At 44.3% G+C, this 144,179-nt stretch overlaps 2 protein-coding genes across 3 annotated transcripts; both read right to left on the minus strand.

Moving 5' to 3' along the window:
• Positions 1 to 9,342: 9,342 nt before the first annotated feature.
• urm1 (ubiquitin related modifier 1) lies at positions 9,343 to 23,882 on the minus strand. Of its 2 annotated transcripts, none has more exons than XM_014125701.3 (5): positions 23,736 to 23,882; positions 18,695 to 18,765; positions 11,649 to 11,730; positions 10,553 to 10,601; positions 9,343 to 10,100 (listed from the first exon to the last, which is right to left on the minus strand). In XM_014125701.3, the coding sequence occupies exons 1-5, from the start codon at positions 23,768 to 23,770 to the stop codon at positions 10,032 to 10,034; spliced, it is 306 nt and encodes a 101-aa protein (XP_013981176.1). In that variant the 5' UTR covers positions 23,771 to 23,882; the 3' UTR covers positions 9,343 to 10,031. The 2 variants fall into 2 exon arrangements, with proteins under 2 accessions (XP_013981176.1, XP_013981186.1); XM_014125711.3 differs by lacking the exon at positions 23,736 to 23,882 and adding an exon at positions 21,816 to 22,188.
• Positions 23,883 to 26,477: 2,595 nt separating this feature from the next.
• On the minus strand, positions 26,478 to 109,196 carry sh2d3ca (SH2 domain containing 3Ca). Its single transcript, XM_014125738.3, has 15 exons — positions 108,997 to 109,196; positions 100,167 to 100,886; positions 91,846 to 92,065; positions 73,585 to 73,624; positions 71,931 to 72,023; positions 46,263 to 46,391; positions 42,909 to 43,061; positions 39,071 to 39,348; positions 37,989 to 38,116; positions 37,209 to 37,750; positions 36,652 to 36,767; positions 35,040 to 35,211; positions 34,805 to 34,916; positions 34,346 to 34,564; positions 26,478 to 29,665 (listed from the first exon to the last, which is right to left on the minus strand). The coding sequence occupies exons 1-15, from the start codon at positions 109,016 to 109,018 to the stop codon at positions 29,490 to 29,492; spliced, it is 3,120 nt and encodes a 1,039-aa protein (XP_013981213.1). The 5' UTR covers positions 109,019 to 109,196; the 3' UTR covers positions 26,478 to 29,489.
• Between the last annotated feature and the right edge of the window lie 34,983 nt (positions 109,197 to 144,179).

Consider the following 144,179-nt stretch of genomic DNA (forward strand, 5'->3'; position numbering starts at 1 on the left):
CACATAGAACTAGCGGCACATTTTCCTAGCAGCACATAGCACTAGCGGCACATAGAACTAGCGACACATTTACCTAGCAGCACATAGCACTAGCGGCACATAGACCTAGCGGCTCATAGAACTAGTGACTCATAGAACTAGCGGCACATAGCACTAGCGACACATAGAACTAGCGACACATTTTCCTAGCAGCACATAGCACTAGCGGCACATAGACCTAGCGGCTCATAGCACTAGCGACTCATAGAACTAGCGGCACATAGCACTAGTGGCACATAGCACTAGCGGCACATAGAACTAGCGACACATTTTCCTAGCAGCACATAGCACTAGCAGCACAAAGACCTAGTGGCACATAGCACTAGCGGCACATAGAACTAGCGACACATTTTCCTAGCAGCACATAGCACTAGCGGCACATAGACCTAGCAGCTCATAGAACTAGCGACTCATAGAACTAGCGGCACATAGAACTAGCGGCACATAGAACTAGCGACACATTTTCCTAGCAGCACATTGCACTAGCAGCACATAGACCTAGAGGCTCATAGCACTAGCAGCACATAGCACTAGCGGCACATAGACCTAGCGGCACATTTGCCTAGCAGCACATAGCACTAGCAGCACATAGCACTAGCGGCACATAGCTCTAACAGCACATTTTCCTAGGGGCACATTTACTAGCAGTACATTGCACTGGCGACACATTTTGCTAGCTCTAGAACCCTCACACTCAACTAGTGGACAGCAGTGCTGTTCTGAACCCAGAACAGGGTTAATACTTTTTGTTTGGGGGGGGACTCGGTCGGGCTTCGACTCCTGGTATCATATAAACACAAATAAGACATAGAAGACTGTAGGATTGTAGTAGATTAGCTGTAAAACAGCAAAACAATGAGCTGCCCCTTGCAAAATGTGTAGAAATATAGGAAATTAGCAACATTTTCTCTCCGCCAACTCGAAGGGTATGAACAGTTTGGTGTTGCATGGGTTGTGAGATGGGGGTTTGTTAATACATCGATAAACGACAATATCCATCCGGACCTTTGTCACCTAGGAAATGTGTGACTGGACCTTCTCAAATAGTACTTGAGTACCCCTGCTCTAGCAGAGCAATACTCTAACAGCACATTTCCCTAGCGGCACATTGCACTAGCAGTACATTGCACTAGCAGCAGGGCTGAGAACGATCACACTACTTGACTACTAGTAACTACCAGGTCAGCAAAGGAGCAGAGACGTTTCAAACTGCAGTCTACCCCATGCACATTTCACTACCAGCACATTGTTCTAGCAGCACATAGCACTAGCATCACATTGCGTTAGCAGCAGGGTAGAGATGCCTTCATCTGAGGAGGATTATTGTTTTTATTATTATTATTATTATTATACCTTCTGAAGCTAAGCAGGGTTGGTCCTGGTCAGTCCCTGGATGGGAGACCAGATGCTGCTGGAAGTGGTATTGGAGTGCTAGTAAGAGGCACTCTTTCCTCAGGTCTAAAAAAATATCCCAATGCCCCAGGGCAGTGATTGGGGACATTGCCCTGTGTAGGGTGATGTCTTTTGGATGGGACATTAAATGGGTCTCTGAGGTCATTAAAGATCCCATGGCACTTATTGTAAGAGTAGGGGTGTTAACCCTGGTGTCCTGGCTAAATTCCCAAGCTGTCCATCATACCATCATGGTCACCTAATCATCCCCAGCTTACAATTGGCTCATTCATCCCCTTCCTCTCCCCTGTAACTATTCCCCAGGTTGTTGCTGTAAATGAGAATGTGTTCTCAGTAAGATCATTTATTAGAGGATTCCTCTGATTCTGCTCCTCCACTGTTACCTTCCTCCTCTCCATCTCTCCCAGGGATGAGTTCATTGGCCACCCTGTTGCTTCAGCACCCCCCCCCCCCCCCCACACTGCTCCTTTCAGCCAGTGAGCTGAACATTCATTTGTGAATGGACAGGAGCCCAGTTGCACTGAGGAAGGGATGTCCCCCCACTGTTTCTGTGTACAACCACCAAGTAACATAAAAGCAAACTGCTTCTGCTGTCTTGTCCTGGCTGGCTTCAACAACTCACATACTTGACCTGGCTCTAGTGCCTTTTTAGGCAGGTTTCCCCAGACACAGTCCATGTTCATTGAAGATTCTCCACCTAAAGTGCTTTTTAGTCAAACACTAGGCTTAACCTGCGTCCCTTTAGGTATTTTTTGGTATTAATAAAAGGAAATTAACCACCATATAAGGGATTGTCTGTGGTCTAAGTTTTAGGCTACTTCTGAAGGGTAACAATGAGAGGGCTAAATTAATCCTCAAAACTCTGATGTTTAAGACAGAATAATCTGGAGCAGTTCATATTCTTTATTAAAACCCTCCTCATATCAGACAGAAACTGTCCTACCACATCTAGGCCTACTCTATTTCTCCTTTCTGGAATAAAAGTTGACCTGTACAGCCACCCAATCATCCTTTCAGTAGAAAAGAGAATTGAGGAAAATGTCAACATTTATTTACAGACTAGTCTCTGAAAGAGGATAGATGGTTGTGATAAACAAGACCTGAGGTAGCCTGGTCCCAGATCTGTGTGATGTCTTGCCAACTGCAGACAGCACAAACAGATCTGGGACCAGGCGTGAGGAGGCTCCACTGTTAGCCTACTTCCTCTCAGGATTCCTTCTCTCTAGTCAGAACGTGAAAAGGGGAGGGGGGGCATGAAGCAGCTGTTTGTGTGGATCAGAGGGAACATGCTGTAGGAATGGCCCAAGGTCTTTGTCCAGGGAGATACTGTGTGTGTGTGTGTGTGTGTGTGTGTGTGTGTGTGTGTGTGTGTGTGTGTGTGTGTGTGTGTGTGTGTGTGGTGTGTGTGTGTGTGTGTGTGTGTGTGTGTGTGTGTGTGTGTGTGTGTGTGTGTGTGTGTGTGTGTGTGTGTGAGGAGAGCCCACCAAGCCGATCAGGAGAGGTTAACTCTCCTCCTTGAGACGAATGAAAAGGAAAAGGGTTTTACTTTAAGGAGGAGGACCCCCATGCCTGAGGGCCGGCTCTGCCCAGTGATTTATCTGCTTGAGGAGAGTGGCTATGCGCTGGCTGGGGTTCCTTCTCTAGCATGTTACTGAGCATATATGCTGCACACACACACACACACAACAGGGCCACATTCAGTTGACAAACGTTGTTGAGCGTTGCAGATAGAAATGCCATGAATAGAGACGACATTATTCCTTGTTCTACATGTAGGAGAGGCGTGTTTGTTCTACATAACTCATTTCTTTCTGAACATTCCGTAACGTTGCGTTCTCCTGAACGCGCCCCTGACTAATGTGATGTTTAGAACATGTGGACAGAATAGTTGTCAAGGGTGAAGGGAGTGCAGGTGGAAGGCCTACCTATAAGGGTTAACTGTGTGTTGCTTGCTATTATTATGTGAAAGCGTTTCAGTTGAATCAATATGAAATTACCATTTAAGACGGCTCTTATGCAAAATGCCATAAAGGTTTAAGTTTACGTAATAGTACTATCTAAATTTGACATTATTACTACAGTAACTGTATTGCGACCCATGTAAAACCTATATCCTTTGTCAAAAGTATAAGAGTACTTTACATGTTTTCAGATTCTATAATACAATGTTATTCATTGATTCACCTACCCCTGTCAGTCTATAGGCTTAGAGGTACACCACAGACCTAGTTGAATAACTAGATTTTATTCCAAATAACCTTTGAAATAGCATCAACTCACAATATAAGATTTAAACTAAATATAAAGGCGTAACCCATTCACAATGCAATCAGAATGTGATTATGGGTGATCTATAATATATGTATTTAACTAGTTTAATTTGTTTGTAAATGTTGTGATATTTAAAAGCCAATGATTGTACTAATTCACATCCTTTCATACATTTGCATGCCATTCTTCATATTGGCCTTCTACACTTTACAAAACGCTACAAAATGCTTTCAAGGGACTGCTTTATGTCCAAGTGCCTGGATACTGCATTGCACTTGTGTTCTTACAACGAAAAAACAGAGAGCACAGAGCAAACAAGCGTCGTGCAGAGTTGTCAGAGTGGTTTGGCGCTGAATAAACAGTGTACGAATTGTAATCCCTTTTGGCTAGAAAATAGGGCTGTTGTGTCTTTAAGAGCTTGCTGGTCCCCTCGCTCGCAGCTGCTGGCTTGTGTGTGTGTGCCCATAGAAGACGGTTGAGATTCATTACTTCTACAGCACAATGGACATTTATCGTCCACCCTGTGGTGTTATTCAAATTCAGTACCAAGCGAAGAGCATCCCCACTCTCTCTCGCCGTCCGTATTGTTACGCCAGTCTAAGAAAAGAGCCAGGAGAGGAGCGACGGTCCCAGAAAGTCAATTGCTGCGGAGGTACTGCAAGCCGAGACGCGAGCTTAATGCAACCAGCAACCCGCTCCGAGCATCATTCTTCCTCTGCACGCGTTCCCATCTTGCCTAGAGCATTAGGAACGATGATCCAGGCTGGGCTTGCGCACGTCGTGGGAATAGAGAAGAGAACGCACGCAGGACTGAGTGGTTTTACTCGATTTCATCACCTCTTCTCACAATCGCCAGAGGACAGAAACACTACTACTCCAAATCCTAATATTGTTCATTATTTTTTAAAGAAAACGTTTTTTTTTGGGGGGGGGGGGGGGGGGGGGGGTGGTTTGTTTGCAGCAGATTTGTTTTTTAAGATGACCATCAAGATTGTAACTCTTTCCTGACGCGGTGTGGAAACTACGTGGATGTGCGCCCTTAACAGGTGCAGCAGAGATGGCGAAAACGTTTTTGTTGTATCAACACAGCCTGGACATTGAAGAAGGGTGTCTTGGTTCATTTAAAACTATTTTACATGACTCATTATGTAATTAATTGAGAATAGGCGATATTTCGTAAATGCTGTTTCTATCAGTTTAGGGCCACATAAAGATATTAGTGAAAGGCAAACGTGCGTTTACATTGCCTCTCACTAACGCACTTTTCAGTTCGTTTACTTTGCCTCGCACTAATCTCCTTTTGCGAGGAAAGGAAAATCAACCTGCAAGTATTTGAGGGTTTGAACTGTGGTAGACTGGTACATATGAGTAGTGACAGTTTTAGGCCTAGGCCACCACATAACATTGAATTGTGAAGCCTACTTTTCCAACCGATGGGAATGAATGAATGAATGAATGAATGAAACAGCAAGTGCGTTCAACTTTAGATGCCATAATGTGTATTTCTTTCTATATACATTTTCCATCGAAACGAGACACTTGCTCAGCTAGAAGGCTTTTAGTTGGCTACAGGCTACTGTGTTTGTTATTGAATGTTTGGAAATACACATTTATAACTTGAATTCAGGCTCATCTATGGCTCCGATGGTTGAACATGGAAGGACCATGGAAGCATGTGACCATATACAACGCAGCAAAAGGAATGGAAAAAATATATATGCAGAAGTGCAACTTTTCTTTTTTCCTCTCTCCCTCTACCTCGTTGTCTTTAGAAAATGATGGGTTGTTTTCCAACATTGAATGTATATATTTAGCTAATCATTTTGAAATGGAAGTATGTGCATTGTAATACTAGTAGGCCTAATACTAATCTATGCATTTGTGTTGAATCGAATGAATGGCTGGACGTGTTTTTTCGAGAAGGCCATTTTTAGAGTGTTAGCGACTGATTGTCCAAACGCAATTCTTGAGCAAAATCAAACGAAACCCCAAGAATTGTGCATGGACATCTGTTGCTGAAAACTCAAATTCATCCTGGCTTTATCCAAACGAAAAATCCAGAACATTCAAGAAACAAAATATGATAACAATTTTATAAAAATGTGTCAGGTAAGAATAATCCACAATTTTTCAGCAGATTAAAATGGGTTTGATTCGATATAAACATATATGAGATTATGTTGGGCCAATAAAGGGAAGAAAACCAATATGACTGCCTAATGTACTGTATGTTTCCTGGTGTATGTTTTGTGTAGGCCTGATGGATCCACCAATTGGTGTTACACTTAGTCGAAAATCTAATTAAATCGGTTTGTTTTAAATGGCAACTATCGATTGGAGTCATGGATATATCGAGTGCTTTGGCCATTTGTACAATGCAGTTACTTGACTAGCCACAACAGGACTTCAGAGAGATTCGTGTCATCTGTAAAATTAGCCTAGTCAAAGGACAACAGTTATCAAAATGAACGGTGACTTTAGGGCTCTACATCATTAAATGGCTAAAATGATCAAGCCATCCTAAGGTCTTGCATCTAAAATGTTTGGATATTAGTTATTTCTTCACTATGCCATTGGGCAGCCTGACCTCACGACGGTTTCGGGTTGATGTAAATCAAGAAAACATAGGCCTGTTTTATTTTATAGGTGTTTTTAATTATATTGGTTTAACCGTTATTTTTCAGATAATAATCCTCATAATAGGTCTAGTAAAATGTTGTCTTTGATCATAGCAATATCAAACACGATTTAGTATCAAAGTATCAGTCTTGTTTATGTAGCTATTTGCATAATTTACAGAACTGTCGAACTAATATGTAAACATAAACGATCTCATTTTAAAAAGAGGGATGATCGTGTTTTTAATGGTACCGCTAATTACAAAATAAATTCCGATATTTTAGGGCAGGCCTAGGATTTATAGGTATATAGCCTATTTTAATTATAGTAGAACAGCTTGTTTTCATTTGGTTTGAAATATAACCATAGGCCTAAAACCTAACAAATCTGACCTGTAATCTTTACATAATAGTTGATTGCACAACTGTAAACCCATGGATTTGCAGTACACTAGGTGTCAAGAGAGTTTGGCTGGATAGAGAGCAGTAGAATGCCAGTATTAGGGACCGTTTGACGACGTTAGGGGCCAGAACACTTGGCCTGAATATAGTTGCATGACACTTGAATCACGTAAAACAGTCCTTGGCCTAATTTGGAGGTCAGTTGTAGTTTCTAAATTAAACGTTTGGTTAAAAATATATATTTAAAAAGATGTTAAAGATCCGTTGAAATAAATTATTATTATTATCAACATCCTGAGAAGTGCTGAATGTGTATGAGAAAACTGGTAAATAAGAATGCCTTCATAAAGTACACAATGCCTGTTCGATTATATATGATGATCAACATTTTTGAAGTCTCTCTGTCACACAGGCACGCACACAAGATTAAACAATGTTTTTGTACAACGATGTATAGCTTATCTGACAGACAACAGGCCCATTTCTGAATTGTGGTTATATTTCTCCAGCCCCATCACTCACCTTTGCCTGCAGTTTGGCTGAAATACAAATTTAATGGTTGTGAATTTAAGAACAATTGAATATTTTTCTGAGATATTTGTTTTTTATTATGTAACATTTAGCAGACTTGAGAAATACGTTTTGTGTTTTACACATTGGTAAAAAAAAAAAAAAAAAAAACGAACCACACCATAGCATTATTAATAAAAATCATGCAAATATAATAGTAATTTCATACAATACATAGCCTAATAGTTATAGTTGTAACGTTCAAATAGTGTTAGTAATACGCTTATATTTACAATAGACAATATTATATCATCTTAGCCAAAGACTTGAGTAATGTGGTGGAATTGGGCTCATCTTCAAACTATATGACACAGGAGAGGCCTACAACCTTGATTCTTTACTTTGCTGGTCAAACGTAACCCCCCCCATTTATAAACGCAGGGTGCAGGGCATCATCTCACATCCCCCCCATCCCCTGTATCCTCAGACCGAAGGTGCATTGTTGTAAATTAAGGCCCCACCATTAACCTGATATTATGGTTGGTTAGGGAGTGTTATTTTGGCTGTCAACTAAAAACGATGCAAGGAGGTAACTGAAAAAAATAAATGCTTATATATATATATAGCCAATAAAACGCCGGGACCAGATTTGTTCTTTTTTGGGGGGTCATCATGAAAACGTATAGGTCTAAATGCTAAAACAAAAAAAGCGTGCATAAGGTCCTATTAATAGTTATGAAGACTACAATAAAATTGATTTATATTTCTAAACATAACCCTATTCAACTTCCATAAATGCAGCGTTTTCCAAACTCGGTCCTCGGGACCCCAAGCAGTGCACGTTTTGGTTTTCACCCTAACACTACACACAGCTGAATCAAATGATCAAAGCTTGATGATTATTTGAATCAGCTGCGTCGTGCTGGGAAAAAAAATAACTTTCACGCCGAGTTTGGGAAACGGTGCATAAATGGAAAGGTGTGAAAAGCTCGTTTATGGAGATAAAGTCATTTAAATATAAAAATCAGCTCACATATAGACCAGGCTTATGCAAGGAATCCAAAAAGACCCTTTTCGTCTTACATTTAGAAGAATCCATCTATAAAGGTTAACACAATCAACTGATAAAAAAAATTGGTAATATTAATAATTACAACAACCAATGCAATCGTCAAATGTATTTGGTTATTTTATTTAGGGCCCTAGTCTATTTCTCACAATCGTTTATGATTCAATAAGATTTTAAAAAAAAAGTGTGGGATTAAAACTCAATTAAAATGCGCTGCTATTCTACAAATCACTTGGATAAATACACGCAGTAAAACGTCGTGCTAAAACAAGCAGTTTCTTTAGCTGGCTTTGAGTCTTTGATAATTATCCAGTGTTTTGTGGAGCCCAAACCGACTCATGGCCTCTCGACAGGTCACGCCGCGGGGGTACACCGTGTGTTCTTTTCTCAGTCCTTTCTCCCCCTCAAAAAAAAAAAGGCTTCCACTCGCGCCACACACACGCACACTCAAATTTGCAGCTCAACCTTCAAGCACTGACTGACGCACCACATTTCTCCCTCTCGCAAAGCTAATTTGCATTGGCATTATAGCTACTATTATCAGATGGTTTCCCGTTGCAAATCCGAGTCCACAACCGCCGTGGTCTTTCTTTCAGGTTGATCTTATGAATATTCTACGTCAAGGCTCTGAGGAGAAATAGTCCTTAAATCCCCGCTGTAATCAGCCTATAACTTCAATCCGATACCCCATTTACATCGATCAGTTTTAAATCACGATATAATACTTTTAAATGCTTATTATTGGCCTATATGTACCGTTATAATAAAACATATGCCATACCATAATAATAACATTGTCAAGCAAATTATTCAAATGCGTGTAGCTATAGGGGAATGGGTAAGGATAGACAACATAAACAACGATGTAAACAGGTTGTGTATGCTTCGACATGTAGAGTGAGGCATAGTAAATTGTGACCTATCATTCAACTAGACTTTTATTCTGCACTGCAGCAAAAAGAAAGATGTTGTTGAAAGGGAAAGTTAGACAATTTGATAGGTAATAAATGAGTTAAAGTATGCAATCCTTTTCTTTTATTAATCTGATCTAGTAAGTCAATTAAATACATGTGTTTATGGTTACATCATTGCAGCAAGCTAAATGCATCTTTCTTGGTCTCAATACATACATTCAAGGATTGAAGCAGCAATTTGTCGGTGAATTAAAAAAAAGTTAAAAAGATGGTAAATTATGATTCTTGACCAATCACATGCAGAGTTCAAGGCAAAAAAAGTATCAACTCAAGTCCTACTGTCTCTTCTGAACCTATTTGAATGGAGACAGAACTGTAGCAGAATATTCATTAGACTGTGGCCCTGAAAAGACTCACGCCATCACCATAGAGTCCCTCTCTGTAGATGAAATCTTCTCTTCACTCCACAAATAAATAAAAATCATTCTGGAGGACCAGCACCCATATTAAAAAAAAAAACGGTCGGAGGCTGATCTAGGATCAGGCCCACCCCGTCTTTATAATTGTAATAATTATGATCTAGATCAGGTATTGAATACAGGCTGAGGTCTTGGAGAACATAAATCATAGCATCCCAGGGTTCTTTCAGTGGTTGGTTGGTTGGTTGGTTGGTTGGTTGGAGCGGAGAGGTGTAAGAGTCCAGCGAGTTTTGTTTTGTGGTGGAACAATAGGAGTAGGAGGAAGTGAGGGCAATTGTGTGTGGAGCTGCCTGTGGACATCTACACCCAGTGTATTCTAACCTCCATGGAGAGTAGAGATGAATACTACGTTGTCCTTGTCCTGTAGCTCGTACTCCAACTCACCCTTCAGAGAGAGAGATTGAATTCATTGAAATTATATAAAAGGTGTGTGTGTGTGTTTGTGTGTGACACACATGCATGCTAGGGATATTTAAAATATACAAATACATATGTTTAAATAAGGAAAGAGAGAGACACATACAAACAGTCAGACATACACACGTATGCTATAACATGTAAATAGAAAAGACATGGAGGAGATAGACAAAAGGGAGCGTGGATTTGCTTCTGTAAAAATGTTTTTACAAAATAAATAAAAAAACAGAAATGGTATCAAAAAGGGTGCTCATAAATATATATTTTTAAATGCATTTAGTTTCAAAAGACAGGTATAGTTTTTAGATGTACGCTGTAGCAGAATCAGATACAGAATCCGTATACCGTGCAAATGAACAACGTGCGTGAGCTTTTTGTGTTTAGTCTTTTACACCCAATACACACTGATAGAACACCCACCATCAATTCCCAGTCGGCATCATTGATAAGTACCAAGATCCCAGGCCTCCTATTAAAATCAAGGAAAAAGACAGAGCATTGAACACCTCAGACACACAAGTAAGGCAATCTAGTCTGAAGATAATTCTACACAACGAAGGAAAAAAATCTAATAAAAAAATCGCATGCGTGTGTTTTACACATCACAGGAGGACGCAGATCGGGTGTGTGTGATCATGTGTTGTAGATGGGGTGTTGGGGACTGCGGTAGCCCGGTTAAATCTGACTATGGTAGCGAAGACATAGCGTTTCTCTTGCTGTATGAAGTTGCCTCCATCCCCACCGCAGTCGGTGAGCTCGACGTCACAGAGTCAGAGGGCTACACGCGATGCTCTGATAGGCTGCTTTAGCTTCAAAAATCCCCTTTCCATACTGCATAAAATACATAACCTCCCCCTGACATAGCCAGTACACCTCAAAACATAGTCCCGTGTGACTCAGTTGGTAAGGTTGTGGGTTCGATTCCCACGGGGGACCAGTATGAAAATGTATGCACTCACTACTGGAAGTCGCTCTGGATAAGAGCATCTGCTAAATTACTAAAATGTTAAAAAAATAAAAATCAAGCATCAAAAACAGCCTCCACTAATGTGGTGCAGCTGTTAAAAAAATGTCTGTTTTCAGGTTAAAAGCAAAGAATCCCAGTTTGGAATACAATGTGTGAACTACAATGATTAAGAGTAGACAGATCTATAGAGTCTATAGGAAATAGCACAGATTTCCTCCCTCTCTCACATGTCCTGCCTTCATTAGCTAGTTACCCCTATAAATAGACCCTATAAAAAAGGAACAATAAAATTCTATAATGGGTGAGGAGGACAGAGCATCCACAAACCACAACTCCTGTCTGTCCGGTAGTATCTATCTCCTTTAATGATGGCTGTGCCTTTCGCATTTTTGGCAAATATAAACATTTGTCTGCATCGCTCCATTTGTAACTGTTTCACCCCAAAAAGAATAAACAGTCGATCAGTAAAAAAATGTTTTGCGGTGTGTGTGTGTGTGTGTGTGTGTGTGTGTGTGTGTGTGTGTGTGTGTGTGTGTGTATAATACTCACACAGTATCTCCCTGGACAAAGAGCTCTGGCCGTTCCTTCAGCATGTTCCCTCTGATCCATACCAGCAGCTGCTTCATGTCCCCTCACACACACACACACACACACACACACACACACACACACACACACACACACACACGTGCACACAGGTACACAGACAGAAGCAGAGACAGGGGTCAGAGTTCAAGGTGCATGGTCCAGCCCCCCGTCCCAGCCGGTCGATGTGACGCGACAGAGAGACCAGGGATCACCAGAGATCACGGTGTGTGTGTGTGTGTGAGATGCTGAGGGGGATGGAGAGACAGACGTCTCGAAGCCGGCCATCGCCCTCATTCACCTCTGGGACATTAGGTTTTATATTAGGGTCTCTTGGTAAACAAAGAGGTTCAAATATAAAAGGAGCTTTTAAATGGATAACATCCTGACATATATAATCCTCCACTTCCTAAGTGGAGGTGTGCATGGTATGCATGGTATGCATGCAGTGCTGTCCTCGTAAACCCGAAAGGTCCGGTTTCCCAGATTCAGATAAAGCCTATTCCTGGATTAATAACGAAATAAATATTTTTCTGTTGATTGAAATTTTCTGCCTTTTGAAAGAGAGAAATAGCGTCATCTCTGTCCAGGAAACCGCTCCTAAAACGGAGATTAGGAATTGATTGACAGAAAATGCAAAGCCCAAAACAAGGAATTCACATTATTGTGTGTCTATATGCATTTGAAAATGAAACACATTCGTGTCTTTTTTAAGAACTTGAACGTCAGTGATATTTAAAGTGAGTCTGACCTCTGGAACAATCGGCTGTTTGGAAAAATGACCTTGCGTTAACAATGGCTTGAGCTACTTGAACCGTCAGGCTACAGAGAACAACATATAGCGAACCGTCGGGTTACGAGAGCAACACACACACACACACTACAGGCAATTATAATATCTTCTCTCCGCCATTCGATACGATTCCATATACTGTAACCTAAGCATTCATTACTGTCCGTCAACGTGCGTGGGAATGCAGTGTGTGGTTCTTATAAAACAAACGATGTGTTCTTATAAGATCATGGCCGTCTGCAGATGTACAGGAGGACAAGGCCTCGCGATGGCATACGAGAGCAGGACTGAGACTGCAGTTTCCCATATCACAGAAACACACACACACACACACACACACACACACACACACCAGCCTCCCCATCTCTAACACAGCATCATCAGCCTCTCTCACCGGATCCAACCAGTTCGCTCAGTGCTGATGTGAGATGGAGGGAGGGAAAGAGAGAAGGGGAGAAAGAAGTGAAAGGACATAGAAAATAGCAAAGTCTACGTTGCGGCGGAAGTGATATCTGGCGGTAGGGCGTTTGAGAAAATGTGACGAGGCTGTGCTCAATGCTCACTAAAGCGTAGAATCATTTCATTATTGCCATCGGCACTGATGTGCTATTCAGGTCCATAACCTCTGAACAGGGCATGTCACAGAAAGCATATGTAAAAGAAGCATAGGGGCCAGTCTACAGACAGACAGCCCATCAGACAGAGACAGAGAGAAAGCTCTTCACAGAGCTAACACCAGTCTTACTCTACACCAGTGGTTCTGTGGACATTGATGAAGCGGAAACCGCTTGTATGGGAGTTGTGGAATCCAGCCCTTCTAAAACATCTAGGCTCTCTGCTCGTTACAAAACAATCCTATTACCTGGGGGTACTGTAGGGTTTTGTAGAAGTGTTTGGTGGGGCTTTATAGTGCACCTCTGAGGCGTGGTTGGGGGGGGGGCAGTATCAGGTTAATTGGACTCTTCACGAGTGTAATGATCGGCCTACCGTCCTTCCTCCCCCCCTCCCTGCCTAGAACCCCTTCTCTCTCCTTTTCCCCCGCTCCCTCTCCTCTTCCTCCGCTCTCTCTTCCCTCTCGCCAGCACCTATAAAGAAGAGTGATGCAGAGCAAAGGCAATGAATATTGACTTGCACCTCAGCACAGTTCTAAAAAAAGAAGCCAATCACTCCACTCTCATAATTTCGCCTTTGTGGGAGCAAGATACTCTCTACTCTCTCGCAAAAAACGACTGAAGTCTATCGCAACCCCCCTCCCGCCCTGACTGTCGATTTTCCTTCAGAGAGACAGAGGTCAGGGTGGCCGAGGGGGCAGAGATGAAGGTTCTCCTGGACTCTGGTCTGCTTTCATTGTCCTGGGTCGTACTCATTAGGATATGCAACAGAAAACAAGAGTTTCTTATTGGACAAGTTCAGGTAGTCCCTCCCCGATTCAGACAGTTTTCTGTCGTTTGGTGCCTAGTGAATACGACCCCGTTTGTGTTTCAGCCCATCCATAGGCTGTAGGAAGAGTGCAGGTGGGGCGGGCCAAGGATGATGGAGGACAACAATGGAGAGGAGGAGGAATATGAGGAATGTGCGTCACAGGCTCCATGCAGGTGCATTATGGGATAGCGCAGTTTGGGTCGGAGGGGAGAGGGCGTCTGAACGGCGGGCTCAAAGCATTCCCTCTTTTTCTTTCCTCTTAATTCCCCTCGTTCTCTCCGTGCTATTATTGTGGTTATCTGTGGGTGGGAGGAAATAAAGTCATCCATCTTGCTGGAGATGTGTGATGGGACATTTTCTGTGACGTGGGGGGGGGGTTGGGATCTTAGGCGGGGGGGATTCAGAGCCAGGGTCATCAATCACTCACAGGGGTTAAAGAGAAATATTGAGGATTCAGAAAGGGATTCTCTCTCTCTCTCTCTCACACACACACACACACACACACACACACACACACACACACACACACACACACACACACACACACACACACACACACACACACACACACACACACACACACACACACACACACACACAGAGAGAGAGAGAGAGAGAGGTCCAGCGGACAGCAGATCAACAAGGTCATCCTAGGCTCGCATTCTCTGCTCTGGTCAACTTTTGTGTTAAGGTTGTCCTGGAAACTACACTGCCACGGAGACCAAATCTTTGTTTGTAGAGGTCAGAACAACCCAAACGACTCCTATCAATCCCTCACAGTTCCCTCAACTATGGGGTCTAGCAGGGGAGTGGACATTCACACACTTCAACACGGTCACTCACACAGTCATTAACAGACACACATATTGACAAACAAACGAAAAACGCACACCACACACCTACACTACCGCTCAAAAGTTTGGGGTCACTTAGAAATGTCCTTGTTTTCCATGAAAACATACATGAAATGAGGTACAAAATGAATAGGAAATATAGTCAAGACGTTGACAAGGTTATAAATAATGATTTTTAATTGAAATAATAATTGTGTCCTTCAAACTTTGCTTTCGTCAAAGAATCCTCCATTTGCAGCAATTACAGCCTTGCAGACCTTTGGCATTCTAGTTGTCAATTTGTTGAGGTAATCTGAAGAGATTACACCCCATGCTTCCTGAAGCACCTCCCACAAGTTGGATTGGCTTGATGGGCACTTCTTACGTACCATACGGTCAAGCTGCTCCCACAACAGCTCAATAGGGTTGAGATATGGTGACTGTGCTGGCCACTCCATTATAGACAGAATACCAGCTGACTGCTTCTTTCCTAAATAGTTCTTGCATAGTTTGGAGCTGTGCTTTGGGTCATTGCCCTGTTGTAGGAGGAAATTGGCTCCAATTAAGCCCCGTCCACAGGGTATGGCATGGCGTTGCAAAATGGAGTGATAGCCTTCCTTCTTCAAGATCCCTTTTACCATGTACAAATCTCCCACTTTACCACCACCAAAGCACCCCAGACATCACATTGCCTCCACCATGATTGACAGATGGCGTCAAGCACTCCTCCAGCATCTTTTCATTTTTTCTGCGTATCTCAAAAATCAAATGTCTTGTAACATGCGCCGAATACAACAGGTGTAGACTTCACCGTGAAATGCTTATTTACGAGTCCTTTCCCAACAATGCAGAGTTAAAAAGAACGAAAATTAGCAAAGAAAAATATTAACACAATAGAAAAATACATGGCTCTGGATAAGAGCATCTGCTAAATCAAGGTTTCCCAAACACGGTATGCAATGACTGACAAGAGGAACTGATGATGCACCACCCCATTTTAGAAATGTCACCTTGTGCATTCTACTATTACCACTTTCAAGAGTACGTTCAAAGCCGAACACCTCAAACTTAGATTCGTCTGTTCATAACACTTTTTTCCAATCTTCCTCTGTCCAGTGTCTGTGTTATTTTGCCCATCTTAATCTTTTCTTTTTATTGGCCAGTCTGAGATATAGCTTTTTCTTTGCAAATCTGCCTGGAAGGCCAGCATCCCAGAGTCGCCTCTTCACTGTTGAAGTTGAGACTTGTGTTTTGCGGGTACTATTTAATGAAGCTGCCAGTTGAGGACTTGTGAGGCGTCTGTTTCTCAAACTAGACATGTACCTGTCCTCTTGCTCAGTTGTGCACCGGGGCCTCCCACTCCTCTTTCCTTTCTATTCTGGTTAGAGCCTGTTTGCGCTGTTCTGTGAAGGGAGTAGTACACAGCATTGTACAAGATTGTCAGTTTCTTGGCAATTTCTCACATGGAATAGCCTTCATTTCTCAGAACAAGAATAGACTGACAAGTTTCAGAAGAAAGTTCGCTGTTTCTGGCCATTTTGAGCCTGTAATCGAACCCACAAATGCTGATGCTCCAGATACTCAACTAGTCTAAAGAAGGCCAGTTCTATTGCTTCTTTAATCAGCACAACAGTTTTTAGCTGTGCTAACATAATTGCAAAAGGGTTTTCTAATGATCAATTATCCTTTTAAAATGATAAACTTGGATTTGCTAACACAACGTGCCATTGGAACACAGGAGTGATGGTTGTTGATAATGGGCCTCTATATGCCTATGTAGATATTCCATAAAAGAAATCTGCTGTTTCCAGCTACAATAGTCATTTACAACATTAACAATGTCTACACTGTATTTCTGATCAATTTCATGTTATTTTAAATGACAAAACATTTGCTTTTCTTTCAAAAACAAGGACATTTCTAAGTGACCCCAAACTTTTGAACGGTAGTGTACTAAAAAGGATGTGACAAAATAGGATACAAAAAGAATGTGCCTTTGGCCTCCACTAAAAAACATTTACCACCGTAGCAAAACGTTTTGCAACGAAAACGTAGGTCCCTCCTACTTTGGTTCCGTTTACGAATAGAATGATTTCAATGTCACTGATTTAACTAGATCTATACCCGAGATGGCTCTGAGGTGCTGTACTATGAATGAAAGGAGTAAATCACAGGAGATGACTGAGGTGCTGTACTATGAATGAAAGAAGTAAATCACAAGAGATGGCTCTGAGGTGCTGTACTATGAATGAAAGGAGTAAATCATAGGAGATGACTGAGGTGCTGTACTATGAATGAAAGGAGTAAATCACAGGAGATGGCTCTGAGGTGCTGTACTATGAATGAAAGGAGTAAATCACAGGAGATGACTGAGGTGCTGTACTATGAATGAAAGGAGTAAATCACAGGAGATGGCTCTGAGGTGCTGTACTATGAATGAAAGGAGTAAATCACAAGAAATGGCTCTGAGGTGCTGTACTATGAATGAAAGGAGTAAATCACAAGAAATGGCTCTGAGGTGCTGTACTATGAATGAAAGGAGTAAATCACAAGAAATGGCTCTGAGGTGCTGTACTATGAATGAAAGGAGTAAATCACAAGAAATGGCTCTGAGGTGCTGTACTATGAATGAAAGGAGTAAATCACAAGAAATGGCTCTGAGGTGCTGTACTATAAATGAAAGGAGTAAAACCAGTTGAGTGTGATGAGCTGCAGTTCCACTGCAGTAGGCCTCCTCCTCTGGGGATGAGCTAGGCAGTTTTAGGAGACCTTTTCCTCCATTCTACCTACTTTCACTTCCCTATTTCCACCAGGAGAGCCCAGGAATAGATGGATAGAGAGAGGAAACAGGGCCACTCGTCCATCCCGCCAACCCCCCAAAATGATTTTACACAAAAAGAACTTGGAGGCTTTGTCACAATTGTCCCCAATACTCAAACACCCCTTCCCGGGCCCCCTTCCTTCTTCTTCTCCTCCACAGCCACCCCTACCTCTCCTTTCCTCCCTGACTTTGCGTTGTGGATGGAAGACCCAACAACAGTATCACTGGCTGCATTTACAAGTGAATGAGGCCTAATAATGGAGCAGTTAGGAGAAGAATGGGTCAAGGCCCGGGGTGGCTCACAGATGTTGGTGGTGCTGGAGAGGGAAGGAAGGAGGGGGCTCCAACACCATGGTTACTGAGGAAAGACTGGAATGAGAGAGGGGAGATGAGGGGGTGAGTGGACTGTTTTATACACAATTTTCAATGGAGAAGGAGGGGAGGGTTGGCCGAACTGAGGGGCCAAGGCAACCAGACAGGCAGGCAGGCCACTGGCTAGCATGGCCAGCTCAACAGCTGTCCAGGCACCATGTGAACAAGGGCTGAGAGAGGTCAGAGAGAGAGTGATGGAGGGAGGGGGAGAGAAGGGAGAGGGCAGACACAAGGACAACAGTGGTGGGAGAGAGAGATGGATGCCGGAGAAAGAGAGAGAGCAGAAAGTTAGAGCTGCATGATTTAGTATGATTTGTACTGGGGTTTTGTCTCTGCATATTAGCTCCCGCTGAGTAGGGGCCATAAGAGCGGCTAACGCACAACCCCCTCCTCCCTTTTAGCCGGCGTTAGAGGAGAAAGGGAGGAGATATATTGAACTAATGAAGTCATCTATGCACGTGACAGTTGAGTTTTGTTTAGTCACATGGAAGAGAAAGGCTATTTTCTTAGGATCAATTAAGAGGGGGAGGGGAGGCAATCAGAGGAGGCAGAAATACCACACCTCCATCATCCTTCAGTCACTGAATTTAAACTGAATTCAGTTAGTGGTCTGTTTTAAAACAGAACTGTGCATAATCAGTCTGTACTGCATAATCAGGGCCTATCCTTGGCTTCAAGTAATGTCTCTTAAAAAAAATATATACTAAATGAGAGTAAATATTCATTGACAATTGATCAACAATAATGTTGATAAACAAGTTGTACTCACAGGGTTCTGATTGGTTGGGCAGGGTCACATGATGCTCCTTCACGCTGCCAAACAGTAGCTCCGCCCCTCCCCTAGGAAGTAAAGGGCATTTCATTACATATCTGTTCCATAGTTATCACTAGGTTGGTAGAGTAACTTTTCAGTGTCATATTGAATTGGTAAATAAAAAGTGCAGCCAGGGTGGTATTAGATTAACATAATCTGGAATTAGAGGGCATGGTGGTGAGTTAATCCCCGAGGAAAGGAGAACGGGCTGTGGAGACTAGAGACACTGAAGAATACGAGAAGATATGGTAAAGAAAAAGGGAAGAATAGAGATGGGGAGAGGTGAGGCACTGAAGAATAGGGAGATGGGGCTCCCCTGCAGTGAACTAGTGTGTGGCATCGGACGCCAGCAGAGATAATTCAATAAAGCATATCATATCACAGCGGTGAGCCTCCCCTTCAGACCATTACAACAGGTCCCACTGGCCTCCCTCAACAAGGACAGAGACAGACATCCGAGAGGCAACTGAAAGCCACCACCCAAGAATAGGGACTATAAGGGGACCATCTATTTGCGAGGGACTAGGCTATAAACAGTGCATTCGGAAAGTATTCAGATCTGACTTTTCCCAGATTTTGTTAAGTTACAGCCTTATTTAAAAAAAAAAATCCTCATCAATCTACACACAATATCCCATAATGACAAAGCAAAAACAGTTGTAACATTTTTTGCTAATAAAACATAAACAAATAAAAATGAAATATCACATTTACTTAAGTATTCAGACCCTTTACTCAGTACTTTGTTGAAGCACCTTTGGCAGTGATTACAGCCTACAGTCCTTTGGGTATGTCACTATAAGCTTGGCACACCAGTATTTGGGGAGTTTGGATGGTTGGCTGGAGAGTATCGCTGTACAGCTATTTTCAGGTCTCTCCAGAGATGTTTGATCGGGTTCAAGTCTGGGCTCTGGCTGGGCCACTCAAGGACATTCAGAGACTTGTCCCGAAGCCACTCCTGTGTTGTCTTGGTTGTGTGCTTAGGGTCCATGTCCTGTTGGAAGGTGAACCTTCACCCCTGTCTGAGGTCCTGAGCGCTCTGGAGCAGGTTTTCACAAGGATTTCCTGACTAGTCTCCCAGTCCTTACCGCTGAAAAACATCCCCACAGCATGATGCTGCGACCATGCTTCACCGTAAGGATGGTGCCAGGTTTCCTCCAGACGTGATGTTTGGCATTCAGGCCAAATAATTCAATCTTGGTTTCATCAGACCAGAGAATCTTGTTTCTCATGGTCTCATCAGTCTTCTAGGTGCCTTTCGGCAAACTCCAAGCGGGCTGTCATGTGCTTTTTATTGAGGAGTGGCTTCCGTCTGGCCACTCCACCAGGCCTGTTTGGTGAAGTGCTGCAGAGATGGTTATCCTTCTGGAAGGTTCTCCCATCTCCACAGAGGAACTCTGAAGCTCTGTCAGAGTGACCATCGGGTTCTTGGCAACCTCCCCTCATATCTCGATTTTTTCAAACTTATTCACAATATACACTACATGACCAAAAGTATGTGGACAACTGCTCGTCGAACATCTCATTCCAAAATCATGGGCATTAATGTATAGTTGGTCCCCCCTTTGATGCTATAACAGCCTCCACTCTTCTGGGAAGGCTTTCCACTAGATGTTGGAACATTTATGCGGGGACTTGCTTCCATTCAGCCACAAGAGCATTAGGGAGGTCAGGCACCGATGTTGGGCGATTAGGCCTGGCTCGAGGTCTGCATTCTAATTGATCCGAAAGGTGTTAGATGGGGTTGAGGTCAGGGCTCTGTGCAGGCCAGTCAAGTTATTCCACAGCGATCTCGACAAACCATTTCTGAACGGACCTTGCTTTGTGCACGGGAGCATTGTCATGCTGAAACAGGAAAGTGCCTTCATCAAACTGTTGCCACAAAGTTGGCAGCACAGAACCGTCTAGAATGTCATTGTATGCTGTAGCGTTAAGATTTCCCTTCACTGGAACTAAAGGGCCTGAACCATGAAAAACAGCCCCAGACCATTATTCCTCCGCCACCAAATTCTACAGTTGGTACTACGCATTCGAGCAGGTAGCGTGAGATGGTGAAGCATGATTCATCACTCCAAAGAACGCGTTTCTACTGTTCCAGAGTCCAATGGCGGTGAGCTTGACACCACTCCAGCCGACCCTTGGCATTGCGCATGGTGATCTTAGGCTTGTGTGCGGCTGCTTGGCCTTGGAAACCCATTTCATGAAGCTCCCGGCGAACAGTTATTGTGCTGACGTTGATTCCAGAGGGAGTTTGGAACTTGGTAGTGAGTGTTGCAACCGAGGACAGAAGATGTTTACACACTACGTGCTTCAGCACTCGGTGGTCCCATTCTGTGAGCTTGTGTGGCCTACCACGTCGCAGCTGAGCAGGTGTTGCTCCTAGACGTTTCCACTTCACAATAACAGCACTTACAGTTGACCGTAGCAGCTCTAGCAGGACAGAAATTTGATGATCTGAATTGTTGGAAAGGTGGCATCCTATGACGGCGCCACGTTGAAAGTCACCGAGCCATTCAGTACGGGCCATTTTAAATGTCAGCAACGGGTGTGGCTGAAATAGCCAAATTCACTCATTTGAAAGGGTGTCCACACACATATATATATACATACATACACACACACACACACACACACATGTACATACATACATACATATAAGCTTAGTTGCTCAATTAAAGCTCATACACTGCATTTAAACAGTCAGCAATAATCTAATGAATTCAAAACTTGGAAAATTATACCTAAGCTAAATAAAAGCATTCCACAACCACTAATTATTTAAACAAAATAGTTTAACCTGCTTTTGTTTTTGCAATAATGACTGATATGGCTTTCAAGTCTGTCCATGAAAATGCTTTTTGTTCCAAATGTAACCAGGACCGTGCAGATCGCCACCAACAATGACCTTACTTGTTTTAGCGGGCATTATAGAAAATGAACACAGGTCTCATAAACAATATCTCAAGGACAAGCCCACCTGCTAGTGCAGCTAATATTTATATTCCAATTTTAGCCAACTTTGATCTATTTTACAGCTAACAAAGTAGAACAGTTGATCTGTTATGAACACACCCACCTGTCCGTCTCCAACTGTTCGAACAGCATGCCTGCCTGTCCACTTTGTTTAGACGTTGAAATCAAGTGCGAACGAGTTTTTCATTCCTTATGTGCATGCGTGTTTCTATGCTCATTGCACATTGATAAAAACACAGACTAGATAGCTAACACCTAACAGTCTGTGGCTAAAATGCTGACGACGGTACATGGTGCCGCATTGCCGTGCGACAGAAACAACGTTTATTTGATATATCGCCCAGCTCTACCGTCAACCCACATAGTAAGCAGATAGTGGACACATCCTAGTAAACGGACCCGCAGTGACTAGACTGCCAGCACGAGACAAACATTAGTCGCCTCTCTCCCTGCATGGAAGAGAGAGGAGAGTTAATAACATTTCAAACGTCTTTCTCTTTCGAAACGTCTGTGTGCGTTTAATGCTAACTGTTAATATGCAACATGCCAGAGCGAGTGAAATAAACAATGTAAACATATGAGCGCGCAAGAGATGGAAAGAGAGTGAGTCAAGTGCAAAGATATAGGGGTGAGCACAAGAGATAGGAAAGGGGACAGATCAGAGAGAGATAGAAGCAAAGATAGACTGTGCGTGTGTGTGTTCGGCTGCTGCAGGTGCAGGCCGGGTCACTATAAAGAGAGCTCACATCGCCTGGAGAATGCAGAGTTGTCATTCACTCGCGCTGGTGCCGAGCTGGCCTAGAGCCCAGTATATCTATGCAAAGAGAGATCGAGCGAGAGAAGCACGCCTAGTAATGAATCACTCACTCTCTGGGGTCAACGAGGTTTAAGCAAACACTGTGTTCGCTCATCAACTACAACATTTTTAACGCATTCATCCCTATCCTATATAGTCTATGACAGAGAACTGCATTTATCCTATACGATTGAGCAAATTTCCTGTATGCCTACTGGAACACTCGCTCACTCACTGGGGTCAACCAGTTCTCTCAGTCTCAAACACTACTTCTCTCATCTCCTACAACATCTTAAAGCGTTCGTCCCTCTCCCTATATGACAGACAAATGCTGTCATCACATGGCAGCCCAGTCAGGACAGAATAAATGCTTTTAGGCTACAATCACAGACGTCCTGTATGCCTTTTCTTAGTGCAGTGTTTCACACACTGTGAAGCAGTATTCTTTTACAGAATGCAACACTGTAATTAGATTTGACAATTACTGCATAACAGAGTCAGAGAAGTGGATGCCCTCAGTTGAGACGTGCACTAGCTTGTGACAGCAACCTTGAGGTACCTGTCCACAAATGCTTCTTTCTTTTCCTTCGTATTACGGCACAGTTGCTAGAGTGTTAGATAACTTGTCTGTCTGTTCAGGGGGTAATTTCTCAAAAAATACGAAATGATCGACTTTTGAGACCTTTGTTACGGACAGACTAGCTCTGGTCCACGCGCTTGCGGCAGTATGTGAGTACCAGAGTTAATCTGTTGGCATACACCCTACACTCTTTAAAAAAAACACGTTTACACCCTGCACTCTAGCAACATCATTACTTGGTGATTTGCTAAAGTATATTAATTGTAAAAATAAAATAAAAAATATATATAATAAATAAAACTGAGCAGAGGCAACTATTTATTGTCGTCGCGCGATGAACCAGAACAAAGCTAGTAATTCATGATAATCTATTCCTAAACGCAGCAACCTAGCTAGCTAGATACCTAACATTAGTTTGTTAAACTATAGTCATGCATTGGTTTAGCGTTAACGTTAGTTTGCGACTGCACGAGTCATTATCTCATGCACTGTAGCACTAGCGCCATATTTGCGATAGTTAAAACCAACAATGTATTTTCTGCCTTTTGAAAGTAAGACGACGACTGAGAACAGACGACGTCTTGTTAAATGTGTTTGAAAATGTACAAAGGATGTGTCAAACTAACAAAAACGTATTTTATACCAACCCAAACTCCAGGTGTATCGCTATGGGCGCCGCCATATTGTTGTCGTCGGAAGCAGGAAGTTTACACACCAGCGCTGTAAGTGACGCTATCCAATGATCTTCTCCTCTTTGAAAAAAATCTTTCAATGCCAAATACTACACTCCTAGTGTTACATTTATTGTTGCCTATCCCAGCATTTTCTGTTGAAAATGAAGATGTATGTCTGAAATAAGCTTTTTTTCTTTGCCTTTTTGTTTAGGGGTATTTCTAATAGTCTACTAGTTGAATGAAGGTATCTGACTAACAATATCTGACTAACTGTCTCATATAACAACACCATATGCAACAAAATAAGAAAACTCATACTTTATGTTTTGAGAAAGATGGGTGGTTGAAGTAGTAGTAGGTGTGTGTGTGTGTGTGTGTGTGTGTGTGTGTGTGTGTGTGTGTGTGTGTGTGTGTGTGTGTGCGCGCGCCATGTCAAAGGCGCAACCCCCCTCCCCCTGTCTTCTCTGTCATTGGTGACAGCCCTGTCCCGATATGGGTGGGGGAGATTGAATTGCAAATCTCCTGCCTTCTGTTAGCGTCCAAGGCTGCGGTGGCCCTTTCCAGGCGCCATTCATGTGGTAATGAGAAAGTCCAGGAGGAGAGGCTGGGTGAGGATGCTGGGGTGTGGGGGGGTTGGTTCAGAAAGCGAGGGAAACGTAGACTGCAGACTGACTGATGTCCAGAGAAAAGGAGATCACAGACTGACTGATGTCCAGGGGAGTGAACAAGACATCCTCTAGGGCTAAACAAGCACAATCCTTTTAGGGACCTATAATTATATACAGGCAAGATTTAAATTGGGTTTTTGTAGCCGGTGGAACTGTCCCGGCTCTCCTCACAACTCAATGCTTCCAATCCTAAAATTGTGAACACCTCATGTAACACTTGGTTTACAGGGCCAGACCAAACTAATTACATATTTGCAGACTAGTTTTAACAATATTATAGAGTGACACAGTCATTTTCTACTGGAGAGCAATGGTTCAGACCATGTGTGTCGCATGTGGCGTGCCTGTGACAGGAGGGGCGGCTACAAGGAGTCCCCATAGATTTAGATAGCTAAGTATTACCATATTAGTATTAACCCATCAGCGTGATGTCACTTCACATTTGCTAGGCTTGCTTGAGTTCTTCCTCAGCTGTTACCACCATCCCGTCATAACACACTGGCATTGATCCCAGACCAGTACATAACCTAGGCCCGTATTCATAAAGCTAATCTAGGATCAGTTTTGCCTTTTAGATTACAATGAATAAGATTACATGGACATTGTAACCTGATCCAAGATCAGCACTCCTCCTCTGATACGCTTTATGAATATGGTTCCTGGTTTACCATAACATTGCAAACACACACCCACGTATCTCAAGCCAACTTCACATATCTCATCAACACATTTGATCAGATGCGTTTGATGGTGGTGCATTGAACCCACATAGACACAACACAATTGATGCTGCTATGTGATAAATCAAATGTGATACATTCTGTGATATACTCCCATGGACGTGCAGCTATGTCACACATGGATAGCTGACAATGGAGAACACAATGGATTTGCAGTGAAAAGAGGCAGAGAGGATTAGATTAGTAGTGAATTGGTGAGGTTTGGATGGGTTTGGGGCAAAAAGGAGCCATGGTCTGTTTGTGATCACATAAAGAAATAGAAGAATTAACATGTTACATGGATCATGGATCTTGGAGGCAGGGGATAGCAGAGAGAATGCACTCTGTGTGGCCCATTGTCATTTACACCCCCCATAGTTACTGCTGCGTAGGTTATATAACTAACATGAAAATATCTAAACTCCTTTCCTCACTTCCTCAGAAGTAAAACACTTGCTATCTGGCATTTCCTCGTGGCCTGTTTTAATAGTTTCACCAGAATAAAACTTATGTTTGAGATTGTTTCTCTGCCTCCCAAGCCTGTGACTCGCACGGGCTCACACTGATGTATGAGAGACAGCCTGGCCGCATTGTCTTCTTGGCGTGGGGGAGGGGGGAGAGACAGAGAGGGCTGCATGGGGGACATCGGTGGCAGTGCCCCTGTCTCCCGTCTCATCCTAACCAGGGCGGAGGGAATGGCTGCGTCATTGTGCCAGACAGTGCAGCTCAGCGCGCCCCTTCTCTGACTGGCACTGGCCCACAGCTGCGTGGTCTGAGTCTGACTCTGAACATCTGTGTGCTACACTTTCCTTCCCCCCCATCTCTACCACCACCTCACTCTAATGCACGCACACACACACACTGCTCTGCCTGTTCTGTTCATCCCCATCTCCACCATCTTATCCCCGCCCGCCCTGACCATAGTCACGTGACCCTGACGCACCCCTGTTATCTAATACTCATGCCCTGCCCTCAGCTGCAGTGCACATGCTCCGTAGCTGAAATACAGGCGAGCACGCACACACACACACACACACACACACACACACACACACACACACGGATAACAGCATAGCCAGACATTTTAAAATAGAAACTCATCACATCCTCTTTGATGTCAATTAGTTCGAAGTATCGCACTAGTATGCAACACCTTAACTGCACTGATGTCTGTACCCATGAAGCTAGCTGAAACACTGTGTACACAAGTAACAAGACAAGGATCAATTCATGGACGATGTCTTGACTTTCACTCTGCATCAGCGTTAGTAAGGCAGTGCTGCCATCTAGCGGTTAGTACCACGAACACATGGAATGAGTAAATAGAATCAAGTCATACAAGAGTCGTTGACTCGAGCTTTATTTTATTTGAAAAACAAAGTGAACCGTTATGCACAGTACATAAAAAAAACATGGGGTCACAAACATGGGAGTTTTTTGTCCTTTTTCTTTATAGGTTCATCATTTCAGAATGACTATTTACAACAGGAAAAAAGCACACATGTAATCTGTACAACATAAGGTGAGACAAACATAATTACATACAGAACATCATCAAATCGTTCCTAAACCAGTAGGCTTTATTAATAAATCGCAAAAACACTAAAAAAAAGATTCAAATCAAGATGCCTTTTTTATTTTTATTTTGTTTGCTGACTGAACTATAGTGTCCTCTACTGGACAAGAGAGGCAATTGGACTTTGTGGCTCTCCCCTTTATTCTCACTGGCTGATTGGGGTCGTGTTCACTAGGGCACACTGTAGCAAAACGTTTTGCAACAGAAAAAAAAATTGATAATCCATCCCCGTGCCTTATGAATACGACCTGGGATGCACTTTCTGGCTGGCTGGCACTTATGCTGCATTCATAACCAAGTAGGAAGGTGGTTATTACCAGTTGTGAAGTCATAAATACCAGTTGGATGCATTCACGTGCTTTGAACTCATTGAGAAATGCTGATTGGCTCAACCATAAACTAAAAGTACAGCTATCATGCTTGTAAACCCGTTATAGTGTTCAAAACCCATATTAATTGATTGCTTTTTATAAATTGTTTTGTTGTCGCATTGAACTGTCAAATGCTGTTATCAAGGTCATTTTCTTAGGTGACGTCAGAGGTCAGCATGTGGGAGAAGTTGTAGCTCAGGGATGATAGACGAGTTTCCCAGTAGTACACCAGTTAGAGGGGTGTTCAAGTGGATTGTTCCCAGTAGTACACAACTCACATCCTCGGGGGCAGCAGTGTCTACTCTGCTTGTTTTCTATGGGACTCTTAATTGATTTAAAGTGATTGCATAGTTCTGAGAGTCAGCTCTCTATCTCAGGCCTAAATACATCATGGATTGGAAATCAATCAGCAGACACTGACACTTCAACAAACAGATCTAAAATAAATCATCCTTATCTTCATTCATAGTGCTTTTGTGTTTCAACACAACACTGCTTAGGAGTCGGCAGAGGAAAGGCTGCCAGGTATTATTTGATCAAAAGGTCAAAGGTCACACTGTATTTAGTTCCAAGGAAGTTGACAGATTCCTTTAAGCCCTCATGTTGATGTTGCATTTTAGCAACAATACAATTTAAAGAGACCATTTCATGAATTTGAGTGAGTGAAAAATCGCACGATCTTACAGTGAATGTGAAATCAAAAACGCTTTTGATGGTTTTAAAATCTAATGTCCTTTTCAACACTCCGTCCATATCATATCAAACACATGTTATCATACATACAAAGCAAAAACACATCATACAGTCACTGAGGGGGTCTGAGGTAGCCTGATCCCAAATCTATTTATGTTGTTTTGCAATCTCGTATTGTTTCTTTGGCTGACAATGACCAGAGAAGTTGGCAAGAAGACAGCACAAACAGGTCTGGGACCAGGCTAGGTCTGAGGGGGCCTCCATTCTGCCCTGAGAACATTCTGATCACTTTCAGACTAAAGCGCATTCATTCACACCGGTTAAAACCTGAATCCTATACGGCAACAGCAGAGGCTCAAACATGTTATGTTACCATGTCAACAAAGTCTTCAAACATGTCACCATGTCAACAAAAGCTGCCGGTCAGCAATATAATCACACAGAAAAATGTAATCTAAATAAAGTTGAAGAAAATAGTAGTCAGTGTTTTTACATGGAAAAACAAATGTGCCTGAAGCACATTAATTCACACAAACAGGTCAGAGTGCTTTAAGAATATTTCTAATGGTGTGTTTTGTGACAAGTGAGGACAAGCAAACATGCTCATATGATGTAAATGGGACAGGAGACATTATGCATTAATGGCATGCCAGAAATAAGGAGAGGAGAGGGAGAGGAATGCTTCCCAAAATAGCCCCTATTCAAATAAAGGCTACCAAACAGTACTCAAACAAAATCAGAGTCATATGAAAAATTAATGACATGCCAGAAATGAGGAGAGGGGTGCTTCTCAGAAGAGCCTCAATAAGAGAACTGCTTCTGAACAGCACACAAACAAAACCCACAGAGAGAATTGCTTAGTATGCCTCAAACAGCTGATATGATTTGGCAACATATGTTATTGTGTGTTGTGGGGCAGATAAGTGTCTGTCTGTATGAGCACACTGCGTGTGTCATCAACAGGGGACCTGATGGACTATGTGATGAATGAATGGCAGCCACATAGAGAGTCTATACAAGAAGAACAGATTCTAGAACACACAACCTCTCAGTCTAAAGCTGAGGTCCGATGAGACAGGTCAGAGGTCATAGAGATAGATGCCGACGTATCTCTGTGGTACTGGTGTCCTGAAGTACACACGCGTTGTGTTAAATAGGACTGTCTCTTCAAGTCAGACAGAACACACACACACAGTGTTTACTATTACTCTGACAGAACAGTGTGCGACAATGAGCCAGTCAGTACAGATGTAATAGTACAGGTAATAATGAAGGTGTTGAAGACAGATCAGAGCTTCATGTGATCTACCAGAGAACAGCTACATCCAACCTCTCATGCACTGTTTGACCCTCAGCGCACACCATACCTGTAGTTCTTTGTAGCTTGCTGATGGGTAGAAGAATACCCAATTTCCCACTCCTCCTCGACCCACTCTGTCTTTCAGCATTTAGGGAGGGAAATATTACAGCCCATTGAAGAACTCTGAAAAAGCCCTTTGTGCCTTTTTTTGGGATATACAGTGAGATGCTCCTTCTCGCCTCCTGTCTTCTCTAAGTACACTCTTTTGTCTCTGTTTAGTCGGCCTCCTCCCCTCTTATTCACTTTGGACATCCACATCAAGGTGCCTTGCAGTATGGGGAGGCAGGTCGTACCAATGTGAGCGGGGTGCTTTGTATAGGGGTGTTCAGTGAGATGGGTGCTATAGTTCGCTGTGGCGTACAGGAGGCTCCAGCTTGTGAGACAGAGCGGTCAGGACTTTGTTGAACTTCTCATAGCGTTCCGATTGGCTGCCCTCCGAACCCCTGCTTCCCCATAGCAACCTCATCTGGAACTCTGTCCGGAAGATCTCCAGAACTTCCTGACTCTCCTGGAAGCCTGGTGGAGGAGGAGTAGAGATAGAGAGAGAGATGGATAGAGAGAAGAGGACAGAACAGAACATAAAAGAGAAGAAATCAATATTAAAGACTTTGTGGAAAATAGGTTAGTTAAGGTAGTTATTGACATCCTGCTCAAAACACCAGTCATCACCAGGGACTGGAATCAATAAGAACACATGACCAATGTAAACATACCGTAACCATCACACTACCACAGATGTACACAACGCAACACCTCAATCATTATTTCAGATCAATGACAATGAAGCATAACGTATATCATATCAAACACACCCACACCGCCAGATATTACGATGCCTCAGCATCAGGGAGCAACATAACAATTTAACATGTAACGCAACACTACAGTTATTACTCAGTCAAGTAAATCAATGCACACCAGACACTACTCAGACAAGGCCTTAGTGGTTAGTCCATAACAATGTCAATAAAGCTGACACATAAAGCACACTACTCTATAATACTATTATATACTCTATGGACGGATTCCTGGACCTGGATTAAGCCTAATCCTATCAATAGACTAAAAAGCACTTCCGACGGAGATTGAGTCTGTGATTCTCGAATGACGAATGAGCAGTGGTGATTTTAGCATGTAAATCTTGGTTGGGCAAACTCAACAAAAATTGGATGCATGCCAGCAAAGCCACTACACAACATGACACTAAACAATACATTAATTGCACGATAATGGTGACAAACGGCGCCCACTGTTAGGGCCAGGGCCTACATAAAGCTGTCCCAACAGCAGAGCTTTCTTATCAGCACCATGGAGTGAATCCTTATCCCCGCCACACCTGGCTATTGTCTGGCAGCGAAACCGTTCATTCAGACTCATTTACTGCCTTTTTAAAAACATAGCTGATATGGCTGCCTTGCTTAAACAAATGTGGTTTCTACTGACAATTCAGATGTACAAACTATGGCATAAGGGGACGATGAGCGAATAAGAGGCAGTCCGTAATTTCGATTAAGACATTAATGAGCGAGCTAAGATGGACGTAGTCAATATAACTATTTGTTCAGCACTTTTGAAATGTACAGCGACAGGATTCAGAACATGGGCCATTCTTACAGTATTCTCCCTGTACACCAAGTCAGAACTGTGGGATAAATAAAGGGGGCATATAAGCAGACAATGAAAGCTCTTACATTATTCAATGATTACATTTCTCTAAAACATGCTATAGGCTACATGTGCACCCCAAGTCAGAACAGTAGGCTAAGTTATGAGGGGGAAAGGGACCAAATTATTAAGGTGAGGCACATGGGCTACTAACAACTTACTACAAACATACTTAGTATTATTTTCTTAGCTACAGTATACATACTGTATCTCCCTGGCATATTACATTATTTATGCAGCAGCATAAAATACATTATTGGACTCACAGTTGTGCTGTGCTCACTTGAACAGGAAAGTGGCGCGGCGGTCCTTCTTGTGGGGAAATTTGGTCATGAAACTTTGTCATCAAAGTCTGGCATTCTCTGGATTTATGGTGCTTTCAACACAACTGGGAACTAGGAAAAACATGGTTGAATCATGACTTCAGTGATCTTCAGGTCGGACCTCTAGAAAGAGGCCAGAGTACCCGACTTGGAATTCCGAGGTGGATGACCCTTGAAAACGTATTTTCCCAGTCGGAGCAAATTTTTTTCCCTGTATTCCCAGTTGTCTTGAACTCACTGAAGTCTGAGATTTCCCAGTTCCGAGTTTCCAGTTGTTTTAAATGCAGCAGAAGTCATACTGGATTGACAGCATGGACAATGTATTCAACCTTTTCTGGTCCATGGCGTTGCGTGTGAATGTTTATCCTTCTAAGCTTGGACAAGAGACCCTTAAACCCAGACTTGGACCGCAAACTCTCTCCACCGAATAGCAGGCAGGGGAAGCAAAATAGGGATTGCTTTGCAACGCTTACAGTTAGCACCTGATTCCTTCCAAACCACTCATTGTTGAATTAGTGATTTCCAACTTGTTGTGTAATGTTAATGTCCAATGGCCGATGAGCACCGATACGTTTTATCTATAATTTCTCCTCATATGACAAGGATTGAAAAGGATTTTCCAGTAGATTGTAATCGATTCATAACGTTGACTGCTAGCTTGCCAGCTAAGATTTTTAAAGTATGATGTTGACATGATCAGTCCAATCAAAGCTATGGTAGATAAACTCAGCAAAAAAAGATATGTCCTCGCACTGTCAACTGCGTTTATTTTCAGCAAACTTTTGTATGAACATAACAAGATTCAACAACAGACAAACTGAACAAGTTCCACAGACATGTGACTTACAGAAATGGAATAATGTGTCCCTGAACAAAGGGGGGGGGGGGGGGTCCAAATCAAAAGTAACAGTCATTATCTGGCCACCAGCTGCATTAAGTACTGCAGTGCATCTCCTCCTCATGGACAGCACCAGATTTACCAGTTCTTGCTGTGAGATGTTACCCCACTCTTCCACCAAGGCACCTGCAAGTTCCCGGACATTTCTGGGGGGATTTGCCCCAGCCCTCACCCTCCGAGCCAACAGGTCCCAGACGTGCTCAATGGGATTGAGATCCGGGCTCTTCGCTGGCCATGGCAGAACACTGACATTCCTGTCTTGCAGGAAATCACACACAGAACGAGCAGTATGGCTGGTGGCATTGTCATGCTGGAGGGTCATGTCAGGATGAGCCTGCAGGAAGGGTCCCACATGAGGGAGGAGGATGTCTTCCCTGTAATGCACAGCGTTGAGAATAACTGCAATGACAACAAGCTCAGTCCGATGATGCTGTGACACACCGCCCCAGACCATGACGGACCCTCCACCTACAAATCGATCCCGCTCCAGAGTACAGGCCTTGATATAACGCTCATTCCTTCGATGATAAACGCAAATCCGACCATCACCCCTGGTGAGACAAAACCGCGACTCATCAGTGAAGAGCAATTTTAGCCAGTCCTGTCTGGTCCAGCGACGGTGGGTTTGTGCCCATAGGCGACGTTGTTGACGGTGATGCCTGGTGAGGACCTGCCTTACAACAGGCCTACAAGCCCTCAGTCCAGCCTCTCTCAGCCTATTGCGGACAGTCTGAGCACTGATGGAGGGATTGTGCTTTCCTGGTGTAACTCGGGCAGTTGTTGCCATCCTGTACCTGTCCCGCAGGTGTGATGTTCGAATGTACCGATCCTGTGCAGGTGTTGTTATACGTGGTCTGCCACTGCGAGGACGATCAGCTGTCCATCCTGTCTCCCTGTAGCACTGTCTTAGGCGTCTCACAGTATGGACATTGCAATTTTTTGCCCTGGCCACATCTGCAGTCCTCATGCCTCCTTGCAGCATGCCTAAGGCACGTTCACACAGATGAGCAGGGACCCATCTTTCTTTTGGTGTTTTTCAGAGTCCGTAGAAAGGCCTCTTTAGTGTCCTAAGTTTTCATAACTGTGACCGTAATTGCCTACTGTCTGTAAGCTGTTAGTGTCTTAACGACTGTTCCACAGGTGCATGTCCATGAACTGTTTATGGTTCATTGAACAAGCATGGGAAACAGTGTTTAAACCCTTTACAATTAAGATTTGTGAAGTTATTTGGATTTTTACGAATTATCTTTGAAAGACAGGGTCCTGAAAAAGGGCCGTTTATTTTTTGTTGCTGAGTTTATAACGTGATTTGACGTCATTTTATCTGTGGCCAATGACGTTGAGCTTTCTTGGATGGGCACATCTAATGTAAATCAATGGCAGCACCCAAAGGGGCTTGAACTTTCAAGCTGTCAGATTTTGCAGTGACGTAGTGTCCCCATGAGTGACAGAACACTGAGCCAATCACGGCACAACTAGAGAACAATATCAACCCCTACGCTCTGTATTTTCCGCTGGCTGCCCCTCCACCACAGAAAGCACTTGGGGCGGCAGGTAGCCTAGTGGTTAGAGCGTTGGGCCAGTAACAGAAAGGTTGCTAGATTGAATCCCCGAGCTGACAAGGTAAAAATCTGTCGTTCTGCCTCTGAACAAGGCAGTTAACCCACTGTTCCTAGGCCGTCATTGTAAATAAGAGTTTGTTCTTAACTGACATGCCTAGTTAAATAAAAACAAATTTTAAAAGCTGAGCTAGGCTGAAACATCTGCCTTTTGGAGCAGTTTTTATTAGCTAAAACATTTTTATTTTTACATTGTTTGCAAACTGGTATGTGACACGTATTAATGCCAAAATAACATGCAAAACAGGCTCCCGAGTGGTGGTCTATGGCACTGCATCTCACTGCTAGAGGTGTCACTACAGACCCTGGTTCAATCCCGGGCTGTATCACAACTGGCCATGATCGGGAGTCCCATAGGGCAGTGCACAATTCTCCCAGCGTCATCCGGGTTAGAGGAGGGTTTGGCCGGGGTAGGCCGTCATTGTAAAATAAGAATTTGATCTTAACTGACTTAGCTTAGTTAAATAAATAAAAAAGACATAAAAAAAAAAAATATCAGGCAACAACAGGTGGGACTCAAGAGCTTCTCTTAGTTTCTGACAGTGATCTGGGTCCGGGAAACTGGCCTCATGTGTGCAAGTCAAACACACACACACCAGTGACACACACACACATACACACCAGTGACACACACACACACACCAGTGACACACACACACACACCAGTGACACACACACACAGAACCCTTACCTTGTAGTTTGGTCTCAGCGTTGGTGCGGTACAGCACCCCGTGGTGAGCGATGGTCCGGGCCGCCTCCAGGTGTGACATCACAACATCAACGCCCGCCTCCACGTTCTCCCAGGATTCTATCCCCGCCCCTGGCCCCTCCCCCAAGGCCACACCCTTCTCCAACAGAGACAGCAGAGGAACCACGTGAGGGAAGGACGTGTTGGACAGCACACTGCTCTCTTAAATACACACCGAGGAGACACAGATACAGAGAGTTAGAAACACTGGTCACTGAAATACTATATAACATATAGTAGACAGGTAGAGAGACACTCAGACTCATCTATCTTGAGACTTTTCAATAATGATTCATCTTTTCATTCCTTCGCCATGAGATATACATCATGCTTTGTGCGCTGTGCTCTCCTGTGACAGAGTGCCTTAGAAAAAAAGTGCTATCTGAGCCACCAGCTCCATACCTTTGCCATCGTTCATGTTCTTCATGAAGGGCTTGAGCTTCTTCTCATAGAGTATGGCTCCCTCTGTGTGTCTCTGACGCAACGTCATCCACGTCTGCTCCAAGCGAGAAATCTGACAGAGAGGTAGAACAGCATGAGTAATGCCAATTCAAATATAATTATGATGTGTGTGTGTGGTGTGTGTGTGTGTGTGTGTGTGTGTGTGTGTGTGTGTATAAACTGTATGTCCATATACCTGTGGCAGCTCCAGTGCTCTCATCACAGCAGCAAAGCCGAACATGTTCCCCAGGTTGCTCTTGAGTTCAGCAGCCAGCTGGATGGTCTTATGGAGCAGAGCAGCCCTCTCCTCTGTACTGCCTGTACACCCCAGCAGGTCCACAGCCATCATTATAGACATGGTGTAGAACCTGGGAAGGGCAGGATGGGAGATGAAGGAAGTGAGAGATGAGTAGATAGAGTAGATGAGGATACAGTCATGGTTGAGGAGCACAACTGACTTATGACGAGAGTTCACTCGTCCCAAGGCTAATTGCGACAAAGAAAGAGTCTTCTGGGGGACGAGAATATGACGGGAGGGACATTTCAATTTCCCAGCATATACTCTCTGGCTGTTTTATGTCCAGCATTGAGCTGAACCCTAACCTCTCCATCAGGTCCAGTCTCAGCTAACCCTAACGCTAGCTTCATGTCCACATCCCAGTTCAACCCTAGCCTCAAGCATAACCCTAACGCTAGCTTCATGTCCACATCCCAGTTCAACCCTAGCCTCAAGCATAACCCTAACCCTAGCTTCATGTCCACATCCAAGTTCAGCCCTAGCCTCAACCACAACCTAGCTTCATGTCCACATCCAAGTTCCAATCTAGCCTCAACCACATCCCTAACCCTAACTTCCTGTCCACATCCAAGTTCAACCCGAGCCTCAACCACAACCCGAACCCTAGCTTCATGTATACATTCCAGTTCAACCCTAGCCTCAACCACAACCCTAACCCTAACCACAACCCTATATTCATGCCAACATCCCAGTTCAACCCTAGCCTAAACCACAACCCTAACTTCATGTCCACATTCCAGTTCAACCCTAAACCACAACCCTAACTTCATGTCCACATTCAAGTTCAACCCTAGCCTAAACCACAACCCTAACTTCATGTCCACATCCCAGTTCAACCCTAGCCTAAACCACAACCCTAACTTCATGTCCACATCCCAGTTCAACCCTAGCCTAAACCACGACCCTAACTTCATGTCCACATCCCAGTTCAACCCTAGCCTCAACCACGACCCTAACTTCATGTCTACATCCCAGTTCAACCCTAGCCTAAACCACAACCCTAACTTCATGTCCACATTCCAGTTCAACCCTAGCCTAAACCACAACCCTAACTTCATGTCCACATCCCAGTTCAACCCTAGCCTCAACCACAACCCTAACTTCATGTCTACATCCCAGTTCAACCCTAGCCTCAACCACAACCCTAACTTCATGTCCACATCCCAGTTCAACCCTAGCCTCAACCACAACCCTAACTTCATGTCTACATCCCAGTTCAACCCTAGCCTCAACCACAAGCCTAACTTCATGTCCACATCCCAGTTCAACCCTAGCCTCAACCACAACCCTAACTTCATGTCTACATCCCAGTTCAACCCTAGCCTCAACCACAACCCTAACTTCATGTCTACATCCCAGTTCAACCCTAGCCTCAACCACAATCCTAACCCTAGCTTCATGTCTACATCCCAGTTCAACCCTAGTCTGAACCATAACCCTAAACCTAGCTTCATGTCTACATCCTAGCCTCAAGCACAACCCTACATATTTTATTACTATTAACCCTTACCTCTCCAGTAGGTCCAGTCTCAGCTGATGTCCGTGAGGTAGAGTCAAAAGCTCCAGTCCTGAACCTACTCCCATCATCCTCTGCATCTCCTTGGTAACGCCCAGTATCCTAGCAACCTGCAGACAGACAGAAGGAAGAAGCACAACATAGAGGGAAGGAGTGAGTGAAGGAAGCAGAGAGGGCGGGAAGGAGAGGAGAGGGAGAGAGAGAGAGGAGATAGAAATGACAATAAACCCTTCCTATCTTAATGTATTCATGGTCACTGCAACGTATGGTTAATTGGCTCTTAATTCAAATGTTATCAAATAATGAGTTAAGTAAATAGTGCTGAGAATAGCATAGTCATCCCTGTATTAACCTCATGTTGCTCTCTGCTGCTCTACTTAACAGGAGTTAATTGAGCAACACTTTGTGACGGAGTAGTGTGGCTGACCGTAGGGGATTAGTGACATCACTGAGTTACGTTCAGGGGTCCAAGGTACACAGTGCCAGAATACTGCTCTTATAACCCTATTCAAAGTCCTATGGGTCCATACTGTATGCACGTGTCCCCATACCTTGCAGTCAGCCATTGTGATGTGTTTAGCAGCCGTCCTAGCGTCCACCTCAGCCAACAACTCCTTGACTCTCTTCAGTACGCTCATCTCTAAGGGCTTGTTCTCCTGGGGGATCAGGGGTGACAGGTACTTCCCTGGTCTGAAGGAGGAGGCAGTCTCCACCAGGGGGGCGCTGAACGCCTCTCCCCCAGCCCCTGCTCCGTTCTCCCTCCCCGGGGCAGGCCCTCGGCCCTCCTCCACACGCAGCCGCTCCACATAGCTCTTAGCTGGAGGTGTGGGGGGCATGCCAGCGGCACATGGAGCCCCGGGACATGGGGCCGGGGAGGGCCTGAGGTCGCAGTAGCTTCCCTCTGTTTCAGAGCCCCCTGCTGGGGCTGGGCAGGAGCAGTGGGCCGGGGTGGAGTGGGAGCTGGCAGCTAGCATGTCGGGTAGGTTGTTGTTGGAGCCAGGGCTGAGCTGGGGCTCGCTGGAGCGTCTCAGGACTGGTGAGGGGGGCACCACTGCCAGAACTCTACCCCCTGACTGGGTTCTGTGTCTGTGGACTGGGGGGGATAATCAGGGGGTTACACACATGTATTGTATATTCAATACGAGGGTTCAATTCGTCATGTTTTTTGTTTAGCTGTGCTTGATTGAGCTTGCCTGGGGCAATGGAACTAATGGAATTGTCTCAAAAGTGCAAACCCTACCCATCTTACACTGTAGACAGGCATGCTCAATCAAATGCACCACACCACCACGTTATAAAATAATCTCCATCTCCATGACAAAAACACTCACTGTGGCTGTATGCTGGGGAGAGAGGTGTTTCTCCTACCGGAGACAGGGGACAGCGATACTCCTGGATCTGATCCATACTCATGGCACAGTTCCTCATCGCATCCTTGTGGTTGTGAATAGTAGAAGGGCTGCAAACACAAACCAACACAGTCATTTCCAATAGTTTTTTAATATGGCCGGGTTCCCATGAACCGTGTGAGAGTTGTCATAGGATTATTTTTGATTTGATTAATGCCCCAATAGTCTATATTTTAACTTAAGTGCCAGATATACATTTTTCCTTATTGGTCTACTAAGAAGAGGTGAAACACAGGTCAACCTTATCCTTGTCCCAGATCTGTTTACGCTGCATGGCCAATTCACATGGTCAATGCCATGTCATGTTTGGCATGACAATGACCATACGAGTTGACAAGACAGCACAAACAGATCTATGACCAGGCTAAGCTTGACCTCTCAGCTTGACCTCGGGTTGCTGTGCCGAGGAGGAGGAAACAGACAGTCATGCATTGTAAGGATGTGCAGACAGTTCAGTGTCAGAGTGACTGGTGTGGCAACTAGTTTAACATTGAGCCGTTTTGTACAGAGTCTAAAGCATGGCTCTGATCTAGCATGCTCTCAGTGAATCAGAGGCAGGGGGTGAGAGTGAGAAGGGGTCAGTACTCTATCATAACACCGGTGTTCTGACCCAAATGGGCTTACACACACCACCTGCACCCCACGACAGCAGCTTTCACTTCTGGCTTTGGTACCACTGGTACGGGTGTAGCTACTGGGACTGGTACTGGGAGAACTGGTGGTTCCACTGGACTGATGGACTCCACATCACTGACCGCACAATGGGAATGAATGGGCAATGAAACATCTGCTTTACAACACTGACACACACACACACACACACACACACACACACACACACACACACACACACACACACACACACACACACACACACACACACACACACACACACACACACACACACACACACACACACACACACACACACACGACAGAGAACAAGAATGTCGTAGAAGAAGAAGAGAATATAATAAATTATACTATGTCAGTCCGTCTCTCACCTGTGAGGTATCAGCTTCTCTGTGGTCAATCCGTCGTTCATGGTTACGCTCCGCCTCTTGATGTACGCTCCTCTCTGACTGGACGGTGAGTGGGCCAGGCTGTGCCTGCTATTGGCTAAGGCAAATGTGGCCTCCAGGTAGCGCAGGGGTAGGGTGCGTATGATTGGACAGTAGATCTGGGCTCCACTGGGCTGGGAGACAGGCCGCCGCCCGGCCACGTAGAACCTCACCAGTTCAGGTATGGAGTCGAAGCTGTCCGTCTCTAACAGGTACTGGACCTTAAGATAAAATAAGAAACATTTAGTTGTCAAATCATTGCAACACAGTCACAAAGACAAAAAGACAACGATCAACAATATAAGTAGTCAAATCAGATGGCAGCATAAAACGGCAACAGTCAACAGTTCATATACAATAATCAATAGATCATAAAAATATATAAATAGTTTATCCGTAGTCACCTTACTCACTAGACTTGTCATTAAATCTTTAAGGTCCAGTGCAGTCAAAAACTGGATTTTCCTGTGTTTTATACACTACCGGTCAAAAGTTTTAGAATCAAATCAAATGTATTTATATAGCCCTTCTTACATCAGCTGATATATCAAAGTGCTGTACAGAAACCCAGCCTAAAACCCCAAACAGCAAGCAATGCAGGTGTAGAAGCACGGTGGCTAGGAAAAACTCCCTAGAAAGGCCAAAACCTGGGAAGAAACCTAGAGAGTAACCAGGCTATGAGGGGTGGCCAGTCCTCTTCTGGCTGTGCCGGGTGGAGATTATAACAGAACATGGCCAAGATGTTCAAATGTTCATAAATGACCAGCATGGTCAAATAATAATAATCACAGTAGTTGTCGAGGGTGCAACAAGTCAGCACCTACTCATTCAAGGGTTTGTCATTATTTTTACTATTTTCTACATTGTAAAATAATAGTGAAGACATCAAAACTATGAAATAACACATATGGAATCATGTAGTAACCAAAAGTGTTAAACAAATCAAAATATATTTTATATTTGAGGTTCTTCAAATGGCCACCCTTTGCCTTGATGACAGCTTTGCACACTCTTGGCATTCTCTCAACCAGCTTCACCTGGAATGCTTTTCCAACAGTGTTGAAGGAGTTCCCACATATGCTGAGCACTTGTTGGCTGCTTTTCCTTCACTCTGCGGTCCAACTCATCCCAAACCATCTCAATTTGCTTGAGGTCAGGTGATTGTGGAGGGCAAGTCATCTGATGCTGCACTCCATCACTCTCCTTCTTGGTCAAATAGCCCCTACACAGCCTGGAGGTGTGTTGGATCATTGTCCTGTTGAAAAACAAATGATAGTCCCACTAAGCCCGAACCAGATGGGATGGCGTATTGCTGCAGAATGCTGTGGTAGCCATGCTGGTTAAGTGCCTTGAATTCAAAATAAATCAGACGGTGTCACCAGCAAAGCACCCCCACACCATAACACCTCCTCCTCCAAGCTTTACGGTGGGAAATACACATGAGGAGATCATCTGTTCACCCACAACGCGTCTCACAAGGACACAGCGGTTGTAACCAAAAATCTCAAATTTGTACTCTCCAATTTGTAGATTTCCACCGGTCTAATGTCCATTGCTCGTGTTTCTTGGCCCAAGCAAGTCTCCTCTTATTATTGGTGTCCTTTAGTAGTGGTTTCTTTGCAGCAATTCGACCATGAAGGCCTGATTCACGCAGTCTCCTCTGAACAGTTGATGTTGAGATGTGTCTGTTAATTGAACTCTTAAGCATTTATTTGGGCTGCCATTTCTGAGGCTGGTTACTCTAATGAACTTATCCTCTGCAGCAGAGGTAACTCTGGGTCTTCCATTCCTGTGGCGGTCCTCATGAGAGCCAGTTTCATCATAGTGCTTGATGGTTTTTGCGACTGCATTTGAAGAAACTTTCAAAGTTCTTGAAATTTTCCGTATTGACTGACCTTCATGTCTTAAAGTAATGATGGACTGTAATTTCTCTTTGCGTATTTGAGCTGTTCTTGCCATAATATGGACTTGGTCTTTTATGAAATAGGGCTATCTTCTGTATGCCACCCCTACCCTGTCACAACAAAACGGATTGGCTCAAATGCATTAAGAAGGAAAGAAATTCGACAAATTTACTTTTAAGAAGGCACACCTGTTAATTGAAATGCATTCCAGGTGACTACCTCATGAAGCTGGTTGAGAGAATGCCAAGAGTGTGCAAAGCTGTCATCAAGGCAAAGGGTGGCTATTTGAAGATTCTCAAATATAATATATTTTGATTTATTTAACACTTTTTTGGTTACTACATGATTCCATATCTATTATTTCATAGTTTTGATGTCTTCACTATTATTCTACAACGTAGAAAATAGTAAAAATAAAGAAAAACCCTTGAATGAGTCGTTGTTCTAAAACTTTTGACCGGTAGTGTATATATTTCCACATTATGAGGTTGGAATAAAACTATGAAAATTATGATAATGCCCTTTTAGTGTAAGAGCTGTTTGAAAAGCCTGTTTTGGTGGGATGGAGTTTTGGCCTGCCTGGTGACTGGTATTTGTTATTTAAAATCCTTTTTTCTGTGTATTTGAGTATGTTTATATGGCCTTAAATCTGCAGATAACCTCAACACAGCCATTTCCAAATCCTCCAACATTGTCTCCCACTAACATTTGCACAGGATCTCCTGAAAGGGAAGAATTGTCTGCAACCAGCCACTGTCACAAGGTGGAACTCAACTGAAAATGATTCTCTCAATGCGGATGAAGAAAAGCATAACACACTGCCTGTCACCAAGCTATCCATGCACAAGAAGTATATCAGTGCTGATGCTGTGGACATCCTAACCCCCTTTGAGTTTGCCACAGATTGTGTGCAAGGATCTGATATCATCACAGCCAGCTACATCATTTCATGCATCAGAGGACTGACTAAACATCTCACCAATTTGTTTACCAGGTACAACAAAAAGCTTGTCAAAAACCTGAAAGATGTCGTTGAGAAGTGCTTGACTGTTTATGAGCAGAAGAAGCCGCACAAGATTACCTCAGTCTTGGATCCACGCTTTAAACTGGCATGGTGCAATGCCACTGAGAAGACTGCCCTTACTGCAGACATCAACGATCTGGACAAAAAGTTCACCAGCACAACATAGGATGTCCCACACAGTGAGCCACCACCACCAACAAAGTCGCTTGGACACACTGTTTGGTTGCATGGAACAACCAAAGAATATAGAAATTGATGATTACCTCATCACTCCATATCTTCCATCAAGCTGATCCTCTGAAATTCTGGAAGACGCAGCCACACACGCCTAACACTGAGCAGAGTTGCTGCTGTTTACCTACATGTCCGAGCATCCTCCGAAGCTGTGGAGCGGCTTTTCAGCATTGGGGGGGTGTATCTTCAGAACAGATTGCTATTCAATGTCTGATGAGCTTTTTGAAACTCTGATGTTTTTTTAAAAATATAACATGGCATCCTGTCCTCTTTCATGAGACACCAATGTAAAGTATGGGCTGCATATTGTGATTAAACAATGGAAGAAGACCTATATATGTTAAATTGTTTGTTATCTAAAATAAAATTACTATGCAATTATATTCAAATATTTATTAGAAAATACTGTCTTTCAAATACTTCCAATGATATGTATTTGAAGGAATTGTAAATACATGACAAATACTTTTCAAATAATATTTTCAAATGCATTTACATGTTCAACTACTTGTTTTTTTCAAATAAATTGTATTTAAAACTTGTTTTGAAATGTATTGAAAAGTAATTAAAATACCTGAAATAGTATTCGAACCCAGGTCTGCAAGTTACAATTACATACCTTCGACTCAGTGCTGGACTTGACCAGGACCTTGGTGATCTTAAAATGCAGAACCTCGTGGTTCCAGCGGGTCGTTAGGACGTAGTCGCCCATGTTAATCAGCGAATCCCGGATCAGGAAATCACCGTTCTGCAGGACTACAGTCTCCGATAGCTGGAGGTTGACAGAAAGGAATTAGGAGGGTTATTTCATAACATTGTTAGATTGTTATGAGGTCCATAACATTGTTATAGTGACATTTTTAGAAGACTGTTTGATCTACAGTTGAAGTCGGAAGTTTGCATACACCATAGCCCAATACATTTCAACTCAGTTTTTCACAATTCCTGACATTTAATCCTAGTAAAGATTCCCTGTCTTAGGTCAGTTAGGATCACCACTTTATTTTAAGAATGTGAAATGTCAGAATAATAGTAGAGAGAATGATTTCAGCTTTTATTTCTTTCATCACATTCCCAGTGGGTCAGAAGTTTACATACACTCAATTAGCATTGCCTTTAAATTGTTTAACGTTTCGGGTAGCCTTCCACAAGCTTCCCACAATAAGTTGAGTGAATTTTGGCCCATTCCTCCTGACAGAGCTGGTGTAACTGAGTCAGGTTTGTAGGCCTCCTTGCTCGCACATGCTTTTTCAGTTCTGCCCAGGTCAGGGCTTTGTGATGGCCCCTCCAATACCTTGACTTTGTTGTCCTTAAGCCATTTTGCCAAAACTTGGAAGTATGCATGGGGTCATTGTCCATTTGGAAGACCCATTTGCGACCAAGCTTTAACTTCCTAACTGATGTTGCTTCAGATGTTGCCTCAATATATCTACATAATTTTCCATCCTCATGATGCCATCTATTTTGTGAAGTGCATGTCACCTCTGCTCCCGCTCTTCCCTTCCCCTGGCGCTTGAGGGCGCCAGATTACCCTGCATCACACACTCCTGCCATCCATCACCCACACCTGCCTTCCCTTGTCACTTGCATCAGCGTTATTGGACTCACTTATAACATGTTCATTTCCTTCCCTATATTTGTCTGTTCCCTTGCTCTGTTCCCTGCTGCTGCATTGATTGTTTTTGTCTTTAGTTTTAGTTCTTGATGCTGTTCCTGTCTCGTGTTATTTCAGTTATTTATTAAATGTTTACTCCCCGTACCTGCTTCGTCTTTCCAGCGTCAACTCATGTGACAGTGCACGAGTCCCTCCTGCAGCAAAGCACCCCCACAACATGATGCTGCCACCCCCGTGCTTCACGGTTGGGATGGTGTTCTTTGGCTGGCAAGCCTCCCCCTTTTTCCTCCAAACATAACAATGGTCATTATGGCCAAACAGTTCTATTTTTGTTTCATCAGACCAGAGGACATTTCTCCAAAAAGTACGATCTTTGTCCCCATGTGCAGTTGCAAACTGTAGTCTGGCTTTTTTTATGGCGGTTTTGGAGCAGTGGCTTCTTCCTTGCTGAGCGGCCTTTCAGGTTATGTCGATATAGGACTCGTTTTACTGTGGCTATAAATACTTTTGTACCTGTTTCCTCCAGCATCTTCACAAGGTCCTTTGCTGTTGTTCTGGGATTGATTTGCACTTTTCGCACCAAAGTACGTTCATCTCTAGGAGACAGAACGTGTCTCCTTCCTGAGCAGTATGACGGCTGCGTGGTCCCATGGTGTTTATACTTGCATACTATTGTTTGTACAGATGAACGTGGTACCTTCAGGTGTTTGGAAATTGCTCCCAAGGATGAACCAGACTTGTGGAGGTCTACAATTTATTTTCTGAGGTCTTGGATGATTTATTTTGTTTTTCCCATGATGTCAAGCAAAGAGGCACAGAGTCTGAAGGTAGGCCTTGAAATACATCCACAGGTACACCTCCAATTGACTCAAATGATGTCAATTAGCCTATCAGAAGCTTCTAAAGCCATGACATCATTTTCTGGAATTTTCCAATCTGTTTAAAGGCACAGTCAACTTAGTATTTGTAAACTTCTGACCCACTGGAATTGTGATAAAGTGAATTATAAGTGAAATAATCTGTCTGTAAACAACTGTTGGAAAAATTACTTGTCATGCACAAAGTAGATGTCCTAACCGACTTGCCAAAACTATAGTTTGTTAACAAGAAATTTGTAGAGTGGTTGAAAACCGAGTTTAAATGACTCCAACCTAAGTGTATGTAAACTTCCGACTTCAACTGTACAACATTGTGCGACGCAGGTACCCTTTATTCTATACGCCTGAAAAGTACACAAAGTGGCTCGAAGTCAATGTTAAGCACACATCTAGTGTGGAAACATAGCTTACACAACTAAGATTTCCTGTGAGAACTGTTATGAAGAGGCATGCTATAATAGGGGACATAGTGAGGAATACACAATGTCTAAAGGTGTAATTCCATAGTAAAGCCTTTCTCCAAATGGCCAGCAGGGAGAGCTGTTACTACAGGCCAGACCACCATCACCACCAGCAGACACAGACAGACACAGACAGGGCTGCTGCTGCTTGCGGCTGGCTGCGTGGGAGCCCATCACCATGGAGACAGTGCATTGTTTTAGCAGTGAGGGTGAGCCGTGGGTTCCCCCTGTTCTGTCTGTTTACTCCAGTGTGAATGTAGCATTATGTTAATGTGCTGAAGCATCGCAGACGGAGCGAGGGAGGGAGACTCACAGATGGTTTAACTCACACTACAGAGAGAAAGCGAGGGAGGAGTGCGGATGGGTGTCAGGAGGACTGTGGGGCCACACCGGTGTGTGTGTGTGTGTGTGTGTGTGTGTGTGTGTGTGTGTGTGTGTGTGTGTGTGTGTGTGTGTGGTGTGTGAGGAACGTTTCACAAGTTATGGATTTTACTGTTTTTTCTAAGACTAAGAGCATATGGAAGGCTGTTCATTATGCAAATGAATCCGTAAGAATGTCAATAAATACTACAGTGGAAGGTATAAGTTGGCAAAGAAATGCATGTATGGGACTTTTATTGTGCATGAAACATCACTAACTAAGAACACAACAGTATGCATGTAGATAACCACTCTTCTTTGTGTGTGTGTACTCTGTGTGTGTGTGTGTGTGTGTGTGTGTGTGTGTGTGTGTGTGTGTGTGTGTGTGTGTGTGTGTATACACTGTATGTGTACTGTGTGTGTGTGTGTACTGTGTGTGTGTGTACTGTGTGTGTGTGTGTGTGTGTGTGTGTGTGTGTGTGTGTGTGTGTGTGTGTGTGTGTGTGTGTGTGTGTAGTGTGTGTGTGTGTGTGTGTGTGTGTGTGTGTACTGTGTGTGTGTACTGTGTGTGTGTGTGTACTGTGTGTGTGTGTGTGTGTGTGTGTGTGTGTGTGTGTGTGTGTGTGTGTGTGTGTGTGTGTGTGTGTGTGTGTGTGTACCTCTCGAGGGATGTGCCCATGGTACCAGCCATGGCTCCTGATATCGCTGCTGCAGAGTTTCAGCTCCTCCTCCAGCTCCTTGCGTAGTTTCTCTGGTGGAGACTCCAGCAGGTATTTCTCCTTGGAGAACTGGAGGGAACAGGAAACACACCCATGTGAGACAGACGCTCACACCTCAGGCTAGCAGGACAGCAGTGATTCTGGTACTATTCAGTGATTCTGGTACTATTCAGTGATACTGGTACTATTCAGTGATACTGGTACTATTCAGTGATTCTGGTACTATTCAGTGATTCTGGTACTATTCAGTGATACTGGTACTATTCAGTGATTCTGGTACTATTCAGTGATACTGGTACTATTCAGTGATACTGGTACTATTCAGTGATTCTGGTACTATTCAGTGATACTGGTACTATTCAGTGATACTGGTACTATGCACGCGCCCCCACACACACACACACACACACACACACACACAGTACCCTGCAGTACATGGAATCCAACACTCATTGACCTGATTTCAAAGAAGGTCTGATTTCCCCCATTGTGAAACCTTTCAAAATCAAACTCTTTCTTACGTGTGTGTGTGTAGGCTACAGTACTCTGCCTGTCTTTAAATTTCTGTTATATAGTCATCTATGAGCTAACTTCCTCCATTCCTACGCACAGGAACACAGCACAGCATAACTCAAGCACCACAGTCCCACCAACAACCATAGTTACACAATCAGAATGCAAGACTTTACAGTATTACACATTTCAACAGTTCTGTTCTAAAGTTATGTTGAAACCACCATGACGACAAAGACATTTACATTTGAGTCCAGATCTATGAGGAAATGTGCGGCCAGGGAGGACAGAGAGAGGGACAAAGTGAGAGAGGAACTGAAAGAGAGAGACAGGGAGTGGGAGGTGAGAGAGAGAGAGAGGGGGAAAGAGAGAGAGACAGAGAGAGAGGGAGAGATGAGATAGAGAAGAGTAAACACACTGACAGCATCTCTATACTACCAGTAGAGGCACAACCACCAAAACAAACAATAACAACACGGTCTCTATGGACACAGGGATGAGATGCTAAATGGAAAGATATGACGATATCTGACACCCACTGGGAGTAAACACTATCGAAGTGCACTTCTACAGATGTAGGATCTTAATTTGATCACCCTTTTGTTACAGGGAATATTCCTGTAGTGTGTTTGAGTTTTAAAAAGGGTTCTAAAGTTTGCCATTTCCACTTTGAAATTTCAGACTTTATTTGCCCAAACGAAAAATGTATCAATCCCTACAAAAATGTCCATTAATTATATTCCACATAAATATTCACATTTCCTGTTGCTGAAGGATTATTTTCCTACTGTAGAAAATTAAGATCCTACATCTGTACTATACAAACAAGATTTTCAACTACAAGTGAGACTATCATTGAAAGTACTATATCTCTTCGCGCGTGTGTGTGTGTGTGTGTGTGTCTGTCCGTCCATCCATCCATCCATCCATCCATCCATCCATCCATCCATCCATCCATCCATCCATCCATCCATCCATCAGTGAAGCTGTCTATCTGTCTGTATGAGTGAGAGAAAGAGATGAGGGGGCTCCAGAAGGCAGACAATCAATACCATATCGCCCCGGGTCACTGTATGCTTCTGCCCCCCCCCCCCCCCCCCCTCCTCTTCTCTGAGATAAGTTGATTAAACCCCCACTTCCTACTTCACCTCCTCCTCCTGCTCTTCTCTTTCGCCTCTCCTCCTCTAGGGAAGGATGGAGGGATGGAGGAGGGCAGGAAAACCGCAGCAGTTTCCACTCAGATTAGATTTGACGTCACGTTTCTGAAGTGAAGTGGGCGTGAAGTGTGTGTCTGTGTGAAAGGGATTCTGGGCAATAAAAGAGCAGCAGGGTCAAGTGTGGAGTTATTGCTTTTCCTCATCTCCGTGGTGACCCAGGAGAGACTAGCCCTGCTGCTGCTGAGCTGACGGACCATCCTGTAATTGGGTTTTACAGTAGACACACACTGTGTGTATGTGTGTGTGTGTGTGTAGGTGAGTAGGTGGTGGACAAATTGGAATAGCAGGGCTCTCTATGTTATGACTGAGAACAGAGAGGGAGACAGACCGACTGACAAACCGAGAGCGACAGAGAGAAAGAGGGGCAGAAAGAGAGAGAGTCAGAGGGACTAGGATGTGTGTGAGAGAGAAACAGTGTTTTAAACTTTTTCTCTTCCGGTGGTACACCCATCCATCCTCTGGCTGAGCCCCATGTTCTGTGGCCCAGTTTACAGTGCTTCCCTGGTGGGTTGCCTCACACTCCTTACTTTCCTGGAAAGCACAAACCCAGTACTTTTTGTTAATGCAACATCAGACAGACAGACAGACAGACAGACAGAGAGACAGACAGACAGACAGACAGACAGACAGACAGACAGACAGACAGACAGACAGACAGACAGACAGACAGACAGACAGACAGACAGACAGACAGACAGACAGACAGACAGACAGACAGACAGACAGACAGACAGACAGACAGACAGCGAGACAGAGAGACAGCGAGACAGCGAGAGAGACAGAGAAGTAGAGAAAAGCCAGGTGACATTCATTGATACGGGGTGGGTAGAGGGAGAGAGAGAGTAATAGAGGAAGTACAATGGAGTGTGAAAGACTATGCCATTCATCTAACCCCCCCCCCCCCCTACTGCAGCCTTGGTTGTTATGGAAACGTCTCATTGTGTGTTAATAGGCCAGGTGCCGGGCGATGTACAGTGAGTGCAGCATTCCTGGCTCCAACAGCACGCAGCTGGGAGTCTTGACACACACACACACACACACACACACATACTTATACACTCACACACCGTCCTCCTCATGTATATTAGATGTTAAACACAGCAGCTCATTCATCTCAATATTGAGCCAGAAAGCCATTAGCTTTGGCTGGCTTACTGTAACACTCTAACCATACAGTAATATCTTACTGTACATACCACTACTAATACATCACATTGGAGGTAGAAAACAACAGACTACAGTGCATACCAACTTCATCATTCTTTTAAGTGCTCATTTTGTCTCTGGACTGGAGGCCCAGAGGTGTCAGGTTTATTGAAGAGATGGAATGGTTAGGACAGGGACAGCCCGGCAGCTGGTTCTTGGTTCTTTTTCCCCAGCTGATTCTGGAGTAGGACATTAGGGGATATGGGGGTTGGGCTGGAGATGGGGGAGCGACGCAGGGCTACAGACGGATGGAGATAGAGGGGTTAGGGGGTGCAGGTGGGAGATACGGGGGTTAGCTGGGGATGGATGGGGGATGCAGGTGGGGGGGGGGGGTTGGACTGTGTCCTTGCACTCCCTGATGTCATGAATAATAACACTGGATGATCCATCACCTCATTTACCCAGACACCTACTACCCTCCCACTTCCTCACTGCTGACCAATCAAATCGCACCAACTAATGACATCCCCACCCCCTCCAGCAGATCACCAAACCAGAGGTGGCTTTACCATCAGTCAAACTCACAGAAATTTCGACTGGATCCAAGATACATACAATCTACCAGGCGCAGTCTACCAAATGCAATCTACTACCAAAAAAACAAACCCCCTCTCTGGCCCAAATGGTACATTGCAAAGAAAGGAATACTGAAACATACAAGAAGTGCTCTTAGATCTAAACCCATGATAGAATGTCGAGCCTTTCTCGTTCAGCTTCCCCCTGCCCCTACCCCAGCCCAGTTGCTATGGTAGCAGCCTGAGATTGAGGGACCCCACCTCCTCCCCATCCGCTGCGCCAGAGCAGAGGTCCCTCTCTGTACCCTCGATCCCTCCCTCCCTCCCTCTTTCCATCTGCCCCCCTCTAAGGGGTTTAGGGGCCTGGATTACTGCTTAAAAACCCTCCCATCCGACCCTGTCTCCCACCATCTCAGCCTTATCCCATTATTTTACATGCTCCTATCTTACCTGATCTCCTCTCTCTCCTCCTAGTCTCTGAGTCCTAAGACTTATCCCTCCCCTTCCACAGACTGGCGGTACTATGAGAAGCCATGTTGCAGTGTAAGGAATGTTAAAGGACATACAAGGCTTAAGTTAGACTGGCACAGACTGTAACCCAAAGTAAATCCCATAGCTTTAGGATAAACCACCAAGCTCATCTGATTAATTTCTTCGGTATGTCATTCACATACAGCAACGGCATTATGCAGACTCTTCGCTAAGGAATCGCCGAGGAGCAACATATCCCTCAGCCTCCCTCATCCTCTCCCGCCAACCAGACATACATCTAGTTACACTGTATGAATTCCATACTCCAGTCACTCTTCGGTCGACCCCCACTCCTCGTGGGTGTCTTGTCCTGCTGTGCCCCCTCTGTAGGCTATAGTTTACATCCCCTTTGTAGGCTGATATATCTGTAGGCTGATATATCTGTAGGCTGATATATCTGTAGGCTGATATATCTGTAGGCTGGGGTCTGGAGGTGGGACTGATAAATGGGACCTGAACTGTCAACACTGACTCCACCACTACTACTACTGCTGGTATACACAGACACACACAGCTACTGCTTGCGACAGAGTGGCAGAAAAATCCTCATTCCTTTCCGCTGTCATGCCCTGTCTATCCCCCTTAGGGTTGCTCAGTGCTAGCTCTCAGACACACACACACACACACACACACACACACACACACACACACACACACACACACACACACACACACACACACACACACACACACACACACACACACACACACACACACACACACACACACACACACACACACACAATCCCCTCCAGAGCTTGTCACTCAGCATGGTCTCAGTGCCTCTACCCCCACACTGACTGACAGCTGGGCCACAGGATATGACACGCTCCTGGACTCCCACTGTGGAACATCCATCTATTCTCTTTTGCTCTCTCTTCCAAACTATTTCCCTCTCTCCATCTCCCTCCCCCTCTCTCTTTCTCTGTCTGTCTGTTCGTCTCTTTCTCTCCCCCCTTTCCTCTATCTCTTCACAGCTTTCTTCCTCCTACTCTCTGGTTCCTTAATGACAGTTGATTAAGATGCTGCACATGATGAGTGTGATTTATGATGATAAGGAAAAGACAATATTAACTGAGTGGGTGAGAATGAGATGGTGTGGCTGATATGTGTAGAGTGTCTGTGTGTGTCTCCCACCCCACTATCACACACACACACACACACACACACAAAGTGAGAGAGATACAGAGATGCACTCAGCTCTAATGATTTCGGACTGTAAGTATGTCTCTGAGCTGATTCTCTTCCCCCTGACTCTCAACCTCTGTTTTTACTGTTAAACACGCCTGTAGGGTAGCAGAGTATGTTCAGAAGTAAGCACACACACACACAACCACCATCCCCCAAAAGAATGCCTCTGGATGGCCACAACATGCTCCCAAGCTGCTTCCCTCCTGCATCTGGAAACATATTGGTATAGAAAATAGGTCATCTTTAACTCACTCTTTGTGTGTGTGTGTGTGTGTGTGTGTGTGTGTGTGTGTGTGTGTGTGTGTGTGTGTGTGTGTGTGTGTGTGTGTGTGTGTGTGTCCATGCTGGACAACCTTGTGACCCTACCAAAGGGAACAGGTCCTTTTTTGCGTTTAGATAAACTCATCACAGAGCCAGTCCTGTCAGGGGGAATCAGCCTCTACTCTGCAGCCTCCACCCACCCCACAGACCCCACAGTGGGAGTCACTTTGTGTTCCCTCCACTGACCCCCCTTCCATCCTTTCACTGGCCCTGGGGGGCTGCTGGCTCCATCCTTTCACTGGCCCTGGGGGGCTGCTGGCTGGGGAAAGGCCAGGATTGGAAGATTGGGGGCTGCTGGGTGAGACTGAGGCAAGGCCACAGTGGGGTCAGGGGCTGGGGAAAGGCCAGGGAGGGGGCTTGGGGTTTTGGGACTGGGGACAGGAGGCTCCATCAGGGCATGACTACCCAATTAGGAGAGGACAGCTGAGAGGTTTGACAAAACGCAAGGCTAGAGGTCTCACGTAACACATCTACCATCATCAACCAAGCCTTTCCTCCCTCCTCCCTATCCGTCTCAGCAGACCCAGCACGACCACACCATCTACCATCATCAACCAAGCCTTTCCTCCCTCCTCCCTATCCGTCTCAGCAGACCCAGCACGACCACAACATCTACCATCATCAACCAAGCCTTTCCTCCCTCCTCCCTATCCGTCTCAGCAGACCCAGCACGACCACACCATCTACCATCATCAACCAAGCCTTTCCTCCCTCCTCCCTATCCATCTCAGCAGACCCAGCACGACCACACCATCTACCATCATCAACCAAGCCTTTCCTCCCTCCTCCCTATCCGTCTCAGCAGACCCAGCACGACCACACCATCTACCATCATCAACCAAGCCTTTCCTCCCTCCTCCCTATCCGTCTCAGCAGACCCAGCACGACCACACCATCTACCATCATCAACCAAGCCTTTCCTCCCTCCTCCCTATCCGTCTCAGCAGACCCAGCACGACCACACCATCTACCATCATCAACCAAGCCTTTCCTCCCTCCTCCCTATCCGTCTCAGCAGACCCAGCACGACCACACCATCTACCATCATCAACCAAGCCTTTCCTCCCTCCTCCCTATCCGTCTCAGCAGACCCAGCACGACCACACCATCTACCATCATCAACCAAGCCTTTCCTCCCTCCTCCCTATCCGTCTCAGCAGACCCAGCACGACCACACCATCTACCATCATCAACCAAGCCTTTCCTCCCTCCTCCCTATCCGTCTCAGCAGACCCAGCATGACCACACCATCTACCATCATCAACCAAGCCTTTCCTCCCTCCTCCCTATCCGTCTCAGCAGACCCAGCACGACCACACCATCTACCATCATCAACCACCAACCCACCGTCTTCCCCCCCTTCCTTCCCCCCCTTCCTTCCTTCCTTCCTTCCTTCCTTCCTTCCTTCCTTCCTTCCTTCCTTCCTTCCTTCCTTCCTTCCTTCCTTCCTTCCTTCCTTCCTTCCTTTCTTCCTTCCTTCCTTCCTTCCCTAGCCCACTCAGCAGGGCCACACCTGGGACATACTGCCATGGTAACCCCTCCCCCTTCATGGTGGCTCCCTCCCTCCCTCCCTCCCTCCTTGAAGCTGGTGGATAGGAGACTGAGAGGGTTAATGTGCACTGTCGCGCCGGGCTGGGCCTTGCCGGGCTGGGGACGATCCTGCAATGTGCAGTGGGGTGAACTGAAGGGGAAAACATAGCTGGGTGTGGCCAACGCTTTCCTCTGATCTGCTACCCCATGGTCTGGGTCTCCACTAACCAATAACAGTAGACTACATACATACACAGTCAACCTTGACGCATAACACTACCGTCCGAGGTACAGCTCTCTCCACGGCACTACAACACTACCTAATAAGACTTCCCTGGCCCTCCATTTACCAACAACATATCTCAACTACCCGACTTCTCTGTAGCACTGAGATAACACTGCCCCATCTCCTCTACCCAAAACCTTGCTTTGTCACTGCCCAGCCTCCAGCCCCAGCAACAGCCTCCGGTCCACCTCCTCAGTACAGACAGGCAGTGAGTAATCTGCCAGCAATGGCTAGGATGGAGGGAGGGATAGAGGGAGGGCGAATGAAAGGGCACTTGTCTCACTTACCTGCTTCTGCCCTCTCTATTTCTCTGCCTTCTTCTTCTCCTCTCTCTCTCTCTCTCTCCTCATCTACTTTCCTTCATCCTCCTCTCTTTCTCCACCTGTCTCTCTATCGCCTCCCTCCCCCATCTATCTTTCCCACCTGCTCCCTGCCTGTCAGTGTGTGTGCTCTGTGTAGCAGCCTGTATCATAGTGTGTGTGTGTGAGTGAGTTTGTGTCAGTTTGTGTGTTTGGTGCAGCAGTGAGACTGGTCGGCCCATTACACTGACAAGAACAGGAGCAACACACTGATGACTGGGCTCCGGGGAGAGAAAGGGAGGAGAAAAGGAGAAGGGGAGGAGAGGAGGAGGAGGAGGAAGAGGAGAGCGAACAGGCTTACAGGGATACGGTTGGATAATCTACACACCAGAGAAAGAGAAAATTGGCCGGTTTGGCTGTCGGCTGAATTTCATTGTTCAGGTCATATGAGGTTCCCAAAAACCCACAAACCTCCTCTGACTGGGATTTATTATATTTTTCCTATTAAGAAAGATTCCCGGTTCACAAATTGGTATGGATTCATTTTGTTTACAGACATATCGACCGCAGAAATTATATAACACTCTGTTGGGTGATACCATAACCTGCCCGTCTGTGTGAGATGAATATCAAAATAAATGTGTGTTGGCATTTAGGAGTAGTCAGGAATAGACTGTGCTTTAGCCCCTCTCCTCACACGCAGAAAAACACACACACTGAAAGAATGGCCCGTTAATGGCCAGTTTAAAGGCTCTCAAGGGTCAGGGGTCAGGGCCCTGATGGATTGTGGGTCTTGGGGCCTCATCAATACTAACCTGCTACTGCTCCTCTAGCCCCGCGGTGTCAGTGTGTGCGTCAGTGTGTGGGACGTTTTGTGTGTGTGGTGTGTCGGCTGGGAGCCAGAGGCCGAGTCCAGAGGCTATCTGTTACCACGGTGACAAGCGGTAATGTGTTAAGCCGAGGCCATGGGATCTTTTTGTTGTTCTTTATAAATGGAGGCCTTTACACTGTCAGATAAACCACAAGTCCCACGATGCTCCTCTCTCTCCCCACCACCCCAAAGCAGGAGAGAAGGAAGCAGCAGGAGGAAAGAGTCAAGCGGAGCGGAAAGTGTGTGTGTGTGTGTGTGTGTGTGTGTGTGTGTGTGTGTGTGTGTGTGTGTGTGTGTGTGTGTGTGGTGCAGTGGAGATATACAGAGATGCTGCATCCCTTCCATTGATTAATCAATAAACGCCAGGCCTGAATTAATTGTTGCTGCCGAAAAGACACAGCGGGCTGGAATTATGAAGACGTAGAAAGCCAATAAAAGATGGGAGATCTCATCTCCCCCAAAAACAGAGACTTATGTCCCTGATGAGGAGTCAGGAACACATGAGGGATCTGACAGATAGACCGAGCAGACGAGACCAGACATTGACTGAACGGGACTCCTTTTGATGCTACAGCCAGACAGACACCAGATCGCTTTCCGTTTAAAACTCAACTCCTTTGTCACCGTCTAACATAACGTTTATGACAACGACAGAGGAGTTGGCTAGCCTGGAATCCAAACTAAACCGTTTCATGGTGAAGCAAAGGGGCTGGCTAGAGACAAATCTGCCTACCACACTATCAGTCTATCATGGGTTCGTACACTTTTTCAGCTTGAAACCCAAATGACAAATTGACCATCCTCCTGTGACCCAAATCATCCTTTAATGACTCAAATCAAGTCGAAATAGTGTGTATTATAGATGTATTCTCATAACTCGCAACCCATCTCTCACATGCCCAGGACCAACTTTGGGTCCCGACCCATAGTTTAAGAAACCCTGGTTTAACTTGCTGTATCATTCAATTCAGGGAGACATTTTTTTTTTTTATCTCTAGAGACTCCCTGGTGAAATTAAGGATAAATAGATTACGAAACACAGATTGAAGGATTGTTTCTGATTCAGACACCGAATGAATGGCTCTACTCTGATGGTCAGTAATATATCCTGCCCCCGTCCCATCTTTCAGAGGAAATTGATGAGAGCATCGTAACAGCATCTCATCCCTCTAAATGACTGACCACTCCCAGTCCCTATCCCAGCCACTGGCTTCGGGCCTGAGGGAAGGGATGGACAAGAGAGAGGAGGAAGAAGAGGAGGGAAAGGAAGTGAGAACGGAGGGATGGGCCTGTCACATCGATCATCATCCATCACATCAAACCACAACAACAGCAGCACGTCTATTGTTGCTCGTACGTTAGTCTCGATGTACCACAATAAAGACAATAGCAGAAACAAAGCAATATGACTTAATATAGGGAGCCCTGACAGCCTAAGCATTATTTGTAGCTTTGGCTGTAAGTGTTGATATTTGATATAGTTTTAATAGCTGATCGTCACACCCTTTCCGCTTTTATTTTCAGTTGTGCTTTTATGCTTTTGGTGTGGTCAAGGGCCTTTGTGGGTCGACGGTGTAACCGCCCTCCAGTGCATATAAAAGGCTAACGTTAGAAAAGATGGCCTGTGTGTGTATACATGCTGATGAGCACACAGGAAGAGACAGGCAAGCACATGCACAACACGACACACAGACACACACGCACACGCCAGTCTAATCGATACCTGGACACGCCCTGCGGTGGGACGTTTCGCTTTGTGAGGGCGAAAAGAGGAAAAGCATCAATGCCGCTGACTAGCCGTGGTCTGTCCGGAGTCGACAGTCAGACGCTGACACCCACAACGCTATGCGTTCCTCAGTCTGTCAGTACACAAACACAGGGTGACCTATTGACGGGCTTGACGCTCTGCACACAAACACACAGACCAGGGTCATAGGAGAGACGGGGAGGAGAGGGAGAAAGGGGTGGGGGGGGACTAGAGAGGGAGGAAAGTCAGGTGAGGGGGAGGAGAGAGAGACAGAGAGAGAGACAGAGAGAGAGACAGAGAGACGTCGGCCGGTAGCCTAGTGGTTAGAGCGTTGGGCCAGTAACTGAAAGGTTGCTGGATCGAATCCCCGAGCTGACAAGGTAAAAATCTGTCTTTCTGCCTCTGAACAAGGCAGTTAAACCACTCTTCCTAGGCTGTCATTGTAAATAAGAATTTGTTCTTAACTGACTTGCCTAGTTAAATAAAGGTTAAAAAATAATACAAAAATATATAAAAGATGTCATACCTATATGATACATATAAAATAAACAGATTAGAGAAAGTCCTCACGTACACACAGCCTCTCCTCCCCATGTCCACTATTCCTCTGCTGATAATGATATGGTAATGAGGCAGCGTTTGATCTGATAGGTGGACTGGTGATGCATATAAATCAGGGGTGTGAATTAGCCAGGCCCTCTGACGGGCCGAGTACACGCACACGCACAGCCCTGTCTGGCCGTTGTAGTATCCGTGGCCGTGATAGTACCATGTCTTGCCCGATAAAGAACATCGAGTGTGGGGTTCTTGACATCTACTGTTCTTCAGAATTCTAAAAGGTTCTTGAAATGTATGGGAGCCTGCAGATGTGTCCCTTTCACTATGTTAACTAGTGTTGATTTTTCAGTGTAACATTTCTAGTGTTGATTCAAGAGTTAAATTAACACAGTGGTGTAAAATAACCAGAATTTAAGCAAAATCACGCCCATCATTATCATATTTCCCAGCATGCTCTATTGCAAGTTGATTTTAAGAATTGTTTTGTTTCAATATCTCTGTTTTTGCATGTACACTGATTGATTATCTCACACTACTCAAATATAAATTACATACATTTTCTAAACTAATCCAATATGTTACTTGTACTTATTGCTCCCGTTACTGAAATGGTTGTTCCAGTTTAGATATTTAAAGTAGTCTCATATTTTAGTCTTCCCAAAATTCCAAATGTTGGATATCCCCACTCTGGCTGGATTCCAATAGGAATTACACATCACCTTGCTAGCCATCATAATGTGACTTGCAGGCCTGATGTGTCCTGTAAACCAAGAGTTTCAGGCCGCTGTATTATGGTAAAACTACGCCTTCAAAAGAAGGCCTTATGAAACATATTCTCTTAATATCTCACTTGGTGAAGGCCACAGGACAGCAAATGAATGAATGTAACAACCATGTTAATGTCACTAGCAAATACAGTCATGGGTGGTACTAGTAACTTTAAAATTCACTTGAAAGTCACCAAGGATATGCAATATGAATATGCAAATAAGGCTTTAAACCCTACAGCAGGGATATTGAATTCTGGTCCTGGAGGGCCGAAACATTTCTGGTTTTGGATTTTTGTATGGTTCTTCAAAGAACCATCCCATTAAAGGTGCTTCAGAGACCCTAAAATGGTTCCACTATGGCATCGCTCTCACAAACCTTATTTGGTTCCAACTTGCACCTTTATTTTGAAGAGTGTACACAGAAATACCTCTGAGCCCTATAGCCTGTTTGAAATCTGGGCCCTGCTATCTCCCGTTTGCACTGTCAGTACAATATTCTCTCTCTTTTCTCCATCCTTCCCTCTCCTCTTGTCCCAACTGATCATCGTTGGAGCTGCAGCAAGCAGCAAGCCCCAGAGCTGCGATGCTATTGGCTAGAGATGATGTCATTGTTTCCAGGAGGCAAGGTAGCGCTGAGTGCTATTGGCTGGCAGGGAGGAAAGGCTAGACAGTACGGGAGCGCTGAGGTATCACTTTCATTCATACAGAGCAGAGAGAGTGAGCAGAGCTCTGTGTACCCGCTGCCACACATCTCACACACACACAGACACACACACGGGCGCACACACTCACACACACACACACACACACATTACGGTACAGCTCTTGCACAGTGTCTGAGGGCGGGGCGGAGCAAAGCTTTGATGGACAGCTAGTAACCCCTCAGTTACCTCAGACACAGAGGGCCATTAAATTGACAGACTGAGATAGGAGCATGACTACCGTACCAATACTAAACACACACACACACACACTCTCTTTCGTCCCCACAGACAGTATAATCATTGATGGGGGTAGGGATAGAGGGATAGGGGAGGTGGGTGTTGTCCTTGTGTGTGTACTAGGCTGTCACCATGGTGATGTTCAGATGGAGCCCTTCTTGCTGGCTTGAACTCGCGCTGTTGGTGAGGAGGGAGGAGGGGAGGGCCTTCCAAAACACAACACACATCCCTTAAGATCAGCAATGCCCTTGCATGTCCGGACTCTCATAGCACACCGAAAGCAGCCTAAAATATGTGTGTGTGTGTGCGTGTGTTTGTGTGTGTGTGTGTGTGTCTGTGTGTACACTCCCGGGGGGAAACACTAGCCCTGCCTGCACACGATCGACGTGTTATTCCGAGAGACACTCATGGGAAATTAGCCTGTGATACCCTGCTGTGGTGTCACCCTTACCCACCTTCATTCTTCCCTCTCTCACCCCCCTTCCTCACCTTCCTCTGTCCATTTTTCCATCCAGAGAATTATGTCATAGTTTTCTGTAGTTGCTGTTGTCTAAGCCCCGATGAGATGCATACATACTGTATCTAAAAGAGACTGATAAACATCCCTCCATCTCTCTATCGCTCTGTTGAGACTGCTTTGTGGCAGTCTCTTCATCTTTTCAAGAGCATGAGGGGATTTCCCCCCCCCCCCACACACACACCCCCCACGATGGTGTTGCCTATGGCACAGCTCATGAAGACGCATGGGGGGGGGGGGGTTTGTGTGGGAACCAGCAGCATCAGCGTCTGCTGTTCAGTCACACTAAATTAGTGCTAAATGTTCAGAGTCAGCTCAACACTTCAGCCAAAGCATACTGTTGCCTCTCTGAACGCTGAAAACCCATCTAATCAGGGTAATTTTCTCCGTGTGTGTGTGTGTGTGTGTTCCCTCTGAACACGATCTAATCAAGGATAGTCTAATTCTTAGTCTAATCTAAATTGAATTGCATTCAAAGCTTTTCAATTGAATTGTTTCATCTTTAGAGAATGTCTAATGAAATGTTATTCATTAATCCCTAACGTATCTTTATGTTAGATTCGATTATTTAATCGTTTGGGTATCATCAACATTTTAATCTTTAGTCTCATCTTTTTCAAAATTAAAATTTAATCCATCACAGAAACGGTTGTTTAAACGTTTTCTGGCTTAATTTTCGAAAATAGTTCTACTAGTTTTATTTGATGTTATCAGTAACCATCTGTAAAAAAACAACAAAAAAACATAAATTCTCCATCTCCTATATCTTCTCTTCCACCATGATCATGATCTGCTGCTGTGGAGCTATTCTCTGTCCTACGCTGCAAATCACCTAGTTGCACTTTAATTGCCTGGGGTCCTTTCATAAAGTAAACTGAAACATTAAGAACTCCGCCGGGACTCTGGTACCCAGTAACTCACAAAGACCTTTTTGGGGCCATCGCTGACAGAGGAAGAAGATTTATGTATGGTATAAATGTCAGCGAGGTAGATAGATTCCGAAGAACCTACAGCGTAAATGGGAGACCTAGGTTACTCGTGCCTTCTGTTCAACCTTTACCTATCCCACTGATGTTAGAAGATGTCTTTCACAAGGGAGACCTGGAGTCCCGTCGTGCCATAAATAACAACTCTAGTCTGAGGACTACTGTGACCATGTTACCTCAACCTCCCCTGGCTGACCCACTAATCCTCACACCCATCTTATCAGACACCCAACAGACAAAGATAACACCTAGGTTACTAGTGCCTTAAACCTTAGCATTGGCCCGACATCTGTAGTCGACGTACTGCTACAGCTAAAACCTTCTACTGCTAAAGCTGTGTATAGTGCTAGTTTGAATGCAAGCGGTACTCCGAAGAGGTACAAAAAACGGTTAAGAAGCACAGGGCTGAAGAACGTCGAGAGCTGTGACCACCAGGTTACCATAACCTCCCCTACCCTCGGCCCACTTATCCTCAGGCCTCTGCTCTCACCAGAGAGACTCAGTAAGAGTGGTTCAGTCATATCTGTCCGGCTGAACTCTGGCCTCCTGCTGGCGACCCCGAAACCTCTGACCCCCGGGGTCAAAGGTCAACTGGACACACAATAGAACCCCTCCCCTGACCCCTCCTGCCTAAATCCTCACTCCAGATTCCCTCTCTCTCTAACCCCATCAGAAACGCACAGGATCAGAAGTCCGCTGACATCCATAACAGCAAACGGTCCACCACGTCAACAATGAAATGATGTTTATCAGTGTTCAATAATTAGGAATTGAACAAGATATAGACCTACTGGTAGATGAATAGCTTGTGAGGCAGTGTGTAGTGAGTTGGAGAGTGGGGGTTGGAGGGGTGTACAGAGCAGGTGGGGGTAGAAGTAAGTTCCAGACCAAGTCTGTGATCTCAGCAGTGCTGTGCTGCTCTGCTCCCTAAAAGAGCCACACACACACAAAGACTTCTGAGGGGGAACCATGCAGGCACCATGAGGGTTCCTTTAGATCTCTCTGTATGGCACACACATACACGGATGCATGCAACAACCTCCAATCCTTTTATGTAGCACCTGGGTCTGAGACACACACACACACACACACACACACAGTCTCTCTGGAGTGGAGCAGTTAGTGTGGGTAGCAGTAGTGTGACTAGCGTGACTGAGGTGAGTTCGTCTGTCAACACATTCACACCTCCACAACTACCTGGTACAGTGGTAGATTTCCCTGTTCCAACTGTATCCAGCACACCTATTTCATTTAAAAATGTTCACCAGTCAGTGCCTCAGCCCTTCTTATACCGCGCACACGCACACACACACACACACACACACACACACACACACACACACACACACACACACACACACACACACACACACACACACACACACACTCTCTCTCTCTCTCTCACATGACTCTGCTGTTAGCTATGTCCTCCAAAATGCCATCTGCAACCACCCTCCCACTGGTTCATTATAGTACAGTCCAGGGTGACACCCTCCTCAGCTCCTCTAACCCCCTACTAAATACTCACAGATGGATCGGTCCATTATCTCTTTGGATTAAAAGGTTCCTGTGGGATAAAATTTCAGGTACTATCGAATGGCAACGTATCCTACGTTCTCACATGAAAGCTTGAAAAGAGCCAACTAAGAAACTGAAACTGGACGTTTTTGAACTGACAAAGGACAGATTGGCTAATTGGGAGAAAGGTGAGAACCAGTGAGTGGGAGCAGCTACGGACCCTAATCCTGACCTGGGGCTATGGATCTATGGAAGTGTCTCTGCTCTGCTCACTCTTCAGATCCCAGCACCCCTACCATTCCTCACCATTCCTCAGTCTCTAGTCATGTTTAATCCCTTGTGCTTCACTGTCTACCCTCTTTGCTGTATCCAGCTACATCTCCAAGCAGTTAGCCTGGGTAACTGTTTATGCTCTCTTTGTGGAATTCTCATGACAAGAGAGTAGATACAGACTGGCGCCCAGGCTACAATGCACTGGCATGGGGGGGGGGGGGGGGTTGGGAAAAAGGCACTAATGGTTCGGACTCTGAGCAACAGAAAGAAAAAAACAGGCTGTGTCTCATTACTAGCGAAAAACATCCCAGTGTAATTAGCTTCCTCTCTCTCAGTAACAGGCTGATTTTCTCTTGAACTTTAGCAGTTAAACAGCCGCTTAGCCCCTTCGCTGTCCCGGGGGGAGTGACAGGCGGGCGAGGCGAGGCGAGGCAGGCGCTGCAAAGAGGATTTGCTGTGAAAAGGATTCGGAGGAGGAGAGGAGCGCCGAGACGAGACACAAGAAGAGTGGAGCAGGGGGGGGATTACACAGAGGGTCGCATATTACAATACTCCAGCATGCAAAATTGGCTACGGGCGACGCGGGGCTAATGCTACCTAACGTCGCTAACGCAAAGCGTTTCAGTATCAGCTACAGCTTCTGCTACGTATGTCAGACGGGTGGGGTTGAACGTGGTTAACCGACTATGTGGAGGTTGAAAGAGCCCCCTGCGGTAACTGGTGGTACAGGGCCCTGGGATAATTGGTGGCTGTGGTGGCCCCTAGAGCTCCCGTCACGATTGAAGGCAGCGGAGTCTATAGTGTCACTTGAATTCAGAGGACATGTTTGATACCATTCATTCCTTTGAGCCGGTCCTCCAATTTAAAGTGACACCAGCCTCCACTGGTTGGGGGCCGTGGTGCCAGGCTATGGGCTCTGGGGTTGACAGAGAGGCTGGCAAGGCCACAGAGAGTATCCCAGCTGGGTCCCTTTGGAGATAAACTGGGGTTACGCTGCCTGGATGGTTGGAGTTAGCCTGGCTGGCAGACACAGAAAGGGGGGATTAAAATCAGGAGAAAACAATCAAAGTGCAAACTGCATGGAGAGGGGAGAGAGGGGCAGATGGGGTTCAAGCGCTGATCTGCTCTGTGAACAAACAGGGCTGTAACATCCCAGTGTCCCAGTTAGAGACCAACTGGGATAACAGTGGTCTTAATTACAGACACAATGGTAGCACTGCCAGCATGCAGCACTCCCATAGACCATACGATCAGTAGTAATCTCTCTGCTGGGAGTTTAAAGCACAATATCAGCTGGAAATTGAAAACAAGCTAATTGTTGAACTGAAGTGTTGAAAGCCTGCTATTTTGTTCCCTGGCCCGGGGCACTGAAATGAGCCTCTATCAGATTCTTGTTTTTGAGAGATGTGGTGGTTGAAATGCTCCAGAGTCTAGGCTCTTTTCAGCTCAAACTGTCACTGACAGGCAGTGTCTCAGCATTTCTTCCTGTCCTGCTGCTGGTCTGAGATCAGGTGATGTAAACAGGACACACAGGTCAACAGACGGAGGATGTTACCAGACCATCTATCAGACTCAAGTGGCTGGGGCTGGTGGCCTAACGACAAATACTCAAATTAGCCCCTTCACCGAACGTAATCCCATTTTCTGCACCAAAGTAACACACACGTACACACGTCAGGGTCATGTTTTATTTGAAAACCACTACTCTGCTATAAATCCTGTTACTAAACTCTGAATACTGCTACAGAGAGTCTCCAACAGACAAGGAACAGTTGAGAGAGTATACAGATAAGAGATGAAATACAGAGCAGTGAGTAGAAACATACTACATTGAGGTTTCGTACTATCACATACCCAAAGCATGACTTTCAATAACAACGTACTTCAGTGAGGCTTCATACCGTCAGATCCAAAAGGCATGACTTTCAGTGGCGATCGAACGTAATTCACCTCCCTGCTATTCTCTCCTGTCCTCCTCTGTTACAATAGAAGATCTGACCACAACGGGGCAACAGTACACCCTTAGGTCATCTGTCAGGAATCAGCCATGCTCATGTTTCTCCGGCTTCTAAATTAGACAAGCACAACTAGATATGCCTGTCCGTGTCGTATCGAATCTATGATATCACCAGTTAGCTGCTGGCCAAAACAGGAATGAACACACTCCAACACAACCATTACACACTCTCGTGCACTCTCACACGCAAAGACAAAACCGCTAACAGAAATGTCACGAAATTCACGAGCCAATATACAGATTCTGTTCAAACCCAAAACTCTCCAACAAAAACACATTCTTTGAATCACAACCTCTCGCTTTAATTTCTCAAACACACACCTACACAAACACACACACACACACACACACACACACACACACACACACACACACACACACACACACACACACACACACACACACACACACACACACACACACACACACACACACACACACACACACACACACACACTCACCTGCACCTGCATGAAGGAGCCTCTGTAGAAACAGCAGGCGGCTGCCGAGAGGGCACTCCATAGGCTACAGCGTTCAGTCATGATTCCTCTCCTCACGGCTCAGCTCACGGCTGTACCCCACCCTGAGGACCCCAGCACCAGCTCTCCTCTCCTCTGTCACTGTCCCACAGCAGGCAGGCAGCGCTCCTCTCCTCGCTAGCAGCCCCGGCCCCAGCAGCGGCTCATCTCACTCAAAACCGTGTGGCTGCTATGCTACGCTACTAACGCTAGCTAACACTACTGCTGCTGGTACTACTGGTCAGGACTCCAGCTCCTCGCACTCTGCTGCTACTGACATCTCGCTCCTTCTCTCTCCTTCTCTCTCTCTCGCTCTCTCTCGCTCTCTCTCAGCTACGCACAGGCTCTTTCTCGTACTGCTTCCCTCTCTCGCTCACACTCTGGCTGTGCTTCACGAGCCCTCGCAGGGATTACCTCATCCCTTTCTGATGAAAGGAGTGGGTGGGGGAGGGTGGAAAGGAGGGAGGGATAGGGAGGAGGAGGGAGAGATGCTAGCAGGCACTGGCGGAGTGCTGTCGAATTGCTGGCAAGGCAGACCCCACCCACCCCCTCCTTCACGACCACAGGGAGACAATACTGAGAGAGAGAGAGAGAGAGAGAGAGAGAAGAGAGAGAGAGAGAGAGAGAGAGAGAGAGAGAGAGAGAGAGAGAGAGAGAGAGAGAGAGAGAGAGAGAGAGAGAGAGAGAGAAGAAGGAGAAAGAGGGAGAATGAGAGAGAGAGAGAGAGAGACTGGGTGGAGAGAGAAAGAGAGAAAGAGAGTGAGTGAGAGGGGGATAGGAGAGAGAGTGAAAGGGGGAGGAGAGAAGGAGCAAAAGAGAGAGAGGGGAGAAGGAGAGAGAGATGGGGGAGAGAAGGAGAAAGAGAGAGAATGAGAGAGAGGGGTTAGAGAGAAAGAGAGAGAGAGAATGAGAGGGGGGGTAGAGAGAAAGAGAGAGCGAGAGAGAATGAGAGAGAGGGGGTAGAGAGAGAGGGGGAGAGAGAGAGAGAGAAAGAGAGTGAGAGAAGGGAGAGAGAGAAAGCGAGTGAGCGAGAGGTGTGCCTCTTTAGTTTCAGCACCTTCTCAAAAGGAATCTGTCCTTTATTCCTAGTTGAAAGGAATTGCAGGGTGGCAAGAGGGGGCAAAGAATGCATTCACACACATTTCAATACACACACACACAAACACATTCAGACTCTTTCACTTACACACCCAGTACATCTGAACTTGTTTGTTCGAAATGGAACATTGGAGCAATATTTTCTGTCTATGGGTAAGTGTTTGCGGGTGTGTGTTGTTGTGCTTGTATGTTGTGAAAGGGTTGATGTGCTAAGTATAGAATGTGTCTGAGGACATAATGCATGTTGTGTTTTTGAGAATCAGAGAAAGGCAGGGTGTTGTAAAAAAAAAAACTTATTTAGCGGGTGTGCGAAAACAAAACAAAACCCTACACACACACACACACACACACACACACACACACACACACACACACACACACACACACACACACACACACACACACACACACACACACACACACACACACACACACACTACACACACACACACACACACTGCCACATGCACGCCAATCTGGGTCGTCACGTCGTCTTGAGCAGTGGAGAGGTGGGGCTTTGTCCCCTGGGGAACTGAGTGACATCACAGAGGACGCCTCGCCATGGCAACGGATCTGGAGTCATGACAGCATCCTAAATTCTGGGAGATTTTGATAGCCCTGCACTGCAGAGAACTCACAGGAAAGGACATGAGGGGTTGAGAGAATCTCTCTGCTTTATCGCCGAGGTCACCTCTACTACTACTACTACTACTACTACTACTACGTGTGTGTGTGGTGTGTGTGTGTGTGTGTGTGTGTGTGTGTGTGTGTGTGTGTGTGTGTGTGTGTGTGTGTGTGTGTGTGTGTGTGTGTTCACATGCGCACATGTGTGTGTAGTGTACCCCAACACACACAAGAGGTAATCAGTGTGCTAATCTTGTCTTTGAATACATGGGAATAACACAAATCTATCAGAGCGAGAGAGAACGGCACACAAAGAGAAGACACAGGAGAGATTCATTAGCGAAGGAGTCTTTTCTTAAACAAATCTCCCTAAAGCAGCGCTCGGTAGGCGGATTACACTTTGTGAGCACAAATAATCCCATAAGGATGCATGTGTTTCCCTATCTCTATCCCCTGAGCGTCCTGCACTGACAGTGACAGCATACCAGTGTCTGTGCGTCCCACCACGTCTCTGCTCCCGCTGCCATGGCTGTGTGAACACCAAGAGAGATAGATAATCCTGGGAGCATGGGGCGTGGTAGGGTAGGGGAGCTAGTGTGCATAACATGCATAGATTACATATAGGATGGGATGGGCACTGCGTATTATATATGCATGAAGCACAGTATTTCACTGTAGATATAACCACTGTAGCTAGTGTGTGTGTGTGTGTGTGTGTGTGTGTGTGTGTGTGTGTGTGTGTGTGTGTGTGTGTGTGTGTGTGTGTGTGTGTGTGTGTGTGTGTGTGTGTGTGTGTGTGTGTGTGTGTGTGTGTGTGTGTGTGTGTGTGTGTGTGTGTGTGTGTGTGTGTGTGTGATGGGAGAGTGCATTGCAAAGTCACTATTCTTCTCTCTCTCTGCACCCTACCCCCCCTAACCCACTTATCATCTATCTCCCATTGCACTCACTGATTCTCCCACCCACCTTCTCTTAACAATAACACAAGGTAATTTAGACCAATTTAAAAGGCTCTCTCTGTGCTCTGCTCTCTGTCAACCCTTAATCCTCCTGTGCCGATCTCAGATCTTGTTTTTCCATCTCTAGTTCTTTTTTCCTCTCTCCATCTCTGTTTTCTGTCTCTACACCCCTCTCCCCCTCTCTACTTTCCCTCGAACCTTCTCCTTCTGCAGTTTCTCTCCACACACACTCTCCACCCTCTTTCACTTTCCACCCCCTCTCTCTCTCTCTCTCTCCCCATCTCCCCCTGCACTCTGTCTGTCTTCTTCAGTTAAATATTAATTAATGATCCCCATTCTGACGCTGTCCTGGGGGCGGATTGGAGAGCAGGAGCCCCTCACACACACACACACACACACACACACACACACACACACACACACACACACACACACACACACACACACACACACACACACACACACACACACACACACACACACAATGGAGGAGAGGGGAAACAAACCTGCTCCCCCTGTTCCCTGCCTGGGAGCACCACAATAATGGGGAGCTGGGGAGTGTGTGTGTGTGTGTGTGTGTGTGTGTGTGTGTGTGTGTGTGTGTGTACATCTGATGATCCATTAGTCTCAGATCCCCATCAGCGTTTAGGGCTGCTTCTATTCATTGACTCCTATTCATTATTAATCCATATAGAGCCTCTAGATATTTGACTCAAACACCTTCAGAAACAAAGGCCCTGAAATATAGTGGAGCGGTTGGAGACGAGAGAGGAGGGTTTGAATGGGAACTGTGGAGCCTGCTCTCACTGGCGCAGATTGTGCAGATAACAGCTATTTTTGAGGAAGCTTTTTCTTGCAATGAGTGCGATATGTGGTTGTTTGAGCCTACCTTAGTTGAATACACTGAATGATTGTAAGAGCTTCTGATAAATGACTCAAATGTAAATGCAGATCTAGGTGGCTCAGACGGTAGAGCATGGTGCTTCCAACGCCAAGGTCATGGGTTCTGGGGTCACCCATATAAAAATGTTTACACTACTGTAAGAGACTTTGGGTGAGAGCATCTGCTGAATGACAAAAATCTAGGCCTAAATGAAAATACATAAACCAGCTGCAATTAGACCTGCACTAACTAGACTGTGCCTGTTCTTCCTGGCCAGTGGTGTAAAGTACTTAAGTAAAAATACTTTAAAGTACTACTTAAGTAGTTTTTCATGGTATCTGTACTTTACTATTCATATTTTTGACTACTTTTACTTCACTACATTCCTAAAGAAAATGATGTACTTTTTACTCCATACATTTTCCCTGACACCCAAAAGTACATTTTGTCAGGAAAATGGTCCAATTCACGCAAGAGAACATCCCTGGTCATCCCTACTGCCTCTGATCTGGTGGACTCACTAAACACAACGCTTCGTTTGTAAATTAATGTCTGAGTGTGCTAGTGGCTAAGCTTAAATGAATTAAAAACAAGAAAATGGTGCTGTCTGGTTTGCATAATATAAGGAATTTGAATGAATTAATACTTTTACTTTTGATAATGATGTATATTTAGCAAGTCCATTTACTTTTGATACATTAGTATATTTAAAACCAAATACTTTTACTCAAGTAGTATTTTACTGGGTGACTTTCACTTTTACTTGAGTCATTTTCTATTAAGATATCTTTACTTTTACTCAAGTATGACAATTGAGTACTTTTTCCACCACTGTTCCTGGCCCACAGACAGTGTGTGTACTGTGTACTGTGTATTTGCATTTTATTAGGATCCCCATTAACTGCTGCCATGATGATCAGCTGTGCAGTCAGACGAACGCCCCTTTGGCCTCATCCCTCTCCACCATACAATTTGTTCAATTCCTCTAACAGTCATTTTCTTAATGGATGCATGCTTATTAGTAACTGGAATAAGCAATCTCATAAATGCGTCAAGTGCAGCATCTGGTTGCTCCTCATTACACACCACAGACCAGCAAATAATCTTCACATCTTCAACATATGAATCACTACAAAACTTCTAGTATGACCTCTTATACGCTATATTAGGCCCGGCCTTTGGAACTTTGAACATTTTTTGATCACTACATCTGATGGATGTGCATACTGCTTTAGAGCAGATTTCTGCAGCGTTAGTAAAGATGTGATCAATACATGTGGATGATTTAATTCCTTTGCTGTTTATCAACACCCTGCTAGGTTGACAGACACTAGTTACAGTTTGAAGCTTTTTCTTGAGTGGACAGATGAAAACCAGTCAATATTTAGGTCACCCAGAAAATATACCTCTCTGTTGATATCACATACATTAACATGCATTTCACACATATTATCCAGATACTGACTGTTAGCACTTGGTGGTCTATAGCAGCTTCCTACAAGAATTGGCTTTAGATGAGGCAGATGAACCTGTAGCCATATTACTTCAACAGCATTTGACATGAGATCTTCTCTAAGATTTACAGGCATATGCCTCTGCATATAAACAGCCACACCTCCACCATTGGCATTTCTGTCTCTTCTGCAGATGTTCTAACCATATATCGCTACCCCCGTATCATCAAATAAATGATCTAAGCGAGTCTCAGAGAGAGACAGTATATCAACGCTTTCTGTTTCTAGCAAATTACCGATTTCATGAACCTTCTCAGGCTGCATATGTTAACGTAACACTTTCCTAGGTTGCTTGATTGTTTATATTGCTTCACTGGGAGGCTTATCAGAGGTAGACATGACAGTGATATTTATAGATGAGCCAATAGTGCGGGGTTAACTGCTCACAGCGGGCGTTCTACTACGGCACACCGTCTCAGTGATAACAGTATAACTCTGGTCCGTAGACACATGACTGCTGCTGACTGTAGCCGTCTGATCGACAACGGCGTTTCAAGGAACATAAACGAGGTCACTTCCATTATGACGCACCCCTAGGAAAAATGTATATGTGTGCAGCAGCCCCACGACAGTTCAGCGACACAATGGTCGGGATTACCTGAGCAGGGCTCAGTTTGCTAAGTGACGGAAACCCAAGACTATAAGAGACATGTTAGCAAGTCTAGCCCAGTCGATTTACACTCCCTCAGATCAATGAAGGCACAGGCCTAACTCAATCTGCCGTAGGACTCGGTGAAGCAATATCGCAGAAAGACTGTGTGTGTGGGTGTGTGTGTGTGTGTGTGTGTGTGGGGGTGTGTGTGTGTGTGTGTGTGTGTGTGTGTGTGTGTGTGTGTGTGTGTGTGTGTGTGTGTGTGTGTGTGTGTGTGTGTGGGTGTGTGTGTGGGTGTGTGTGTGTGTGTGTGTGTGTGTGGGTGTGTGTGTGTGTGTGTGTGTGTGTGTGTGTGTGTGTGTGGGTGTGTGTGGGTGTGTGTGTGTGTGGGTGTGTGTGTGGGTGTGTGTGTGTGTGTGTGTGTGTGTGTGTGTGTGTGGGGTGTGTGTGTGTGTGTGTGTGTGTGTGTGTGTGTGTGTGTGTGTGTGTGTGTGTGTGTGTGTGTGTGTGTGGGTGTGTGTGTGTGTGTGTGTGTGTGTGTGTGTGTGTGTGTGTGTGTGTGTGTGTGTGTGGGTGTGTGTGTCTGCGTAGCCTTATCACCAGCAGTAATACTGGAGAGAAACTATGGAGTGTGAACTGGAACCAGCTAGAACCCCACCCCCTATACCACCACTGCAGCTGAGCCCCCCTCTAGCACACACACACACACACACACACACACACACACACACACACCACACACACACACACACACACACACACACACACACACACACACACACACACACACACTCGCCCAAGAAGCATGTGCGCCCACTCCGTATGCAGGCGGGCACACACGCACACACACACACAGACGACACACACACACACACTGATGAGGCTTCATTAAACCACCAGTGTGTCTTGTGCCAGACATATGTTAATTAACTGCATATAAAACAGCCCAACCTCTCCCTCCAGACCCATTATGCCCATACAAACCTACAAAAGATACAGTGTCAGAGGCACTCTCTAGAATTTTGTGCTACAACGCACACTCACAGACATACATCTAGGCCATATTCATATGTACCCTACACCACTCGGGCTCCCGAATGGCACAGCGGTCTAAGGGCCTGCATCTCAGTGCAAGAGGCGTCTCTCCAGACACCCTGGTTCAAATCCAGGCTGTATCACAACCAACTGTGATTGGGAGTCCCATAGGGCAGTTCACAATTGGCCCAGCGTTGTCCGGGTTTGGCTGGTGTAGGCCGTCATTGTAAATAGGAATTTGTTCTTAACTGGCTTGCCTAGTTAAATAAAAAAATGTTAAAAAATAACTATACTCTATACTTTAGAACTAACTACACTTTATATATTCATATATACACTACAGGCCATATTCAGTCTGGATTCATGTCCACGTTTCCAGGATAAAAAACTGAACCTCCCTACCAAGGCCAGTTTCTTCCAGCATATGAAGAATGATATTTAAAAACCACAATCTGTCATTTGTTTCTTCAGCCAAATGGCAGCCCCACCACTTTTTTTTTCTAAAAGCAGATTGCTGATTTAATTCCCATTAATGTATTGATTGAATAAAGCACTGTGCTTCCACCCAGTGTAAAACTTACACAGTCCAGGCCGGGCCAGTCTAGTCTAGTCGAGTCCAGGCCAGCCCAGTCCAGTTCCGGCCGGGCCAGGCTGTCTTCTTCCGCCTGAGAGGTCTGTAACATAACACTGAACATTCAGGTCAAGTGTTTATTTAAACATAAGTGTCATAAATGTTTCACAGAGAAGCGATGTTGTCGAGAAAACGAGGGAGGGCAACACGGGGCATCAGAGGGGAGGAGGGTGAGAGAGGAGGAGAGGAGAGGGGAGGAGGGTGAGAGAGGAGGAGAAAGAGAGAGGAGAGCAGGAGGGAAGGAGGCTCAGAGGAGGGGAAGTGGAGAGGAGGAGAGGAGAGGGGAGGAGGGTGAGGAAACTGGAAGGGGAAAGGTATCACTGCACAGAGAGCGATAGAGACTGTATTACACCAGACGGATATATGGGTCAGTGTTAGTACTTTCTTCTGACACCAGTTCTTTTTGAGTTACAACGAAAAACAGACAATGGATCCCAAGTGTTCAGTCAGAACTGAGCACTTTCGTTTGCTATTCTATTCCCTCTACTGTGTGTGTGTGTGTGTGTGTGTGTGTGTGTGTGTGTGTGTGTGTGTGTGTGTGTGTGTGTGTGTGTGTGTGTGTGTGTGTGTGTGTGTGTGTGTGTGTGTATGTGTATCTGTGTGTGCGCACGCGCACGCGTGTCAAAACAACTACTGGGTCACATCAAGCAATCACACTCGGCCTCTGACCTCTGCTGTGGATGGATTCAACCCAGAAACCAGGCTTACAGTGTCACCTAGCGGCCTGGTCCTGAACTACACCCAGCACATTGGAACCCAGAAGTGCTGAAGCAGCGCTGTTGACTTTGGATTACATTTCCTAAATGGCAGAATGAATTAGGCTAAACGCTGAGAGAGACTGCTGAAACGGGCATAATCGCAGAAGCGCAGTTATGTAATCAACTACAATTACATTTCAAAGACCACATTAAAATGGAAATCCAATATAACTTGAGAATTTTTTTTTTTTTAAGACCCTCAAGTCTGAATTCTGCAGAGTACTGCATTATGGTGTGTGTGAAGTCACTTACTTTAAAACAGTTCAACTTAGATATTTAAAAAAAAAAGTTAAAAACGCAAAACAAGAGAAGATTTGGAGAGTTTGGCATGTTTAAGTATTCCACAACTTACTTGTTTAGAAACAAGGCCTTTGGCCAAGATCCTGCTTCCTGCTCAGTTGCCCATGGTAACAAACATCATTCACCAGCAGCCATTCGACTGTAGCAGAGCAGAGCGGAGCGGAGCGGGCGGGCGGGGTGGGGGGGGGGGCACTGAGCCTCTGTGCTACTGATCCTAATTAAATTACAAACACTGGTCCTGGAGTCAGGAGCTCAACTACAGGTCCCCTTAAACCTCACTACAAAGCCAAAGCAGGGAGAGGAGATCTACTCACACTGGTCCCCTAACCACACTACAAAGACCAACTCATTGAACTCACACTGTTGCTAAATGGTTACCACTGCTCAGATGGGCTTTAGCACCCAGTCCCTTCCTTTTCTCAGATGCTGAAGCAATTTCTGGGCCTTCTGAGTAGGAACCATGATGCTAGCAGAACCAGCCTACAAACTAACAGAAAGACATACTGTCGGAGGAATAAAAGTAAGGAAAGAAAAAAATAGTCTTACCTTGACATATTCACTCTTGTTGTCTGTATGGTCCATGTGACTGTCGGGAAGAGGACAGAGAGAACTTTATCAATGTGTTGTGCAGATGTACAATGATACACACATACCGTACCACACACAGTGGGCATATTCCCCATGGAGAAGCTACAGTGTGTTTAACTGTATCTCAGGTGATAAGAGATCACATATCAGGGTCTTGTAGTGAAGCAGGGTACGATCCCTCAAATCTCAAGGGCCCCATAACATTTCCACATAACTTACACTTCACATGAAGAGAGATCAAATGTCAAGGCCCCACGGTGGAGCTGGGAGGAAACATACTGTATAGGCCTCATGGTGCAGCTGTAGGCCCCACAGTGCAGCTAGATCATATGACCCTGCCCATCAGAGAGGGTAATTACACACCCACTGAGGACAGAGTTCAAACACTCTGTTAGTTCTCATAGTCCACACACACACACACACACACACACACACACACACACACACACACACACACACACACACACACACACCACACACACACACACACACACACACACACACACACACACACACACACACACACACACACACACACACACACACACACACACACACACACACACACACACACACAGAGGAGCTGTATGCCCAGTCACATCACATTACATAGGCCCTGTGGGCAATTCCAGATTTTTTTACTTTAAAATGTATGCCAAATAAAAAACATTGATTTAAAAGTTTCAAAAACTGTAATGACTCTCCTGATCAAGGATCCAAGGCCTCAGATCAGCTTGGCAAATGGCTGACATATAGCCAGACCCCTCTCTCTCCCACAGGAGAGGACAGGGGGGGCTGGGCCGGTTTTATGACACCTCACGCCAATCGTAAATCTTCTGCAGCAGAGAACCCTCTCCTGCTCTTCAGTATCAACCAAAGGAATGCTTTTGTCCCCCAGGAAACTTTTGCCGCCAAAACTATAATTTCCTTAAAAGTGAATATTGGAACAATTTTTTTCAGATAGAAATGCTAAGAATGGTCAGTGAAGAGGTAAAGAATAATCATGTCATATTGCTTTTCATTTTGTGATGTTATTAAAAACTGTATAACCAAAATACTGTCATTTGAAGAGCTTTCACACTGTGTATGTCAGGTTTGCATCCTTTACGTTGTGTAGGAAATACAAAGAATGATGAAACTATTTCTGTTAAGATAGGAATGTGATTTTAGTTTTCTAACGAGAACTTCGTTTTCATGACCATTGCACATTAACTAAGCCAAATCCCGAATGAAGTCAGAAGAGCGTGTCAGTGTGACGGAAACACCCTTTTCGACCAGAGTGCTTTAAAAGGACTTGCTAAGAATTAACTTACCAGACCAGCAGATGTGAAGCGTGAGCTAAACGTTACAAATGGTTGAAACTCCCAGACCAAAAGACGTGAGACCGTGGTCCACACGTTGAAATGGTTAGAAACTCAAACTCAACACGAATTGAAGAAGATAAACTCACTAGACCAAAGCATTTACAGTCTGCAGCTGTGCATGTAAAGGGATCAAGAACTTTGACTATCTACCCGAGAAAGGAAGGAAAAGATCCCATATCAGACAATCATTAGTGCATCTGAAGATCTGTTCTGTTTGAACACTCCACTACAAGACCAGGAAAACTACGAAGGACATTGTGACCTCTGGGGGACAACCAGAGCCTTACACCCATCGAGCCCTTCCCACAGAAGGACTGATTGGTTGCAACAGAGAGATGATGAACAAGACATCTACACGTAAATACATTACATTTATTACCCAGATGGGCGGTGGTTCAAGGTATAGGATTAATGTGAGAATAGTTATAGAATGTATCCACGATAAATGTCCCTTTCTCTACAGTGCCTTGCAAAAGTATTCATCCCCTTGGCATTTTTCCTATTTTGTTGCATTACAACCTGTAATTTAAATGGATTTGTATGTGGGTTTCATGTAATGGACATACACAAAATAGTCCAAATTGGTGAAGTGAAATGAAAAAAAATGACTTGTTTCAGAAAATTCTCAAAACCCCCCCCCCAGAAAAGTGGTGAGTGCATATGTATTCACCCCCTTTGCTATGAAGCCCCTAAATAAGATCTGGTGCAACCAATTACCTTCAGAAGTCACATAGTGAAATAAAGTCCACCTGTGTGCAATCTAAGTGTCACATGATCTCAGTATATCTACACCTGTTCTGAAAGGCCGCAGAGTCTGCAACACCACTAAGCAAGGGGCACCACCAAGCAAGCTGCACCATGAAGACCAAGGAGCTCTCCAAACAGGTCAGGGACAAAGTTGTGGAGAAGTACAGATCAGGGTTGGGTTATAAAAAAATATCCGAAACTTTGAACATTCCACAGAGCAACGTTAAATCAATTATTAAAAAATTGAAAGAATATGACACCACAACAAACCTGCCAAGAGAGGGCCGCCCATCAAAACTCACGAACCAGGCAAGGAGGGCATTAATCAGAGAGGCAACAAAGAGACCAAAGATAACCCTGAAGGAGCTGCAAAGCTCCACAGCAGAGATTGGAGTATCTGTCCATAGGACCACTTTAAGCCGTACACTCCACAGAGCTGGGCTTTACGGAAGAGTGGTCAGAAAAAAAGCCATTGCATAAAGAAAAAAATAAGCAACATTTTTTGGGTAATCGCCAAAAGGCATGTGGGAGACTCCCCAAGCATATGGAACAAGGTACTCTGGACAAATGAGACTAAAATGTAGCTTTTTGGCCATCAAGGAAAATTACGCAAACCTTAACACTTCTCATCACCCCGAGAACGCCATCCCCACAGTGAAGCATGGTGGTGGCAGCATCATGCTGTGGGGATGTATTTCATCGGCAGGGACTGGGAAACTGGTCAGAATTGAAGGAATGATGGATGGCGCTAAATACAGGGAAATTCTTGAGGTAAACCTGTTTCAGTCTTCAAGAGATTTGAGACTGGGACAGAGGTTCATCTTCCAGCAAGACAATGACCCTAAGCATACTGCTAAAGCAACACTTGAGTTGTTTAAGGGGAAACATTTAAATGTCTTGGAATGGCCTAGTTAAAGCCCAGACCTCAATCCAATTGAGAATCTGTGGTATGACTTAAAGATTGCAGTACACCAGCAGAACCCATCCAACTTGAAGGAGCTGGAGCAGTTTTGCCTTGAAGAATGGGCAAAAATCCCAGTGGTTAGCTTATAGAGACATACCCCAAGAGACTTGCAGCTGTAATTGCTGCAAAAGGTGGCTCTACAAAGTATTGACTTTGGGGGGGTGAATAGTTATGCATGCTCAAGTTTTCTGTTTTTTTTGTCTTATTTCTTGTTTGTTTCACAAGAAAAATATTTTGCATCTTCAAAGTGGTAGGCATGTTGTGTAAATCAAATGATACAAACCCCCCAAAAATCTATTTTAATTCCAGGTTGTAAGGCAACAAAATATGAAAAATGCTAAGGGGGGTGAATACTTTCAGAAGCCACTGTATCTCTCTTTCCCCATCCCCTCTCCATTCTGTAACAAGCCGTCATATCTTGTCAGTCCACTAGGGATTTTTGTCTCAGGTGTTTGTGTAGTCTGTGTTTTATTTAGTTAGTTAGTAAATAAATAATTCAATCAATTTGTGTAGAACTGAATAATCAGAAAAGGCTGGGGTTCTTGCGGATTCAAGAAGTCTACGACGTTCACAATGAGACTGATATGAGGTAATGATTAATAAGTGACTGTTATCGATATATCTTATATATATCATCTTGAGTTTAATTCGGGAAATGGTAACTCGTTAAACAACTTCTTCAGCGGTGCTCCAAATTCCTAATGAGTTAATTGTTACATGATTCATTTAAATTGGGTAACAATTAAACATAGTTAGTTTATTCAATAAATAACAGTCATCACATTAATCAAAGTCACGTCACGACAAAACTCTGTTAAAAATCTGCTCTGAATTAAGATTTAAAGATGTCTGCAGAAAGACTAGGGTGTCAGCGATGACCTGAAAAATATAATTTGGTTATTGAACTACAGTAAATTAAAAGGATTTACACCTGGTAAGAGAATTACGGTAGAAGAATGACATCATGGTTCCCTGATTTGGACAACACAGAAATGCATTATTCTGGATATGAATGTTATTCTCTTCATGGTGATGTGGGTCGTACCACCAATTAGGTACCTTTAGAGAAGTAAAAAATGCTATAAAAAAATAAAAAGGGATTTCACAACATTTTTACATTCTGCCATAAAGAGCACATTTTCCCATTTCAAACAGGTAAAAAAAAATTATGACTATTGTAAGTACCTATTAAGTGCCAAATAAAATAACAGGGTTGACCGTAACAGGTTTCTTCTTAAATCAGCCATAAATTCCCTTGTGACAGAAGGAATGGAAGCTCGTTGTGTGCAACAGGGAGTGGCAATTGCATGCAAGCTTCACCCCAAAAATTGAATTGTTAAAACGTTTCTAGCCTGTCTATCTATGGGTAACAGGGTTGATGGGATTTTTTTTTAACAAAAAATAAGGAATAGTTTCACCATATTCAAACGAGAGTTCAGTTCACGAAAACGGTTGACCTCAAAATGAGGGACAGACATAAATGAATCACTAATTACTAATAAATAATGATGTTCAGAAATGACTGTCAAAGCAACAAAATAACTAGGGCTTTACTATGATGGAGAAACTTGGGTTATTTGGAGATTTAGTGAGTTCAAAACTTCCAAGAAGTGACAAAGGGTTGATGGAGGGACATGTCAAAGTGCTGCATTTTGGCAATTTAACAAGTCTTTTTTCATATAAAAAAAATCTAATTTATTGATTTCTCCATGTGGTCTATATTAAAAAGGACACTTAATGTAATATAACAGGCATTTAAATTCAATATTGGTGCACAACGTCCACTTAAAATATCAAAGGGAAGCAAAAGGCACTCTTTTCATGGAACGACCCAGGTAGAAATATACAATATCATCCTTTACATGTTATTAGTCTAATGAGCTCCGCACCCAAACAAGACCAAATTTGGTTGGTCTGGACAAAATCTGAAACCAATCATAGTTGTCTATGTTTCACAAGTTTGGACATCACAGTACAGCACAGTAAAGCACAGTACAGTACAGCACATCACAGTAGAGTACAATAGATTACAGTATAGTACAGTACATTATACTGTACGCTACGCCAGTGTGCTCTACTGTCCTGTGCTGAACTATACTCTACTTTTCTGTACTCTACTCTACTGTATTGTACTGAACTATACTCTACTTTTCTGTACTCTACTCTATTGTACTGAACTATACTCTACTTTTCTGTACTCTACTGTGCCTCACTGTACTGTGATGCACTTTGAGGTCCAAACTTGTGAAACATCTGTAGACGTTGAAATCAAGGCTGGTCTGGACCGACCCAAAACATTACACCTGGGGACATTGAAATCAAGGCCAGAGCGGACTGACCAAATTTCAACTACTTTTCAACGTCCATGGACATCCAGTGTTGATCGGTGCTCAGTGGGTGTGGATCCTGGCTACAGTAAATGGAAAGAGAGGGGGCTCATGGGTAGGTGTCAGTAAGAGCTGGGAGAGGTAACAGTAGCTGGAAAGAAAGAGAGAAAGAGAGAGAGAGAGAGAGAGAGAGAGAGAGAGAGAGAGAGAGAGAGAGAGGTTGTCCAGACTGTTTTCACACTAGCTTTGACCACCAGATGACAGAAAAGAAAACAGTTATGAGCTGAACATAACAGTATGCCAGAGGAAGGGAGGACAGTAGCCCGTGACGTAACTGTGGTTTGTGACTACTATGATTTCCCATGGTAGCCAAAACAATTGCAGCAATTCCGTTAGAGATTTTAGGTAATTCTGTTACCGATTTGGTAACAGAATTACACGTTTTAATCACTTAATAATTCATAAACAGAAATTGATAAAACACTGACTAATTGATAAGTCTACCTTTAGTTGTTACTTCTGGGAACTTTCCTTATATGGGAGGAACATTTGCAAATATCTCAAAGATACAGTACAGTGCCTTTGGAAAGTATTCAGACCCCTTGACTTAAAAAAATTAAGTTACAGCCTTATTCTTAGATGGATTAAATAAAACAATTTCCTCAGCAATCTACACACAATACCCCATAATGACAAAGTGAAAACAGGTTTGTGGATTTTTTTATACATTTGCTGCCTTATTTACATAAGTATTCAGATTCTATGCTATGAGACTCGAAATTGAGCTCAGGTCCATCCTGTTTCCATTGACCATCCTTGAGATGTTTCTACAACTTGATTGGAGTCCACCTGTGGTAAATTCAATTGATTGGACATGACTTGGAAAGGCACACACCTGTCTATATAAGGTCCCACAGTTGACAGTGCAAGTCAGAGCAAAAACCAAGCCATGAGGTTGAAGGAATTGTCCGCAGAGCTTCGAGACAGGATTGTGTCGAGTGACAGATCTGGGGAAGGGTACCAAAACATTTCTGCAGCATTGAAGGTCCCCAAAAACACAGTGGCCTCCATCATTCTTAAATGGAAGAAGTTTGGAACCACCAAGACTCTTCCTAGAGCTGGCCGCCCGACCAAACTGAGCAATCGGAGGAGAAGGACCTTGGTCAGGGAGGTGACCAAGAACCTGATGGTCACTCTGACAGAGCTCTAGAGTTCCTCTGTGGAGATGGGAGAAACTTCCAGAAGGACAACCATCTCTGCAGCACTCTACCAATTAGGCCTTTATGGTAGAGTTGCCAGACAGAAGCCACTCCTCAAGAAATGGCCCACGACAGCCCACTTGGAATTTGCCAAAAGGAACCTAAAGACTCTCAGACCATGAGAAACAAGACTCTCTGGTCTGAGGAAACCAAGATTGAACTATTTTTCCTGAATGCCAAGCGTCACGTCTGGAGGAAACCTGGAGCCATCCCTACAGTGAAGCATTGTGGTGGAAGCTGCAGGGTCTGGGAGACTAGTCAGGATCGAGGCAAAAATGAACGGAGCAAAGTGCAGAGAGATCCTTGATGAAAACCTGCTCCAGAGCCAACAGGACAATGACCCTAAGCACACAGCCAAGATAAAGCAGGAGTTGCTTTGGGACAAGTCTCAATGTCCTTGAGTGGCCACGAATCCTCCACGTGGGGGAGCTGACAGGAGTGGCAAGAAAAAGAGGGCATTTTTTCTGGTCTAATCCACCACCTTTTCATCAGAATTGATCTAATTAAAACAATGAAGTTGCATAAGACTTTTTTTTCTTAAGCAAGTCTTTACATCTTTTACGTCTAGCTAAGGAGTTTTGTGCTTAAAGAAAGATTTTTTTTGTTAGGTTTGATAATGTGCACTAGCTTATTAGTGAGCTAGCTAATGTTAGCTTGCTAACTGAGCAAGGCAGTTACACACACTTCATATTAAACAAATGGGGTGGTAAAATGCAGGACAATGCAAACAACACTATATGCTTTACCAAGCTAGCTATCTAGCCACTGTAGCTAGTAACATAATTAAATCACAATTCATTTGTTTTCATGAAGCAGCTCCTGTAGCTGGCTGCTGAGAGTCAATGCAGTGTCTTTACTTTACCTAGCTAGCACAACAGCTAGCTAGCATATCATGCTAACCATTTAGATAACGTTAGCCAGCTAGCAAAAAAATTATCTATGGGCTGTATGTGATTTTGGAGAGTGAATTAAATGATTTCTAACGTCATCCTGCTAGCTAGTTATATAGACAGGTTGGTTATTTAGCAACAACACCAACTATGGGGCAGAACAGATGGGGTTAGCTTAGATTGTTGACAACATGTAAAATATATTTATTCTCCAATGTTTATTGAAAACAAATACATTTGCACAATGAGCACTTGTTACAGATGCATTGTTACAGTTGTTGGTCAGCTATAGTGACACAGACTTCTATCTAATTGAAGCGTGCACATCATTTTCGTGGCGTTGTCAGCTAACCCACCTATACCTGTGGCCATCTGGTTAGTATTAACAAGGGCTTTCTACAACAATAGCAACATTAGCTAGCTAACACTGACTAGACCATAAAGCACCATACATGGAAATGCATTGCCAAACAACGCTACTGCCACCTTCTGGTTTGGAGTATTTGTAACAAGGCTGAATGGCTGACAACTTCAAGGTCTTTGCTGTGTGTACACAAAAGAGATTGACTGCCAACACTCTGTTCAGAGGTCCTGAGTACTGTTGGCAGGCAAACGTTTGACAATCCTACAGGTGTGTCTGAGCTCTTATAGGCCTTGTGGTGGAGGCAGGGAGCTTGACTGGGAATTGTGTTTAGGCCCCACAGCGGAGCTTCATTCCACATAATAGCCCTCATGGTACTGAAGGGATAAATGAACCGTATGTTCACAACTGTGAACTGAATTCCGATGCCTGGTGCAATTATTTTTGCAAAAAGCCCCTCACATACCAACAGTCTACATACCCAAAGAATCCAATCACTGGGCTCCTTGTTAAATGAGACAGGCACACCGCATGTGCAGATGCAGTATCTTAATTTGAGACAGTTTCACACGTGTCATTTAGCTCTTATCCAGAGCGACTGCGGTTAAGTGCCTTGCTCAAGGGTACATAGACAGATGTTTCACAAAGTCAGCTCTGGGATTCAAACCAGAGACCTTTCAGTTACTGGCTCAACGCTCTTAACAGCTTAACAGTAGGGAAAAAAATCCTGCAGCAACAGGAAATATGAATTGTTATGTGGATTATAATTAATGGATATTTTGTCGATACATCTTTCGTTAGTGCAAATTAGGTGTGACATTTTAAAGTGGAAATTACTAACTTTAAGCATGAAACACACCAAGAATCTGACTGCCGATAGACTGCCAATAGCTATTTATCACAGTAGAAAGCCGTTCCTTCTCTTGCTATAACAAAATATGTATCTGCTGTGTACAGACCTGGTACCGACGAACCTACATCTCATAAAGTCTCCCGCTGCTGTGCTAGATAAGTCTGTCGCTCATGCACAGCGAATCTGATTACGTCACCAGTTTCCCATGGATGACCACCATCGTTAAAGCGAGAAAGAGATTCATTTCCGCTACATTCTTGCCTGTAATTGACTATGGTGACACATTGTATATACATGTACCTGTGGCGTCATTTTGTATGCTGGACACTGTGTACCATGGGGCTCTGAGGTTTGTTACAAACTCTAAAGCGCTCAAACATAAATAAATCATCTCCAAAACTCTCACCCATCACTGTACCTTCTATATGAGAGTGAGCTGGCCTTCCTTAGATCTTTGGAGACTAAGTCATTGGTAAATTTTTATTTATAAAGCTCCCATTTTACCTGTGTACATACGGTACATTGTCAAGCAGACTAATGACAAATATCACCTACACTCACAGGACTGTAATTCTCCTTGACTTGAGACTACAGGAGCTTGTCTCCTTGAATGGTTTTAAAGCTAGGGAAAAATCTATGGTGGAAAATGTATTGGGGGCCATCAATGTTTTGACCCCTAGTTAAACCACTCCACACAAAACCTATGTGCCTGTTTAATATGCCAACGGATGTTTTTAAACTGTAGTGCAATTGTGTTTTATGTTGTAAATGTTTGAAACAGTGTGCTGCTATTTTTGCAAAAATATTTTTAATCTCAATGAGTAAAATGAGAAAAAAAGAAGAAACCCGCACAGCGTTCTTGATAGTAACACTGCTCTTTAACAAGCTTTACGTATCGTCCTCACGGCCTTGGTCAGAGCTTTTGTGAGTTTTTTAAATTAGCACCCTTATGTAGACCTAGCCCCACCCACATCCGTTCTACGTATGGAAAGGGGTTGGAGTCGAAGGAAAAATAAATAAGCGCTACCAAATATAACAATATGCTTTTCATAAATATGCGAATAAAGTGTGTACATAAAACGTATTAAACATGTCTGTAAAACCACAATGAGGACATCGACCTACCAAGCAGGTTTTCATAAATCAATGGGTAAAGCGCAAGAAAAAAAACGGGGCATAATTCATGTTCACATTTACAACATAACATGCATGGCCATTTCATCATTAAGTCCTTTAGGAAATAATGTCTGGAGGGTGAAAATCAAAAAACATTCTGTTTTGCTCAGAGTATTATTATCACCTCCCCTGTCTGATATCTTGACTTTCTCTATGTCACAAAATGTTATAAAAAGGTAGAAATGTCATGTTTTAGGTCATTAAAATGTACTGCGACTGGATAATCTGTGTCGTTTCTCCTGGTTTAACTTTTATGTTCACTAATTCTGTTTGAGAGAATGAGAGGTTTTAACTACATACACTAAAAATTCGGGGTTCAACTTAGGGTTCTTGGCACTGAAAATTGCCCCCAAAAGGTTCTTCCAAGAACCCTATAGGATTTGGGGTTCATTGAGGAACCTCCTTAGTTGGTGGGGGTTCTTGCAGGAACCGAACTGCCCACGGGGATTTGAATTTGAAAAGACAGCAGGTGCAGTCACTTAACTGAAAAATGTAAAGATCAACTCAATTCAAGGTAAGGTTTGTCCCTTGTATGATCTAAATTTATATTGTTTTATGATGATACCGTCTATCTTTTCATATTTGTGCAAATTGTTCTAAAACAGAAAATGGACACAATTCAATGGATATCAATAAACAAAGAGCTGTATTTGGTGCAGATGACTGAACTGATACATTTTGTGTCTGTAGGGATACAGATGAGGCATTCAAAGGTATGTCAATTGGTATTGGTATGTTATGCAGATCACATTTAACATCCTCCTTCCCTACCTCTTCAATGAATATCCAATGGGCCTCTACATTATGGACAAGGTATGTGTATGAAAACCATTATCAAAACAGTTTTTTAAATTCATATTTACCACAAAAACCAAGGTACAAAATATTGTGTTGTTGTTATTGTTATGCATATTATTAATAATAATAACTGGGGGGGGGGGGGGGGGGGGGGGTAGTTCAAAAATGTACCCCAAAAGGTTCTTCAAAAGGTTCTTTGAGGATCCATTAAAAGGGGTTCTTTGAAGAACTTATAAGGGTTCACCCACAGTTTCAATTTGAAGAACCCCTAAAGGATACTCCAGGAAGCTTGTCTTTTTAGAGTGTAGCATAACCTGGTAAAATAAAGGTTAAAAAAAGACCTCGCCTGCCCTTGACCTGTCGTTTTTCCTGCCCCCTGTTCTAGTAATAAACTTTTGTTACTTCGACACGGTCTTCCTCCGGGTCTTCCCTGAAACGTGATAAAAGGTCAAGTCTTTTAATCTTGTCTCCATACACATAGTATTCTTTGCTGTTAACAAACGCTGTTCATGTTTGTGGTTTAGCTCAGAATAAGGCCTTTTCATCACCCTGCCTGGACATAATAAGGATTGATAGGGGTACTGGGGAGAGAAGGCATGCTGTTGGAGCCAACTGGCACACTAACACAGAAAGACAGTCAGGCTATTCAAAGGTTTTGACTAAGGTCTATGAACTGATCAATTCACCCCCCCAACCCCCCCCCCCCCCTTCCTGCGCGGTTACTCTGAACTGTATGAAATGTTGCTTGTCCCATGAACTGTATCCACGTGTTATTTGTTATTGTAATACTGCTAGTGATTGACCTTGGTGTACGTACAGTACCAGCCAAAAGTTTGGACACACTTACTCATTCAAGGGTTTATCTTTATCTTTACTATTTTCTACATTGTAGAAAGATAAATAAATAAAAATTCCAGTGTGGGCTTGTCTTCTAAAAATATATTTGTTTGGGGGGGAGGGAGTACTCGAACAATCAAAACATTTAAAATGCCCATCCCTACCAATGAGGCCTAGTCAACAAAATATCAGATCGCATGACACAATCTATATTTAGGCTTGTTACATTAACAGTAAACAAACGCAGTAAACAAAAGGCACATGGAGATCCAAATAACAAACACAGCCTACTACAGTGAGATGCTGTCTTGCCAAACAAATAGGCCTATAGGCTCGCTTCAAGCATGGAAAACCATGCCGCTCATGAGTACAGCAACACGTTGTGATATGGCACAATACACTTCTGTGGATCAAATTCCACCGACTTAATCAACTAAGCAATGCCAGTCTACCCCAAACACGTTTCCAATATGTACAGTTCCATTTACAACCACATATCCTTTTCTATGAGGAACACCTAATATTGAGTTGCACACCCCAAAGTCAATCCATGTTTCCAGTGCAGTAAGCACAGTCAGCATAGTGGAGAGGGGCCCAGAGAATCGTTGCTGGATATCAAGTGGGGTCCATTTGTCCTCATTGGAGCCGGAGCGGGCAAGTGACATTAAACTCAGCTTCCACCAAATCAGTTTTGCTTCGATCTAGCAGTAGTTTCACCTTTTTTTACAATAAGAAAGTCATGGCTCTCTGGGTCAAGGGCACACAGGGCCTTCACAAATTGGCTGTTACGTTCGCTGAATCATTCGGATATTTCACCAATGACAGCATCCGAGAACAGTCTTTTACACTCAATATTTTCTCCTCTGTCCTGCTGGCCTACTGTACTATCCACCACATTGCTGGAGATTTGTACTTACAGTTGAAATCGGAAGTTTACATACCCCTTAGCCAAACACATTTAAACTCAGTTTTTCACAATTCCTGACATTTAATCCAAGTAAAAATTCCCTGTCTTAGGTCAGTTAGGATCACCACTTTATTTTAAGAATGTGAAATGTCAGAATAATAGTAGAGAGAATTATTTATTTCAGCTTTTATTTCTTTCATCACATTCCCAGTGGGTCAGAAGTTTACATACACTCAATTAGTATTTGGTAGCATTGTCTTTAAATTGTTTAACTTGGGTCGAACGTTTTGGGTAGCCTTCCACAAGCTTCCCACAATAAGTTGGGTGAATTTTGGCCCATTCCTCCTGACAGAGCTGGTGTAACTGAGTCAGGTTTGTAGGCCTCCTTGCTTGCACACGCTTTTTCAGTTCTGCCCAAAAATGTTCTATAGGATTGAGGTCAGGGCTTTGTGATGGCCACTCCAATACCTTGACTTTGTTGTCCTTAAGCCATTTTGGAAGTATGCTTGGGGTCATTGTCCATTTGGAAGACCCATTTGCGACCAAGCTTTAACTTCCTGACTGATGTCTTGAGATGTTGCTTCAATATATCCACATAATTTTCCTGCCTCATGATGCCATCTATTTTGTGAAGTGCACTAGTCCCTCCCGCAGCAAAGCACCCACACAACATGATGCTGCCACCCCCGTGCTTCACGGTTGATATGGTGTTCTTCGGCTTGCAAGCGTCCCCATTTTTCCTCCGAAAATAACAATGGTCATTATGGCCAAACAGTTCTATTTTTATTTCATCAGACCAGAGGACATTTCTCCAAAAAGTACGATCTTTGTCCCCATTTGCAGTTGCAAACCGTAGTCTGGGTTTTTTATGGCGGTTTTGGAGCAGTGGCTTCTTCCTTGCGGAGCAGCCTTTCAGGTTATGTCGATATAGGACTCGTTTTACTGTGGATATAAATACTTTTGTACCCGTTTCCTCCAGCATCTTCACAAGGTCTTTTGCTGTTGTTCTGGGATTGATTTGCACTTTTCATTCCAAAGTACGTTCATCTCTAGGAGACTCCTTCCTGAGTGGTATGATGGCTGCGTGGTGTTTATACTTGCGTACTATTGTTTGTACAGATGAACGTGGTACCTTCAGGCGTTTGGAAATTGCTCCCAAGGATGAACCAGACTTGTGTCATGCACAAAGTAGATGTCCTAACCGACTTGCAAATACTATAGTTTGTTAACAAGAAATTTGTGGAGTGGTTGAAAAACTAGTTTTAATGACTCCAACCTAAGTGTATGTAAACGTCCGACTGGTGGTGTGTCAGTGCCACTGGCACTGCGCTGTGTTCGAATGGCTTTGTCACATGCGTCAAATACAACAGGTGTAGACCTTACAGTGAAATGCTTACTTACAAGCCCATAAACAATGCAATTAAGAAAAATGTAATAAAATAAATAAAAGTAACAAATGATTAAAGAGCAACAGTAAAATAACAATAGCGAGGCTATATACAGGGGGTACCGGGAATAGAGTCAGTGTGCGGGAGCACTGGTTACACACAAATGCTATAGCAAGAGAGCAGGAAGGGGGCGTTTTCATATTATTGACATCATGCAAATTAATGATAGCGTAAACATTTGCCTACTTCCTTTAGTAGACTACACGCGGTATTGGTCTTACTACTGCGACATAAAAATGAGGCCCACTGAAATGCAGGCATATACACAACAACTGTCATTTTACACACAAGAAAGCAAGCGATGTTGAAGAGAAGTCCCACGAAGACTGTTAGCTCAAGATGCGCTCATTAAAACAGCACACACCACACACCCACCTATTTTCGGCTGATCAAAGCTTAGCCAACTAGCTATAATTGTTCAGCGCGCAACTACCAAAACCTAACGAAGCTAGTAACCACTAGCTAGCCTATTATTAGCTGTAAATCTGCCCTGAGATCCCATGAGCTTCCTAAACAAGGTAATTGCCCAATCAGAATGCATTTTAACTACTAAATATTACATCTCCCCTCCCTCACCCGGCATATAGCCTCTGTCCTGGTCTGCGGTACAGTCAGGCCTGGCAGCGCTACATTGGCAAAACCGGGCAGGTTAATTCATATACTATTTATTTTGTTTATGGGGAAACAAAACTGGGGGGAGGCACAAATTCTATCTGGGGGGGGGGGTCCATGCTCGGCTTTGCCACCCCATAGAGCCAGCACTCTGTTTATTATCATGACACAATGCAGCGGAGATAAAGATTTTGCGCAAACCTGTCACACAATCATGTGAACTTTATTGATATTCTTATATATGGACATAAAACTAAAACCGAGGGGGTACAAGCCCCCTTTTGCCCCCTCATGGAACCGGGCCTGTTAAGTAGGCTTGATTGTGTTAAACAGACAAGGGCAGTGCCTCAAAATGGTCTATGCCTGGGACTTATCACTAAATTCACCCCTGCACACACACACACACACAAACACACACACACCAACCCATGTATTAAATCACAGCACTATCACGCCTCAGACATGGAAGTTGAGTAGACTATAACCTGGGAAAAGTCACTGGGACAAGTTCCAGACCCATCAGAGCCCCATAGACACAACATGACAGCCAGACTATCACCCAGGCCTGCCCCCCCCCAACCCATTTCCTCTCTCACACAGTGTCAGTGACATCCACACGTACGCGCACACACACACACACCAATAATACCCTTTAGGAGCAGAGATTGATTCTGACAATAAGGGGGCTCTCTGTGTCAAGCCTAATGATAAAACAATTCACTCAACAGCCTTGCATTAGACTCACTAGACCAGTGGTTCCCAAACCTTTTATTATCCCGTAACCCCTTCAAACATTCAACCTCCAGCTGTGTACCCCCTCTAGCACCAGGGTCAGCGCACTCTCAAATTTAGTTTTTTGCCATCATTGTACGCCTGCCACACACACACGCTATACAATACATTTATTAAACATAAGAATAAGTGTGTGTTTGTCACAACCCGGCTCGTGGGAAGTGACAAAGAGCTCTTATAGGACCAGGGCACAAATAATAATAATGTCACGGGTGTCGTAGGGTTTAGACCAAGACGCAGCGGGAAAATGTATACTCATCTTCTTTTATTAACGGACAAAGAAGGAAAACCAAAAACAAACATGTATACAACAAAAACACGATGACAAAGAACAGGCCGGTAAGGCACAAAGCTATACACAGCAACAATCTCCCACAAAATCCCATGACAAAAACACTCCTAAATATAGGACCTTCAATCAGAGGCAACGATAGACAGCTGCCTCCAATTGAAGGCCCCAATCCCCATTACCAAAACAGAAATAGAAACACCTAGACAGAACATAGAACAATAACCAAAACCCCGGACTAATAAATCAAATACCCCTCTACCTAAATACATAGCCCGAACCATATAAACCAAATACCCCCTCTACATGAACACATACACAAACACACCCTGAACCACATAAAACAAAATACCCCTGCCACGTCCTGACCAAACTACAAGAACAAATAACCCCTTTACTGGTCAGGACATGACAAATAATCTATAATTTTGCTCTTTATTTAACCATCTTACATATAAAACCTTATTTGTTAATCGAAAATTGTGAGTTACTCACCACAGGTTAATGAGAAGGGTGTGCTTGAAAGGATGCACATAACTCTGCAATGTTGGGTTGTATTGGAGAGAGTCTCAGTCTTAAATCATTTCACACAGTCTGTGCCTGTATTTCGTTTTCATGCTAGTGAGGGCCGAGAATCCACTCTCACATAGGTACGTGGTTGCAAAGGGCATTCGTGTCTCAACAGCGCGATTTGCCAAGGCAGGATACTCTGAGCGCAGCCCAATCCAGAAATCTGGCAGTGGCTTTTGATTAAATTCTATTTTCACATAACCACTTGTTGCAATTTCGATGAGGCTCACTTGTTCAGATATCAGTAAGTGGACTGTAGGCAGGGCATGGAAGGGATAATGAATTCAGTTGTTTGTGTCATCCATTTCGGGAAAGTGCTCAGGTGCTTTGCTATATCACATTTGACATTGTCCGTAAGTTTGAGTTTATTTGCACACAAAAAAATCATACAATGATGGAAAGATCTGTGTGTTGTCCTTGTTAATGCAGACAGAGAAGAGCGCCAACTTCTTAATCATAGCCTCAATTTTGTGCCACACATTGAATATAGTTGCGGAAATCCTAGATTCAGATCATTCAGGCAAGAAAAAACATCACCCAGATAGGCCAGTCGTGAGAAACTCGTCATCATGCAAGCGGTCAGCCAAGTGAAAATGATGGTCAGTAAAGACAACTTTAAGCTTGTCTCTCAATTTAATTTTTTTTGTCAATACTTTGCCCCTTGATAACCAGCGCACTTCTGTATGTTGTAAAAGCGTTACATGGTCGCTGCCCATATCATTGCATAATGCAGAAATACACGTATTTCAGGGGCCTTGCTTTAACAAAGTTAACCATTTTCACTGTAGTTTCCAAAACATCTTTCAAGCTGTCAGGCATTCCCTTGGCAGCAAGAGCCTCTCGGTGGATGCTGCAGTGTACCCAAGTGGCTTTGGGAGCAACTGCTTGCACACGCGATACCACTCCACTATGTCTCCCTGTCATGGCTTTTGTGCCATCAGTACAGATACCAACATGAGCAGCAGCTACATTTGGCTACATACGGACCGTTAGTGGAATTCCCACGAGAGAGTAACGGTTAATGTGAGTGGATGTTAATTATTTGACTAGGCTACCTGTATTTGATATTGTGCTGTTACACTAGATAGTTTAATTTTATTTTTGGCAGTGAATCGAGGCTACTCAGGCGAGAAAAAAAACCTCACCTATATGTATAGCTCCGTTGGAAAATATAAATGGACTGTTTGAAAATGTGAATTTTTTGGGGGGTATACCCCCGACGGCATTGCGTGTACCCCAGTTTGGGAATACCTGCACTAGACAATGAAGTCACAGAAAGTAAGTTGTTCAAGCAAAGTTATCGCCTAAGAGTTATTTAATGCTATTCTTTACCTTTTTCGCAAATTGAAAAAGGGCCCACGATTTTCTCACGCAACCATGGTCAGTGAAGAGTTCTGCCGCACACGAATCAATTCCTTTCTGATGGTCTGTTCACCGGCAATTTGCCGCAAGTGAACTGGCCGGCTGTTGGAATCGGGTTTGAATAGTGAACGGAGGATGCTCGAGATGATAGCACCACCCTTTGCGTCACTGGTTGCATTCCAGGACGTCTTTACTGCAGTTATGCTGCGCATCTTAGAAGATTGCTGCTATAGTAATGCTGCTATACCTGTGTCACTTTTGCAACACTTTTACTCATGATCAATACAAGCTTGAGACACATTTTGCCATAGTCTCAAAAGTAAGTTTGGGATAGGTTAGAACTCGAACTCTGGGATATTTTTATTCTCCTATAGGCCTTCCTGTAAAGGAGTGACATCATGAAGAATGCAGAATGTCCTCGGACAGAAAGACACACTATTTTCTTTCAAAGGCCAGGGGAGCTTAGTCATCAGCCTGTCTGTAGTCTGTACAGAGGCATCCAGACATCTTAGAAGTGTATCTATCACAGATAATAGAGTTCTATATGTTTGATCTACACAAGAGATAGACAGTAATCAATTAGGAATCAGTCTGCTGTAGTACAGTTTTTCCACATCCAAAATGGCAGTTATGGTTGATATTCAATAAAATAATAAACCTCACCTGTCTGCAGGTTTAACAGCCTGGCTTTCCCTCTGAAGGCCCTCTCCCAGGTCTCTATCAGTAGAACCACTGGAGGCCCTCTCAGGCAGGGGGCTGGAGTTACTGTTTGTACCCAGGTTATCGGCTCTCTTCATGGGGAGGCTCTCCTCGATCTGATGGGTGACAAGGGTCCCAGGCTGCTGCAAGGTTTTCTTTAGAAGCTTGGGGGTTGGAGATGGCTCTGTGTGAATAGTTTAGTTTATTAGGATCCCCATTAGCTACACATGCAGATACTCTTCCTGGGGTCCACATAAAATGTACAGTTACATGACAAAGTACAGAACAAGAACTACATACGATATTACATTAAATTCTAAATAAAATGTATATTGGTAAGACACCAAGAGACAACAAAAATACTATTTTAACAATATTCATATACACTGAACAAAAATATAAACGCAACAAGCAACAATTTCAAAGATTTTACTGAGTTACAGGAAATCAGTCAATTTAAATATATTCATTAGGCCTTTATCTATGGATTTCACATGACTGGGAATACAGATATGCATCTGTTGGTCACAGATACCTTTTTAAAAAAGGCAGGGGCGTGGATCAGAAAACCAGTCAGTATCTGGTGTGACCACCATTTGCCTCATGCAGCACGACACATCTCCGTTACATAAAGTTGATCAGGCTGTTGATTGCGGCCTGTGGAATGTTGTCCCACTTCTCTTCAATGGCTGTGCGAAGTTGCTAGATATTGGCGGGAACTGAAACACGCTGTCGTACACATCGATTCAGAGCATCTCAAACATGCTCAATGGGTGACATGTCTGGTCAGTATTCAGGCCATGGAAGAACTGGGACATTTTCAACTTCCAGGAATTGTGTACAGATCTTTGTGACATGGGGCCGTGCATTATCATGCTGAAACAAGGTAATAGCGGTGAATGAATGGCATGACAACGGGCCTCTGGATCTCATCACGGTATCTCTGTGCATTCAAATTGCCATCGCTAAAATGTAATTGCGTTCATTGTCCGTAGCTTATGCCTGCCCATACCATAACCCCAGTGCCACCATGGGGCACTCTGTTCACAACATTGACATCAGCAATCCGCACACCCACACGACGTTCATTGTCAGCCATCTGCCCGGTACAGTTGAAACCGGGATTCATCTGTGAAGAGCACACTTCTGCAGTACCCTGGTGAGGACAACGAACACGCAGATTAGCTTCCCTGAGACGGTTTCCAACAAGTTTGTACAGAAATTCTTCAGTTGTGCAAACCCACAGATTCATCAGCTGTCCGGGTGGCTGGTCTCAGACGATCCCGCAGGTGAAGAAGCCAGATATGGAGGTCCTGGGCTGGCTTGGTTACACATGGTCTGCGGTTGAGGCCTGTTAGACGTACTGCCAAATTCTCTAAAACCGACTTTGGAGGTGGCTTATGGTAGATAAATTAACATTCAGTTCTCTGGCAACAGCTCCGATGGACATTCCTGCAGTCAGCATACCAATTGCACTCTCCCTCAAAACTTGAGACATCTGCGGCATTGTGTTGTGTGACAGAACTGCACATTTTAGAGTGGTTTTATTGTCCCCAGCACAAGGTGCACCTGTGTAATTATCATGCTGTTTAATCAGCTTATTGATATGCCACACCTATCAGGTGGATGGATTATCTTGGTAAAGGAGAAATGCTCACTAACAGGGATGTAAACAAATTTGTGCACAAAAGTTGAGAGAAATAAGCTTTTGTGCGTATGGAGAAAAATCTATCTGGGATCTTTAATTTCAGCTCATGAAACATGGGACTAACACTTTACATGTTGCGTTGATATTTTTGTTGAGTGTACCTATATATAGTAGTTCAATTAGATCTTTAGAAAGAGGAGAGTTACTGTGATACAAGATGTTTATCTGTTTTTTTAAAGCAAAACTTGCTTTTTGCCTGAATAACCTCTGGTGGCAGAGCATTCCACAATGACATGGTTTTATACATACCTGATGGACGCATTAAATTAGTTTTTGTTTTGGGTACCGTGAAGAAACCTCTAGTGGCGTGTCTGGTGGGGTATGTACAGTTGAAGTCGGAAGTTTACATACACCTTAGCCAAATACATTTAAACTCAGTTTTTCACAATTCCTGACATTTAATCCTAGTAAAAATTCCCTATCTTAGGTCAGTTAGGATCACCATTATATCCATTTGGAAGACCCATTTGCGACAAAGCTTTAACTTCCTGATTGATGTCTTGAGATGTTACTTCTATATATCCACATCATTTTCCTGCCTCATGACGCCATCTATTATGTGAAGTGCACCAGTCCCACCTGCAGCAAAGCACCCCCACAACATGATGCTGCCACCACCTTGCTTCACGGTTGATATGGTGTTCTTTGGCTTGCAAGCCTCCCCCTTTTTCCTCCAAACATAATGATGGTCATTATGGCCAAACAGTTCTATTTTTGTTTCATCAGACCAGAGGACATTTCTCCAAAAAGTACAATCTTTGTCCCCATGTGCAGTTGCAAACCGTAGTCTGGCTTTTTATGGCGGTTGTTACGTTCCCCAGTTTCTGTGTTGTGGTTTTGTTTGTATGTGTGTGTTTCAGGATGGATTCCTGAAATTCCCCCAAGCAGCTGATTGGTCGACCCCAATGATGATTGGAGCTGACCCCGCCCCTCGTCAGAAACAGCTGTCTTCAATTACCGACTCCTTCTGAAGCTATATAAGCCAGTGTTCTGTTGCTCAGAAGAGAGATGATTAGTATGTCCTGTGTTGTTGTCTTTATTTACTTTGTGTTATTCTGTTTCATTTGTTCCCAGGGGGAAGAAGGCACCTAGGGAGTGCTTAGGCAAGAGGCCTGCGGGCATACATAACCCGTTGCATTTACTGTCTATACACACTAGGTAAGACCTGGGTGGACCACCCCCTGTATTTTGGTTAGTGCACCAGGTGGTGCTAAGATGGGTAAGTAGTGGGTAGGCAGGTAAGGTAGGAGAGGGGACTTTGACATTCACTTTCTTGGCTTCCATTCAACCCCTTTTCCCCAAAAAATGTACCGTGTGAAGGATTAAATTCCCAGTAAATAGTAAATTCTCTGCCTTTGTCATTCTTACTCGCACCTACAATCCCATACCTCTTCCACTCCACGGGGAGTTGAGTTGTAGCAGGGTGTTGCGTTCCCTCTCCCTAGAGGTGTACGTAACAGCGGTTTTGGTGCAGTGGCTTCTTCCTTGCTGAGCGGCCTTTCAAGTTATGTCAATATAGGACTCGTTTTACTGTGGATATAAATACTTTTGTACCTGTTTCCTCCAGCATCTTCACAAGGTCCTCTGCTGTTCTGGGATTGATTTGCACAAGTACGTTCATCTCTAGGAGACAGAACGTCTCCTTCCTGAGCGGTATGACGTCTGCGTGGTCCTATGGTGTTTATACTTGGGTACTATTGTTTGTACAGATGAATGTGGTACCTTCAGGTGTTTGGAAATTGCTCCCAAGGATGAACCAGAATTGTGGAGGCCTACAATTCTTTTTCTGAGGTCTTGGCTGATTTCTTTTGATTTTCCCATGATGTCAAGCAAAGAGGCACTGATTTTAACGGTACACCTTGAAATACATCCACAGGTACACCTCCAATTAACTCAAATGTTGTCAATTAGCCTAGCCATGACATTTTCTGAAATTTTCCAAGATGTTCAAAGGCACAGTCCACTTAGTGTATGTAAACTTCTGACCCACTGAAATTGTGATACAGTGAATTATAAGTTAAATTCTGTCTAAACAATTGTTGAAAAAATTACTTGTCATGCACAAAGTAGATGTCCTAACCGACTTGCCAAAACTATAGTTTGTTAACAAGACATTTGTGGAGTGGTTGAGAAATGAGTTTTAATGACTCCCAACCTAAGTGTATGTAGACTTCTGACTTCAACTGTATGTCTGTTTGTTGTGCATGCAATTGGATTATACAAATAGTTAGGCTTTTCAACACAAATGTTTCATCAAGACTGGAAGAGAAGTAGTTAATTTCTCCTCAACCATGAAAGATTATCATGCATGTTTTTGATGTTAGTTCTGTGTGCAGTTAAGGGTAAGGCTTGCTGCTTTGTTTTGAGCCATATGCAGCATTGCTGGGCCTTTATTTGCTGCACCTGACCCTATTACTGGACAGTAATCAGTGGGACAATAGTCTGAACAACTAGTACAGTTGAACATTGTGTCAAACAGGATCTTTTTATAACAGATATACCTCACCCCAATGTCGCTACAACTTTGTCAATATGACTTGAACCAAATACAATGCTTTTGGTTTTAAGACCAGTTTATTGTTAATTTCCCATTCTGACACTAACTCCTTGCTAAGATTCTCAGTGAGCTCATTGGCTGTAGGTGCTGATATGTAGAGTGTGCAATCATCAGCATACATAGTCATTTATGCTAGTAAGTTGCAAATCATTTGCAATAGAGAAGAGTAATGGACCAAGGCAACTGCCCTGATGGATACTGCACTGTACATACCTGAGAAGCTTCCATTGAAGAATACTCTGAGCTCTATTGGATAAGTACCGCTCCAACTGTGTGATGTTAATCCGTAATGAGTTTTTATCAACAACAATTTATGAACAATACTCAGACTGCACTAATGAGTCGGACGAGAGGGATTTACTCCAGACACCCGACGAGGCCCTCATCCCCGTCATACGCAGGAGAAAAAAATGGAGATAACGCGGAAGGAGATCGGGGTGCCTTGTATGGATCCAGCGATGAGTGGCTAATCTGCCTTTGCCATAGGTACTATTGGCCAACGTACAATCGCTGGATATTAAAGTGGACGAACGACAAGCACGTACATCCTACCAATGGGATATTAACTCTGATATCTTATGTTTCACCGAGTCGTGTCTGAGCAACATACAGCTAGCGGGTTACACACTGTATCGGCAGGATAGAACGGCAGGATAGAACAGCAGCCTCTGGTAAGACAAAGGGTGGTGGTCTATGTATATTTGTAAACGACAGCTGGTGCACGATATCTAAGGAAGTCTCAAGGTTTTGCTTGCATGAGGTAGAGTATCATGATAAGCTGTAGACCACACTATCTACTAAGAGTTTTCATCTATATTCTTCGTAGCTGTCTATTTACCACCACAAACCGATGCTGGCACTAGGCCCGCACTCAATGAGCTGTATACGGCCATAAGCAAACAGGAAAACGCTCAGAGGCAGCGCTCCTAGTGGCAGGGGACTTTAATGCAGGGAAACTTAAATCTGTTTTACCTCATTTATACCAGCATGTTAAATGTGCAACCAGAGGGGTAGAACTGCCGCTTTCAAAGAGCGGGACTCTAACCCGGAAGCTTATAAGAAATCCCACTATGCCCTCCGATGAACCATCAAACAGGCAAAGTGTCAATACAGGACTAAGATTGAATTGTACTACACTGGCTCCAACATTCGTCGGATGTGGCAGGGCTTGCAAACTATTAGACTACAAAGGGAAGCACAGCCGTGAGCTACCCAGTGACACAAGCCTACCAGATAAGCTAAATTACTTCAATGCTCGCTTCGAGGAAAGTAACACTGAAACATGCATGAGAGCATCAGCTGTTCCAGATGACTGTGATCACGCTCTCTGTAGCCGATGTGAGTAAGACCTTTAAACAGGTCAACATTCACAAGGCCGCAGGGCCAGATGGATTACCAAGACGTGAACTCCAAGCATGCGCTGACCAACTTGGCAAGTGTCTTCACTGACATTTTCAACCTCTCCTTGTCTTGAGTCTGTGATACCAATATGTTTCAAGCAGACCACCATAGTCCCTGTGCCCAAGAACACTAAGGTAACCTGTCTAAATGACTACCGACCCGTAGCACTCATGTCTGTAGCCATGAAGTGCTTTGAAAGGCTGGTCATGGCTCATATCAACATCATTATCCCAGAAACGCTAGACCCACTCCAATTTGCATACCGCCCCAACAGATCCACAGAGGATGCAATCTCTATTTTACTCCACACTGCCCTTTCCCACCTGGACAAAAGGAACAGCTATGTGAGCATGCTACTCATTGACTACAGCTCAGCGTTCAACACCATTGTGCCCTCAAACCTCATCATTAAGCTAAGAACCCTGGGACTAAAACCCCCCCTCTGCAACTGGATCCTGGACTTCCTGACGGGCCGCCCCCAGGTGATAAGCGTAGGTAACAATACATCTGCCATGCTGATCCTCAACACGGGGGCCCCTCAGGGGTACGTACTCAGTCGCCGCCTGTACTCCCTGTTCACTCACGACTGCATGGCCAGGCACAATTCCAACACCATCATTAATTTCACAGATGACAACAGTGGTAGGCCTGATCACCAACAATGACGAGACAGCCTATAGGGAGGAGGTCAGAGACCTGGCCGTGTGATGCCAGGGCAACAACCTCTCCCTCAACGTGATCAAGACAAAGGAGATGATTGTGGACTACTGGAAAAGGAGGACCGAGCACACCCCCATTCTCATCGATGGGGCTGTAGTGGATCAGGTTGAGAGTTTCATGATCCTTGGTGTCCACATCACCAACAAACTAACATGGTCCAAGCACACCAAGACAGTTGTGAAGAGGGCACAACAAAACCAATTCCCCCTCAGGAGACTGAAAAGATTTGGCATGGGACCTCAGATCCTCTAAAGGTTCTACAGCTGCACCATCGAGAGCATTCTGACTGGTTGCATCACTGCCTGGTATGGCAACTGCTCGGCCTCCGATCGCAAAGCACTACAAAGGGTAGTGCGTACGGCCCAGTACATCACTGGGGCCAAGCTTCCTGCCATCCAGGACCTCTATACCAGGCGGTGTCAGAGGAAGGCCCTAAAAATTGTCAAACTCCAGCCACCCTAGTCATAGACTGTTCTCTCTGGCACCCCAATGGTGGAACAAGCTCCCTCACGACGCCAGGACAGCGGAGTCAATCACCACCTTCCGGAGACACCTGAAACCCCACCTCTTCAAGGAATACCTGGGATAGGATAAAGTAATCCTTCTAACCCCCCCCTTAAAAGATTTAGATGCACTATTGTAAAGTGGTTGTTCCACTGGATATTATAGGTGAATGCACCAATTTGTAAGTCGCTCTGGATAAGAGCGTCTGCTAAATGACTAAAATGTAAATGTAAATGTACCGCACGGCAAGCGGTACCGGAGCACCAAGTCTAGGCTTCTAAACAGCTTCTACCCCCAAGCCATAAGACTCCTGAACATCTAATCAAATGGCTACCCAGACTATTTGCACCCCCCCCCCCCCCCCCATTTTACGCTGCTGCTACTCTCTGTTTATTATCTATGCATAGTCACTTTAATAACTCTACATGTCCATATTACTTCAATTACCTCAACTAACCGGTGCCCCCGCACATTGACTCTGTACTGGTACCCCCTGTATATAGCCTCACTATTGTTATTTTACTGCTGCTCTTTAATTATTTGTTACTTTTATTTCTTTTTTTTTAAGGTATTTTTCTTAACTGCATTGTTGGTTAAGGGCTTGTAAGAAAGCATTTCACCTGTTGTATTCGGCACGTGTGACAAATTAAATTTGATTTGAAACAATACAACTTCAACTATCATCATATTATTCATTTATTTTAGCCAATCAGTCATCTGAGTCAGTGCAGTATACTGTAAGTTGAGTATCCTTCCCTATATGCATGCTGAAAGTCAGTAGTTAACTTGTTCTTTGAAAAATAGCATTATATTTTTTCAAACACAATTTTCTCCTTCACATCACTCAGAACACACTATTTTTAGTAAATAGTGGTATCCAATTGGTAGTTTATAGTCTTGTCCCATCGCTGCAACTCCCGTACGGACTCAGGAGAGGCGAAAGTCGAGAGCCATGCGTCCTCCGAAACACAACCCAACCAAGCCTCACTGCTTCTTGACACAATGCCCGCTTAAACCAGAAGCCAGCCTTCATCAACGTGTCAGAGGAAACACCGTACACCTGACGACTGTGTCAGTGTGCATCGCGCCCGGCCCGCCACAGGAGTTGCTAGTGCGCGATGGGACAAGAACATCCCTGCCAGCCAAACCCTCCCTATCGCGGACGAAGCTGGGCCAATTGTGCACCGCCCCATGGGTCTACCAGTCGTGGCCGGCTGCAACAGAACCTGGACCTAGAACCTGGACTCGAACCAGGCTCTCTAGTGGCACAGCTAGCACTGCGATGCAGTGTCTTAGACCACTGCGCCACTCGGGAGGCCCCCGGCTTATCATTATTGATGGATAACAGGTGCATGCTAGAGCCCTGGCTCTATGATGAGACGGAATCAGACTGACCAGGAACAGTAGCAAGGTTCCTTCTAGCACCACCAGTTGAAGCTGTATCTGAAGATGCACCCTGATCAGTGGTGAATGTGTGTTCTTTGGAGACGTCTTCACAAGTGAGCGGAGGGGCGTTAGAGGTAGTAGACCCCACATCCTGAGCTGACATAAGCTGCCCTTGGTGTGGTTCTTCTTCCTCACAGTGGGCCTGTGGGTCTCCGTGTTCATTCCTATCGAGTGATCCTCTGTGGATGGGAGGCAGCCCTTGGTTCCGTTGGGGCGTTGGACCAGGACCAGCCTGGCTGGATATAGGTGAGAGAGGCTGGTCCTTTCTGGAGCCAGGCCGGCTGGATTGTGCCATGAGCAGGGGAGACCTACACGCATGGTCGCCTGCCGGCCGCTGGCTCTGACTCCTGCCCAGCCTTGCCCCTGTCTTCTCCTTGATCTTCTTGGTCCCTCTTTTCCCAGAATTCCCACTCTTGTCTCTCTTCCTGAGGAGGAAGCGGGGAAAGGTGCCCATGTGGGTGTAGTTGTCGCTGGAGCGGGCGGAGCTGGATGTGCATGGCTGCATCATATCCATGTCGTCAACAAACGTCTCCACAGCGATGGGGGAGGATACCACGTCCAGAGCCCCAGCCCCATCAGGCTCGGAGGAGGAGGACTTGGAGTCGGATTTGTCAGACCATGAGCTCCGACGGAAGGAGAAGTTAGGGAGAATCCCAAACCACTTTAAACCTGTTGAGGGAGGGGGCGAGACAGACAGATAATGTCATACATTGTCACACACTCTTCAAATAGAATTCCACTCAAAAACATTTGGTATTTGTTTCATTAATCCATTGTTGATATAGTCCCAAAATGTTTTACATGTCAGCAATCAGTTCTTAATGTTTTAATATCTTTTCTATATAGTCTGTCTTTGCTTTCCTCACATTATTAGTTTCATACCCTGTTTAAGTGTTCTACAATGTTGAGTGTGTTCTAGAATGTTTGGAACGTGACCCCCTGGGCTGGGTTGTTGGAGTGCAAGAGGTGACTGCTGGCATATATAGTTGTTTTTTTCAGAAACTTCAAGCTGTTCAAAGTTAACAGTATAACATGGTCAGATTGAGAGGTGGTGGGAGAGCCAGAACATCCTCCCGGGGTCCAGGGGAACAATACATAAACACTGGGCAGGAATGGAAACAGCTTGTCTTAGGTGTACGAGCTAACTCGTTCTTTTGAAACAATTATTTCAATTGAATTTTTGAGGAAGGTGATGTGTTAAGATAGGGGACCCAGCGCTAGCAGCCTATTTAGTTGGTGTGAAGCAGCAACAGTTGAGACAGAGACAGTAGATCAAATGCAAAATAGGTGGTAGGCTATTTAGTCTATTTACAGCGCAGATGATTCTGCAGACTGGATCTGGAATTGTATTTACAAACATGTATAAATGGCAACAATGACTTAAGGGCTCAGTGCAGTCAGATTTGATTTGCCTTTGTTTTATATATATTTCCACACTATGAGGTTAGAATAAAACTGTGAAATTGTCAAAATGATGATAATGCCCTTTTACCATTCGAAATGACCGCCTGGAATTTCTGCCTGTTTTGGTTGGATGGTGACATCACCAGGGGGTCAATTATTTAATAGACCAATACGAAAGAGAGTTTTCCCCTCCCCACTCAGACCACTCCCAAAAAACGGGGACCCCTTTTGTGATAGCAAATTCATAATCAAAACAACTCGAGCGAGATAAAAACAGCATATTCACAGCAAATTCTCCAGTGTTAAATCAACACTGAAAGATTGGGACCATATGCACACTGGAACCAGTGTTCAATTAACACACTGCTTAGTTAATAAGAGTCTATTCACGCACCCGTGCCTAAGTAACAATTTAAAAAAACGAATCAAAATCCATCAGTTTAAACAAGATATCTGTTTCGCATGGGCTGCGTCTCAATCCGCCGCATCCGCCTACATTGGCCTTCCGCGACTGCGGTGGAAAGTGGCAGAGCTTCAGTGCTGTTTGTCAGACCAGGAGACATCCTGAAAATCTATCTTCTCACAAAACGTCTGTAGCGTCCGAGCGGTTAGGCCTACTAACTAATATGACCACTCTAAGATGAGACTCTCGTGAACACGATGGTGTTCTCCGTTTTGCTCTAAGACCCCCACAAGTGTAATGGGACTCCTCTGAAGGTAACCCGGTACAGGTTGAAAAAAACCGGATGGAATTATCGAGTTAGTTTTGTGCAAAAAAATTAAAAAGGGGTTAAATGTGTCCAAAAAACGAAGATATTTCACTTCAAAACCTTATGATTTTTATACTGTCTGTTGTGCAATTTATTAATGTGTTATTCAATGCATTTCTATGGGCTACAGAAGGTCCTAACATTTTAAATCAGATAATGGAATTATCCATGGTATGACCCTCTTAAAACAATTCCTAGCTTAGTAGAAACCCCCCCCCCCCCCCCCCCAAAGGTTTACACTTTTAGAGGTTAAAACCTTATTCAAATATTTCCTATAGAGTGCCTTGCGAAAAGCAAGTGATTTGTAGAGTTACCACCCATGACTATTTGTTAGTGCAGCGGTTCCAAAACTAGGGGTAGCGACCCCATGTGGAATCACCTGATATGAAAATGGGATCACGGGAGAATCTCAAATATTCTGAAGAAAAAAAACATTTACAAAATATATACACTACCATTCAAAAGTTTGGGGTCACTTAGCCTGTTGGAGCTAGGGGGCAGTATTTTCACGGCCAGATAAAAAAACGTACCCGATTTAAACTGGTTACTACTCTTGCCCAGAAACGAGAATATGCATATAATTAGTAGATTTGGATAGAAAACACTCTAAAGTTTCTACAACTGTTTGAATGGTGTCTGTGAGTATAACAGAACTCATATGGCAGGCCAAAACCTGAGAAGATTCCATGCAGGAAGTGCCCTGTCTGACAATTTGTTGTCCTTCTGTTGCATCTCTATCAAAAATACAACATCTGTGCTGTTACGTGACACTTTCTAAGGCTTCCATTGGCTCTCTAAAGCGTTCAGAAAACGGAATGATGTGTCTCCTGTCTCTGGGCAAAGTACAGCAGCAGAGTTTGTAAGTGGCCTGCCTGGGGACAGTGAGACTGAGATGCGCATTCACGAGACTTCTCCATTTTTTTCTTTCAGTCTTTGAATGAATACAACGTTGTCCGGTTGGAATATTATCGCTATTTTACGAGAAAAATAGCATACATTTTAAACAGCGTTTGACATGCTTCTATGTACGGTAATGGAATATTTTGAATTTTTTTGTCACGAAATGCGCTCGCGCGTTACCCTTCGGATAGTGACCTGAACGCACGAACAAAACGGAGGTATTTGGATATAACTATGGATTATTTGGAACCAAAACAACATTTGTTGTTGAAGTAGAAGTCCTGGGAGTGCATTCTGACGAAGAACAGCAAAGGTAATCCAATTATTCTAATAGTAATTCTGAGTTTAGGTTGCCCCAAACTTGGTGGGTGTCAAATTAGCTAGCCTGTGATGGCCGAGCTATGTACTCAGAATATTGAAGAATGTGCTTTCACCGCAAAGCTATTTTAAAATCTGACATAGCGTTTGCATAAAGGAGTTCTGTATCTATAATTCTTAAAATAATTGTTAGGTATTTTGTCAACGTTTATCATGAGTAATTTAGTAAATTCACCGGAAGTTTTCGGTGGGTATGCTAGTTCTGAACATCACATGCTAATGTAAAAAGCTGGTTTTTGATATAAATATGAACTTGATTGAACAAAACATGCATGTATTGTATAACATAATGTCCTAGGAGTGTCATCTGATAAAGATCATCAAAGGTTAGTGCTGCATTTAGTTTTGGTTTTTGTGACATATATGCTTGCTTTGAAAATGGCTGTGTGATTATTTTTGGCAGGGTACTCTCCTGACATAATCTAATGTTTTGCTTTCGCTGTAAAGCCTTTTTGAAATCGGACAACGTGGTTAGATTAACGAGAGTCGTATCTTTACAATGGTGTAAAATAGTCATATGTTTGAGAAATTGAAGTTATAGCATTTTTGAGGTATTTGTATTTCGCGCCACGCGATTCCACTGGCTGTTGACTAGGGTGGGACGCAAACGTCCCACTGGCCCAGAGAGGTTAAAAATGTCCTTGTTTTTGAAAGAAAAGCACATTTGTTGTCCATTAAAATAACATCAAATTGATCAGAAATACATGTTGTAATGTTGTGACTATTGTAGCTGGGAACGGCAGATTTTTAACATAATATCTACATAGGCGTACAGAGGCCCATTATCAGCAACCATCACTCCTGTGTTCCAATGGCACGTTGTGTTAGCTAATCCAAGTTTATAATTTTAAAAGGCAAATTGATCATTAGAAAACCCTTCTGCAATTATGTTAGCACAGCTGAAAACTGTTGTGCTAATTAAAGAAGCAATAAAACTGTCTTTCTTTAGACTAGTTGAGTATCTGGAGCATCAGCATTTGTGGGTTCGATTACAGGTCCTTATGCTGATTGAGGTCCTTATTCCTGAGGAATGGGTTTGATTTTTAAGACTATCTTTCTGCTTGCATTTCTTATTTATATTTTGATGTGTGTATTTTCTGTAATTTATGCATATCAGGGATCCTCTGTAAAAGAGACCTTGGTCTCCGTATGACTCCCTGATCAAATAAAGGTTAAATAAAATAAAAAGAAATGTAAACTTCAATGGGTTAGGGACGTCCCAAGGATTCCAGATAGCACATATCATTAGAGGCTGCTGACCTATATACATAGACTTGAAATCACTGGCCACTTTAATAATGTTTACATATTTTGCATTAGTCATCTCATATGTATATACTGTATTCTATCCTACTGTATCTTAGTCTATGTATTACTCATCTCATATGTATATACTGTATTCTATCCTATTCTCCTGTATCTTAGTCTATGTATTACTCATCTCATATGTATATACTGTATTCTATTCTATTCTACTGTATCTTAGTCTATGCCGCTGTGACATTGCTCATCCAAATATTTATATATTCTTAATTCCATTCCTTTACTTTAGATTGTGTGTATTGTTAGATTTTACTTGTTAGATACTACTGCACTGTTGGAGCAAGAAACACAAGCATTTCGCTACACCCGCAATAACATCTGCTAAACACGTGTATGTGACAAATAAAATGTGATTTGAATAAAGTCGTGAGTTTACCGGCGAGCCAGTTCACAATGGTGTGGTGACTAGAACAGTTTGACTTTTCAAACAGAGATAAACACTGCTAAGTAAATTACATGATTACCAGCAAGGTTATTATAGTAAATTAAAAATAATCCGAAAATGAATCATGAAAAAACTATTCAGTAAACTGAAATAAAATAATTAACAAACCTGTTTGAAAAACTAAAACTAAATGGAAACTATTATCATTGACTCAGAAACGAACTAAAATAAATTATGTTTCGTTTTAGTTTTTTTCCCTAAGCTTTGGGCAAAAGTTGAATGCAGTTTTTTTAATTTTCGGTAGGTTTCAAGCTACTGAATCTGGCAAGTAAATGCTGCCAGAAGATGGCTATGTTTCAAATAGGCCTATCCTATTCATAGACGCTAACTACTTTAGCGCCTATTGACGATAGTATCTTCTGACCGTGGTAGTTTTGTTAAGAGCCCTACGCTTGCTCTAAACATTAACACGCATCGTTTGCAGTACGTTTTTTGAAACGTTTATTTATTTGTATTTTTTTACAAACCGCTGGAAACCTTACATACGGAGAACAAGGGTTTTCGAGAGCTAAAATGGGCCTAGCTTGTGCATCACTATCACTAGCCATTACTAGCTATCAAGGAAAAAATAATCTAGGTAGCAAAATGGATTCTTCTTACATGCACTACTAAAGTTAAAAAGCATTGAATTGGTGTAAACCCTTATACCTCATTGGCGTAAACATGGGCGAGCGAGGATTTCCTTCCACCAATTTAACCTAACCTATGACCTGACCCAAGACCTTGGCTACGTTCAGTTGCCGAATGTTCTCCAACGTTGCAGATAGAAATGCCATGATTAGAGCTGATGTGATTCCGTATTCTACATGTCAGAGGCATGTTGGTTCTACATAGGTTATTTCTATCTGAACGTTCCAAAACATTGCATCCTGCTGAATGTGCCCCTTATGTATGAAAGTGACATATTTTCCAGGAAATAGCCTTGTAGTTTTTGAACATTTGTAGGCTTATTGAATGGTTTTCAATGGGCAAAAACATAGCGCAATTTTCAGAGCAAAAACTTCATAAAAGTAAATTCATCCACAAAAATGTATATAATTTTATATGCATCTTAAATGTCACTTGCACATCGTAGTACTGCCCCCCAGTTGCGAGAATTGACATCCCAAAAAACACACAAAACAAACACTATACCATACAAATGGCCCCTAGTCATGCTTTCTGTCCCTAACACTCAAATTAAAACTAAATATAAAAAAAAAGAAATATAAAAATGTTTATAAAATTATAACTAAATAAAAACTAGCAAATAAGATCTGACTGAAACTAAACTGAATTTCAAATAAAGATTGAAAAAACGAATAGAAATAAAAACAAATAGAAAAAACAAACCTATAATAAACCTTGACTACCTGACTGACATTTGTTATTTTACATGAACAAAAGCCTAATGTTTGAAGTGATTAGCAATAGGATTAGCCATAGGTTTGCAAGGGTAATTAACAATGTTTGTTGCACACAATTAGTCCGTTTTGTGTGGGGGAAAATGGAGGTAAAACCTCTCACGTGATGATAGGCACATCACATGATGATGATGACGACAGTGGTGATGGGGAATGTAGGCCTTGTTGTATTTCTTACTTAGCCTGCTTTTTTTATACCTGTGATTTCAGAAAGTGAGACTACAGTAGGCTCCTAAACTTTCAAAGTAATTGTTCTATACACTTTCTCTAGACTCCCATGTGTGTTTCTGTATAAAGACCATTTACTGAGAGAACTCTGATTCAGACAGAACCACCAGAACTAAATATAATAACAGACTCTGAAGGGACAGGACAGTCAGCACTGTACTGGATAGGAGGATGAAACAGAAACTACACGTTTTGTCTTTACTTTGTCCTCAAAGAGGCAGTGGCCACTATTACGTTTCCCAGCAAGAAACAAAAAAATTGTTGCAAAAACAGAAGGGGGAACTGAAAAAACAGTCACTGACAACAACCAAAACGAAACAGGTGGGGTTCTGAAAGACACTAATGGGGTTGTCACTGAATGTTGACTAGCAGCAACAACTGGGACATAAGACACCCACCCTGAGCGCCCACTAAATTTGCCCAAGAAGAGACAAACAAAATACAAACCTACACCATACTTAAAGACAGCAAGCAAACCAAAAAGTGGAGAAAATGAAAACAGGAAGATCAGATAAAGGATATATTTTTTTATTTTTTTATATAAATCAAATAGTGACAGCCAACTAAAGGTGTTGACCCTCCACATCTCTCAACACAACTGGAGCACTGGGCCAACCGCTCTTAAATATCACCTGGGACAGCACAGGTGAAACACCTTCTGACTAACGAGAAACGAGATGACACTAATTGGTGCGCCCAATGTGCTAACGTGTTAATGTCCAACCTCGAAATATAAACAGAAAAACCAAAGCCTGTAACACCACTAAAGGATACTTTTGTAGCTGTGACATCTATCTACACTGTAGAGTAAAGCACCTTCAAAAGTAACAGTTAACCAATGAAACTGAACTGTTTCCTGTGCGTGCTGCTGCTGCATCTATCTTGGAAGTCCTGTGGTGTATATGCGCACGCATGTGTGGTATTTTCACACTTCCTCTTCCCCTCCAGTGAAGTACAAAAATATACCTAATTTCTCCCTTAAAACAGGCTGAGGTCAGGATCTAAGACCAGTAATAGCCTATCATATACATGTATAAAGCGTATACATTCTAATACAATATAAACTGGGTGGTTCGAGCCCTGAATGCTGATTGGCTGACAGCCGTGGTATATTTAAGCAATAAGGCCAGAGGAGGTGTGGTATATGGCCAATATACCAAGGCTAAGGGCTGTTCTCAAGCACGACGCAACGCGGAGTGCCTGGACACAGCCCTTAGCCGTGGTATATTGGCCATATATCACAAACCCCCGAGATGCCTTATTGCTATTATAAACTGGTTACCAACATAGTTAGAGCAGTAGAAATAAATGTTTTGTCATACCCATGGTATAATTTATAACAGCAATAAGGCACCTCTGGGATTTGTGGTATTTGGCCAATATACCACAGCTAAGGGCTGTATCCAGGCACTACGCGTTGGGTCGTGACTAAGAACAGCCCTAAGCCGTGGTATATTGGCCATATACCACAGCCCCTCGGGCCTTGTTGCTTTAGTATATGATGTCTATGGTGTTGTCATGTATGTACATGTACATGGTCTATAGTCATAACTCACATTATTGCAATGGTGTAGGCTAGCAGCTGTAGCACACCCTTCAACTAGATCAGAAGTGCATTATTTACTACGTCCCTCTTAATTTATTCATTTGAAAGAAGACCGTATCTAGGTCAGCCTAAAAAAGATAAATGTTACACTGTAGATATTTTTTGGTGTTATACTGTCTAAAGCTTTATTTGCATCAGACCAGTGAGAGGAATGGCAGGTGGCTCAAACACAGATATCTGCATACTACTGTCACTAGCATGACGTAATCATAAGAGAGGTGCATTTAGTTAATGATTAACGTGAATCCTCAGGCTCTAACCACACACACACACACACACACACTGAAGTGGTACTCCACACACACCGTAGTAGGCTACTCACTCAGTTTCCGTTTTCCGCTCATGGTGTGGCTGTGGGGTCCAACTTCAGGCTTACTGACTAACTGACTGGGGGGGAAGAGAGCAGAGAGCTACTCAATCTCCGGTAACAAGAGCAGGAACCAACCACTCCTTTAACCAACCAACCTCTCCTCTGTCTAGCCACAGTTCAGTTCAGTTCCGCTCCACAAGGCAGATGTGTAAATGTATGCACGCAGAAGAAGCTGTCGACAGGCCTCTGTGCTTCCTGTGTTGGCCAGTGGGGAGTAGGTAACAGGGAGGTGAGAGTAGAGGAGCCTGTAGCATGTCACTGTATTGTGGCTATACAGAAGTAGTGCAGCGGTGTGCGGTGTACAGTGAGGGAAAAAAGTGTTTGATCCCCTGCCGATTTTGTACGTTTGCCCACTGACAAAGAAAGGATCAGTCTATAATTTTAATGGTAGGTTTATTTGAACAGTGAGAGACAGAATAACAACAACAAAAAATCCAGAAAAACGCATGTCAAAAATGTTATAAAATTATTCTTCTTGAGCCACTCCTTTGTTGCCTTGGCCGTGTGTTTTGGGTCATTGTCATGCTGGAATACCCATCCACGACCCATTTTCAATGCCCTGGCTGAGGGAAGGAGGTTCTCACCCAAGATTTCACGGTACATGGCCCCGTCCATCGTCATTTTGATGCGGTGAAGTTGTCCTGTCCCCTTAGCAGAAAAACACCCCCAAAGCATAATGTTTCCACCTCCATGTTTGACGGTGGGGATGGTGTTCTTGGGGTCATAGGCAGCATTCCTTCTCCTCCAAACACGGCGACTTGAGTTGTGCTAGTGTGTTACCAATTGTTTTCTTGGTGACTATGGTCCCAGCTGCCTTGAGATCATTGACAAGATCCTCCCGTGTAGTTCTGGGCTGATTGCTCACCGTTCTCATGATCATTGCAACTCCACGAGGTGAGATCTTGCATGGAGCCCCAGGCCGAGGGAGATTGACAGTTCTTTTGTGTTTCATCCATTTGCGAATAATCACACCAACTGTTGTCACCTTCTCACCAAGCTGCTTGGCGATGGTCTTGTAGCCCATTCCAGCCTTGTGTAGGTCTACAATCTTGTCCCTGACAGCCTTGGAGAGCTCTTTGGTCTTGGCCATGGTGGAGAGTTTGGAATCTGATTGATTGATTGCTTCTGTGGACAGGTGTCTTTTATACAGGTAACAAACTGAGATTGGGAGCACTCCCTTTAAGAGTGTGCTCCTAATCTCAGCTCGTTACCTGTATAAAAGACACCTGGGAGCCAGAATTATTTCTGATTGAGAGGGGGTCAAATACTTATTTCCCTCATTAAGATGCAAATCAATTTCTAACATTTTTGACATGCGTTTTTCTGGATTTTTTTGTTGTTATTCTGTCTCTCACTGTTCAAATAAACCTACAATTAAAATTATAGACTGATCCTTTCTTTGTCAGTGGGGAAAAAGTACAAAATCAGGTGCAGACAACCGGCCCTACCTGCATGTAACATGTAGTGCTGCCTGCATGTGAGACCTTTTCCCACTGACTGAAGTTAATAATGAATGATTTATTAATTAAACTGAAAGCCCCAGCTGCCTATCAGATCTCTGGTCTGATATTATATCTCTGAGCTGTTGTTGTTGTTATTTTATCCTGGGAGTCTGGGACCACTAGTGAATTGTTGAGGGACCGTTTGTACATACGAGATGGCTACAGTATATCTGATTCTAGGCCCATCAATCTGACACTTACAAATACAGATTTCCATGCAGTGAAGATATACTATGAACAGTGAGACCAATGATATGATGAAAGGCATTCCCCACAGACTGTCTATGACAGTAAAAAGCATCAGCGTGGGGAAAAAAAGAAAAACATTAAAGTATTTGTTTACGGAGTTTTCAATTTCCTCCATATGGAAATATAAAGCTACATACATGTCAAATATGAGGAACATGTTGTGCGTGTTTTTAAGAGCTGAAATGACACGTACTTTTAGAGCTGGGCGATATGGACAAACATCAATATCGCGGTAAATTTCCTGATGTAACGGCTGTTGCAAGGAGTAGACCAAGGCGCAGCGTGTTGAGTGCTCATCATGTAATTTATTGTACTGAGAAGACATGAACAAAGAAACAAAAAAATGACTGCCAAACAGTTCTGTCAGGTAAGCAACTGTAATGGTTGTTGCAAGGAGAGGACCAAGGTGCAGCGTGGTACATGTTCATGATGGTATTTATTAAAACTGAACACTGAATCAAAAACAAAGAGGAACCAAACGCAACAGCTCTGTCAGGCGAAAAACACAAGATCAAAAACAACTACCCACAAAAACCATGTGGGAAAAGGCTACCTAAGTATGGCTCCCAATCAGAGACAACGATAGACAGCTGTCCCTGATTGAGAGCCATACCCAGCCAAAACAAAGAAATACACAAACATAGAATGCCCACCCTAGTCACACCCTGGCCTAACCAAAATAGAGAATAAAACCCTCTCTATGGCCAGGGCGTGACACCTGAATTGATGCGATAACGATGAATAGAACGATAAGTTTATGACGTTAATGTGCACCACTGTTTTTTTAATTATAATTTAAACTACTACTAGTTTAATGGTTTTAGCCATAATTTGTCTCATTAATTTAACAATCACCCATATTAGCAAATGTACTTCATTTCAAACTTCACATTTCTCTAGTATAGGCTACTTTGCATAATGATCGGCCTGGTGGCGTTATCTGAGACAAGTGCAAAGTGCCTCGTCCTATAGATTTGTGCCGAAATGTTTGGAGTTCAGTTTAGATAGCTTATAGCTAGCTACTTTACTTAGATACCCACGTAAACAAGCTTGGAATGTATGTCAGCCAGCTGTACCGGCTTGCGTTCAACTATTCTGTTCGAGGTGTAGAGAAAGCTCTTTTATGGCTCCGGTTTTTACTTGCAGTATTCTAAGTGAACACTAGAATGCAGCAGAGATACAGTATAAGTACAGAGCAAGGTCCTGTATTGAATTCATTCTCTGTGCTCCAGTCAACATCCACTCAAAACCATGCACCTTTGGACTGGTAGCCTGAATTGTTCCCCCACATAAACTCTGTCTCAGAGTGGTAACATCAAAGGCACTATAAATCAACAATAAGTTATTTAATGTAGCCTACAGATCACAGGGGGTTGGTGACACCTTAATTGGGGCGAATGGGCTCGCGGTAATGACTGGAGTGGGTTTAGTGGAACGGTATCAAATACATCAAAGACATGGTTTCCATGTGTTTGATGCCATTCCATTTGCTCTGTTCTGGACATTATTATGAGCCGTTCTCCCCTCAGCAGCCTTTTGAGAGCTGGGCCACCCTTTAGATTGTTTTTTATATTGTTTAAATTGTAGACTTTTAGTTACATACCATTGATTAAATATTCCTCATGTAATTTTAATGGGGAGCTAAAATGGCAGCCACAAAAATGTAGTGTCATATAAATGCATCATAATGCAGAAACCTCAATGTCCCAACTCTCTCAATACATGGCTCTGGTTTGATCCTTCACTTGAATAAGTTGTTTGTTTTTTAAACCTAATATAGAACACATATCAGAAGAAGTATAGGATCGTAATTGTGAATCTGTACCATCTTTATCACAGAAGACATGGGAATACAGCTAATTATATAATGTTCTGTATACTGAACAAAAATATAAACGCAATAATTTCAACAATTTTACTGAGTTACAGAAATCCATCAAATCAGTCAATAAATTCATTAGGCCCTAATCTATGAATTTCACATGACTGGGCAGGGGCGCAGCCATGGGTGGGCCTGGGAAGGCAATAGGCCTACCCACTGGGGAGCCAGGCCCAGCCAATCAGAATTACTTTTCCCCACAAAAGGGCTTTATTATAGACAGTGGCTGGTCTGAAACGATTCCTCAGGTGAAGAAGCGGAGGTATGGGCTGGCGTGGTTACACGTGGTCTGCGGTTGTGAGGCCGGTTAGACGTACTGCCAAATTCTCTAAAATGACATTGGAGAGAGCTTATGGTAAAGAAATGAACATTCAATTCTCTGGCAACAGCTCTGGTGGACATTCCTGCAGTCAGCATGCCAATTGCACAATCCCTCAAAACTTGAGACATCTGTGGCATTGTGTTGTGTGACAGAACTGCACATTTTAGAGTGGCCTTTTTATTGCCCCCAGCACAAGGTGCACCTGTGTAATGATCATGCTGTTTAATCAGCCTCTTGATATACCACACCTGTCAGTTGGATGGATTATCGCGGCAAAGGAGAAATGCTCAGTAACAGGGGTGTAAACAAATTTGTGCACAACATTTGATAGAAATAAGCTTTTTTGTGCATATAGAACATTTCTGGTATCTTTTATTTCTGCTCATGAAACTCATGAAACATGGGACCAACAGTTTACATGTTGCGTTTATATTTTTGTTCAGAAGATGAATCAGGCTCCCAATGAGTGCTTAGTTATTACCAGCTTATTAACTTAGAGTACATGCATGTTTAAACAAATAACAACGGACAAATTGGTCATATGTGTGCATGTCAAATTAGGTGTTGTCAGAATTATAAACAGTCTTTAATTACATATGAGTACACAGTGAATGCCTTCCCAATAATGTCCCAAATGGCATCCTATTCCCTATAGAGTGCACTACTCTGGTCAAAAGTAGTGCACTTTATAGGGAATAGGGTGCCATTTGGTACAGTGTTTAAGGATGTTTAATGTTCAATGTTAAATGATGCATCACATGGATCTATAAATTCTCGCATTCAGTAGGCTATACTGATGTGTGTTGATGATGTGAGGTTATTGTAGTTATGTTTGTGTATGAATCAGTGAGGTGATGGGGAGATATGTAGGAGTGAGAATAGGGACTGTGTGTGTGTGTGTGTGTGTGTGTGTGTGTGTGTGTGTGTGTGTGTGTGTGTGTGTGTGTGTGTGTGTGTGTGTGTGTGTGTGTGACCCAGGTTGTTCCCAGACAGCCAGACAGGGCCTGATTGACGGCTCTATATCGGGCAGGGCTATCACTGTTCAGACACCGTTCTGTTCTGTCTGCCTCCAACGCAGGAGCAGGAGATAGGAGGCAAGATGGCTGAAACACGCACACGCTCGCTCGCTCGCACACACACACAGCTCCTGTCTGTCTAGGAGCTACCTGGGTCTGTGTGTGCATCTATTACCTACCCCCAGTACACTGACAATGTATCAACAATGTATCAACCATCAACAGGGTCGGGGAGTAACAGATTACATGTAATCGGTTACATGTAAGGGATTACAAAAAAACGGTAACTGTAATCCGTTACGTTACCAGCAAAAAAATTGTAATCAGATTACAGATACTTTTGAAAAACTGGATGATTACTTCGAGGATTACTTTTAAATTCAGAAAGGATGTTTTCCAAAAAAAATTGAAATTTCAGCATTGAAAAAAGGCGGAAGTTTAAGTTTGTTCCGTCTGAGTGAGTCTGACCACAAGTCAGAGACCACTATGATGACACACCAAATGTGATTGACGGATTGCGGGAAAAGAGCAGCAATAGGCTTTTGTAGGCTACAGGCCAAGCCATGTCTTCCAGTGGTGCGACTGCTGTCGGCATCCAAAGATTATCCAACTTGAATAAATGCTTGGAGGTAAGGATGACAGCAGTGGTGTAGTCTGCAGCTATACGGATATCACTTATTATTGATATCTACATAGCGCATTGATGGGAATCGCACTGCTGCTCTCATTTAGCTATTTTCTCTTCACGGATTGTTCTTGTTGTGGATGGTTGTTCACAAATCTAAATGTATATGTCAGATGGTGGGTGTAGCTGGTGCATGAAGTCAGGCGCAGGAGAGCAGAATGAGTGAGCAACGTACTTTACTCAAAATAAAGGCACAAGGTAACAATACACTTGACCAACAATAAACGGTTGTCACGTTTGTCGTAGGATGAAGCGGACCAAAGTGCAGCGTGATTATCATTCCACATATTTTATTGAACTGTGAAACTATGCAATACATACAAATAAACTGAATAAACAAAAACAACAAACCGTGACAAAGAGTTAACATACACTTACTCAAAATCAACTGAATAAACAAAAACAACAAACCGTGACAAAGAGTTAACATACACGTACTCAAAATCAATCTCCCACAAACCCAGGTGGGAAAAACGCCTACTTAAGTATGATCTCCAATTAGAGACAACGATGACCAGCTGCCTCTAATTGGAGATCATCCCAAACAAAATCCAACATAGAAATACAAAACTAGAACATAACATAGAAAATCTAAACTAGAAAAAACCCTGTCACCGTTGTCACGTCCTGACCATAGAAAGCTGTTATTTTCTATGGTCAGGACATGACAACGGTAATCAATTACGCACGGGTGAAAACAGCACCCGTCGAAAACCAGCCATAACATACCGAATGAACATAGAAAAAAATCACGCACAAAAACATGGGGGAAACAGAGGGTTAAATACATTAACATGTAATTGGGGAATGAAACCAGGTGCGTAGAAAACAAAGACAAAACAAATGGAAAATGAAAGGTGGATCGGCGATGGCTAGAAGACCAGTGACGTTGACCGCCGAACGCCGCCCGAACAAGGAGAGGGACCGACTTCGGCGGAAGTCGCGACAGTATCCCCCCCCTTGACGCGCGGCTCCAGCAGCGCGCCGACACCGGCCTTGGGGATGACCCGGAGGGCGAGGCGCAGGGCAATCCGGATGGAGATGGTGGAACTCCCGCAGCATCAACGGGTCTAACACGTCCTCCACCGGCACCCAGTATCTCTCCTCTGGACCGTACCCCTCCCACTCTACGAGGTACTGAAGGCCCCTTGCCCGACGCCTCGAACCCAGTATGGATCGAACTGCATACGCCGGGGCCCCCTCGATGTCCAGAGGGGGCAGAGGAACCTCCCGCACCTCAGACTCCTGGAGTGGACAATTGGAACGAGGGGTTAATACGGTAATCGGGGGGAAGCTGCAACCTGTAACAAACCTCGTTCAGTCTCCTCAGGACTTTGAATGGCCCCACAAACCGCGGGCCCAGCTTCCAGCAGGGCAGGCGGAAGGGCAGGTTTCGGGTCGAGAGCCAGACCCCGTCCCCGGGTGCGAACACCAGGGCCTCACTGCGGTGGCGATCTGTGCTGGTTTTCTGGTGCCTCACAGCCCGCTGAAGGTGCACATGAGCGGCGTCCCATGTCTCCTCAGCGCGCCTAAACCAGTCGTCCACCGCAGGAGCCTCGATCTGGCTCTGATGCCAAGGTGCCAGATCTGGTACCCAGTATGCACTGGAAGGGGGAGAGGTTAGTGGAGGAGTGGCAAAGCGAGTTCTGGGCCATCTCTGCCCAGGGCACGAACGCCGCCCACTCCCCCAGCCGACCGCAGAAACCTACCCACATCCTGGTTCACTCTCTCCACCTGCCCGTTACTCTCGGGGTGAAAACCTGAGGTAAAGCTGACCGAGTCCCCCAGACATTCCATGAACGCCCTCCAGACCCTTGACGTGAACTGGGGACCTCGATCAGATACTATGTCCTCAGGCACCCCGTAGTGCCGGAAGACGTGTGTAAACAGGGCCTCTGCAGTCTGTAGGGCTGTAGGGAGACCGGGCAAAGGGAGGAGACGGCAGGACTTAGAAAACCGATCCACAACGACCAGGATCGTGGTGTTACCCTGTGAGGGAGGAAGATCCGTTAGGAAATCCACCGACAGGTGCGACCACGGCCGTTGTGGAACGGGTAAGGGTTGTAAATTCCCTCTGGGCAGGTGCCTAGGGGCCTTGCACTGGGCGCACACCGAGCAGGAGGAAACATAAACCCTCACGTCCTTAGCCACTAAGACAGCGCACTGTCCGATCGATGCCCGGATGACCAGAGGAGGGTGACGTGTGGGCCCAATAGATCAAACAGTCGCGGACAGCAGATGGAACGTACAGACGCCCAGCTGGACATTGGAGGGGAGTGGGCTCTGTATGTAACACCCGCTCGATGTCCGCGTCCAGCTCCCACACTACCGGTGCCACCAGGCAAGAGGCCGGGAGTATGGGGGTGTCATCCATGGGCCGCTCCTCTGTGTCATACATCCGGGACAGTGCGTCTGCCTTCGCGTTCTGGGAACCTGGTCTGTAGGATAGGGTGAAAACAAAACGGGTTAAAAACATGGCCCACCTTGCCTGTTCAGTCTCCTCGCCGCCCGGATGTACTCCAGATTGCGGTGGTCAGTCCAGATGAGAAAAGGGTGTTTAGCCCCCCCAATGTCTCCACGTCTTCAAGGCCTTGATGACAGCCAACAGCTCCGGGTCCCCACATCATAGTTTCACTCCGCCGGGCTGAGCTTCTTCGAAAAGAAGGCACAGGGGCGGAGCTTTGGTGGTGTACCTGAGCGCTGAGAAAGCACGGCTCCTATCCCAGCCTCGGACACGTCCACCTCCACTATGAACGCCAAAGAGGGATCCGGATGAGCCAGCACGGGAGCCGAGGTAAACAGAGCCCTCAGGTGACCAAAAGCCCTGTCCGCCTCAGCCGACCACTGCAAACGCACCGGTCCCCCCTTCAGCAGTGAGGTAATGGGAGCTCCTACCTGACCAAAGCCCGGATAAACCTCCGATAGTAGTTGGCAAACCCTAGAAACCACTGCACTTCCTTTACCATGGTGGGAGTCGGCCAATTACGCACGGCTGAAATGCGGTCACTCTCCATCTCCACCCCTGAAGTGGAAATGCGGTACCCTAGGAAGGAGACGGACTGTTAGAAGAACAGACATTTCTCAGCCTTGATGTACAGGTCATGCTCCAACAGTCGACCAAGCACCCTGCGCACCAGGGACACATGCTCGGCGTGTGTAGCGGAGTATATTAGGATGTCATCAATATACACCACTACACCCTGCCCGTGCAGGTCCCTGAAAATCTCATCTACAAAGGCCGGGAAGACTGATGGAGCATTCATCAACCCGTACGGCATGACGAGGTACTCATAGTGCTCTGGGGTGGTACTGAAAGCCGTCTTCCACTCATCTCCCACCTGGATACGCACCAGGTTGTAAGCGCTCCTGACATCCAATTTGGTGAAGAAGCGCGCCCCGTGCATTGACTCAATTGCACTGGCTATGAGAGGTAGCGGGTAACTGTACCTAACAGTGATCTGGTTGATACCGCGATAGTCAATACAGACCTCCAACCTTCTTCTTCACAAAAAATTATCTCGAAGAGGCAGGTGAAGTGGAGGGCCGAATTTACCCCTGCCCCAGGGATTCGGAGACATATGTTTCCATAGCCGCCGTCTCCTCCTGTGGCAGGGGAAACACGCGACTCCTGGGAAGTGTGGCGTCTACCAGGAGATTTATCGCACAATCCCCCCGTCAATGGGGTGGTAAGAGCAGTGGCCTCCCTAATTAGCCCTGACCCTAATGGTCGACTATCTAGGGCGTGAACTGGGAAGGGCATATCCACTGGAACAATAGGGATCCCTAAACTATGGGCAAATGATCTGTCAATAAAGTTCCCAGCTGCGCCTGTATCTACAAGCGCCTTATGCTGTGAATGCTCAGGAAAATTAATATACAAAAACATGTGTGCAACAGAGGGCTCTGGGTGAGCCTGGTGCCGACTCACCTTGGGTGACACGAGAGTGCCCTGCCTGCTGCCTCGACTCCCAGAGGAACCTCCCCAGCACTGACCGGCAGTGTGCCCTCTGCGGCCACAGATGGTGCATGGACCGGCCCCTCCTCCGGTCGCCGTAAGTGCAGCACCTCCCAGCTCCATGGGCGTAGGAGCGGTGGTGCTGGGGGATGGAATCGACAGACCCCGATCTGGACGTCCGCGGGTAGCTAGCAGGTTATCCAACCGGATGGACAGGTCCACCAGCTGGTCAAAGGTGAGAGTGGTGTCCCTGCAGGCCAACTCCCGACGGACGTCCTCGCACAAACTACAACGGTAGTGATCGGTCAGGGCCCTGTTGATCCATCCCGCGCCGGCGGCCAGGGTCCGAAAGTCCAAAGCGAACTCCTGTGCGCTCCTCGTCCCCTGCCTAAGGTGGACGAGACGTTCACCCGCCGCTCTACCCTCAGGCGGGTGGTCGAAAACTGCCCGGAAGCGGCGGGTGAAATCCTCGAATTGGTCCAACAACGCATCTCCTTCCCCCCATACAGCGTTGGCCCACTCCAGGGCTTTCCCTGAGAGGCAGGAGACGAGGGCGGACACACTCTCACGGCCCGAAGGAGACGGGTGGACGGTTGCCAGGTAGAGCTCCAGCTGGAGTAGGAACCCCTGACATCCCGTAGCCGTCCCATCATACTCCCTCGGAAGAGCGAGCCGAATCCCACTGGGACCGGGTGAAGGAGGGGTGAGTAGTGGTGCCCTTGGTGGTGCTGGTGGAGGCGCTGGAGGAACTCCTCTTCTCTCCCAGCGATCCATAGTCTGCAGGAAGCGATCCATGGCGGTGCCGAGATGTTGTAGCATGGCCACATGCTGCTGGACGCGCTCCTCGACCCCTAATACGGGGGTGTCTGCTCTTGCTGAGTCCATATGGTTGGTGCGTGATTAAGTCAGAAGGTGGGTGTAGCTGGTGCATGAAGTCAGGCACAGGAGAGCAGAATGAGTGAGCAACGTACCTTACTCAAAATAAAGGCACAAGGTAACAATACACTTGACCAACAATAAATGGTAATCAATTAATTACACACGGTGAAAACAGCACCGGTCGAAAACCAGCCATAACGTACCGAATGAACATAGAAACAATCACGCACAAAAACATGGGGGAAACAGAGGGTTAAATACATGAACATGTAATTGGGGAATTAACCAGTGAAAAATGCTCTCTTGCAACAGCTGCATAGTGCAGACCCAAACCTGTGGAATAAAAGTGGGGCTTTTATTGCTCAATCTAATTCATGCTGATAAAAAAATACATCCATAGACCTAATGGACACATGCTCAAACTTGCACACTTTTGATAGGCTTAAAGGGGCAATCTGTAGTTGCTACATCCATTTTTGGACTTAAATTATTTATATATATATATCTCCATTGATTCTTGAAGAATATAACTTATAAGTGCCTCATGAGCTTAGTTCAACTGTCACACTCCATGAGAACCCAAAATATAAACAAACACTGTTTAGCATCATAACATGGTTAAAACAACAATTGTGATATCAGTCCTTGCATCCATAGCTCTGTCTATTAATCTGAGAGTGGTTACATTTCTCCAGGCCCATCCCTCAGCTTTTTACTAAAACAGAGACTGGGTGGCCGTTTTTGTTATTGTTTCATCTGTGAATTTGCCCTTTAAACAGCTGCATATTATCAAGATACAAAAGTGTCACCAACAAAAAGGTAAACAATAGGCTTATAGCAAATGTAGCATATGGCATTCATTTTTCACATGTAAATAGCACTTTTCAGTAGTGCTCAAAGCATGCCATTCCAAAAGCACAGCATCTATTTTTCAATTCAAATCAATGAGCCCAATCAGTCCTCCATGACAACAAAATCATCAACAACATAGTAGGGCTGGCTAGTAAATCCTTAGTTTTGAGGTCATGCTCAGGTAAAACAATTTGGCTAATCTATACTTCCATTTTCCAAGTCCTATTCTTGAAGATCAAGGGGTATAAAATGTATTGGAATGACTGGAATTCTGATAGACTTTGGTTTTTAATGTAAAGATATAATTGAATCGTATTATTATATGTAGTAGAAAGTGATGGGTTAGAAGAAGCCTACATAACCAACCCATAAAGTAAAATGGAATATCCATATATGGCCAGCGATGTAAACTTTAACATTGATTTATCCTGCAATAGATGTCGATTAATTGGTAACATACATTTTTGTATTTTTCTAATATCTTTTAAGGGGAAAGTAAACTAAAAGTAACGGAATGTAATCAGATTATGTTACTGAGTTTGCGTAATCCATTTTATTTTTTTACTGATTACAATTTTGGACAGGTAACTGTAACAGATTACATTTAGAAAGTAACCTACCCAACCCTGACCATTAACCAACCACCAAAGTGAGAACACACACACTTTTTTTTAACTCCGTTTTTTTGTTTGAGGTGGGGTTACAGGTACACTTTCCATTTAAGTTAAAATTGACATAATTTCAAAGATCCATTTTCAAAGTCCATTTCAGATAGTGTTCTATATTTAGTAACTTACTTTTAACAGATGATGACTGTGTCTGAATAGGTTTTGGTAGTCTAAATGCAGTGTACTTGTCTTTAACTGCCATTTCCCAAAAGTCAGACTCTTACCACATGCAAACTCATTTTTCTCAGCTTCAGAAGCATCTGCATTCATCAAATCTTGTGTGGTTATCCTTACATATATTCTCCAGACTTGCCCAGAGGGAATTGTTTTATTCTAGATAACATTTTATTAGAAAAAAATTGCCCCAAATTTTTCATTTGGAAGAGTCAGCTTTTTAAACCAACATGGCTCAGTTTAAATTGTTTTTACATTGTAGTAAAACAAAATCTCATTTGATATGCGTTTTGACAAAATTACTACATTCTACACCAGTCAAAAGTTTAGACACACCTACTCATTCAAGGGTTTTTCTTAATTTTTACTATATTCTACATTGTAGAATAATAGTGAAGACATCAACACTATGAAATAACACATATGGAACCATTTAGTAACCAAAAAAGGGTTAAAAAAAAATCAAAATATATTTGAAATTTGAGATTCTTCAAAGTAGCCATCCTCTGCCTTGATGACGGCTTTGCACACTCTTGGCATTATATCCATTCTAGTCAATCAAAAGCTTTTTTCTGCATTGAGAGATAATACAGCCCAAGGAAATGTTGTTTCTGATGAAGCATCTAAGATATGTAATAGTCGAAGGACGTTATCCGAGGATAAATGTGTTTTTAACAAACCCACTTTGGTCCACGTGGACCAATTTGGGTAATTAAGTCTTGAGACTGGATGACAGTTTAAAGACATAGTGTTTATTAAAGATAGGAGGCAATATAGAGAACATTAGGTGGCAACCTTACCTTTTTTTAATGAAAGAGAAATTAGCTCTGTATTCACATCTTTCCCAAATGGATCTTTGTGAATGGCTGTGTTAGTCATTTCAAGCAATAGTGGACCTAATTGATTCAACATTTTTAACAGACCTCTGGAGGAATACGGTCCCATCCCGATGATTTGTCTTTATTCATGCTATGCAATGCCCTTTTTGACTTCACTGAGAGAGATTTGGGCTCTTTCTGTTGAGAAAAGGAGTTCTTAATTTTGTTGAAAGGACTTAATCTGGTTTGGTGTGGATTAACAATGAGGTGTACAGTTCTTTATCGAAGCGGGAGTCTTTGATTGATTCATTTGGGTTCTGATAGTAATTCCCGTTTCAGATTCAGTAGTTGCTAAATCAGCGAATTGATCAATACTGTGTAGCTTGTTGGCCAGTAAATGACCAGGACGATTACCATGGAAGTAATGGTCCAGTCTAACTCGATGGATGGCAAATTCTGCTCTCTGCCTTATCAATAAATGAAGTTCTGTCTTGACTTTGGAAAGAGTAAGACCTACCTGGTCTAATAAAGCTCTGTTGCAGTTAACGACGTTTCCAATTCTGACATCTTCATTCATTTGGATTTATTCAACCCAGATGCAAATGCAGTTGGATCATTTTTTGTTGTTATATCTTTGTTGGCATCCCATAGAATCCGAGGGTCATCGACTGATATTTTTATTGATCACACACACACACACATATACCTGTCAACAACACCGCAGCTTTTTGAGATGCAGACGGCAGGCCTATTCTTGGACTCAACTGGTTTTATGAGGTTTTTCGTTTGTGCTTGCATGCGCACTACGTTTGCGTGTGTATGTGTGCGTGTGTGTGTGTGTGTGCATGCTGTTGTGCGTGAGTATGTGTGATATTCTCGATTCCTGTTTTTATTGGGTTTTCTAAGAGCTTGGTTGGCATACGGGGTTGCTCTGACAGCCTGTGTGAAGGGTAATAACTAGTAACGTGACAACGGCTGTTGACGTATGAGCCCTCGACTCTCTGAGCTTGGGCATCAATCACGGAACAAATGTGATAGAGACGAGAGGCGGGGGAGGAGAGGGGGAGGAGGTTGTAGGGGGAGGCGGGAGGTGGGAGAGGTAGGAGAAGGAGGGAGGAGGAGAAGGAGAGGGGTGTGAGGAGGGGGAAGTTGTGAGACAGCACTGGGTTGTTATGAGGCTCAGGGCTGTCAGTGAGTTTGTATGAGAATATGGTTTCAGACCTGCACAAGCGCACGGCTTTCAGCGTCACTGAAGTCTGATCCATCATCAGCCTTCATCTATTTTCCTTCCTCAGATGGACAGTTAAGATCTATTCAATTCTATTATACGACTGCTATCTCCCTTAAGTTTTGGTTAGTCATCCAGCGAGAAGCTTTCCTAACATTGTGGCACCTCATCAGTTCCAGGGCTGTCTGATCTGTGATGTTGCTGCACAGTGCTCCTTCCTGCTTCTAGTTGGCTTCTAGTTGCTTCTAAGACATCACTAGTGTCACCTTGGACTGTGTGTGTACTCACCTTTCCTTTCCTGTATATGTGTGCGTGCGTGTGTGTGTGTGTGTATCCACATGTTCTCATAGGGCTGTTGACAGTCATCTCTGTGTGTCCTGGTCTAATTTCACCCAGACCACAACAAGAGTCAATAAAGTCAATAATTCATAGTTCTCTCTCTCTCTTTCCCCATCTCTCTCCGATCTTGAACTTGCTCTCTCTCCCTCTCTACCTCCCTCTCCTCACTCTTTCACCACCTCCATCTCTCCTCCCTTCCTTATCTCATTTTTTTTAGATGAAATAGGTCACTCCCCCTCAATGCCACATCGGTGTACGACCAGCAGTACAGACATAGGGAGATAAAGACAAATATAGAGACACTAACGGAAATACTGACCTCGCTTTCCTCACCTGCAATATTACAGTCTGTAAACCTTGATACATATCATTTAGTTCATGTAAAATGAAAATGTATTATTAATTGGCCCCGTGGGTTATAGATGAATTGCACTCATTGTGTTGAAAATTAGATCATCCACACAGAAAACTTCTGTCTTTCCATTGCTCTCTCTCTCTCTCTCTCTCTCTCTTTCTCACGCTCTCTCTCTCTCTCTCTCTCTCTCTCTCTCTCTCTCTCTCTCTCTTTCTCACGCTCTCTCTCTCTCTCTCTCTCTCTCTCTCGCTCTCTCTCTCTCGCTCTCTCGCTCTCTCTCTCTTTCTCACTCTCAACATGGCCTTCTTCCTCCTCCTGTATTGCACACCTCCCCACTCTGCTGCCTTAGAGGAAAGAGTGGGACAAAGAGAGAGAGAGAGAGAGAGAGAGAGGGGGGGGGGAGTGACAGGCGATGGGATGAGAAAAAGAAGAGTATAGATGCTCACCGACCGTCAAATAAACAGAGATGTCTGGTGAAGGGAGACCTGATCATCTATATTCTTGACACCACAGAGAAGACTCAATTCCAACTTAGTGAAAAATATTGGCGTGAATTATTTATTTGAGTGCTGTTTTGCATCTCTGGTCTTCAATTTTCAAGTTTTAATGTCACATGCACAAGTACAGTGACATGCCTTTCCTGCCAGCTCTAAACCCAACAATGCAGAAATCAATAACAATGTAATACTAAAAATAACATAGGGTAGAACAAAAACACAAGAAATGTCAGTCAGTTCCACTACCATATTTACAATGTGCAGGGATACTGGAATGATAGAGGTATATATATATAGGGGTAAGGTGACTAGGCATCAGGATATATATATGTTTTTATATTTAACTAGGCAAGTCAGTTAAGAACAAATTCTTATTTACAATGACGGCCTACACCGGCCAAACCCAGACGATGCTGGGCCAATTGTGATCCGCCCTATGGGACTCCCTATCACGGCCGGATGTGATACAGCCTGGAATCGAACCAGTGACTGTAGTGATGCCTCTTGCACTGAGATGCAGTGCCTTAGACCGCTTAGCCACTCGGGAGCCTTCCATATATGGTGTCTGGTATGCAATATCTTGTCTAAAAAGTGGAGTAATAGCACTCCATGTTATCCCGTTGAATTAGGTCTGTGGGTGTGGGTAAAGTGAAGTTAGATTCTTTCTACTCCTCTCTCCCACACAGGCCTCTCTATGGATTATCGACTCTGTTCTACAGTGAGTCAGACGTTAGACATTAGCACGGGGGTGACATCAATCAGCATTCATCACATGACTTGGACTCCCCTCTCTCTACCTCTCTAGCTGGTTAGTCAACAATCAGCCTGCTTGGGTAACAACTCTTTCTCTCTCTCGCTCTCTTTAGGCTTGTCCCAGCCTGCAAGTGACATAACTCCCAACACAATGTACCAGCAGGGAGAATCAATGGGGACATTAAAGGGTTTTGAATGAAGATTTTGCATTATATTTTTTAGGCAATATCTGTGTGGTTAGGGGTGTTACAGTGTTAACCATATTTCCTTTCAATCAATACAACATGTTGGCAAATTATAGCATGATGGTGAATGTGATTAATCTTTGAACACTTTTTGCTATCACTAGATCTCACAGTTTGATGTCATTGTGTCAGCAGTGGTGCAGTCCTCTTCCTCAGCCCTCTACCTGAGAGCTTCTTAGTACCACACACACACACACACACACACACACACACACACACACACACACACACACACACACACACACACACACACACACACACACACACACACACACACACACACACACACACACACACACACACACACACACACAGGGACCAGGAACTTGAAGGTGACTTCCATGGTGTGCTCTTTCCTCCTCTTCTCTTCCACGCAGCTGACTGAACAGCAGGTGTGCTCTGCTCTCTGTTGCCCTCCTTCTTTCCTCTCTCTTTTTTTACGCTCTCTCTCTCTCTCACTATCCTTTGTCCCCTCTCTTTTTCTCTCTCTTGTCAGTCTCCTTGCCCTCTCTCTCTCCCTTCCCCCCTCTTTCTTTCTCTCTCTCTACCCTCATCTGTCTCTTTCATCCCTTTATCCTCTCTCTCTACCTTATCCCCCCCCCCCTCTCTCTTTCCAGGACAAGAGAGTTGGTTGCTAAGTGGCTTCTCCAGCTTTAGCTGCCTGGCACAGTACAGCACAGTACAGCACAGCGCAGGGTGTTGTTGTTAAGAGCTTGCCATTCCACTTCACGCCAGAACAGTCGGCCGCGTCCAGAGCTCCTGGGAGGTGAAGGGGATAGAGGGGAGTGCCTCCCCATCCGTGCCCCAGGGTCAGTCACTCCACTTGGGATCAGCGATGCCAGTTAGGTTATGGAGGGCTGGAGAGTGGAGGTAGAAGGAGAAAGAACGACGACTGTTCTTGGGTTTTGATTCTCTACTCTATTTCGGAGGCCCCGACCTTTTATTAGATTAGAAGCTTAGCATCAATTGTAGAGTGCTCTGTTGCCCTGGCGTTAAAGTTGTAGGAGTTCTCTGTTGCCCTGGCGATCACACCTTGGTCACATTTTGCCTTAGGACCTCTTGGATTAATGAGTTGATAGGGTTGGTATGGAGATGGTTGGTAGTATGGCAGTGTGGAGAGACTTGGGGTTACTTTGAAACACTGTATCAAGGTACTTGTGTTAGAATTTATTTTTCTATGCCTGTGTGTGCGTGCGTATTCGTGTATATGTGTGTGTGTGTGTGTGTGTGTGTATATACGTGTGCGTGACAGTAGTTCAGCAGTAAACAGAAAGGATAATTCATCGTAGATCTATGCAACAAGCAGCGATGATCACTGACGCAGACGACTCCACTTCCAACACTGCCAATTCCATCCGCCACACAGCCTATTTATACTAGGGGCTGGTGATGTGTGTGTCTGTGTGTGAGTGCATGAGTGCGTGTGCGCATGTGCAGGTAGAGCTGGAATTCAAATAGGAGCTTAGCAGATAGGATGAAGTAAGAAGGATGATGTAGAATCACAAGTATTACGTAAGGTGGGAAGGTAGTGTGGCGGGGCAAAGATAGCGATAATACAAAGCAAGGAGCATGTAGTCTGGTCCCATCCCAGTCAGATCAACAGATAAACCAATCCCAAGCTTACAGTAAAGCCTGTAGACTCTGCACTAACCCTTCATCACAGGACGGTAGTGCGTTAGCACAGCACATGGAGGTGCAGTGGCGTATCTTTCACCACATGATGGAGATAGGAGTCCTAGCCAGAGGCAGACTCTGCTCTGCTATCTGTGCCTCATCTCTTCTTCCTTGTGTGGAGCCAAGATGGTGCTGCTAATGACATGATGTTCTCCTCCCCTCATCCTGTCAGTATGTGCGTTGGATTTAGTGTCTGCTCTGAGGGACCTCGCTCTGGTCAAGGACTCAGGGATAGTGCAATCCTTTCCTATTTTCTCAGGTTCACAAATCTCTCTGTGTGTTATTTAGGTGACTCTGGGGATCTTTAGAGAGGATTAAAACGTGTAGTGTCGATTTCAGGATATACTTCTGTGCAATCTCCTATGGTATGCTGATATGCTACGCCTCGGGGTGTAAAACTAGTTCATGTGAATAATGATCTTAATGTATCACCATCTGGTAAACCTTATGACCCCCCCAGGCTTACATGTTACCAGAGGATGCAGGTGACCAAACTCTGAGGTAGAGGTCAGGGGTCAAGTCCCTGATGACCTAAAGGTCAGAGAGGCTGAGGAGGGACAGCTTGACCTCAGCACACTGGAGACCTGCTGAACATGGTTGGCGTTTTGGGACTAGTAAGGGCATTTGTAGTCATTCGGTTTAATTAAAATGTAGATAATGGCACAGAACTAAATCAGCTAATGTTAAAACCTGTTAGGGACAGACGTTCCGCTAGTGGAACGCCTCACCAATATCCAATAGTATAGCGTGGCGCGAAATACAAACACCTAAAAAATGCTATAACTTAAATTTCTCAAACATATGACTATTTTACACCATTTTAAAGATAAGACTCTCGTTAATCTAACCACACTGTTCGATTTCAAAAAGGCTTCACAGCGAAAGCAAAACATTACATTATGTCAGGAGAGTACCCTCCCAAAAATAATCACACAGCCATTTTCAAAGCAAGCATGTATGTCACAAAAACCAAAACCAAAACCACAGCTAAATACAGCACTAACCTTTGATGATCTTCATCAGATGACACTCCTAGGACATTATGTTATACAATACATGTATGTTTTGTTCAATCAAGTTCATATTTATATCAAAAACCATCTTTTTACATTAGCATGTGATGCTCAGAACTAGCATACCCACCGCAAACTTCCGGTGAATTTACTAAATTACTCACGATAAACGTTGACAAAAAACATAACAATTATTTTAAGAATTATAGATACAGAACTCCTTTACGGAATCGCGGTGTCCGATTTTAAAATAGCTTTTCGGTGAAAGCACATTTTGCAATATTCTGAGTAGATAGCCCGGCCATCACGGCTAGCTATTTTGACACCCACCAAGTTGGCACTCACCAAACTCAGATTTACTATAAGAAAAATTGGATTACCTTTGCTGTTCTTCGTCAGAATGCACTCCCAGGACTTCTACTTCAACAACAAATGTTGTTTTGGTTCGAAATAATCCATAGTTATATTGAAATAGCTCCGTTTTATTCGTGCGTTCAGGTAACTATCCGAAGGGTGACGCGCCGGCGCGTTTCGTGACAAAAAATGTAAAAATATTCCATTACCGTACTTCAAAGCATGTCAAACGCTGTTTAAAATAAATTTTTATGAGATTTTTCTCGTAAAATAGCGATAATATTCCAACCGGGAGACGTTGTATTCGTTCAAACAGTGAAAGAAAAAAATGGAGTCGTCTCGTGCACGCGCGCACCAGTGTCATTGTCCTCAGAAGGACCACTCACGAAAACCCCTGCTGTTTTTCGCCCAGAGACTGCAGAGCTTTCGTTCCACTTTCTGGCGCCTTCCTAGAGCCAATGGAAGCCTTAGAAAATGTCACGTTACTGCAGAGATGCTGTATTTTTGATAGAGAGGCTACAGAAGGACAAGAAATGGTCAGACAGGGCACTTCCTGTATAGAATCTTCTCAGGTTTTGGCCTGCCATATGAGTTCTGTTATACTCACAGACACCATTCAAACAGTTTTCGAAACTTTAGAGTGTTTTCTATCCAAATCTACTAATTATATGCATATTCTAGTTTCTGGGCAGGAGTAGTAACCAGATTAAATCGGGTATGTTTTTTATCCGGCCGTGAAAATACTGCCCCCTATCCCTAACAGGTTTTAAGGCTGTGACGAGAGACTTCATAATGTGTAATGTTCTGTTTATTCTTCCTCAGATCCTATAATAATAATAATAATAATAATAATAATAATAATAATGACAAGACAGCACTGTTATGTTCGAGACCACCTAAAGCAAGACTGATTCAAGAACAAGACCGGACCAAATCGATGATGTTCTGATTTAATTTCTTCATTTTGGGGGGAAAGGAAAGGGTTAACACTGAAGAAAAAAATATCCAATCAGGATTTGTATTTGCTGGTCTCTAGGAAGATAAATCTAGCTACCTAAGTCAGCCATTGGCTAGGCCATCAGAAGTTAGATAACAGCATCTGCCATTCAACTGTATTAGGGCAACATTTCGGAGTGACAGTGGAATCAACCAATCACTTTTTGACTTATTGGGTGGGACCGTTTTTTACAAAAATGTATGGAAACTTCTGCGATCTTGAAGGCAACAGGCATGAGCAGTAATTTTCCCACGGTCTAGCTAGCTAGCTTTTGTTGTCGGCTAGTTTGCACCAGCTGCAGCAGGTGTTATCAAAGAGGATGGTGTTGCTAATTTGTTAGCTTCTCCCTTTTCAAGAATAACTTTCACAAGAAGTTAAGTTTCAAACGATCCTCATCTGGTGAGTGGAACGTTTTATTTTATTGCAGCGCTTGTTGTTAGCAATATCTTTGAAAATAACTTGTGTGTGAAAAATGGTTGCATTTATAGTGGAACTGACAGCATTTTAGCAACATGAAATCTTATTCAAATCTGTTCATATAACGTAAACTCACTCAGTTTTGTACATCGCCTTGGTCCGTACAATTGACCTTATTTTAGCGCCAAAAAAACGTAATACTTCCAGATAAACTGTAATGTCAATACCATTGTAAAGCACAATTACTCCCCTTTCCAACAAAATTCATGCCGAGACCTCCACACTGCCCGTTTCTGCATGATTCAAGAAGGCAATGAGCTCCATCGGGTCTTTTTAAAAATGGCGGGTGGGGAAGCGAAACTAACGTGTGGTAGTGAAAAGGAGAGATGTCGTGTGGGAAAACAGCTTTTTTTCACTCGATCTGTCCAACTTATCACCTTATCGCCTCTAAAATGTAAATAAAACTCTATAAAGAGTTTATATAATGTGTCATTACATACCTATTTGAAGGTTTGTGTCGAATTTGAATCGGGTTTTTAGGGCGGTGCTAAAGTGATCTTCAGAAGTAAACAGCGGCTTTAAGAGTCATGATCGCTTGCAGTGATGACGCAAAAAATGACTAGGTATCCCCCCTTACCCTGTCCCATTCTTGTTTTTAAACGGTGAGAGAAGTGCTACACCTGGTGGAGAACGGCTGCAAGACAGAATTAGTTGCTTTATGCGTGCTGTACGTTACGGCATAACACGTCACGATGTAAACGGAGGGTCAGTTTTTCAACTTTTCTCCAATACTATAGAGCCATTACCATGTCGATCAACGCTTGAATAGAAACGTAGTTCACACCCCAGATGTTGAAGTCAACACAGTCGCTACAGTCCCATTAGTTTTCTTTGCAGCCTCGTTTGAATGTCGCTGTTGCGCACATTTGTACGGGATGGGGTGAGTTTACGTTACACCCTCAGGAAGAATATAACACACACAACAACAACAAAAAATCTGACAAGCAACAACTTCAATTCTTAGAATGTTTGGGGATTACATATACAATGAATAGACACTGCAGTACATAAAACTGAATAAAAGCATCTGTCTTGTCCAGGACCGTAGTCTACAGAGACCTGTGCACTATAGCCAATCAGAGCTACAGTAGGCTTTTATACAAACAAGCCATTTGCCACATGGGCCTGCCATCATACACTTTCAACCTTACTGTGTGTTTACATGCAGTTGCTACAGTGCGACTTTAGACAATTAGAACACATTTGCCAAAAGCAACAAAATACACCTGAATGGATTTCTGCAAATGTGTAAACACCACGGGAGTCCTCTTACATTTGGGAACTTTACAGTGTTATTGATCAAACAACCATGAAAAGGTAAATCAAATCGGTCACATACACGTGTTTAGCAGATGTTATTGCGGATGTAGCAAAATGTTTGTAGGCTCTCACTCCCTCAGTTATGCACACCATCAACAACTAATGCTAGCCAGAGCAAGATGAGCTAAAGGAACATTAGATAAACCCTCAAACTTTTTCAGCTAGTTGACTGTCAAAATTTCACTAATAAACGATGGGGAATTGTAGCCTCCTCGTCCTTCTGCAGCTTGCCTGCCAATGCATGCTTGTCCCAACCAAGCACCCAAGCTAACTGGCTAAAGTTGGCTAGCTTGCTAGCTAGCTACTTCCAGACACAAATGAGAGAACACCTCACTCTGACCATTTTACTCGCTGTAGCAGAGCTGGTTAGGCTATTTACATGTTATCTAGAGCGTTATTGACCAACTATTATTTTTTTTCCTACGTTTGTCATATTCAGCAGGGTGTTGCACGTTGGTAAATTCATCAGTTGTTCTGCATTCTGGCACACTCAGATGAGAGTGCTCTGAAATTGGAGTAGATAGCCAGAGTGAATTTGCGAATGCAAGAGATGTGCTAACTGGATAACAGTCATTCAAGTTCTTGCTAGCTAACCAAATGACACCTGCATCTCTAGTGTGTATAGCCACCGAAAAACAATACGAGGGGAAAAAGTCAGTCACTCACCTACTCCTCCAATGGCATGTCATGACAATCTCCTAGCAGCTAGCTAGCTATCTAGCTAATGTTAGGCTCTGTGTTTTTAGCTTGCTACATACATTTATACTGTAAACTAGCCTATTAGCCACATTATGACTGACTTGTCATTGCCCTTGATAGTATTGACATTCGCAACGTTAGTTACATTTGTCTGTTTTTGTCCAGAATAGAGTCATTGAAACTGAAACAGTGCATCCCAAATGGAGGCAGCAAACAATGTACCAGGCCAGCTGTTATTTACAACCTGATAGCAATAATTTTTGGACTACCAACAAATGTATTGGTGAATTATATTAATCATGCATTGAACTGCATCTATCTATTCTGCCAACAATGCCTTAGTGTATGTCATGGAATGTTGAGTCAAATAGAACCTATTGTCACGGCTGTCGAAAGGAGTAGAGGACCAAAGTGCAGCCTATGTGTAGTTCCACATTTTATTTAAATTGTGAAACTTTGCAATACATAAATAAACTGAATCGACAAAACTCAAAAATAATCACCCACATAACCCAGGTAGAAAAACCCCTACTTAAGTATGATCTACAATTAGAAACAACGAGGACCAGCTGCCTCCAATTGGAGATCATCCCAAGAACATAGAAATAGAAAACATAGAAAAACACAAAACACTCCGTCACGCCCTGATCTACTCTACCATAGAAAATAACATCTCACTATGGTCAGGACGTGACACCTATTTTAAAACCTCTTATGAAGTTGGTTTTGCAGCATAAACTGGGAATTTGATATTTGCCTGTCTGTTTCATATCTGCAAAGTAGTTAAAACGCTGTCAGTTCCACTTTATACTTTAGGTCACAGGTTACTTTGTGTGCTAAACATGAAATGCTTTTTGCAATGGGAAGTAATAGTTTTTTTAAATGTTTTAATTTTGATTGGGAAATGCTTAAGGATTGTGTTTTTATATTCTTATGATTGGGACCTACTGGCTTATTATGTCTGAGTTTATGGACTGCTTATCCTTTAACATCATGCTGTGTGTGACTGCTGTCTTTCCATCAGCCCTATGTAGTGGTGCTTGGAGAAGAGGGTACACTAATTTTGCAAAATAGTTACCAAACGGCCTGCCCAGTGAAGGAAAGTGTAATGAATACAATGAGAGACAGAGAGCTGGTTTGAAGCGCAGGGCGCAGCAGGTGTTTATTAGCAAAGGACCGCAGGAGGAAGCAGGTAGCTGGGTCCAGGGACAGGCAGAAGGTCATACACAGGGCCCATCCATGTCTAAGCCCCTGATGCAAACTGCGTATTATGACAATTGCGCATCACAAATAGCCTACTAGCCAACACTTCGCTCTAAACTTTTTCAATACCTGGTTTGCATACCCATTGTTGCCTTCGTTAGCATTTACTGGTAGATATAAGTTGGAATGTCTTTCCTACCCTACGGCTACCGATGTCATTCTTCTGTGAGCTGCTCCATGCCAAAACGGAGGTGCAGACTCTTGCTGCCTGCATATAATATTCCGCTGAAACTAGGCTGTGTGCAGCGGGCGCGTTAATATATTTCACGTGCTTTGCGATTGTGTAGGCTACTTTGTGCACGATTTCTCTATTGTACTACATAATTGATTAGTCGTATACCTCCACTACACTACATTGATACGCCTCAGTAGGGATTAAGAAATGAGTATACGCAATGCCCTGAAAAATGTGGGTATATGGTTTATACTACACCACTGGCCCTGTGTTTTTCAAAAAGTCAACTTTCCAACATGAGTGCACCGGTATTACGGTTACTGTCCTTTTAGAATCAGGAACCTGTCACACACTGAAGGACTAAAGGTTCGCCACTGTCTAAAATACATGAAGTCTGTATATGCGGTTTTATGCGCTGATTGAATGGAAGCTGATAATTATGAGTTTTTTTTTTTACAACACCGAGACACTCAATAGTGGTGTCGTCACCGGACTCCAGACCTGTATATTACAACACTGCAAGATAGTGTAAAACTACAGACACTTACATACAAACATACCATATACTCAATTCTAACACTCCAGTTTGTCATGTGCTCTATTTCCCCTGTCTTCTCATGTGTACTGTATAGCCACGTGGCCAGCAGAGAGAAATGGAGACTCATGTCTAAGCCCCTCGTTCATTTATATAGTGAATTAACCAAAGCAATCAGCCTCCCTCCCTCTCTCCCTTCCTACTTCCCTCCCACTGCCCAGCCCCACTGAACAAACAGAGCCAAGTATATCTCCACGGCAGAGACCAGCTCTGGTCTCTCTACAAGTGCTCTATTCATGCTTATCTGTAATACACCACTCATGAGCAAACTCTGCAGCTATTGAGCCCAGCTCCATAATTACAGCTCACACACTGACATTTACAGCTCTCTCTCTGTAGCTCTCTTTCGCTCGCTCTCCCTCTCTCTCCGTCTCGCCCTTCCTGTTCTTCCTCCCCCCCATTTCTCTCTGAGCTGTTCCCGCTGTCATGGTATGTAGCAATAGTGTGTGACGAGGCCTCCGAAGTAGCTGTTTCAGTACTAGGCTGTCCGCCTGTCGTTCGCCTGGCTGCGTGGCAGCTCTCTGAAGGCCCCTTCAAGTGCTGCTACCTGTCTGAAAGGCTCCAGAGATACACGGTTTACTGTAGGATGGTGTCTGTGTCTGTCTGTGTGTGTCTGTGTGGGTCTGTGTCTCTGTGTGTGTGTGATGATTTACTGTATCCTGGGGTGTCATTACCAGATAGTCAGAGAGAGTAAATCATAAATCATACCTGTATGTAGCCTCAGTGGACAGAGGGGACTATGGGAGTCAGGGAATGAGGGAGTGCTGACTGAGGGATCTGGGTAGGGTTGTAAAGTATGCAAGTGGAGGTGAGTTGCAGGTTGAAGGGCTGGGAGTGGTAGAGAGAGACTAGAGGGCTGTACAGTATTTGCTGTGAGCGCCTGCTTGCCTACATTCATTTACCTCTGTGTGTGTGTGTGTGTGTGTGTGTGTGTGTGTGTGGTGTGTGTGTGTGTGTGTGTGTGTGTGTGTGTGTGTGTGTGTGTGTGTGTGTGTGTGTGTGTGTGTGTGTGTGTGTGTGTGTGTGTGTGTGGTGTGTGTGTGTGTACTGTATATCTGTGTGTATGTGCCTGGAGTAATGACCCACCCCTCCATTACTGACCAGGGGTGTGTAAGAAGCGGGCAGGAAACGAGCAGGGGGTGAGTGAGAGTTAGTTGGGATCCACAGAATGCGGGAGGAATGGTAGTAGAGAAGTAGTGGGGGAGAGCGGGGGGGGGGGGGGGGGGCTGTTGAACTGTTGACTCTGGTAGCTGTGTGGTAGCTGGGAGGCGTTAGGAGTAGAGGGAAATAGATGGCCCCTCTGGGCCCCTAGGGCCATGACTACCAGCTGCTAGCTAACTAAGCCTGAGTAAATACCAGCTTCAGAACAGAACAAAACAGAGTAGGACCCACTACAAATATTTTGAAACTGCATGGAGGGAGACTGTGTGTGTGTGTGTGTGTGTGTGTGTGTGTGTGTGTGTGTGTGTGTGTGTGTGTGTGTGTGTGTGTGAGATTATTCCGGGAGGCGGGAAGGCGGACAGGCAGGCAGACGACAATAACACAGGAGAAATAATTAGCAGCTCAACTCTGCTCTCTTCTCTTCTCTGTCTAGAGACTGGGAACGCAGATGTGTGGATATCCTCTTCTCTATCCAGTCCACCTGCCAGGATGGCTGACGTGGTTTCTCTCCTCAGATCCCTTGGCTGTCACTGGCTCTCTCTTTATATCTGGTCCTCTCTCTCTCTCTCTCTCTCTCTCTCTCTCTCTCTCTCTCTCTCTCTCTCTCTCTCTCTCTCTCTCTCTCTCTCTCTCTCTCTCTCTCTCTCTCTCTCTCTCTCTCTCTCTCTCTCTCTCTCTCTGTCTCTCCATTGCTCTCTTCTTATCTATACCTCTACTTTATTTCTCACAAACTCTTTATATTCTCTTTCCTCCATTCATCATATTTTCAGTATCTCACCTATACCTCTTGCAGCAGCAGAGAACCAGGTGTGTTTGAAGGGTATACCCACCATTCCACTCCTTTAGTCCCGTGACTCCTCCCAGGCTGTGCCCCCTGCCTCCCCACAGGAAGGGATGCGGCAGTTCCCGACCTTGAATGCCCTTGGCTTGGCTGAGAGAGCTAGAGAGAGAGAGAGAGACCGAGAGAGAGACTAGAGAGGGAGATGGGTAGAGCGAGAGAGAGAGAGAGAGAGAAAGAGAGGGCGAGGGAGAGAGAGGAGCAGTCATCAAATATTTATGGTTAAATCTAATAAGAGGCTGAGTTTCAGAGGGCTAGCCATACAGAGAGCTCCGCTAAGCTGCAACTCAGCAAGATGAGGTGTGTGTATGTGTACGCGTGCCCATCCGTGTGTGTGTGTGTGTGTGTGTGTGTAAACTGCATAAACAAGTATCAGATCAATCCATCAGTCATCCCCCCTCTCTCAGTGCCACCTCCCTCCCTAGCTGCTTTCACACTCACTTTGCTGAATCACATTGAGAACCAGCCGTCAATAGAAATGCATGTGATAAACCAGTAAATACCACAATGAATGATCATGTTTATGGTCATAACCAATCAAATTAAATAAAACAGTACAGAAACAAAATTATTTATTGTTGATGAAGAGCAGATTCGATCAGCAATCTTCTTTTCCACAGGAAGTCAGAGTTTGTGGGATTATGTTTGTGTGGTTCTCAACATAGAGATACTGTATCTTGATTTATCTCTATGAATCTGCCTGGTTCGCCTTCACAGAATGGAAGTCACACGCCCCCCCCCCCCCCCTGCTTCCGGAGATGGCTATCAGAAATGATAAACTCCATCAATAACGAAAATATTAGTTTTTACAGTACTAATTCCTCCATCTGATTTCTAAAGATTTGGGTTCCGTTTCTGGATCTTCTGGACAAAGACTGATTGTGTGCACTGATTGTGAACGCTTACTGTTGTTGTAACTCTTGTCACGTCCTGACCAGTATAAGGGGTTATTTGTTATTGTAGTTTGGTCAGGACGTGGCAGGGGTGTGTTTGTTTTGTGTTGTCGGGGTTTTTGGGTAGTGTTCTATGTTTTGTATTTCGATGTTTTATTTTCTAGTTTTTCTATTTCTATGTCTAGTTTATTGTTTTAACCTTCAATTGGAGGCAGCTGTTCCTCGTTGCCGCTAATTGAAGGTCGTATTTAGTAGGGGTGTTTTTCTATGGGTTTTGTTGGTAGTTGTTTCTTGTTTAGCTGTGTGCCTGACAGGACTGTTTTCGTCGTTCTTTTTGTTCAGTGTTCATTTATTTTAATAAAGAAGAAAATGAGTATTCACATCCCCGCTGCGTTTTGGTCCAATTCCTACGACGGCCGTGACAGAACTACCCATCACCAACGGACCAAGCAGCGGAGGAAGGAGCACGGTGAAGAAGGATGGACATGTGCAGAGATGAGGATGAGCATATCCAGGGCTATGGAGGATTTAAGGAAGCTCGAGAGGCATCCCCCCCAAACAATTTTGGGGGGCCACATGGGGAGATGGGCAGAGTCAGGATGGAGACCTGAGCCAACTCCCCGTGCTTATTATGGGGAGCAACGAATGAAGAAGGCACCGAGCTATGCGGAAATGTGCACTGTATTACGAAGAAGCATTCAGAGGCCGGTGCAATCGATAGAAGCCAGGCTATATTGAGCACTCAGCCAGGAAGGGTTGTGCAGGCCGTACGCTCCAGACATCCAATACGTCTTCAGGGTCCAGTGTACCCTGTTCCTGCTCCTCGCACTAGCCCTGAGGTGCGTGTCTCTAGTCTGGTGTCTCCAAAGCCAGCACCAGGCCTCCAGTGCGTCAGCCCAGTCTAGCCTTGGGGTGCGTGTCTCCAGTCTGGTACCTCCGGTAACAGCCCCACGCACCAGGCCTCCAGTGCGTTAGCCCAGTCCAGTTCGTCCTGCTCCTGCTCCTCGCACTAGCCCTGTGGTGCGTGTAAATATACTGGCGCCTCCAAAGCCAGCCCCACGCATCAGGCATTCAGTGCGGGGTGCCCGTCCAGAGCTTCCGGCGACAGTGCCCCATTCAGAGCTTCCGGAGACAGTGCGCCGTCTAGAGCTTCCGGCGACAGTGCCCCATCTAGAGCTTCCGGCGACAGTGCCCCGTCCAGTGCTTCCGGCGACGTCCTACAGTCCGGAGCCTGCAGAGACGGCCAACAGTCCGGAGCCTGCAGAGACGGCCCACAGTCCGGAGCCTGCAGAGATGGCCCACAGTCCGGAACCTGCAGAGACGGCCCACAGTCCGGAGCCTGGAGAGACGGCCCACAGTCCGGAGCCTGGAGAGACGGCCCACAGTCCGGAGCCTGCAGAGACGGCCCACAGTCCGGAGCCTGCAGAGACGCCCTACAGTCCGGAACCGGCGCAGCCAGAGTCGCCCTACAGTCCGGAACCGGCGCAGCCAGAGTCGCCCTACAGTCCGGAACCGGCGCAGCCAGAGTCGCCCTACAGTCCGGAACCGGCGCAGCCAGAGTCGCCCTACAGTCCGGAACCGGCGCAGCCAGAGTCGCCCTACAGTCCGGAACCGGCGCAGCCAGAGTCGCCCTACAGTCCGGAACCGGCGCAGCCAGAGTCGCCCTACAGTCCGGAACCGGCGCAGCCAGAGTCGCCCTACAGCCCGAGGTCTCCAGCGACGCGCATCAGCCCGAGGTCTCCAGCGACGCGCATCAGCCCGAGGTCTCCAGCGACGCGCTTTAGCCCTGAGCCTTCAGCGGGGGTGGACAGGTTAGGTTGGGGACTAAGGCCAGAGCCTGAGCCACCTCCATAGTAGGAGGATTGGGGAGGGGAGGGTGTAGCACAAGAACCGTTGGTGACGGTGGCCACACTCCCTTCCCTCCCTTTAGTTTGGGGTTATTTTTGTTTTGGGTTTATTTTTGTGTTTTTGTTTAAGGTGCATCCGGGGTCTGCACCTTTGGGGGGGGGGTACTGTCACATCCTGACCAGTATAAGGGGTTATTTGTTATTGTAGTTTGGTTAGGACGTGGCAGGGGTGTGTTTGTTTTGTGATGTCAGGGTTTTTGGGTAGTGTTGTATGTTTTGTATTTCTATTTTCTAGTTTTTCTATTTCTATGTCTAGTTTATTGTTTTAACCTTCAATTGGAGGCAGCTGTTCCTCGTTGCCGCTAATTGAAGGTCCTATTTAGTAGGGGTGTTTTTCTATGGGTTTTGTGGGTAGTTGTTTCTTGTTTAGCTGTGTGCCTGACAGGATTGTTTTCGTCGTTCTTTTTGTTCAGTGTTCATTTATTTTAATAAAGAAGAAAATGAGCATTGACATCCCCGCTGCATTTTGGTCCAATTCCTACGACGGCCGTGACAACTCTCGTATTGTTGTCTTATGTCTTAAGAAATATTCCACTTTATATGTCTAGCAGCTGTGTTGGTGTTTTGTTTTCTACTAAATTGTAAAAGAAAATTCTTTAAAATATATATATATATATATATATATATATAATAAAAAATCTGTCTGGTTCTCTTTATTTTTTTTACATTTTATTTAACCAGGTAGAACAGTTGAGAACAAGTTCTCATTTACAACTGCGACCTGGCCAAGATAAAGCAAAGCAGTGCGACACAAATAACAACACAGAGTTACACATGGAATAAACAAACGTACAGTCAATAACACAATAGAAAAAGTCTATATACAGTGTGTACAAATGGAGTAAGGAGGTAAGGCAATAAATAGGCCATAGTAGCGACGTAATTACAATTTATCAAATTAACGCTGGAGTAATAGATGTGCAGATGATGATCTGCAAGTAGAAATACTGGTGTGCAAAAAAGTAAATAAAAACAATATGGGGATGAGGTAGGTAGATTGGATGGGCTATTTACAGATGGGCTGTGTACAGCTGCAGCGATCAGTAAGCTGCTCAAATAACTGATGCTTAAAGTTAGTGAGGGAGATATAAGTCTCCAGCTTCACTGATGTTTGCAATTCGTTCCAGTCATTGGCAGCAGAGAACTGGAAGGAAAGGCGGCCAAAGTAGGAGTTGGCTTTGGAGATGACCAGGGATGACCAGATACCTGCTGGAGCACATGCTACGAGTGGGTGCTGCAATGGTGACCAGTGAGCTGTGATAAGGCGGGGCTTTACATAGCAAAGACTTATAGATGACCTGGAGCCAGTGGGTCTGGCAACAAATATGTAGCGAGGGCCAGCCGACGACAGCATACAGGTCGCAGTGGTGGGTGGTATATGGGGCTTTGGTGACAAAACGGATGGCACTGTGATAGACTGCATCCAGTTTGCTGAGTAGAGTGTTGGAGGCTATTTTGTAAATGACAATGCCAAAATCGTGTATCGGTAGGATAGTCAGTTTTACGAGGGTATGTTTGGTAGTGTGAGTGAAGGAGGCTTTTTTGCAAAATAGGGAGACGATTCTAGATTTAATTTTGGATTGGAGGTGCTTAATATGAGTCTGGAAGGAGAGTTTACTGTCTAGCCAGACACCTAGGTATTTGTAGTTGTCCACATATTCTAAGTCAGAACCGTTCACAGTAGTGATGCTAGTCGGACGGGCGGGTGCGGGCAGCGATTGGTTGAAAAGCATACATTTAGTTTTACTAGCGTTTAAGAGCAGTTGGAGGCCACGGAAGGAGTGTTGTATGGCACTGAAGCTCGTTTGGAGGTTTGTTAACACAGCGTCCAAAGAAGGGCCAGATGTATACAGAATGGTGTCGTCTGCATAGAGGTGGATCTGGGAATCACCCGCAGCAAAAAGCGACATTGTTGATATATACAGAGAAAAGAGGTGGCCCGAGAATTGAACCCTGTGGCACCCCCATAGAGACTGCCAGAGGTCCGGAGAACAGGCCCTCCGATTTGACACACTGAACTTTATCTGAGAAGTAGTTGGTGAACCAGGCGAGGCAGTCATTTGAGAAACCAAGGCTGTTGAGTCTGCCGATAAGAATACGGTGATTGACAGAGTCAAAAGCCTTGGCCAGGTCGATGAAGACGGCTGCACAGTACTGTCTTTTATCGATGGCGGTTATGATATTGTTTAGTATCTTGAGTGTGGCTCAAGATACTAAGATACGGAAACCGGATTGCACAGCTGAGAAGGTACGGTGGGATTCGAAATGGTCAGTAATCTGTTTGTTAATTTGGCTTTCGAAGAGTTTAGAAAGGCAGGGCAGGATGGATATAGGTCTGTAACAGTTTGGGTCTAGAGTGTCACACCCTTTGAAGAGGGGGATGACCGCGGCAGCTTTCCAATCTTTAGGGATCTCAGACGATACGAAAGAGAGGTTGAACAGAGTGGTAATAGGGGTTGCAACAATGGTGGCGGATAATTTTAGAAAGAGAGGGTCCAGATTGTCTAGCCCAGCTAATTTGTACAGGTCCAGGTTCTGCAGCTCTTTCAGAACATCAGCTATCTGGATTTGGGTGCAAGAGAAGCTGGAGAGGCTTGGGCAAGTAGCTGCGGGGTGGTGCAGGGCTGTTGGCCGGGGTTGGGGTAGCCAGGAGGAAAGCATGGCCAGCCGTAGAGAAATGCTTATTGAAATTCTCCATTATCGTGGAATTATCGCTGGTGACAGTGTTTCCTAGCCTCAGTGCAGTAGGCAGCTGGGAGGAGGTGCTTTTATTCTCCTTGGACTTTACAGTGTCCCAAAGCGTTTTGGAGTTAGAGCTACAGGATGCAAATTTCTGTTTGAAAAAGCTAGCTTTTGCTTTCCTAACTGACTGCGTGTATTGGTTCCTGACTTCCCTGAAAAGTTGCATATCGTGGGGACTATTCGATACTAGTACAGGCCGCCATAGGATGTTTTTGTGCTGGTCGAGGGCAGTCAGGTCTGGAGTGAACCAAGGGCTATATCTGTTCTTAGTTCTACATTTTTTTTAAAGGGGCATGCTTATTTAAGATGGCGAGGAAATTACTTTTAAAGAACGACCAGGGATCTTCTACTGGCGGTATGAGGTCAATATCCTTCCAGGATACCCGGGCCAGGTCGACTAAAAAGGCCTGCTCACAGAAGTGTTTTAGGAAGCGTTTGACAGTGATGAGGGGTGGTCGTTTGACCACGGACCCATAGCGGATGCAGGCAATGAGGCAGTGATCACTGAGATCCTGATTGAAAACAGCAGAGGTGTATATCTATGAGGGTGCCCATGTTTACAGATTTAGGGTTGTACCTGGTGGGTTCCTTGATAATTTGTGTGAGATTGAGGGCATCTAGCTTAGATTGTAGGTCTGCCGGGGTGTTAAGCATATCCCAGTTTAGGTCACCTAACAGAACGAACTCTGAAGATAGATGGGGGCAATCAATTCACATATGGTGTCCAGGGCACAGCTGGGAGCTGAGGGGGGGTCTATAACAGGCGGCAACAGTGAGAGACTTATTTCTGGAGAGATACATTTTTTTCATTAGGAGCTCGAACTGTTTGGGCATAGACCTGGAAAGTATGACAAAACTTCGCAGCTATCTCTGCAGTAGATTGCAACTCCTCCCCCTTTGGCAGTTCTATCTTGACGGAAAATGTTGTAGTTGGGGATGGAAATCTCAGAATCTTTGGTGGCCTTCCTAAACCAGGATTCAGGCATGGCAAGGACATCAGGGTTGGCGGAGTGTGCTAAAGCAGTGAGTAAAACAAACTTAGGGAGGAGGCTTCTGATGTTAACATGCACAAAACCAAGGATTTTATGGTTGCAGAAGTCAACAAATGAGAGCGCCTGGGGACAAGCAGGGTCTGGGTTAACCTCCACAACACCCGAGGAACAGAGGAGGAGTAGGATGAGGGTACGGCTAAAGGCTATCAAAACTGGTCGTCTAGTGCAGAGAATAAAAGGAGCAGATTTCTGGGCGTGGTAGGATAGATTCAGGGCATAATGTACAGACAGGGGTATGGTAGGGTGCGGGTACAGTGGAGGTAAACCTAGGCATTTGGTGACGATAAAAGAGGTTGCATCTCTGGACGCACTAGTTATGCTGGGTGAGGTCACCACATGTGTGGGAGGTGGGACAAAAGAGATATCTGAGGCATGTTGAGTGGGACTAGGGGCTCCGAGGTGAACTAAAACAATGATAATTATCCTAAATAACAGTATACAAGGCATATTGACATTAGAGAGAGACATAAAGCGAGGCATAAAGCAATCACAGGTGTTGATTGGGAGAGCTAGCTAAGACAACAATGGGTAAGACAACAACAGCTAATCAGCTAAGACATCAATAACAGGTAAAATGGCGATGAATGGGCAGAGAGGGTCGGTTAACTACACACAGGGCCTGAGTTTGAGGCTGGGGCCGACAGTTAACCAAAATAAAAAGAAATGGAGTACTGTGATTAATGAACATTCCAGCAGGCATTAGCTATGTAGCCAAGTGATCATAGGGTCCAGCGAACAGCAATAGATGAAACAGGGAAGCCGCTAGGTAGTCGTTACTACGATAGCAAGCGGGAGACTCGGCGTTCAAAAAAAACAAAAATGGTTAGCAGGCTGGGGCTAGTAGAAGCGTCTGCTCCAACGTCCGGCAAAGGCCGGTTGAGGGCACAACCGATGCAAAGGTCCAGAGTTTACGGCAAGAATCAAGTGGTGTAGTGGATTCTAGTCATGTTAGTGAAGAGTCCGGGAGGCATCAGCTGTGTAGCCGAGTGATCATAGGGTCCACTGAGCAGGCCGGGAGATGGGCCTGGCTCAAGGCTAGCTTTGGGGCTGGGCCACTCGGGGGCAGCTAGCTAGCTGCGACGATCAGGAGTAATGGTCCAGGGCTTACGGCAGGAATCCAGAGTTGTAGTGGAGAAAAACAGTCCGATATGCACAGGGTTGATAACGCGCTCTGCAGACTGGCAAGTATTATCCAGGCTAAAAGCGGCTGGTGTCTGTGCTAAAGGTAAAGGCCGCTAGCAGTGGCTAACAATGACTAAATAGCTAGTAGCTAATTAGCTGGTTAGCTTCTGATGGCTAGCTTCTGATTTTTGTTCTAGCTATAAGGTCTAAGAAATAGCAGATCCGTATCACATTGGGTGAGGCGGGTTTCCGGAAGGTATATTTCATTTTAAAATGGAAAAAGAGATTGAAAGTATATTGCAATATATACAAAAAAGGACGAAAAATACAAAATTTACACGGGAGAACAACAAATAACGTCTGCACTGCTACGCCATTTCGGTATCAATTGCTTAAATAGCATTTAGAAACCTACCGTACAAAGCTATATAACAGGA

The sequence above is a fragment of the Salmo salar genome, chromosome 01, assembly GCF_965601325.2.
Source record: "Salmo salar chromosome 01, fSalSal1, whole genome shotgun sequence".
Taxonomy (NCBI): domain Eukaryota; kingdom Metazoa; phylum Chordata; class Actinopteri; order Salmoniformes; family Salmonidae; genus Salmo; species Salmo salar.

Coding starts and splice junctions, on each gene's coding strand:
- urm1 (XM_014125701.3), bottom strand. CDS start 23,770: ATGGCGGCGCCCATAGCGATACACCTGGAGTTTGG. Junction 11,731..18,694: donor GCCCAACCAATCAGAACCCT/GTGAGTACAACT, acceptor TGTGTGTGTGAG/GGGACATGAAGCAGCTGCTG. Junction 10,101..10,552: donor ATGCCGACTGGGAATTGATG/GTGGGTGTTCTA, acceptor CTCTCTCTGAAG/GGTGAGTTGGAGTACGAGCT.
- sh2d3ca (XM_014125738.3), bottom strand. CDS start 109,018: ATGAGCGGAAAACGGAAACTGA. Junction 38,117..39,070: donor GAGAAGCTGATACCTCACAG/GTGAGAGACGGA, acceptor TTGTGTTTGCAG/CCCTTCTACTATTCACAACC. Junction 29,666..34,345: donor CGCTGAGACCAAACTACAAG/GTAAGGGTTCTG, acceptor CTCCTCCACCAG/GCTTCCAGGAGAGTCAGGAA.